This window comes from Mirounga leonina, unplaced genomic scaffold, assembly GCF_011800145.1.
Source record: "Mirounga leonina isolate KUSES-001 unplaced genomic scaffold, KU_Mleo_1.0 Mir_180, whole genome shotgun sequence".
NCBI lineage: Eukaryota > Metazoa > Chordata > Mammalia > Carnivora > Phocidae > Mirounga > Mirounga leonina.
In genome coordinates, this window is record NW_023270469.1 from 26,485,339 (window position 1) to 26,622,482 (window position 137,144).

General features: G+C 55.7%; 5 protein-coding genes and 1 long non-coding RNA gene across 17 annotated transcripts in view; 1 reads left to right on the plus strand and 5 right to left on the minus strand.

Moving 5' to 3' along the window:
- Positions 1-13,184: 13,184 nt before the first annotated feature.
- Positions 13,185-14,292, minus strand: LOC118023739. Its single transcript, XR_004682878.1, has 2 exons — positions 14,212-14,292; positions 13,185-14,018 (listed from the first exon to the last, which is right to left on the minus strand). It is a non-coding gene; the product is annotated as an uncharacterized LOC118023739 (long non-coding RNA).
- A 919-nt stretch (positions 14,293-15,211) lies between these two features.
- Positions 15,212-53,530, plus strand: KIFC3 (kinesin family member C3). Of its 8 annotated transcripts, XM_035025108.1 has the most exons (22): positions 15,233-15,312; positions 19,384-19,588; positions 22,109-22,251; positions 26,851-26,989; positions 29,935-30,116; positions 41,078-41,143; positions 41,662-41,850; positions 41,995-42,234; positions 42,759-42,932; positions 43,497-43,644; positions 43,727-43,857; positions 45,164-45,275; positions 46,541-46,722; positions 47,883-47,987; positions 49,691-49,821; positions 50,287-50,410; positions 50,596-50,725; positions 50,817-51,046; positions 51,248-51,382; positions 52,034-52,142; positions 52,691-52,717; positions 52,891-53,530. In XM_035025108.1, exons 2-21 carry the CDS (start codon positions 19,423-19,425, stop codon positions 52,693-52,695), a joined length of 2,841 nt encoding a protein of 946 aa, XP_034880999.1. In that variant the 5' UTR covers positions 15,233-15,312; positions 19,384-19,422; the 3' UTR covers positions 52,696-52,717; positions 52,891-53,530. The 8 variants fall into 8 exon arrangements, with proteins under 8 accessions (XP_034881001.1, XP_034881006.1, XP_034880999.1 ...); XM_035025110.1 differs by lacking the exons at positions 52,691-52,717; positions 52,891-53,530 and adding an exon at positions 52,585-52,684 and having other exon boundaries at positions 15,212-15,312; XM_035025107.1 differs by lacking the exons at positions 52,691-52,717; positions 52,891-53,530 and adding an exon at positions 52,585-52,684 and having other exon boundaries at positions 41,707-41,850.
- Positions 53,531-54,193: 663 nt separating this feature from the next.
- On the minus strand, positions 54,194-75,047 carry KATNB1 (katanin regulatory subunit B1). Of its 2 annotated transcripts, none has more exons than XM_035025116.1 (20): positions 74,958-75,047; positions 73,531-73,829; positions 69,172-69,302; positions 66,177-66,294; positions 60,660-60,760; positions 60,237-60,278; positions 59,539-59,622; positions 59,180-59,295; positions 58,712-58,783; positions 58,393-58,543; positions 58,081-58,271; positions 57,852-57,982; positions 57,420-57,470; positions 56,441-56,508; positions 56,178-56,297; positions 55,937-56,086; positions 55,571-55,647; positions 55,417-55,491; positions 55,039-55,155; positions 54,194-54,776 (listed from the first exon to the last, which is right to left on the minus strand). In XM_035025116.1, exons 2-20 carry the CDS (start codon positions 73,568-73,570, stop codon positions 54,644-54,646), a joined length of 1,968 nt encoding a protein of 655 aa, XP_034881007.1. In that variant the 5' UTR covers positions 73,571-73,829; positions 74,958-75,047; the 3' UTR covers positions 54,194-54,643. The 2 variants fall into 2 exon arrangements, with proteins under 2 accessions (XP_034881007.1, XP_034881008.1); XM_035025117.1 differs by lacking the exon at positions 74,958-75,047 and adding an exon at positions 73,956-74,289.
- Positions 75,048-78,737: 3,690 nt separating this feature from the next.
- Positions 78,738-95,078, minus strand: DRC7 (dynein regulatory complex subunit 7). Its single transcript, XM_035025331.1, has 17 exons — positions 94,891-95,078; positions 94,305-94,479; positions 93,119-93,244; positions 92,141-92,335; positions 89,864-90,022; positions 88,702-88,920; positions 87,511-87,639; positions 85,374-85,446; positions 84,332-84,460; positions 84,013-84,141; positions 82,699-82,919; positions 81,748-81,963; positions 81,025-81,135; positions 80,830-80,940; positions 79,687-79,881; positions 78,927-79,066; positions 78,738-78,831 (listed from the first exon to the last, which is right to left on the minus strand). The coding sequence occupies exons 1-17, from the start codon at positions 95,076-95,078 to the stop codon at positions 78,738-78,740; spliced, it is 2,610 nt and encodes an 869-aa protein (XP_034881222.1).
- Positions 95,079-101,269: 6,191 nt separating this feature from the next.
- ADGRG3 (adhesion G protein-coupled receptor G3) lies at positions 101,270-123,749 on the minus strand. The gene is made up of 12 exons (XM_035025118.1): positions 121,748-123,749; positions 117,802-117,964; positions 111,662-111,797; positions 110,074-110,220; positions 109,130-109,264; positions 108,541-108,580; positions 108,342-108,442; positions 108,097-108,209; positions 105,771-106,051; positions 105,476-105,569; positions 103,830-104,113; positions 101,270-102,495 (listed from the first exon to the last, which is right to left on the minus strand). Exons 1-12 carry the CDS (start codon positions 121,953-121,955, stop codon positions 102,383-102,385), a joined length of 1,815 nt encoding a protein of 604 aa, XP_034881009.1. The 5' UTR covers positions 121,956-123,749; the 3' UTR covers positions 101,270-102,382.
- Positions 123,750-123,931: 182 nt separating this feature from the next.
- Positions 123,932-137,144, minus strand: part of ADGRG1 (adhesion G protein-coupled receptor G1) — a 31,288-nt gene continuing 18,075 nt past the window's right edge. For all 4 annotated transcript variants that reach the window (XM_035025120.1, XM_035025121.1, XM_035025122.1 and 1 more), the window contains 13 exons: positions 135,925-136,022; positions 134,944-135,366; positions 134,160-134,292; positions 133,414-133,561; positions 132,718-132,849; positions 132,270-132,386; positions 132,010-132,055; positions 131,655-131,758; positions 130,284-130,402; positions 128,229-128,497; positions 127,099-127,207; positions 126,435-126,703; positions 123,932-125,260 (listed from right to left, as the gene is read on the minus strand). In XM_035025120.1, coding sequence (XP_034881011.1) covers positions 125,130-125,260; positions 126,435-126,703; positions 127,099-127,207; positions 128,229-128,497; positions 130,284-130,402; positions 131,655-131,758; positions 132,010-132,055; positions 132,270-132,386; positions 132,718-132,849; positions 133,414-133,561; positions 134,160-134,292; positions 134,944-135,366; positions 135,925-135,988 — 2,064 coding nt within the window. In that variant the 5' untranslated portion in view covers positions 135,989-136,022 and the 3' untranslated portion in view covers positions 123,932-125,129. The remainder of the gene's footprint in view (positions 125,261-126,434; positions 126,704-127,098; positions 127,208-128,228; positions 128,498-130,283; positions 130,403-131,654; positions 131,759-132,009; positions 132,056-132,269; positions 132,387-132,717; positions 132,850-133,413; positions 133,562-134,159; positions 134,293-134,943; positions 135,367-135,924; positions 136,023-137,144) is intronic.

Here is a 137,144-nt window from a genome sequence, read left to right on the forward strand (position 1 = left end):
CCAACATAACACCTGTTTATCTCTAAATACTTCAGTGTATAGTTCCTAAAAACAAGAAATTCTCTTTTATAACCACTGTATGTTGATCACAACCAGCCAATTAATGCTGAGACAATACTACAAGTCTAATCTACAGCCTGTATTGGGGTTTTGTCAATTGTCCCAATAATGCCCTTTATGGCCAAGGGAAATCAAGCTCGCGTGTGCCCTTCAGTGGCCAGGTCCCTTGAGTCTCCTTTCGGTCCCTAATAATTCCAGAGTTTTTCTTTGTATTTCATGACATTGACATTTTTGAAGAGGATAAGCCAGTTATTTTGTAGAATGAAGGATCCTCTAGCAATGCCTGGCACATAATTGGCCCTGTATAAGTGCTACCATGTATTGAGCACCTACTGTGTACCAGGCTCATCACATACACGATCTCATTCATCTCTTCAACAACCCTTTGAAAGACTATCCCCATTTGGAGCAAAAGGAAACAGGCTCAGGGAGGTTTAGGGGCTCGCCTGAGGTCATTCAGCTGGTGAGGGGTGGATCCGCATTTTAACCCCAGAGCCCATGTTTCTAACCACTGGGCTATCGTACTCTGGGGGAATTTTCTCTCTTTTTTATTTGCCGATGTTGTTTTTGTTTAACTTCTGGAGCAATGAAGTCAGCAAGTTATTGTCAAGATCCTCAGCCATCCCCTATCTAGAGCCCTCCCCCACGCATCTACAGAGATAGGAAGGCTGACCCTTGAACTTCCCCCACGTCCCCCAGGCCTACAAGACACAAGGGAGCAATTAGCTTTCAGAGCCTTGGAGAGATTGCAGGCAGAGGAGTGCAGAGGATTCCAGGGTGAAAGTTCACCTTTGAGTCTAAACAAGTCCTGATCCAAGTCCTCCTGCCCAGCTGGAGGAGGGCCAGGACTCAGGAACCCTCCCTGGCTTAGTCTCCGTGTCTGTGGCTAGAGCTAGAGCAGTAGGGGACACCCGGCTCCCCTTCCTGCCGCTGCCTCTGCCCAGAGCTGCAACCTCTCAGGGGCTCTGGTCACTCTCCTCCGGTAAGTCCTCCCGGCTCGAGGCCCAGCAGCCCCGGGCATCCCGGACCTCCTCCTTTACCCTCCTTTACCCTGTCCCAGTCCCTGCCTCCTCTACCCACTGCCCCTCACACAGCGGCTCTCCTCACAGGTGTTTGATCCTCATGGACAAATGAAAGAGTAAAACGGGGCAGCATGCCTTGGGGCCTACCTTTTGCTTGTCACCGTGACAAGTAACCTTTAAACTCTTACCAGACTCTCCGTGGTCTCCTCTGCCCGCTGGTTGGCCACGAGGTCTGGTCTGCACTGCTTTTGAGAAAACAGCCTCCTTTCTGCCCATTTCTGCCCTTGTTTGCAGCCAGGAGGCCCCTCGTGGCTCATACACTCCTCACCTCCCCAGGATTTCCCCAGCAGCTTCTGCTCAGGCCTTGGCCTCACAGGTCATTCCCAGCCCTCCCCACTGCCAGTCTGGTCTTTTCCCAGGCTTCCTTCGGATGATCTGTCTGGGGCTTTATTTCTCTGCTGAATTCATTCATTTATTCATTTGACAAATAGCCATTGAGCATCTGCACAGGAAGCACTGGGGTCAGCAGGGAACAAGACAAAGTCCTTACCTTGAAGGGAAAAAGACAATTAAGGAGTGTACAATAAATAAACAGGACAACTGCAGGTTGCATCAAGTACTATGAAAGAAAGATAATGGGGAGATTACCTGGACAATAACGGGATCTTTGATGCTGGATTGGTGGCCATGGAAGGCCACCCTGAGGAGGGCACAGCAGAGCTGAGATTCTAAGGATGAGGAGCCAGCATGCACAGAGTTGGCAGAATGGCATTCTAGGCAGAGGGAACAGTAAGTGCAAAGGCCCGGTGGCATGCTTGGGGAGTAAGAAGGAAGCCTATGTACCTAGAGCTGAGCTGAGCTGAAGGAGGTCAACGGAGCTAGCCCTGCAGGGTCTTGTTGACCACAGGAAGGAGTCTGGATCTGTTGTGAGCTCCACAGGAAGCCACTGGGGTTTTTAAAGTCAGAAGGCGATGTGGTCTGCTTTTCATGTTAGGACCTCTCTGGCTGTCATGGTGGATCAGACGAGAGGCCTCCCAGGCTCCCACCTCCCTGCCTGTGCCAAGCTGTGTCCTCCCCCTTGCCCTGCGTGGCCCAGAGCGCACTGGCTCGCCCGGCCTGCTGGTCCCCAATCTGTCCTCCCTCTCTCAAATCGTCCCCCAGTCCCTCTGCATCACTTGCATTCTCTAAGGTGCTCCCCTCACAGTGGCCACACTTGCAGCCTTGAACGGCCCCTGAGCGCACTTTCTGCAGAGACAAGACAGGGCTCTGGACTCAGGCGGGCCTGGGACCGAGTCCTGGCATGGCCACTCGCCAGCAGAGGGACCTTCCTCTGAGCCTCCGTCTCTTCCTCCGGGAAAATCGGGGAACCAGTAGCGCCTACATCGTGGGGCATTTGTGAGGATTATCAGAAAGCACTAGACTGTGCCTGGAGCAGTGCCTGGCACGGGGCCAACAGCGGGCTGTGTTGGTGTCGCGATGCCCCCTCGTCTGGGAGATACTGGGGGGACGGCACGCACTGCGTTGGTATCTGTCGTGGGCTGTGAGGCCCTTCTGCGGTCTTGACCTGGTTTTCCTCCTCTTAGTAGCCACTCCAACAGCTGGCCTTGCGGCTGGCAGAGAACAGTCCGGGACGAGGGGCTGAAACCCGAGGAGGTGAATTTAAGCCACAGATTCACAATCCCTTTTATGGGCTTGGCAAGTGCGGCTGCAGTAAACACAGCGTGGGCATTGATCACGCTAGGTAAATACCTCCACTGGCTTGGCAAAGCCCTGGAATGTTCCCATTAGACCCCCAGTGGAATGTGCTAGGCCTGCCTCGGGGTCAAGAGATCTGCCACCCTTTAGCTGTGCGGCCTTGGTCAAGTTAACTAAGGGAGCCTTCGTTGCCTTTGTAAACTGTAAGCCAGGGCCCTCAAGGCTGTGGCAGGAAGAAAGTGTGGTGACGGCCAGGAGAAGCTTTGTGCCCACTGAACTGTTGGGACCCAGTGAGGAGTCGGTGATGAGGATGATGTCTGGCGCAGTACGGTGTGAGTTGTAGAATCAGGGAGACTGGGTTCCAGCCCTGGCTGTGTGACCTTGGGCAAGTTGCTTAACCTCTCTGAGCCTCAATTTTATTACCTCTAAGATGGTGGTAAGAGCGGTTATCGGGGTTGTTGGGAGAATTATGTGTGATGTACTGGGTTGAACAGTGTCTCCTACAAATTCATGGCCCTTTGGAACCGTGAATGTGACCTTCTTTAAAGAAATAGGGTCTTTGCAGAGGTAATCAAGTTAAGATGAGATCATACTAGATTAGAACGGGTCCTAATCCAATATGACTGATGCCTTTAAAACAAAAGACAAATTTGGACAAAGACACAGACGCACAAAGAGGAGAACAGCATTGTAGGCAGAGACGGAGATTGAAGTGGTCCCTATATAAGCCAAGATACACCATCAGCTGCAAGAGGCAAGGAAGGATTCTTCCCTAAAGCCTTCTGAGGAGGTGTGGCTCTGCCAACACCTTGAATTTGGACCTCTAGTCTCTAGAACTATGAGGGACTACATTGCTGTTGTTCAAGCCATTCAGATTGTGATAATTTGTTACAGCAACCACCGGGAAATCCATACAGGTGATGATCCAGAAAAAAGTGTCCAGGGCAGTCCCTGGCATCTGGGCAAAGTATTATTGTTATCATGCTCATCATTTCTGTAGTAATGGTTCAAGAAAGGTTCTGTGCTGGCTACAGACTTGATTGGGGGAGACCCTGCCACCCCTCTGCCCTCCAGCCTTGGGTGGGGTGGGGTGGTTGTGCAGGCCACGGTCCCCGAAAGCCCTTGCCTGGATGGGTTGGCTGCCCGTGGGGGGCGGGGGTGGCTGGCTCCCGCGCGTCTTGGGGGTTGTGCCGAGGTTTGGGGGTGGGTCTCCCTGAGCGCTTGTTGTGGGGAGGGGTGGTGGCTGCCCGGTGGCCGAGGCCTCCTGGGAGCCACCTGGTGTGGCAAGAGCCCAGGTCTGGTTTCTGGAGCCCAGCTCGGCAGATGCCTCATGAACCTGTCTGGCAACAACATTCTTCCGACAGACAGAGCAGTCGGCTGCCACTCCACAGCCCCTTGTGGTTTTATAACTCGTAGAGGAAGAATGTCAGCTGTGACTCACTGAGCCCAGAGGTTCCCCCGTGGCAGGCAGAACCCTTGCCTTCTGCCCAGCTTCTGTTCAGTGACTGAAGGCGGCTCCTCTGAGGCCTCCTTCGGAGGGAATCAGGGTGAGACAGGCCTCTGGGATGAGGACCCTGCCTTCCCCGGGGGGCCGGGCGCGGCTTCTGAGTTCGGGGCAAGGAGAGTCAGGCTTTGGGTTTCAGGTGGGCAGGGGAGAGAAGTGGCCTCAGAATGCCTGGTTCTGGCACTTTCCTTGGACTGGGCCCTTTATCTTTTAGGGCCTCAGTTTTCTCACCTATAAATGGGGATGTTTTGAAGACTCGAGGAACTATGGGAAGTGGCGGGCGCCCTCCCTCCCCTCTGCCCCACAGTGCCAAGCACATCTACAAATGACTATTAGTAGCAGCTCAAATGGCTGGTGTCAGAATATGACCACCTCCTTCCTGTTTGTGTCCAGTCATTTACATCGGTGGGGGGGTGGGGAGCGGAGCACGAAAACCACCCCAGGTCCCCAGCCTTCCTTGTCTGGGGTGTCAGCTTCCAAAGATGGTATCGCCCCAGCCAGGACAGGGCCAGGCCTGAGCACTCTGGAGTGCGTGCAGGGTGCCGTTTCTGCTGGAACTCTCTTCTATCCAAGTCCCCTCCCAGTTTCACCACATCGGAATTTAAGGAACAGGATTTGAGCATCTGCTACGTGCTAGGCTTTGGGACAAAGTTAACAGTGGTGATCCTGACAACAGTGATGGTTTCTGCATCTGTAAAATGGGCAAGTAGTAGCCACCTCCCAGGGTGCTTGTAAGGATTACATGAGCTCATGTACCTAAAGTACTTAGCACATAGTGCCTGGAACACAATAAGTGCTTAAATAATATTAGCCATAATGGCTGCTATTTATGGGACATCGAGGCTCAGAGAGGTCAAATGCTTTATGCAAGGTCACACAGCATGGGAGCCTGAATCTGGGAGCTCCATTCTAATGGAGGAGACTGGTAAGTCCCCCACAGACTCCAGCCCAGGGTACTAAGTGAGTTAAGGGAAGGGTCGGTGGTCCTGGGGGGGTTCTGGCTAGGTAGAGTCAGGAAGGCCCAATGGAGGAGTCTTTCCATTGAGCCTCCCGAGGAGAATGAGCTGTCCTCATGGAGGTACAAAGGTGGGAATGCACAGATACATGGTAGACTGAAGGAACAGAGACAGGTGCCTTGGGGGGCATTAATGAGAGAGAAGGCTGGGCAGGTCAGCAGCCAGTGGGCACTGAAGAGCGTTGACTGCATGCTGAGAGTGACCAGGACCCCACTGGCAGTCCCCTTGAGAAGCAGTATGGTGCAGTGGTTCAAGACCTGGACTCTAGAGCCAGCCTGCCTGGGGTCAACGCTACAGAGTGGGGCCAATAACACATGCACCCCTAGTAGAAAGAAGGCAAGAGCCCTCGTCTGGGGCTGGGGTGTATCCCCTCAGCCTCTGCCAGCCTGTATTCCAGGGAAGCATTCGGATCTCTTCCCTGTGAAGAAGTCCACTGCAGAGGACTGAGCCCACCCGGGCGAGAGGTTCCCAGCGGCCAGGAGCTTCTGGTCATGAGCAGGATGCCCGGCTGGAGGTCTGCTTCCAGAGCAGAGCAAAATCCTAATTCTTGACAAGCAGGTGCTTGGCAGGCACGCGGGTTTGACCTGAAGGCTAGGACTCTCAGAAGGTGGTTATAGTCTCCGAGAGGTAGCTTCCTTGGTTCCCTTAGGGTTGGGCAGTCCAGTGCCATTTGCCCCAGGGGGCTTGAGTGAAGAGGATGTGCGCTGGGTGAGGTTTGTCTGGGAGAGGCGCTTGCAAGGGAGAGATTTAGACAGGGAGGCCGTGCCTCCCAGACCCTCTGGGAGTCTCCTCTTTCAACAGTAAGTTGCCCTAACAGCAGGAGTGGATTGAGCTCCTGCTTCTTACAGGCCGGTTTGGCCCTCATTTTAGGTCCCCTGCACCTGTGCCCCTGGCTTGGAGTCAAGTCTGGGCTGACGTGGCCTCTGGGACAGCTGCATCTGTCTGTGTCCCCCACTGCTGACAAGAAGACAGCTGCACCAGTTTGCGGGGGAAGGGGGGGCCCTCAGGAGTGGCAGGGATTTCTTGTGTGGGCACTCTGGCGTGCCACAATGTCTCTAAGCAACCGAGAGAGCCCCTGGCTGGCAAACAAAGCCAGGGGCAGCACTGGGCCGCAGCTCAGGGCCTCCTCCGGGACGCTGCCCCTGCTTTGGCCTTCATCCCTTTTCTTGCCACCCCCACCCCCTCTTCCCCATTCCTCCAGGCCCACACCTGCTCTTTGATTCCTGGGCCCTTCGGCCTTCAAGGACACCAGGAGCTCCTGACACTTCTGGTCAGAATGTGGAGCCATCGACTGCCACTTCTGTGTCTTCCCAGACACCCTCCCTAGGCTCTGGGAGAAGAGCTTGGGTGGGTGCTTGGAGGAGAGAGAATCAGCCAAGGGCTGGGTGCCAAGGGTCCCACTCCCAGGAGGCAAATCCCAAAGGCAGCTCTGACCCAAGGTTTATGCAGGTCTCCCTCCCTCCCTCCCTCCCTCCTTCCCTCTTCCCTCTCCCTCCTTCCCTCCCTCCCTCTTTCCTTTTCTTCCTTCCTACTTTCCTTTCCCTCTTAAACAGCTTTATTGAGATATAATTAACATACCATAACATTCACCCATTTATAGTGTACAACTTGGGACACGTGGGGATCCGACTTCCAGTTTTGCCTCTGGTTGTGATCTTGGGCTCGTGGGATTGAGCCCCACGGCGGGCTCCACACTCAGCCCAGAGTCTGCTTCTCTCTCCCTCTCCCTCTGCCCCTCTTGCTCATGCTCTCTCTCTCTCCGAAATGGATAGATACATCTTAAAAAAAAAAAAAAAAAAAACAGTGTACAACTCAATGGTTTGTAGTATATTTGCAGAATTGTGCAACCATGACCATAATCTAATTATAGAATATTTCATCATCCCAAAAAAGAAACCCCATTAGCAGTCACTCCCAATCCCCACCCCTGCCCCCAACCACTAATCTCCTTACTTTTGCCCCACTCGTTTGTGACATGACTCGTGAACAGTGAAGCCAGAGCCTCAGGCTGGAATTACCCCCTCCTGGCCCAGGCCTTCAGCAGGCCGAATCTCAAGAGTCATCCCTTCCATATTGTCCACTCACTCCCTCACAGCTTTGGTGCTGGAAAGGTCGCCAGCCCACCCTCCTCATTTACTCAGGGAGGGGCAGGAGACCCAGAGAGAGGAAGACATCTGCGAAAGGTCACTCATGGGTTGGGAACAGGGCTCCTGGCCCGGAGCATCTGCCTTTTCCAATACCCCAAAGCCATCTGCCCACAGCTGCCCCCTACTCATTCAGGGGCCTCCGCCTAGCCGTTCTTAAAACATAGTACCTCAGTTTCTCCATCTGTAAAATGGGATTATAACATTGCACATGTGGTTGAGAGGATTAAATAAAACCCAAGGCAACCAACCCTGCCTGTAAAGAGTTAGCCCAGTGTTTGGCACTGTTAAAAAACAAAATTCATCTGAGTAAATATAAAGATCAAAGAGGCTTTATTTAATGATCTATAAATCGGGCAGCATCCCGTCTAGCAAATAGAAACGAACTCTGTCGAGCTACAGATAAGAAAGGTTTTTAAAGGCAGAGAGGGAATGAGAAAAAAGGAAATGATTAGCAAAGAACACCGTTTTAGGCAAGGTCACCCTTCTGTACACCTCAGAAGGGGTCCATCAGCAAATCTAGGGCCGACCAGGAAATTCCCACATTGACTGGTTAAAGATTACATTCTTGGGTGGGAGGGTTGAAACTACAGGTCGATCAGGTTTAAGTCTTGGTTTACTGATCTAGGGCCCCTGACATGAGTGACTACATTGTGGGCCTGTCGTTTTCGTTTTAATCGCACATAGCTGTCTCTCAGCCAAGGCAAGCTAACTCAAATTATTTTAAATTCCTGCTGTGGCATTCAGGCCCTGTATGGATTTCCACTCGTTTGGGATGGGTGGAGTTTCTCTCCCCCTCCACCCCCGCCCCCAAGATGATGGATGGAAGCCACTGAAACTAGTGAGCTCCTAGTCACTACTTCCCCGTCCCCTGGAAGCTGATGATGTCGGCCGGGCAGGCGGAAGGTTGAGACTTGCCACGATGACTAAGAACTCAGAGCCGTGGGAGTCTGGTTAATCAGCCGCGTCAAAACTTCCCGTGGCTGTTTGCAAACAAGGGCCACCCTCAGAGGAGGAGGGCCGGAGTCAAGGGGGCACAGGGAGGGGCCTAGGGGCTGCCACAGCACCTGGATGAGTGATGCAGGCAGTGCGAAGAGGCTGGCAGGGTGGTCCAGAGCCGCGGCTGCAGACCTGGAGGCTGCCCTGTACCCCCCCGCCTCCTCCCCCACCGCAGGAAGAGAAAGCCGACTGCAGATGCCAGAGCCTCTTGAGGGATTCTCTTTCCAGGAGTGACTGATGGACTTACTGCACGAAGCCAGAATGAAGTGCCAGGCTGCTGTCAGAGCAGGGATAACCTTAGGAACACTAACGGTCACCGGAAGAGAATCTTCCAGGGTTGTGGAATGTTCCAGAACCCACCTGGGAAGGTGTCTGGGGGCCAAAGAGCAGGCAGGGAGAGGGTGCACTGATTCAGTGCTCCCAGCCCCACCCGGCCCAGCCCAGTGGACAGAAACACCGACAAACAAAACCAGACACTCCTCCCTCTTCCCTTGTCAGCCATCGTTCAGACTCTCTTTTTATATGCCTCCTGCTGAGCAGGGGAGCCAGCCGGGCCCGGATTCTAGATCCAAGAGAAAAACTGTAAATCAGCGCAAGAAGTCGTTCTCGTCAAATTGCTACCGACGACAGTGTAAAGTGTAAATTTGGTACAGCCCTTCTGATGGCAATCTGGCAACGTGTTTAGAGAGTGTAAAAAAAATGCTCAGATTCTTTATTCAGAAAGAATTTATGAAATTAACAACATCCCCTTCCCCTGGGAACGAACAGGCTGCGTGTGGGGAGATGTCAACAGCCATGTTGTTTATAAAAGTGAAGAAACGGGGCCTACGCATATATCGGACCTCTTCGAATGGTCAGCTCAGGGCAGAGCCGTTTAAAATGATTATTCTTTTGGGGCTCCTGGCTGGCTCGGTTGGTAGAGCCTGTGACTCTTGATTTTGGGGTCATGAGTTTGAGCCCCACGTTGGGTGTACAGATTACAGGAAGGAAGGAAGGAAGGAAGGAGGGAGGGAGGGAGGGAGGGAGGGAGGGAGGAAGGAAGGAAGGAAGGAAGGAAGGAAGGAAGGAAGGAAGGAAGGAAGGAAGGAAGGAAGGAAGGAAGGAAGGAAAAAAGGAGAATGATTATTCTTTCCAGTAATTTTTACTCAGTGCTGGGTGTGTCCCCAGATACTGGGATCCCAAAGCTGAGTGGGACCTGGCTTTATCCTCAGTCTGGGGCCTACAGTTCAGAAAAGAACAGGACACAGCAGAAAAAAGTAACTTGGAAAAATGCTTATTATACAATTTAAAGTGAGAAAAGGCAGAGTTGAAAATTGCATTCACTCTCTGCCTCCCACCACACCCAAGCTAGTGTTTGGGGATGACCAACCCTGTGCTGGATGCTGAGCTCATATTTATCTCTCACAGTGACCCAATGGGTTAGGTACTAAGGCTACTCCCATTGTCAGAGGAAGAAACTGAGGCCCGGAGGAAGTGATTTGGGCCAAGGTTCAAACCTAGGACCACTTGACCCCTAAACCCAGTTTCAACCGTTGTCCTATACTGTCTCTCCTTAATTATAGAAATCATGTCTGTTCAAGGTCAAATACTGAAAGGAAAATCTGGGCCAGGGACAGTAAAATAAGGGTGGTGGGATCTGGGTTTTGGTTTATTCCCCCTTTTGGTTTCTACTACATTTGCGCAGGAAAAAAATTGAACTTAAAAAAAAAAACCTAGCCACCTAGAATTTGCAGCAGATGGGTAGAAATGAATGGGGAAGTTGAAAAAAAGTGGGAATGATGTTAATAATGCATGCCTTGGCTTAGAACAAGGAGATAGAATGATTTAGGAGTAAGAAGTGAAGCCGGGGAGGGAGCGTTTGGGTGAAGGAGCCCAGGCGGCTTCTGGATGGCAGGCTGGGGGGACGCTCTGACTCAGGGAGGAGGGGCAGGGGTAGGGCTTATCTCCCATGGCCATTCTTACTAAATCTTTTTATTACCTGGTGCCTGAGTACGTATCTTCCCAGTGTTTGCATTCCTTTCATTTTTTAGACTACAGGAAATGATAACAGGGGGGAAAAAAAACCCCTCTGTTTGCTTGCTACCCAGGAGTGCTAGAAGCTCCATCTGCCAAATTCTTTCTCAGGTCATAAAGAGATGTCAGGTTTCCCTCACCTGAAAGCCTGGGGAAGCACTGCTGAGTCCAATCTTCCTGGCAAATGCCGAAAGGTAGTCACTGTCTAGAGATTTTAGGGCAAGGTGGTTTTTTTGAGGGGAGGGTTGTTTGGTTCCCTGAAGAGACCTTTGTAAATAGGAGAACTGTTTCCCCTGTTAATACAGCTTTTAGAAAGGAGGCAGGCACCCTTGGGCAGGGATGGGGAAGGCACAGAGGGAAGGGAGAGGAGAGAGAAAGGTATCTTTTGTTCATTTAACTGTTGAGCACCTAGCACTTGGAAGAGCGCAGTGTGTAGCAGATGAGAATGACAGGAACTCAGAGACGAGCCAAGGGTTGTCCGAGATCCCACCCCTTCATGTCCACTGCAGAGCGTGGTTTCCTGAAAACTGGCAGGTGTGAGCCAAGAGCCAATGCCCCTCCTTCCTTCCCACCCCCAATACACTCAGAGGTTTAGCTGCCAAGTTCTGCAGCTGGGAGTCAAACGCACGCTTGCAGGGCTGAGTTCAGAATCCTGCCTATTCCCTCCATGGGATCCTCCCCAGCTCTTTCTGCACTGTCCATAATCAACTATTTCAGGAGTACTGCAGTATGTGGATTCAAAACAGTGGCTAATTGAGTCAGGATTACTTAACATTCGACTCCTACCCCCAGAATGTTGCTCTCCAACTTCAAGAAACTGTTACCCAGTGCAAGGATATATAGTTTTCACGACTGCAGGGTGCTCCTTACTGACCACATTTGAAATAATTGCTTTTTAAAAAAAAATATTTATTTATCTGACAGAGAGAGACACAGCGAGAGAGGGAACACAAGCAGGGGGAGTGGGGGAGAGAGAAGCAGGCTTCCCACCAAGCAGGGAGCCCGATGAGAGGCTCGATCCCAGGACCCTGGGATCATGACCTGAGCTGAAGGCAGACGCTCAACGACTGAGCCACCCAGGCGCCCCTGAAATAATTGCTTAAGGATCTGTTTCTTACCTCCTTTTGATAAGAATTATCACTAACTTACACAAGAAGAAAGTCTGTTTGGGGGCTCCTGGGTGGCTCAGTTGGTTAAGCGTCTGCGTCAGCTCAGGTCATGATCTCAGGGTCCTGGGATTGAGCCCCGTGGCGAGCTCCCTGCTCAGCATGGAGTCTGCTTCTCCCTCTCCCTCTGCCCCTCCCCACTGCTCATGCTCTCTCTCTCTCTCTCTCTCTCTCAAATAAATAAAATAAAATCTTAAAAAAAAAAGAAGAAGAAGAAAGTCTGTTTGGATATGCTTTAATGTACCTGTTCTTCCCCCTCTGAATTATACATGATCTATTTATTTAGTCAATGGAAACTTACATGATACTGGGCACTTGCAGAGGATTTCCTTGCGATCAAGTCAGGAAAGTGCCCTGCCCTCCAAGAGCTATTGGTGTAGACAGGAGAGGCCATTATAATCCAGTGTGGGGGTGTGTGGGGGGGAGGGAGAAATGGTGCCTGGGAGGGTCAAGGAGCATGACCTCTAAGCTTGAAGGACTTGAAGAACAAGCAGGAGTCAGCCAGGTAAATGTGGGTGGAGGCAGGTGGGAGAAGGGGAAGGAGAGAGGCTTTCTGGGCAGGGAGAACAGCATTGCAAAGGCCTGGAGGTGATCAGATCTCAAGTTAAATCACTAAAACTGGAAAATCATGTGAATCTTATGTGGTGCTTTACTCTAGGTTACTGTGAGAATCAGATCAAACACAATCCGTGTTATTCCCCCCTCTTTACTTCCCTCTGGGTGATAGACCTCTTGGGCCCCTGGCTACCTCTCAGATGGATGCCTGAAAGTGAAGGGGTTTCAGACTCTTTGAACCCCCGCCTGGAGGACAGGGTGGATATGGATATGGAGCTGCAATGTTCTGGCCACTGCCTCTTGTGTGACTCTCCCTACATTTCTGTATTTCTGCCAGAAGGTGGGCAAAAGGTCAAGGCCAAAGGCTGAACCCAAGAGTCCTCACTTATGGATTCAGGACCTCAGTGTTGGGATGGCCAGGTTTCTGGCCAATCTCTACCCTCCTTGTGGCCAGGAGACAGTTGGCAGCTTCCACATCAAGCCATCAGTGAAGTTTCTGGGATAGAAATGACCTTGAAGTCATTAGTATGTAGTTCCTGGTGACATTGTACATTCTTAACTAAATTCCAGCAATCATAAAGCAATTTGCTCTTACATTTCAAGTCAGAGTTTTGCAAGAACCTCAAAAATGTCTCCATCTAATACCTCAGTTTTTTTTTTTCTCCACTAATGCTTTGATCTTAATAAACGCTTGCATCTGGCATCTGGATGAGGGCAGAATGTCATCTGAAACTCATTACATATGATAGGACTATCTGTTTCCGTGTACTATGTGTATACACACACACCCAGTTGGGTTCATATCTCAGCTCTATCACACACTGGGTTTATGAATGAACTGTGGGAGACTCAGTTTCCTCTCCTGAAAACGGGATATACTGGTGTCCACCTCGTAGGGTATTCAGGGTTAAATGGGATCTTGTTTATTAAAAGTTTAGTGCAGTGCCTGGCACAGTGTTAGCTTTGGAAAAATGGTAGCTATTATGTGCATACAAAAAAAAAGACTACTAAAATGTTGGCAGCATTTATCTCAAGTGGGTGGGATTATGGTTACAATGAACATCTATTACTTTTGTAATCAGAGAAAACGAACAATAAATGTTATTATTAATTTAAAAATCTGGCTTTGGCTTTGTCGGAAGGGAACCTGCAGTTAATGTCACAGTACCAGCCAGCAAGTAAGACAAGGCTTCCAGTTCTCTACCAGGACTTTATAGACAAACAACTTACCGCAATCGAATAATAGGGAGATACTTGGTCAAGATTCTAGAGACATTCTGCCCTCATCCAACCCTGTAGTCCCCTTGACCACTCTTGTCTGGAGAGCAGGCAGGAGGTTCAGAGAAGGGAACTCTCAAATTACAGCCTTCTCTCCTGTTGGGAGGGTTATCTGGGGTTCTTAGTTGGAAATCTGTAACTCTCCAAGGAACCATTCCAGGAGAGAGACATTTATCCTCTACTGGGCCTTCACTTGGGCGTCTCAGAAAATAAAACACATATCAGCCCACTTCCAGTAGGGGGATTACGAGTATCCTGTTCTGGCATCCAGAACAATCTGAGGCCCAGGACCTTGGCTCTGTTTCCAGCTGAGATTCTTGACTGCCAGCCCAGTGCCTGGGCAGAGACAGGAGATAGAACCCTCGTTGATCTGCATGTCCCCCTCCAGTCCCCTCCTTGCACCTCTTGGGCCATTCTCTGCGACACAGGGAAGCATCAAGTGCCCATCCTTCTCGGACTATCTGTGGAACCATCAGCCTGCACTGGGCTGGCTTCTGAGCTGCTTTCTCCTCCTCCTGCACCCAGGAGGGGACGATGGCTGCAGGCTCTGGAGTAAAATGCTGCCTCTGTGTGGGAGACAAAGAACAGAGTGGCTCCTCTGGGTCAGCTGTCTCTCCTTGGCTGGCCGGCTCCCCTGCCTCCCCTGTGCCTCTTCAGGGACGTCCCCCAAGGAGGGACTTCTGGGCTGGGAGCTGCTGCCTGCTCCTGAGTGGTTGCGCTCTGGACATGTTTTCCCTGGAGCTTAAAGGAATATTTTACCTTAAAAAACCCTAAGCCCTGGAAGATGTTAATTCCCGGGTGGTGCCGAGGCTGGGGAGGCAATCGGGCCTGTGTATTCCTACTAGAGCTAGAGAGTGTGTGTGTGTAAACATGAGTGATAACGTGTGACACGCATGTGTGTCTATGCATGCTACCCGGAGTGTGAGAGAGTGTGAGCGACAGCGTGGGCTTGGGTTTCAAAGGATGTGTATACTAGAGTGTCAGAGAACGAGGTGTAGCGTGTGTGAGAGGGAGAGCAAGTGCATGTGTGCACCAACAAGCACGCGAACCACTGCACGCGGACCACGTGTGGAGACGCACGTGTGAGTCTGAATGCCCGACGATACCGTGAGTGCATGTGTGAAGTGTGTGAGAATGTGGGCGTGTATACACGTGCCATCTAGAGTGTGTGAGAGCGTGTGTGAAAGCGTGTGTTAGAAGGTCAAGAAAACGAGCTCGTGTGTGAGAGCGTGTGAAGGACAGTCTGCGAGAAGGGTGTGTGTGAGGAGTAACGAACGTGCGCGAAAGTTCTGTACCAGGGTTAGCGGATGTGCGCGTCGGAGTGTAGGTTTAAGTGCAAAAGCACGTATGTAGGACCGGCGTGGGCCCGTGTGTGAACACTGCATGTGTTCGTGTGTGCGGACTAGAGCATGTGTGAAGGCATGTGTGAGGGACGTGTGTACCGGCGTGCGAGAGCCCATACACGAAAGCGCGAGCACGTATGACGCTGTGTGTGCACCGGTGGGTGTGCGCGCACGTGTGCACCAGCGTGCGCGGGACGTGGGGCCCCTGGGGCCCAGCGGGAACGTCCGGGCGAGCGGGGAGGCCAAGGTGTGGGCGGCCCCGCGTGTGAGTGTGAGCGCGCGCGGGAGAGTGCGCGGGAGCGCGCGCGCGCCGCCGCCCCCCGCCCGGGCAGGAGCCCGTTGCCATGGGAACGCGCCGCGGCCCGAGTTAATCATTTCCTGTGGAAAGTGTGCGGGAGGGGCGGGAGCGGGGCGGGCCGAGGAGGCGGCGGCGTGGAGCTGCCTCCCGCCGGCGGGCCGGGTCGGGCCGAGCCCCGGGCTCTGCGGCGACGCCGGGGATCCTGCCTCCGCCAGGCCGGTGAGTCGGAGACCCGGGCGGGGGGGTGGGCTAGGCTCTCGGGGTCCGTGCGGCCCCGCCGTTCCCGGTGCCGCGTCCGGGCCCGCCCTGCCCGCAGGACCCCCTCCCCTGCCCGGACCCGCTGCGGGGCGCGCGGAAGGCCGGCCCCGGAGAAGCAGCCCTGCGCGGTCGCCCGCCGCCCCCCGCGCCGTCCAGCCGGAGCCGAGGACCTTACCCGCAGCACGGCTTGGGGCGGCACGTCCCCTGGGGTCGCAGCAGCCTGCGGACCCCCGTTCCGATCTCTTTGGCCCGGGAGAGGCGGAACCGACCCGGGGAACCGCGTGTCCGTTAGGGCCTCCCCCTCCCCTTGCAGAGATTCCCCCCGACCCCGCGCACCTCCCCCCGCCCCCCGCGCACCTCCCCCCGCCCCCGGATCCCTTGAAGGCTGCAGTTTCGAGCCCTCTCACCACGTACGTTCCCTGGGCAGTTCGTTTTCCCCCTCGCAGGGCAGGGGAGGGTAGGCCGGCCCTGAGGTTGGAAGGAGGGCCTGGGCCGGTGCCCTCCTGGGCAGTAGGAAATAGAGCCGGCGACAGCAGCAGCTTGGGGGATCCCTGCAGGGAGGGCAAGCCAGAAGCCACCTCCTTCAACCCCCTGTTGGGAGTTAGAGCAGAACTCTGGTGCAGTTAAGGGCCTGGTCCTGGGAGATTTGAAAGAGAAAGCTGTATTTAAATTCTCAAGTACTCCCCCACCCCCCAGCATATCTGTCTCAAGGTTGTGGGTCGCTGCTGTCCCTGACCTTTCACCTTCCCTGGGCCATGAGGCTGGGTGCACCTCTCCTTGCCCAGGCGCACTCCCCATGCCCTTGATAAAGTAGACGTCTCCTTGGCCGGGGAGAGTCGTTGGCAAGGAATGCAGCCTCAGAATGGGGCCCTGTATTTGCAGTTACTGGACTTTAGAGACTTAGGATGATGAGTTCTGCTGTTCTTATGGGAGTGGAGGTTTTTGAAGTCTGGGTTGTCCTGGAAGACCCAGGACCTGTGACTGTGTGCAGTGGAGGGCCTAGCCCCTGTCCAACCTCCCTGACCTTCTCTCCCAGGGAGACTAAGCCCTCCCCAGCAGCAGTATCTGGGCACTTGTCAAATCCGGTCCTCAATCATTGCAGTATCCCTGGTCTGGGGGAGAGCGGGGACTGCAGCTCTATTGCCTTGACCTAGACAAAGAGGGGCAAATCTGTCCCTCTCTCCAAGCCAGCGCCTCGGCACTCACCCACCACTGGAGGGAGGGAGATCACTGAAAAATAAAAATTCTGAGTTCCTTGTATATGCCAGCATATACCGGCACTGAACACTTTACACATGCGTTGTCTAATTCTTATGCCAACCCTATAAGGTGCAGTTCTCCCCATTTTCAGATGGAGATAATGAGGCACAGAGAGGCAAAGTTCCCAAGGTCACACATCCAGTAAGTGGCAGAGCTGGGTCTGAACCAGCTTTTGGTCATAGCCACTCCACTCCACGTCCCCATTGTCCCACCCTGTGAGTCCCAAGTTGGCAGAAGCCCCAGCCTTGGGCTCATTTGAGTCCTGGATACTTTTGACCTTCCCACCCTACTGGCTGCTAAATTCAGCTGCTTTTTCCTCTTCAGGATCTTGCACACACCCTTCCTCTTTCTTCCTGCCATCTTCCTGGCCGCCTCTCCAACTTCCCTTCCACGAAGTCACAGAAGTATTGTCTCCTCCTGTCCTGGTCCCTCAGACTTAGCTGATCACTTTAACAGTCTTCTCTCTCAAACATGGAATCGACCTTCAATGCCCCTTGCCTTTCCAGCAGCTTGGCATGCAGGTGGAGCCTGTCTCTCTCCCTCTTTGCCCCAGTAGGCCGCTGGTCCTTGGGGTTGGTCGTGTGCCCAGCTCCGTGCCAAGCAACCTGGGGAAAAGGGCATCTGGCTGTTCCCCCTGGTTCCTTCTGCTCCACACTGGTCCATCTTCATTTCCTCAGTGGAGCTGGCCCCCATACTTGGATTAGCTTCTGCCCCATCCTTTGGCCCACAGTCCAGTAGCACTGTACCCAGGAGCCTCCTCCAAGTTGTCTTCCTCAGTGAGGGAAGGCAGAGAGCACAAGTCCCTAGCCAGTAAGCCTGGCATTCTTCCAGGGCTCAGCTGTGTGAACTGCGGTCACCAGATCTTCCGCTACCCATCCCTGCACTCTGACTTCTTTTGCCTCTCCCTGCTTCAGTCATTCCTGGTCCTGTCCACCCAGCAAGCTCGGATGCCTCCTGTTCTACATACCACATCCTCTCAGTTCAGCCTCCCCTTCTCAGCCAAGCCAAACTTCCCCACGGAGAAGGAAGCGGCCACTTCCTTTAGCCCTGCCCACCTCTTGGGCCTACCCAGGTCTGCCCTCTGCCCGGCTCCTTTGATGGGCTCCCTTCCAAAGCCCCTAGGGCTTTCTTCCAGTTTGGCCTCCCCATGGCATTGCTCGCTGGGAACTGACCATCCTCTCCTCCCGCCACCCCCCCCCCCAACCAGCCGGTCATGTTGTTGCCTGGTGTTGTTGCCACCTCGGACCGTCCTTCTCCAGCTTTCCTTACCACCCAGTGTGAGCTCCGTGCTTGGGTGCCTTTGGTGATTATATCCTCACCTGTGGTCCTGGGACCCTCGTTAGCCTCCCAGCTCTGAGTCCCCAGCCCTGCTCTTTGCCAGGCTTCAGCCCGGGCCGGTGTGTGCATGTATTTCAAGGTATTCACCCGTCAGGCCATTGCCAGGGGTCTGGTGTGGGTGTTGTTCCAGTACCAGGCTGGGTGGGAGGGGGCTGCACCGATGAATGTGCTGTGGGCCCCACCCTGGAGAGCCAAGAGGGTCAGGGGAGTGGACACCGTTCAAATAGGTAATCTTCATTGTCTGGTAGAAAGCAATTTGCAGTCCAGGTAACACCGTTAGGAAGTTCTTCGGTGCCTCGAACTCCATTTTAAAACCAAAAGCAAATTCCACATCACCTCTCTGAGCTGACTTGGCTTCTTCTGCATCACCGTCTGAGTCTGGGACTATAGCTGGGTACTTTAAATGCCCTCACAGCTGCTTTACACACAATAGGTGTTCAATAAAGACTCGTGTAGGGAATGCTTAAAGTCTGTTCTATTCATCTGCTCAGTTCATGAGTGACCTATGCGGCTTTGTTTCTTTTTAAATATTTTTAAATTTGTTTTAGAGAAAGAGAGACAAACAGGAGGGGCAGAGGGAGAGGGGGAGAAAATCTCAAGCAGACTCTATGCTAAGTGTGGAGCCTCATGCGGGGTTCAGTCTCATGACCCTGAGATCACGACATGACCCAAAACCAAGAGTCAGATGCCTAACCCACTGCACTACCCAGGTGCCCTCCTATGGGCCTTTCTATTCAGACCGGTGCTCCCCACCCCCATCCCCTTCTCCCATACCACCTGGTGCCTCCCTGCATCCTATTCGGATGGTGAAGGTTTGCTGAAGTGCTTACCTCCCTCCTGACAGGGAGCTTTGAGGCCCCATCTCTCCTGATCAAAGAGGACCCCTGGCAGGTGCCTGGCACACAGCAGATACCAGATAAATAATTATTAGATGAAGAAGCAATGAATCGTTGTATCTTACTGCCTGCCAAGTTGTAGGCACAGAGTGAAGGCTACTTGAATAGAATGAGTGGACTTTAAGAGAATTTGATATATACAAGACTATCTTGTCACTGGCCACAGTCAGCCCCTTCTGATTAGATTTATGGAGATGCGGTTGACTCGGGCTACCTCCGTGAGGGGCTGTGACCTGGCGTGTCTTCAGGCTGCCAGGCTTCCAGCGGAGGAGCTGAGATGTGAGGTCTCCACAGTGTGCTGCAGACACACCTGATGGGCTCCTCACCCACTTTTGAGCCTCCTTACTTGGGACAAAGCACCCTGAAATGATGACGGGCTCTGTTTCATCCCGCAAGCCCAGGGATCTTTGGGGGGGGGCGGGTGGAGGTGGCATTGGAGTTGGGGGTAACAGGTGGCCCTGTTGCAGGCGGGCTCTGATGGGTTCCCCCCAGGTGCCGGGCAGCCGGCTCAGCCTCGCCTCCCCTGTTGTGTCCGCAGGCCGCCCGGCGCCCCGAGGAGGCCGCTGAGCCCCGGGCCATGGTCCCGTCTCGCCGGCCGTGGAACCTGGGAGCCACGCCCTCGCTGCGCGGCCTGTGGAGAGTGGGCCGGGCCGGGGAGCCCGAGCCGGGGATGGCTCGCCCCGCCCCCGCCAGCCCGGCCGCCCGCCCTTTCCCATACACCGGCCCGGGGAGGTTGAGAACTGGTGAGTCCGCATTTTTAAAATGCCTCTTTATTTCCCTTCCTTCCTCCAGATAGCAGAGATGAGGCCGGGCTTTCTCGCAAGTTCCTAGGCTCAGTCAGAGCTGTCAGGTAATTACAGGGTGCCGGGCAGCCCGCGGGCCGGCGCGGAGTCGCAGTCGGGGTGTCAATCTCGCTGGCGCTCCTGCCCCGCGCCCGCCCGTAAAGAGAGGTCCTGGACGCCGAGTTAAACTTCAACGCGGTCGCTGGAGCAGGGGGCCAACGCCGCCCAAACCACGCGATCTCCACCCGGCCGGGCGGGGGGCGCTCCGCGGGCGGCGCGTCCTTGGTCCCTGGCCGAGCGCTCGCGCTCTCGCTTCGGTTTCTGCGGCGGCTGGTAAACAAGGTAGGTGAAGGGGCCGCCCGGTGCCCTGCGCGGCGCTGACACCTGATCGCGGCCGGCCGGCCCGCCGGAGGCGCGAGGGGCCGACCGAGGCCGCCCCGGAGCGTGGCCCGGCCGGGTTTGGGTGCCCTGCGCTCGGTTTCAGGTGCCATCCAGGGCGGCTCCTGTAGGGGCCCCGACAGCAGGTGGACAGTGAAGGAGTCCCCGAGTGCGCCCCCCCCCTCGTTGGCCCCCTGGGGGAGCTGTCAACACCAGCTCTCCTTTCTGGGTCATGTCCCCTGGTACCTCACACGCCAAGAAGTGAGCGGCACATCTGATTTCTGGTGCTGGCTGGATCTTCGGGTCTGGGGAGCTGCCCCATGACTGTCTCCTGAGCTGGGCTTGGGCAAGTCTTCCTGGAAGTGTGGAGGGAGAGAGGGGCCTTCAGTCAAGATGTCTTGAGGGGCTTACTGTCTGTTATTCCTGACCTACAGAGAAAGGGGTTTAGATTACCAGCCTGTCTCAGCTAGCAGAGTCCCTCTGGGCCATCAGATCCAAGCCCCCACCCCCAGGTACAAAAGGGGAAACTGAGGCCTAGAGAGGCCACACAGCAAACTCCTGTTCAGTCCCCTCTCTCCCACCACATTTGTGCCACTGGTGGCCGCCGGAATGATACCCTCCAAAGTCTCTCTGCAGGGGACAGTGAGCCTGGGGATGGCCCTGGGGTCTCTGGGAAAAGCTTGGGCTTTTGGGTCAGGTAGCCTCAATTGTCTGGAAGGGGATGAAGATGGTCTCTACCCCACAAGGTTTTCCTAAGGATTACAAATGTAATATGAATGAGTATTGCTTTTTTGGTAAAAAGAAAGGGAGAGAAAAGCGAAAGAAACAAGTAAGAGACAAAAACACATTCCTTTGGAAAACAAAAAAACCCAAAAAACTAAAAACTAAAAAACTAAAAAAATTTTTAAAAAAACTAAAAAAAAAAAAAACCACTCAAAAGAAAAAACACTGAAAAGTATAAAAAAGAAAATAAAAATCACCCATAAGCTTCTTAATGGGCATTTTTTATAGTTCCTTCTGATCTTGTGTATGTGGGCATGCACACATATTGATCTATTAAGTGAGTATTATGAAGATTATATGACCATACAGACTAATCCACTTTTACAATTTAAGACAAAGGTCAAATGAAATCCCGTGGGTGAAATGCTAAGCAGAGTGCCTAACACTGAGTAGGGTGTCAGCCAGCTTGGTCACCCCGGCCCCTCCGCCCCCACCCCGACTCTTACCTCTGCCTTCAGAGGGATAGGCAAGCAGAGGGTGAGTTAGCCCATGGGATCGCAATACTGGCTCAGTGTGACCCTGGGCACGTTATTAACCCTCCGCGGTTATGGCCCTAAGGGCCTGCATCCGTGGCCACTTTCTGTGTGCCTGGTGCAGAGTGAGCATGTTATGTGTGTCATTCCATGTAACCCTCGCCCCAGGACTCTGAGCTTGGTTCCTTGTCCCCATATTATTGACAAGGAAACTGAGGATCGGGCAGAGCAGTAAGGCCCTGGTGGGGGGTTGGGATGGGGTACATGGGGTAGCCATACCACGGTCAGCTCTCTGGCCCAGCCGGTGAGGGAGGCACTGTGTCAGAGACTCGAGGGGATGTGCTTTAGCCGGGCCTGAATATGCTTTTGGAGGCTGCGGGAAGCAGGAGTTGGCCTTTAGGAAGGCAGGGGAGAAATTGCCACCTAGAGGCGGCCTTGGTAATAAAGCCACGGGCCTGGGGTGCACCTCCGGGGAAGATGAGCGCAGCCCGGTTCGCATCGGCTTCCCTTTGCTGCTCTCTGGAGAGGGTGTTCATGAGCAAGTGCCAGCCCCGAAAGCCACTGTGGAGGGTGGAGAGCACCCCCCCGCCCCAGAGGCCTCGGGTGCCTTGCTAAAGAGAAGCTCGGGGTGGCTTTTGGGAAGAAAGGAGCACAGCCCCTGCCTGGTGCCAGGCCTTCCCTCCGCGTAGGTCAGGCGTGTGAGGGCGTGTGAGTCCCTCCTGGCTGCGCCTGGGCCGGCCCCGACGGTGGGGAAGCAGAGCTCAGCGGCGGCCCTAGCCAGGGGTCCTGGCCAGCAGCCTTCAGCCAGGGGCCTAGCATCTTACCTGTATTCTCTGTCCTGGGACAGGGCGTGGAAAAGACACCCCGGTCAGCAGTGACGAGGACTCCGGTGCCCGAAGTGCAGCTCGCCCGGCCCTCGCTCAGTGCCGAGCCCTCAGCGTGGACTGGGCTGGCCCTGGGAGCCCCCACAGGCTCTACCTGACCGTGCAGGTAAGCTCTGGGGCCTTCAGAAAGGTGACGGGCCGAGCCAGGCTGGTGGGCCTTCGCTCTCGGAGCTTTTGCAGCTGGGTCTCCAGCAGGCTGTCTGGGGAAGGAAGCCCTGGGAGCTAGCCGGGGACCTGCCGTGCGTCTCTTTGCTGAGGTCCTCACAGCACATCCGCCCTGAGCCTGCGTGGATGGAGCAGTTTGCTTTATTACGTTATCTCGGGGGAAAATCTCACAGGAGATGACAGAAACTTTTCAGCCACACCCTGGCTGAGGTGTTAAAGTGAGAAATGTGGGACCTTCGCTGAGAAGCTAGTAGGAAAACAGGCAGGTTTGGGGGTAGCTGTTAATCCCCACCTGAGCATGTTTATCCGTGGGGCACTACTTGTATTTCCTATTTGACGTGGGAATCCAGAGCTAGACAGGATTTTTGCCAAAACTTGGGTTCTTTTCTCTTGCAGTTATCACCAAGTGATTTTCAAAAGACAAATTTTACGTATATTTGTGTATTTGGTTACAGAGATAATACATAGTGATAGTAATAATAACCACTATTTATTGGACACGGACTTTCTACCAGGCACTGGTACTATGTGATATATCTCACATCAGTACTCAACAATCTCAAGACACAGTTACTGTTTTATCTGAGTGGTATGGATGAAGTAATGGAGGCTCAGAGAGGTTAAGTAACTTGCTACTGGTCACACAGCAAGCTGGGATCTGAATAGCTACACATGACGAGCTTTCTAACATATGGTGTAAAGAATTCACACAGGGATGTAATATTTAGAAACGAATATCTCCTATAGTCCTGTATCTTGGAGAAATCCACTATTAAGAGTTGGGTGCTTATGTATTTTTCCTATGTAACCACTTAATTATATTTATACAACTTTATTATTTATTTGTACATACTGTTCTGTGACTAGCTCTTTCCCTCAATAGTAGGTCTTTGTGATATCTTCATGCATGTCAATATACAGAGAATTCCCTCATTCTTTTAAACTGCTGCAAAATATTCTACTTCAGGGTTTACCATAAATTATCTAACCAGTCCTTTGTATCATTTCTGATTGCAGTGAGCTCCTTAAATATCTACGCATCCACGCAGCTATGACTTGGAACAATGTCAGGATAGTCCAGGCGCTGTACTTTTTAAATGAATACATTTGTTAACAGATGTTTACAGAGTGTGTCTGTGCCCGGTCCTGGCCCATACCGAAGCAGAGAAATAGACCTGACAGTCTGGATGAAGGACCAGAGTTATTTGGGGGTGTTGTGTTGCGAAGGCTCCCTGCCCAAGAAGGATGGTACAGGAGAGGGCTCATATTGAAGGGACATGGGCAAATGGGGGGCAGGATGGAGTGCAGGAAACCCAGGTGCCCTTTGAGGGCATATCCTCCCTCATGCAGATGGAAGTCCTGAGCCCAGGCGGCGTGCGGCCCCGAGTCCTGATCTGAACATGGCCCAGGGTTTCATGTTGCTTCAGAGACCGTCTTGGGCTCCAAGGCTTTTCTCGGCCCTTCTTGTGTGGTTCATGTGCAAACTGAACCAAACGGTCCTTCTTTTATCTTAGGGTCTGCAAGAAAAGCAGGTCTGGTGTGGGAACAGTTAAAGAAACCAGAGAACCCTTTTTTTTTTCTCTGACTTGAGCCATTGGTAGTTAAATCAGGAGGTGGTCAGAGACCGGCTGCCTTGAGCTGGGCGGTGGCTCTCTTCTTGAATTTTGATTATGGGGTGTTGGGTTGTGGTTGCTGCCGAGTCCTGGGGTCAGCAGATCTGCTGAGAATCTCTGAGAAGCTCCTGTCAGCAACCAGTTTCCATGTTGGTGTCCTTCTGGGCCCTCACAAAGCTCCATTATGTTTATAGGTGCTTCGAGGTCAGGGCTGTGGGGCTGAAGGAGGGACCCAGGCACTGTGGGGTGACCTGGTAGGCTTAGGGAACCACCTCCCTGCCCCAGCCTCTCAAGTAGTTAAAACCTGACATGCTCCCTCTGGAGGTGCTGCAGAAATTCCCAACACCCCCGGCACACCCCCCGCCCCCCGGTTCCCTTCCTGTGGCTTGGCCAACGGGCCAGAAATAGTGTAACCTTTGCTCTGGTGGCAATTGGAAACTCCCAGCTGCTGTCATTGCCACCACCGGTGACAAGCCTGGGGGGGGGGGGGGGGCGGTGGGGGGGGGGGGGGGGGGGGGGGCGGGCCAAATAAAGTCGGGGGGAGGAGTTTTCCTACATACGAGAGATTGTGCTCACCACCCTTCCTTCTCAAGTAGAACATGAGGTCGAGAGAGAGAGAGAGAGGAGAGAGAGAGAGAGAGCAAGAGAGAGAGAGGGAGGGAGTCCGACGTGGTGAACGAGGCTGCTGATGTGGCTTTCCTCTTTCTTTTCTCTGTTTGTTGGATTTGGGGTTACAAAAGCCATAATAAAAACAACAACATGGAAAAGTACAGAAAGAATATTATGCTAACCTGACATCTGGTTCTTACTGTGCACCAGCCACTTGGAGAACTTTGCACAAGTTCCTGCAGTTTCCCTTCACGTCAGGGGCATCAGGTGGCTGGTAACATTTCTATTTTAGGAATGGGGAAAATGAAGCTTCAGGGAAGGACAGTAACTTGCCCGGAACCACACAGCACGCACGAGGCCCAGCCGGCCTTCACACCCGGTGCTTTCTGACTCCAGACTCAGAGCGTTCTTTTATTTTGTTTTCTTTTTTTTTTAATTTTTATTTACATTCAATTAATTAACGTACAGTGTATTATTAGTTTCAGAGGTAGAGGTCAGTGATTCATCGGTTGTATGTAACACCCAGTGCTCATCACATCACGTGCCCTCCTTCATGCCCGTTACCCAGTGACCCCATTTCCCCCGCCCCTGTCCCCTCCAGCAACCCTCAGTTTGTTTCCTGTAGTTAAGAGTCTCTTATGGTTTGTCTCCCTCTCTGACTTTGTCTTATTTTATTTTTCCCTCCCTTCCCCTATGATCCTCTGCCTTGTTTCCCAAATTCCTCATGTCAGTGAGATCATATGATAATTATCTTTCTCTAATTGACTTATTTCACTTAGCATAATACCCTCTAGTTCCATCCACGGTTGCAAATGGCAAGATTTTGGGTTTTTTTGATGGCTGCATAATATTCCATTGTGTATATATACCACATCTTCTTTATCCGTTCATCTGTTGATGGACATCTAGGCTCTTTCCACAGTTTGGCTATTGTGGACATTGCTGCTATAAACGTTGGGGTGCATGTGCCCGTTCAGATCACTACATTTGTATCTTTGGGGTAAATACCCAGTAGTGCAATTGCTGGGTCGTAGGGTAGCTCTATTTTCAACTTCTTAAGGAATCTCCATACTGTTTTTCCAGAGTGGCTACACCAGCTTGCAGTCCCACCAGCAGTGTAAAAGGGTTCCCCTTTCTCAGAGCATTCTTTTAAACAGAGCATTTGTCTTTTGTTTCAAATACAGAAGGCACAAAGACACGCAAAAAAGTGTCTGTAGGGGTACCTGGCTGGCTCAGTCAGAAGAGCATGCGACTCTGGATCTCTGGGTCGTGAGTTCGAGCCCCATGTTGGGTGTAGAGATTACTTAAATAAAACTTAAATAAAATAAAATAAAATATGTTTATACTCCCCTTCCCAGATAATTTCCATTGACATTAAAAAATAAATACAGAACACTGTAGATGCTTATAAGCCTGAAAATACAAATGCCGAGAAAAGGTTCAAAATGAAATATGAAGGCTCCTTTCCCTTCTTCCCACATTCTCATGGTTAAGTTTCTTTTTACTCGCCCAAAAGTTTAAATGATGCACGTTTCTCCTCCTAGCTGCTGCATCACCTGACCTCCCAGAGAGAACCATTGTCTATACAGTCCCCCAGACTTTTTTTTTTTTTGAGGCCTGTTTTATTTGTCTTATCATCAGATGGGATTACACTATCCATGTGGTTCTGCGGCTTGCTTTGGATGTCTTTCTACGTGAGCGGCATCATCTCTGGATGATTCTTTCTGTCCCTCCCCGCCTCTCTCCCTGCCTGTCCGGTGGCCTATTCTACCTCAGCCTTCTTTGCCTCGGTTTCTCCTTGACCAGGAGATGGGGGGGCATGGCCTTCCCCTGCTCGTTTGGATCTATGTGCCCCCCTCTTGGCAGTCCCAAGCTGGTGCCGTCTGTAGGTGGGGGCAGCTGACATCCTGGGGGGGGATTGTGCCTGGTGGGGCTGGACAGCCCTGTGAATGGGGGGGCCATGGGCCTGAGGCAAGCAGGTTGCTGCCTGGCGGCTCATGCCCCCCAGAGCCCCGCAGGGATAGCCCAGTGAGTTTCACGTGAGAACGTCTAAGTGCCTGAGAACCTTCTTCATGGGTGCAGATGGCTGGCTGCCAGCGGGGGCCCAGAAAATACGCTGCCACTGTCTTGTCGTGGCATCTGGGCACATTTCTTCCAGACCCCAGGCCTCATTGTCCTCACCCACTCACACAGCGAATGATGGATCCCTGGGCCCGGGGTGCTCACCAGCTCCAGGAGCACAGCATCCTCAGGCTCAGGAGGGGTGCCCTCCCCTCTGCAGTCCCCTTCACGTGAGGATTCTGGTTGTGTCTTGGCAGCAAGCCCTCCTGGACAAGGGGTGCGAGAACAAGAGTCAGGGGACGAAAGAGGAGAAGCTCCCGAAGAGGCAGGCGCCGGCCCCCAGGCGGGACCGGGAGGCCCAGGAAGCTGGTGGCACCATGAATGTAGAGAAAACAGGTAAAGCAGGCCCGCCCGCCAACCTGGAACAGCCCCCGCTGAAGCTGGCCCTGGAGGGGGGCTCCTGTGGCGTTGGAGCCGTCCCCCCATGCTCTCCGCTTCACCTGGAGGTGGCCCAGCCAAATCCTGGCCAGCTGGCCGCTCAGCTCAGAGACCCCAGCCCGCCCGCCCCTACTCCAGGGATGCCCCCCTCCCGGTGCCACCAGGGCCCGACCCAGTGATGAGAGGCCCGTGTGGGCTGGGGTTGAATTTCCCTGCTTTTTGTCTTTTCCCCAGTGCCCGTCTAAAGCAGGCCAAGGGTAGCAGCCTCAGAGAGCCTGCCGAGAGAGGCCTGAACCCATCCCCCTTAGCTGTGGGTCCCCTGCTGCCCCAAGGCCAGGATAGAGGAGCTGGTGGCTCCCTTCTTCTCTGTCCAGGATGACTGGTTCTGGAAGAGTCCATGGGCCCCCTTTGTGGGGTGCCCTAGCGGGAAGCCCGAGCGCAGCAGTAATTGGGAAAAAGCATCCTCAAGGAGCCCCAGGGGACGGCCAAGAAGGTGTGGAGAGAAAGCTTTCTCTTGCTTTCTTCCTCTCGTCAGCGGGGTGGATTGGTCGTTCTGAACCCCCTGTGGGGTGGAAGGAGCCATTGCCTTCTCTGGGGTTGTCCCAGAGCCGCGGTTGCCTGTCTGGTGTTCAGGGGCAGGTGCCGGGGTCTGGCCGAGGTGTGGGCAGATGGGCCTTGGGAAGGGGTGCACCGTCCAGCCAATCAAGTTGGATCTCCTAATTTGTGGAGAAGAGAGAGAGAGAGCAGCTCCCGTGAAGAGTGGGGACTGAGAGCCGGACCTCAGTGTCCCCGCGCCTGAGTGACCGTGAGGGACGGTGTGCAGGCAGGGTCTCTGAGGCACACTCTCTTTTGATGACTTGCACTGACAACTGGCTCACTAAGAGGGGCGTGCAGCCTTCTCGGTGCCAAGACCCCTTCTGTCCCGCATCCCTAAGTGCCCCTTTGATCTCACCTCTCCCTCCTCCTCCGACCTCCCTTAGCTCCTTGAAGGTCTTTTCTCCCCTGGCAAGTGCTCTCCAGGCCCCGTTTCAGCTCCCCTGGCTGTGGCCCTGTGCTGAGGTCAGGACGAAGCCCTCTGTGGGCTCCAGGGGTCTCCGAACCTTCTCAGTATCCTGGATGAGAAAAATGATTCCATGTCTCATCCGAGTCCTGCGGCCTGTTGGGTGACACTTCTGTGCATCCCTCATGGATTCCAGGCTCCTTTTCCAAGGTTGCCTCCGTGGGCAAGGACCAGTGTCCCCATTTCGCAAAGGAGGACCCCAGGGGCCCCAGCCTCCCATCTCGTAGGTGGCAGAACTAGCTCTTGGGACCGGGAGTCTAGTGTGTTCCCTACCACACCATGGCAGTTTGCAGAGGGCTGAGGGCCATGCTGGTCACATGCTGCTCATGGCAGCCCCGTGTGCAGGCCTGGAAGCATCCATCTGACCTCACTCTCTCTAGAACAGGGAGCAGAAGCTTGGCCAACTGCGTGTGATACACCTGCTGTGTCCCATGCAGGCCCCACGGCCGGGGCCACGAGCCAGCTGGCCATGCTCCTGCTCTGGCTTCCCAGAGGGTCTCAAGCTGCAGCTCTTGCAAGGGACTGGGAGAAAGGGAAAAGCCAGCCTGTGTGTGCTTCGCCTGCCCTCTGGAGAGCGGGACCTGGGACTTCTCAGGGCCCACCCTCCTGGGGACAGGGCTGAGACATCCAGCCCAGCCCAGAAGCTCTATTTTGGCCTCTCTGAAGTCTCAGTGAGCACATCTGCCCCCTCCTGGTGGGTGGAAGCTGCCAGTAGGGGGTGTGACTTCAGACGCAGAGCCCCTGGGAGTCCTGCCTCTCAGCTGTGGCTCCCGGGGTATAGTGTGGGGGAGCCCAGAAGCCCTGCTGCTCTCAGAGTGGAGGCCTGGGGTCAACAGATGCCACTTGTCACACTAAACTCTTGGACGCTTCTTTCTGCCTCCCGGGGCTTTGGCCAGGTCTCCGTTTGAGCTACCCGAGGGGAGAGGCAAATCTCCTGCCCTTACCGCCTCTCCTCTGCCCCACTTCCGCACACCCCCAGCTCCTCGCCGAGACGGTGACCCTTCTTGGTGTCCTCCAAGCAAGCTATGACATACATCCCAGGCCCTATTAGCAGGTCATGGCCCTTGATTCTGTGTCTTTGTCCTTCCGTGCGTCTGTCTGTTTCTCTCCTCCTGGTGACAGGACAGTGGAAGGCCGTGGCAGGAGGAGGACTCAGGCGGAGGCCCCCCTCCCCCTTAGTATTTATCTCTTCCTCGTGCCTGTGCAGTCCCTGTGCTCAGTGCAGGTGTCAGCCCAGAGCGGGCCTGGCTGTGTTCCTGCTCACATGCTCTGTCTGTGTCCATGTGTCCTGGTCTCGCTGTCCCTTGTGCCCGCACACCCTCCCCTCACCCCTTCTCTGTGTGCAGGTATCACTCCCTGCGGAGGTCAGAGGACAGACTGGGGAGCCTCTGCCTCTCTTCTGTGCTCTAGAGGGGGGTTGGGGTTTAAAGAAATCATATTCTCCCAAGAAGAGTGTTTTCTGGGGAGAGAACCCCAGACTCTTCATCACCTGTTGCCAGAAGCCGTGTCTTTCTCAGCTGCGGTTCCTTGCAGCCTGGCCGTGGAGAGGGGATGGCCCGTCAGACCTAGGACGCACACTTTGAGGGGTATAGGGTGAAAGTTGCTTTCCTAAGTCCTGATCCAGGCGATCCTGTCTCCCAGAAGCTGCCCACGGGCGTGGCTTCCTCTAGGGGAGGCCCTGGAGCCCCTGGCTCACCCATGCTCCTGCAGCCCCCGGCCTCCGGCCCATCGGCTTGCATCCCCGCCCCATCCCCGATGGTCTGCCCTGCCCCGACGGGCCCCCTCTCCTCAGCCAGGGTGGGTCCTCGGCTGTCCTGCTGATTGGCCACTACTTTGCTCATAGGTGGGCGGCTCTTTGGCAGCGGGAGGTGCTCGAGCCTGGCGGGGCGGCCGGGTGCGGCCCCCATGGTACATAGGATGGTGGTGACCATGTCCCAGCTGCAGGAAGAGAAAGCCCGGCTGCAGGAGGGGCTGGCCCTCCAAGACAGTGACCAGCAAGCCGCATCCACCCAGCTGCAGAACCAGGTACCTGGGGAGGATGGGATGGCAGAGGCCACTGCCCACCGTGGGGCAGGGCAGAGGACACTGCTTGGGGCCCCTAGAACCAACCCACCGGGCCACTGGCACGACGGACAGATAGGGTTCCCCCCCTTGGCTCAGGAATGCGCGAGAGGGCAAGGTGGTAAGAGCCAGAGGCCTGGGTCTCCCCTCCTGCTCCTCGTGCCCCATTCCTTGTGCTTCCTAGAAGCGTAGGCTGTGTGTGCAGATGTAAGTGAAGCGGGGAGGTACAGGGGTGCTTTCAGCCCTGCGGCCACTGCGGAGTCCACCCCGTCCAACTACCGGGCGGTCCTAGTAGACAGAATTCACTGCAGAGGCGACCCCAGGGAAGGCTGGTGGGAGTGCACATGGGAGGAGGAGCTCTCAGACTTCTGGAAGCCAGGGAGGGCCTCAGGTGTATGCTGGCAAGCACTGTCTCCTTCCTTGGCTGGCCAGGAGGACACGTGCAGACTCTGAGCTGCATGCCCTCTGGGGCTGACCATGGGCCCTCCCTCCCCACCTGCACGTGGGCCCTGAGGCCCCTGTCCGGGGGCTCAGCTCCCCCCACAGCCATGGTCAGTGTCTGTCTTTTGTGTCTGTGTGACCTTCCCCACTTCCCCAAAGCCCCCCACCCTGTCTCTACATCATCTCTACCTTGGATCCATGCCCTGAACTCAGGCCCCTCACCCTGTCTCTACATCATCTCTGCCTCGGATCTGTGCCCTGAACTCAGGGCTCTGTGTTGAAAGGCCTGCCTTCAGGTGGAGCCAAGTTCTTTCTCTGTGGTGACCCAGCATGTGGGCCTTCTGCTTGGGGGAACATCACTGAATACCGTGACTTGTTCTCGGTTCCAGGGAGCAGCAGATTACTTTTATGCATTTTTTTCAATGCAGCATTTTTTCCCACCGTACAGGTGTATCCTCTTCTCAAGAACTGTCTGTTCTGACCACTTGCCCCTTGCTGAGTCAGGTGGGCCTCCTTGGGGCGGCCCTAGTGCCCCGTGTCTCCCTCTGATATACTGACGCCCTTGTTTGCTACCTCTGGGCCTGTCTGCCTCACTGTCGGGGGCTCCTCTCGGCAGGGTGACACACCAACTTTGTGTCTCTGTTGCCTCCTGCAGCGTCCCTCTGCCTCCCTCTCTCAGATGTTTGCGGAGTGCCCGGGATCCACTGGGCACCAAGCTAACCACTGGGGACGTCCAGGTGCGCAGGCACGCCCTGGCCTCTGGAGGCTGCGGTCTAGGGTCAGAGGACAGACATTTGTTACATGCACCCATGTTAAGTTCGAAGAGTAACAAGGGCTTTCCAGGTGGGCACACACAGGGCAGGAGGGCTTGTACCAGAGGCCTTTGTCTGGGACATCAGGACCCGTTGGGGAGGTCAGGGACAGCCTCCTTGAGAAAGCAGTGCTGGAGCTAAGGTCTGGCATAAAGCAGAGGAAGTGGGTTCTGGGCTGAGAGAACAGTCTGTGCAAAGGGACTGTGGCAGGAGGAGCAAGCTGAGTAGAGGGGCAGAACCAAGGTTTGGGTAGCCCTGTGGGGCTGGGGGCTGGTCCAGGGCTCACACCTGCAGGACTTGCCTGGCCCATGGCAAGAGCTTGTCAGCAGCTCTTCTTTCCCTGACCTTCTCCAGGTTAGACTGTCCCGGCACTTCATTTTTGAAAAAGTTTTTTTTTTTTAAAGGGCTGTACTGAAATATAATTCACATACCACAAAATTTACCCCTTTAAGGTGTACAATTTAAAGGTCTTAAGTATATGGGGATTAACATAAGAATAAAAAAAAAAATAAAGGTCTTAAGTATATTAAGATGGTGATGTGACCAACACCACCATCTAATTTCAGAACATTTTCATCACCCTAAAAAGGCCTATTTAGTCACTCTCCTTTCCCCCCCACCCCCGCCCACCCCACCACCTCTGGAAACCAGGGATCTGCTTTCTGTTTATACAGATTTGCCTTTTCTGAACACTTTGTAGAAATGAAATCATCACAATACGTGGCCTTTCATAACTTTAAACAAATTAAAAAAATTTTTTTTTCTTTTACTTTTTTATTTCTTGTAAAGATTTTATTTATTTATTTGAAAGAGAGAGTGAGCACAAGTCGGGGGTGGGAGGGAAGAAGCCTCCCCACCGAGCAGGGAGCCCAATGCAGGGCAGGGCTCGATCCCTGGACCCAGAGATCAAGACCTGAGCCAAAGGCAGATGCTTAATGGACTGAGCCAGCCAGGCACCCCCATTTAGCAAAATCTACTTACTTTTTACAGGGGAGGTTGAAGGTGAAGCATCTTAGCCTTTTGGTATCTTTGTGCCCCAGCTTTCCAAACCTTCCCAGCCCCTGTCCTCTCCCATCCCCAGCTCCCCTGGACGACTGGGAGAATTCCAAATGGCTCCTCATCTTTGCTCGAGTTTTATCCTTGAATTTCCTCACTGCCAGTTCTTTCCTGAAAATTTCAGAGAGCATCCAGGCCTGAAGCTCCAGGTCTCTGGGCTCCTCTTCGGAGGGTCCAACTCTGTGGAGCTATGTCCAACCACATGGGCCAAGGGCCAGTTCGAATCCTGACTTTGGGCACTACTCAGCTGTGTGACCTTAGGCTGGTTATTTGCCGCTCTGCACCTCAGTTTCTTCATCTGTAAAATGGACATCATAGCACCTGATGAGCTGAGCCGATTATGTTGGTGTTGCTGCCACCACCACCGTCTTTACTGGGAAGAGCTTTGGATCTGGAATCACACGAACAGGGGTCCAGTTCCAGCCACGCCACATGCTAGCCAGGCAGCTGTAGGAAGTCACTGCCTCCCTGGGCCTTCATTTACCGTTCTCTGAACTGGGGCTGATACAGGGTGCTCTGTGGTTAGCGGCTAGCTCAGTCGTGAGACTGGACAGAAAAATGGATGACAAACGATAAAGTGCTGCGCCTCGTGAAATATCGCTTCTGCATGCTCTGGTCTCCTGTGGGCCTCACTATGGTTTGACCCAGACCGACCCTCCTGCTCTTCTAAATGTTGCTCATTTAAGAAAAGAGATGGACACTCTGCCTCATGCTCATGGTGCCCTATTCCCAGCCTTGTCTAGACCTGCCTTCTGGATGTGGCTGCCTTCCCATGTTGCTCTTCCTGAAAGGCAGTGTAGCCCTGGTAGTGGAGTTTGAGGGTCCCATGGGGGTCCCACGGACCCAAGTTTCAATCCGACATCCACCATTTAGTGGTCAGGTGACCTTGAGCAAGTTGCTTAACTAAGGCTTCATCTCTTGGAATCTCGGTTTTTCTTCCTGGAAAGTGGGGATAATAATGGTATCTACCTCACAGAATTGGGGGGTTAAAGTGATGATCTTAGGAGGTCCCCGTGCCCTGCTGGCAAAGCTGACTCAGTAAGGGGGGCTGCCGTTATCCCCGCTGGGACCTAGGCTTGAGGGGGCTGCGAGAGTCTTCGGAGGTGTACCCGCTGATACATGTCAGATGGAGATATTTGTATTTACTGGGCACCCACCGTGCTCCTTGTGGGGAGCAGTTGGACGACAGGTCCCCAGTCCTCGGGCATCCAGCTGACCCAGGCCACAGAGGCCACTGGTGGTTGGTCTGGCAACTGACATGTGGTTGTGGTTGGTCTGGATGACCCTCCCCAATGTTGGCAGCAGCAGCCCCAGGCCACATCCTGGTGGCCTCGAGCTCCCCCTCCTTTGTGGATGTCCCTGGAGCAGTGGCCTCCACACCCCCAAGGCTCCTGCCAGTGTTCCAGACTGCACTCCCTGCATTGCCCTTGAACCTCAAGGTAGAACCTCAAAAAATTGTGCTCAGAGGCCACAGACTGGCAGCCAAGATCTAGCCTTCAAAGGTGTCTTGTTTGCCTGCTTTGTTTCTCTTCTTTTAACAATTAAAAACATTGTGATAGAATACACATAACATAAAATTTACCATTGCGGCCGTTTTGAAGTGGTATTAAGTGTATTCACACTGTTGTGCAACCATCACCACCATCCGTCCCCAGAACTCTCTCCACCTTGCAAACCTAAAACTGTTCCCATTAAATACCAACTACCCACTCCCCCAACCCTCTCCCCCAGCCCCTGCCACCCACCTTTCTACTCTCTGTCTCTGTGAATTTAGCTATTCCCGGTGGTTCATATAAGTGGAATCATAGTATTTGTCTTTTGTGACTGGCTTATTTCACTTACCATGATGCTTTCCAAGTTCATCCATACTGTTGCAAATGGCAGGATTTCCTTTTTTTTTTTTTTTTAAGATTTTATTTATTTGAGCGAGAGAGTATGTGTGTGAGTACAAGGTGGAGGTGAGGAGCAGAGGGAAAGGGAGAAGCAGACTCCCCTGCTGAGCAGGGAGCCCAACACAGGCTTGATCCCAGGACCCCAGGATCATGACCTGAGCCACCCAGGTGCCCCAGGATTTCCTTCCTTTTTAAGGCAGAATAATATTCCATTGTATGGATACACCACACTTTGCTTATCTGTTCATCAGTGGACACCCGGGTTGCTTCCCCATTTTAGCTATTATGAATAATGCTGCTATGACCATGGGTGTGCAAATATCACTTAAAGATATTTTCACTCCTTTTGGGTAAATACCCTGAAGTAGAATTGCTGGATCATATGGTAGTTCTAGTTAAAATTGTTTGAGTAATCTACCGTCCTGTTTTCCATAGCGGGTATACTATTTTACATTCCCACCAGCAGTTTCTCCACATTCCCAACAATATTTGTTATTTTCTGAGGTCTTTTTTTTTTTTTAATTAATAGCCATCATAATGGGTGTGAAGTGGTATCTCATTGTGCCTTTGATTAGCATCTCCCTAATGACTAGTGATGTTGAGCATCTTTTCCTGTACTTATTGGCCATGTGTCTGTCTTCCTTGGAGAAATGTCCATTCAAGTCCTTTGCCCATTCTGAACTGTTTGTTTTTGTTTTTGTTTTTGTTTTTGTGGTTGAGTTGCAGGAGTTCTCTCTGCATTCTGAATATTAACCCCTTATCAGTATATGATTTGCAGATAGTGTCCCCCATTCCGTGGGTCGCCTTTCTACTCTGTTGATGGTGTCTTTCGATGCACAGAAGGTTTTATTTTGATGAAGTCCAGCTTATCTATTTGGTCTTTCTTGCCTGTGCTGTTGGTATCCCATCCAAGAGAGCACTGCCAAATCCAGGACCGTGAATGTTTTCCTCTATGTTTTCTTCTAAGAGTTGTATAATTTTAGCTTTTACGTTTAGGTCTTTGATCTTTTTTGAGTGAATTTTGTCTGGGGTGTAAAGCAAGGGTCCAACTTCATTCTTTTCCATGTGAACGTCCAGTTTCCCAGCACCATTTGTTGAAAAGACTGTCCTTTCCCCATTGAATGGTCTTGGCACCCTTGTCAAAAATCAATTGGCCACGTATGTGAAGGCTTATTTCTGGGTTGTCTGTTCTATTCCATTGGTCTCTATGTCTGTCTTTATGCCAGTACTTCATAATTTTCATTGCTACAGCTTTGTAGTAACTTTTGAAATCAGGAAGTGTGAAACCTCCAACTTTCTCTTCTTTTGCAAGTATGGTTTGGCTATTTGGGGTCCTTTGAGATTTTATATGAATTTTAGGATGGATTTTTCTATTTCTGCAAAAGAATGTCATTGGAATTTTGATGGGGATTGCATTGAGTCCGATGATCACTTTGGGTAGTAGGGACTGACATCTTAACAATGACAATCCATGAACGTGGAACGTGTTTTTTTTTTTAAGATTTTTATTTATTTATTTGAGAGAGAGAGAGCACAAGCAGGGGAAGGGACAGAGGGAGAGGGAGAAGCAGGCTCCTCACTGAGCAGGGAGCCCGACATGGGGCCCAATCCCAGAACCCTGGGACCATGACCTGAGCCGAAGGCAGATGCTTAACCAACTAGGCCACTCAGGCGCCCCCCCGCCTTTTTTAAAGATTTTATTTATTTCAGAGAGGGATCGTGGGGAGAGAAGCAGAGGAGGACAGAGAGGGACAAGCACACTCTGTGCTGAGCACAGAGCCTGACACAGGGCTCGATCTCACGACCCTGAGATCATGACCTGAGCCGAAACCAAGAGTTGGACACTTAACTAACTGAGCCCGCACAGGCATCCTGAAGAACAGCTGATTTTTACATGTTGATTTTGTATCCTGTGACTTAGCTGAGTTTGTTTATTAGTTCTAATTGGCCTGCTTTTTTAGTAATCAGATTAGTTGTCAATTTTTTTTTTTTTAAGATTTTATTCATTTATTTGAGAGAACAAGAGAGATCACAAGCAGAGAGAAGAGGCAGAGGGAGAAGCAGACTCCTCATTGAGCAGGGAGCCCGATGCAGGGCTTGATCCCAGGACCCTGGGACCATGACCTGAGCCGAAGGCAGATGCTTAACCAACTAGGCCACTCAGGCGCCCTAGCTGTCAATTTTTAAACCTGAGTTAAGTTCACATAAAAATCTGGACCTCCTATTTTGTCAGAAAATACTGGAAGACGTGGCATCTCTGGGCTGCCGTTCCCATGTGGCACCCACTATCTGGAGCTTAGGAGCAGTCCTGCCCTTGGCAGAAGTGAGCGTCCTTCCTCTGACTCCCCCGTGGTGCCCCGGCCTCCAGCACCCCTCCTGCCCCACGTCCTGCCTGACAGCCTCACGCAGAGATTCTGCTCGGCCTGGCCCCTCGTGCATTCAGCGTTCTTTCTACATGCGTTTACTGAGCACCTGCTGCGTACCAGGCGCCCACACAAGAGACAAATATTGCCTTCAGGGACCTTCATGCTAACAATAGAACTCATTAAGTGATTTAAGTGTATTATCTTATTTAATCTCACCTAATCCTCCAGACATCCTCCCAGGAGTAGCCTCCTTGTCCCGATGAGGAAAGAAAGAGGCATGGCCATGTGGAGACTTCTCCACGGTTATCCAAGGGGCAGGGTGATGTCTGTATTAGAAAGCTGGAACTGGAGGGTATTATGCTGAGCGAAATAAGTCAATCAGAGAAAGACATGTATCATATGACCTCACTGATATGAGGAATTCTTAATCTCAGGAAACAAACTGAGGGGTGCTGGAGTGGTGGGGGGTGAGAGGGATGGGGTGGCTGGGTGATAGACACTGGGGAGCGTATGTGCTATGGTGAGCGCTGTGAATTGTGTAAGACTGATGAATCACAGACCTGTACCTCTGAAACAAATAATACATTATATGTTAAAAAAAAAAAAAAGAAGATAGTAGGAAGGGAAAAATGAAGGGGGGAAATCGGAGGTGGAGACAAACCATGAGAGACGATGGACTCTGAGAAACAAACTGAGGGTTCTAGAGGGGAGGGCGGTGGGGGGATGGGTTAGCCTGGTGATGGGTATTAAGGAGGGCACGTTCTGCATGGAGCACTGGTTGTTCTGCGCAAACAATGAATCATGGAACACTTCATCTAAAACTAATGATGTAATGTATGGGGATTAACATAACATAATAAAAAAATAAACATAGGTAGATGATAGATGATGATAGATAGATGATAGATTAGATAGATGGCAAATATTTGGAAACTTTGGGAGATTTATAAATTATAAATACAAGGGGCGCCTGGGTGGCTCAGTCGTTAAGCGTCTGCCTTCGGCTCAGGTCATGATCCCAGGGTCCTGGGATCGAGCCCCACATCGGGCTCCCTGCTCCGCGGGAAGCCTGCTTCTCCCTCTCCCACTCCCCCTGCTTGTGTTGCCTCTCTCGCTGTGTCTCTCTCTGTCAAATAAATAAATAAAATCTTTAAAAAAATATATAAATACAAAATAAAATATTTTACTTTTCTAAAAAAAAAGGAAAAAAGAAAGCTGGGCAGTCCAGCCCTAGAACCCATGTGCTCAACTGCCCCTCAGTGGCAGAAGGACTCGAATGTGCAAACTTGGCAGTGGGCAGGGCAGGGTGGATGGGGCCAGATGGGCCCAGTCAGTGTTCATGTGGCCACGAGTCAGGTGTCTTGCGAGGGCGCGTGTGTGGGGACAGGATGGGGTGCTTCCCAAGGCTGCCCCTCTGGCCTCTCTTTCCTTGGGGTGTTCTGGGTCCCAGGACCTCTTGCCTTTTCAGCTCAGCCACGCCTTGGTCTTGCCATTTCCTCAGAAGATAGCCGGTGACCATGAGCAGGGCCTGGTGGGAGCCGGGGAGGTCGTCCGCAGGTTGTCTGGGCTGATGGGAGCAGACAGCTGAGAACATGGACCTGCTCAGGGCGGCCCCACCCTCTTCAGCGCCTGCCTCTGCTGCGAGATGGGAATGCGGCTTTGGGCCAGACAGGCCCCGGCCCCCCGCTCCCACTGAGGTCCTCTGCCCCAGGCCCACGACCCAGTTTCTCCGGCTGCCCGGGAGCCTGGGCCGGGGCAGGGATGTTGCACAAGCCCAGCCTGGCCCCTTCCTCAGCCCTGGGGTTGACAATGGCAGCCCGCCAGGAGCCTGCTTCTCCTTTGGCCTGGCTCTCCACCCGTGGGAGTGTGTGCGCTGCTCCTCTTCCGTTACTTCACGTGTTTATTGAGTATCTACTGTGTGTCGGTCGCCTGCTGGGGTCGCCTGCTGGGGCTGGGGCGTCTGACGGGTAATAGAGAAGGTCCCTCCCCTCCTCGCCTCCAGATGCAAGCGCGCCGCCGCTGACTCAGAGCTGGGGAGGGTGTGTGAAGGGATGCCTACAGGGGCCCTCTCCCCTGGAAGGCCTTGCTCTCCGGTCCGGTTGACCCCCAGCGCCCCACTCTCTGCGCTCACCGCTCCCGAAGCAGAGCCGTCTGGGTGGAGGGCAGCCGTCCCGCGCCCGAGCAGTGCACATTCTCATTCCCCGGCCCCAAATGGGGCGGGCCTGCCGGGCCACCCTGCGGTGTTGGTGGCCCGTGTCCCCTGCACCCCCTGTCTGAGACGAGCCAGGAGATGACTGACACCTCTGACGAAGAGCCTTTTATAGCCTCTTGCTCGACCCCCCACCCACGCCCCCAGCCTTTTGCGGCCCCTTCCTTTTGGGGCACCCCTCAGACGTTCCAGGCAGAGCCCGGGAGCATCCAGAGTTCAGACTGTGATGCAAGAAGGGAGCTGGAGCCTGGGCGGCGGGCGGGCATCCTGACCCCCCGAGGCAGCACTGGAAAACCCCGCTTTCGTGCATAGGGCCTGCGTGCTGGTGGCATGAGGGACGAGCGAGGTCGGGGCGCACCCACCTCGGCACTGAGGAAGCGGCCTGTCTGGGGCACCTGCTCAGTGCAAGTGGGTCTTCCCGGGGCGATTTCTGAGGGAAGGAAGCGGGGGGGCGGAGGCACCCCAACCTTTCAAAGGGAGGTAGACCCACCTATTTCAGGATGGCGGAGTGTGAGAGGAATGCATATTATTTGAGACTTAAAAATTGCCTGGAAGCACAAGGAATTTGTCAGGCATAATTGTACAGTCCAGAGACCTCCGCTTTGTGGTGTTGCATTCACAATTTTGTTTCGGGATTTTTGACTTAGTATGTTGAGGAGTCTTCCTCCAGGTCACTTAAAACTTGTGACAGACACAGCCGGAACCATAGCAGTCTGCGTGAGCACTCGCCGCGACTTACCTAACCATTCCCCTAATGCTGGGTATCGAGGTTACTCCCAGCTTCACGGCTAAGGAGTAACCTGCTGCCTTCTGCGAGCTATCCCTCGCTCACTGGGCTTGGAGGCCGGAGGAACAGAGCGCTGCTCACGCCAGGCTCTTAACGGAAGGGGATGCTGGAGCGGCGCAGGCCTGGTCTGTCGCTCCATTTCCTCCCCCCACTGGCTGGCTCGGAGGAGCAGAGACCACCCTCTCCCGCCCCGGGAGACCGAGTGTGCCCCACAGACCTCGGATGGCATCCCAGCCATGTAAGATGGGGAGCTGCGACACACCCCAGCATCCCAACATCTGGCCTCTCCTGAAAGATCAGAAGTTTGGAGATGTGGGCCTGCGTGTCCCTGGCCGTGGCTGCCTCCTCCGGGGAGACCTGTGCTGCCCCTCACCTGCCTACCTGGCTGGCCCGGCCCCTGCAGGCCACAGACTTCGTCAGCTGTTGCTTAGTAATAAGAACCCAGGGCTTCGTGGCCTGCTTGGGTAAAACCCACCTCCTAGCCCCCCACAGAGGGAGTCTGACTCTCACTGGGCCTTCTCAAGGTGAGGTGCAGTCAGGAACGGGCATCACAGAATGTTCTGCAAGAAGACCCCCAAAAATGCACGGAGGAACACTGGTGGTGCCAAGGTCTTCGGCCGCATTTTTGGGTTACTTCCTGAGAGGTTCCCGGAGGGGAGCTGATGCGGAATCAGGGTCTGGGGCCGGCAGGGAGGGCGGCCAGCCGGAGGACAGCTCTGGGGGAGGGCCACTGTCCTGGGATGTGTTGGCATCGTGGTGGCTTCCCCTGCCCCGGGCTCTGGCTGAGCCAGGCCACCCCTGCTTCCTGACGGGGTGTGCACCCCCTTCTCTGCTGGCCCCAGCTCTCCAGCAAGGCAGACTGGGAGCTGGGGGTGGGGGCGGGGGGACACAGGTCTGAGATGCGCCCTCGTTGCTGGTAGACCTGTCAGCACAGGCTCACTTGCCAGGAACCCCTTGAATGGAAGAATCTAGGGTCTAGGCAAAGACCGATCTAGGTTTTGCAGCGTCGACTTTATACAATTCTTTCAAGGAAAAGAATATAAAATTACAAATACCTAAGTAGACACAGGCCACGGCAAGGACCGGTGCAAGGCAGGGGTCCTGAGGGTCGGCCTCCTGAGTCTGGCGTGGGCTCAGAGTGGTGCAGGGGTCACCTCTGCTGTGCTTGCTCCCCACTTTCCTGAGAGCCCAGGCTACCTGGGTCTTGTGGCAGGTGAGGGTGCTGAAGGCTGTTGGCACGGGGCAGGTGTCTCTCACCTGGAGTCCCAGGTGCCCTGATGCTTGAACACAGGGAGGGCAGGGGCAGAGGTGTGGCGGAGGTGAGGAACGAGGCTCACCGTGACCGTGGCTTTGTGCCGGCAGGTGGAAAACCTGAAGGAGAAGCTCATTAGCCAGGCCCAGGAAGTGAGCCGCCTTCGATCAGAGCTGGTGAGGCTCAACACTTATGTCTTAAGGTCGGGGTTGCTGGGGGGGGCTGACCTGGCCTTGTGCAGACTGACCCTGCCAGATGGGGTGTGGGACCCCATCTCTCCAGAGCCCTCATGTCCAGCCCAAGTGGGGGCCACATCTACGCCCAGCAGACTGCAATTCGGCCAGGGAGATGCTCCCCGAATACTTGTCACCACTCACTAGGCCCTCAGAGACCGTGTGACCCCAAAGGGAGAGAGGTTAATTCTCGTCTGCTGATGTAAAATAGGAGTGTGAACTCTGTGTATAAATACGACTTTCTTGTTACTTTCACACTCAGGAAAATAGAATGAGAGGGGCGGGTGAAGGCCGTCCCTCCGGCTCCCCTTCTCTCCTCTGTCTTCGCCTTCTGTCCCTCTTGAGCTCCTGCTCTCTTCCCTCCGTTGCCTGCCTTTTGCTTTCTCTCCTCTCTCTCCACCTCTCCTCCTCTCTCCCCTGCCCCTTGTCCCCCCTCTGCCTCCCCACTCTTTGCTTCCCAGGTCTGCCCTGGCCACATGCGCCCCCTGTGCCCTGGCTCTCTGCAGGGGGGCACGGACTTGGAGAAGCACCGCGACCTGCTGGTGGTGGAGAATGAGCGGCTGAGGCAGGAGATGCGGCGCTTCGAGGCCGAGGTGCAAGAGCTGCGGGCCAAGGCGGCGGCCCCCTGCGCGGGCTGTGAGCACAGCCAGGTGAGCGGGCCGGCCGGCCCCAGCTGCTCCCGGAGGGCTGGGTCCCAAACGGCAACCCCGGTTCCTCGCGGTGACCCCTGCCTGCTCGTCTGTCCTTCCCTCTGTCTGCTGCACCCTTGTCCCGCCCCCCCCAACCACCTGCAGGAGAGCGCCCAGCTCCGGGACAAGCTGTCGCAACTACAGCTGGAGGTGGCCGAGAACAAGGGCATGCTGTCCGAGCTGAACCTGGAGGTGCAGCAGAAGACCGACCGGCTGGCCGAGGTCGAGCTGAGGCTCAAGGACTGCCTGGCTGAGAAGGCGCAGGAGGAGGAGCGGCTGAGCCGGCGCCTGCGGGACAGCCACGAGACCATCGCCAGCCTGCGGGCCCAGTCGCCGCCCATCAAGGTGAGCCTCCGGCGGTGGCCACGAGCGGGACCCTTGCCCTCTTGGCCCCTGGCGCCCAGGGCGGGGCCGCGCCGAGCAGGGGGCTTGTCTTGGTGAATGAGTGAGGGCAAGTGGTTGGAGGAATCGTCCCAGGTCGGGGCTCAGTCTTGCCCCTCCTCCCCCTTCTTGCCGTCCAGGGCCAGTCACGTAGTAGGCGGGCATCCGGCGCCCGAGGCTTGAGGTGCCCGTGCCTGCCGGCCATGGGTGTGGGGCATCGCGAGATTCTGCCCTCGTCTTGGCCCTTCTTGTCGGTTCTGTGCCCCGGCTGGGACCGCAGCCAGGCTCTTGGGCTTACTGAAATGACAGGATTCCCGGAGGCCCTGCAGCGCCCGGGAAAGCCAGGACCTTGAAGCTCCTCCGGTTTTCTTCTGGGCGCTCTGGGTGGGATGTCCCTGAGGGTCCCCTCCTGCGGCCAGCTGCGTCCCCGGGGTCGGGCCGAGGCACCCTCGCACCTCCACGGGCCTGTCCCGCCCGCCCCTCCGCAGTACGTCATCAGGACCGTGGAGGTGGAGTCGTCCAAGGCCAAGCAGGCCCTCAGCGAGTCCCAGGCCCGGAACCAGCACCTGCAGGAGCAGGTGGCCATGCAGAGGCAGGTGCTGAAGGAGATGGAACAGCAGCTGCACAGCTCACACCAGTTGACGGCGCAGCTCCGGGCGCAGGTGCGCAGGCCGCCGGGGGTCGGGGGCGCCGGCGGGGGGCACCGGGGGGGAGCCCGCAGAGGCAGCGTCAGTACAGGGCAGCGGGTCAGCACGCGGCGGGCCCACGGACCTGGGTTCCAGGCCCTTCTCTCCCTGCTGCCTGTGAGACCCGGGCCAGGCTTTGTCTACGTCTCTGTTTCCTCCTCTGTAAACGGGTGTGCTTGCAGAACGCACCTCCCGCGCGCCCGGGGACATGATCCCGAGTCTCCTCACACAGGGCCCGGCACACACGTTCTCGGGAAGGGGCCCCGGTCACTACTGCAACAAGTGCTTTCCCCTGCTCTCCTGGGGCCTGTGGCTTGTGCACCAGTCATGGGCCAGGATGGAGGAAGGAGCTGCACGGAGCTCACAGACCTTTCCGGGAGCGAGATGGCCATCTGCCCCCTCCCGTGTGTGTGTTTGTGCCGACGCGTGGGGGGCGCCGTTCGCTCACGTGCGCGTGTGGGGTAAGGCGCGGGCCTTCCTTCTGGCACCCACCCCCCTGCCTCCCGAGCCCCGCGCTGAGCCTCTGGCCTGGGCCGTCAGATCGCCATGTACGAGTCAGAGCTGGAGCGGGCGCACGGGCAGATGCTGGAGGAGATGCAGTCCCTGGAGGAAGACAAGAACCGGGCCATCGAGGAGGCCTTTGCCAGAGCCCAGGTAGAGATGAAGGCTGTGCACGAGAACCTGGCAGGTGAGCCGGCTGCCTGGGCCCCGCCCTCTCCCCTGCTGCAGCCCCTCCCCCTGTCCCCCTCACACCTCTCATGCGCCCCAAGGGGTCCGGACCAATCTGCTGACGCTGCAGCCGGCGCTGCGGACCCTCACCAACGACTACAACGGGCTCAAGCGGCAGGTGCGCGGCTTCCCCCTGCTCCTGCAGGAGGCCCTCAAGAGCGTCAAGGCCGAGGTGAGTGCGGCGCGCGGCCGAGCGGACCGGGGAGGCTCGGAGAGGCCCGGAGAGGCCCTGGAGCCCAGGGCTCCATTCCAAAATGCAGCCAAGCCGCCAGGCAACAGCTCTCCTCCCCCTACTCACGCAGACTGAAAAACAGACTGGTCAGGGGCAGGTATTTCAGTATTCCTCTTATGACTATTTTTTATTTTATTTTTTTAGAGTTGGGGGGAGGAGGGGCAGAGAGAGAATCTAAGCAGGCTCCATGGCCAGCGCAGAGCCCAACACGGGGCTCGATCTCACGACCCTGAGATCATGACCTGAGCCAAAATCAAGTCAGGCGCTTAACCGACTGAGCCACCGAGGCGCCCTTATTATGACTCTTTAAACCAAGCATGCAACATATATCCTTGTATTTTAAACATGCTACATATATTCTTACATCGGTTTTAATTTTCTTAAGCTGTGCTTATACAGCATGAGAATAACCAGCCTCTCTGAAGTGCCTCCTACATGCGAAGCCTTTTATAGCTGTCAGCTCCTTGAATCGGTAGCGCGGCCCTGCAGGGTGGAGAGACTGATGTATTTCCAGAATAGAAAATCGTTCTTTTTCTGTAGAAAAATTATGTCAACAACACATGGACATAGTAGAAAGTTCAAGCCGTGCACAAGGGCATCAGATGAAAAGGAAGGGGACCTTCTCTGCCTCCCTGGCCCGCGATCCCCAGAGGTAGTGTCTGTCAGGATCGCCGCCCCCCCACCGGGCGTTCTGAGCTCCTGAAGCCTGTGGGTGTATTTGGGTGCAGAAACACACCCTTCTACCCAACAGAGGGGAACATCTGCACCTGTGGTCTGCATTTTGCTGCTTTCCCCTATGAAGTGTGACTTGGAGATCATTACCGCCCAGGTGCTACCAATCCACAGACCAAATGGTGTCATTCCCATTTTACAGATGAGAAAAATGAGATGTGATGACTGAACTAGTTGCCTTGGGTCTCCCAGCTGCTCAGGGGTAGAGCTGGAATTTGGTTCCGGCTGAATCATATTATAGTCAGGTGCTAGTCCTGGGGAGTGAGGGCGGAGTCCTGGCTGTTTGCGTCGTTAGCGCAACCTTGAGCCACTGGCTTAGTCTCTCTGAGGCTCAGTTTATTCCTCTGTGAAATGGGCCTGGCGGCCGTACGTCCCCACGGGGGCTGTTGGAAGGAGCTGACATGTGACAGCACGCATCAAGGACTCAGCCCAGGGCAGGAGCGGGGGTGCAGGCAGCGTGGTAAGCCGGGTTGGCGGAGCCAGCCCCCGACAGCGCTGTGCGCCCCCCTGCCAGATCGGCCAGGCCATCGAGGAGGTCAACAGCCACAACCAGGAGCTCCTGCGCAAGTACCGCCGGGAGCTGCAGCTGCGTAAGAAGTGCCACAATGAGCTCGTGCGGCTGAAAGGTAAGGGCTGCGGGGAGGCTGCGGGCGCCCCGGCACGGGGCCCCCAACCTGGCTCCGAGCTGATGCTGCCCTTCCCCCCAGCCCAGGGCCACGCCTTGGAGCCTGCACCCTGTCGCCGAGGGGCTACTGTAGCTCCCACTCTCGGTAGATAGGGAACCCCGGGCCCACAGAAGTCAGGGGACTGGCTGCAACGCGCATGGCTACCAGATGGTCCACCCTGGATGTGCACTTTGTTCGGTCCTACTCTGAGGCCCTCACCCCGGTGCCCGCGGCAGGCCACCCCCAGGCCCCGGGAGGGCCCAGCGGGGGTAGGGAAGCCCTGGGTGGTGGGGGGCCGGAAGACTGCTTGTTCTGACCAAGGGCCTGCTGACGGCACGGAGGGCAAGGGAGGGCTGCTCTTGCCGGTGCTGTTCCAGACGTTGAGACACGGCCGTGGGCCCGCAGAGGCTCTTGCTGCCCTCACAGTGCTCACTGCAGCTGGGGGAGCAGACGGTGATCTGTAACCACCCGGAGAACCCCGACACTGCCCCTGTTACCGGGACGGGGGAGGGGCTCTAAGAGCCCCTCGGCGTCTGACAGTGGGGGGTGTTGCAGGGCTTCCTGGAGGAGGTGAAGCCGCAGCTGAGGCCTGGATAGTGAGTTGCAGTGTGCAGTGAAGGGGAAGGTAGGGGCATGCTGGCTGTCGCGGGGAGTTTGTTCTTCATTCTAGGAGCACTGAGATCCCGCGGAAGGGCTTGAAGCAAGGGGATGGCAGAGTCTGCGCCCCCAGGCTCCCCAGAGCTGCCTTGTTGCCCATCCCCATTCCATGTGCTGCTCGTCCACCTGCTGTCTGGTTCTCTTTGCCAACTGATTCCCAAGCCCTGTCCGGGCGTCCACGAAGCCCTTTGAGCATGACAGAACAAGTCTCTTGGCTTACTGGGGCCCACGCCCCTCACTCTATAGAGGAAACTGAAGTCCAGAGATACAGAGTGTCCATTTGGTATCCCACCCGGACTGGAGGCAGTGCCTGAGCCCCACAATTGACCCTTCCTCCCTTCCCCAACGTGAAGCTCCCAATCTCAGCCGGTTTGCCCAGGAAGAAAGTGTACTGATACATGAATTCATGATAGTGTGAGTGACTGATAACAGCGTTGTGGGTGGCCTTGCTCAGAAGGCTAGGGCTTCCTGAGCCACCAGGCTGCCCAGGACACCAAAGGACGCCAGTGGGGAGGCAGTCATCTTGACCCAGCCTGTATGTACCCTTCTATCCTCCCCACACAATCCAGGGAACATCAGGGTGATTGCTCGTGTCCGGCCAGTCACCAAAGAGGACGGGGAAGGACCCGATGCGACCAATGCTGTGACCTTCGATGCCGACGACGACTCCATCATCCACCTGCTGCACAAAGGAAAGCCTGTATCCTTTGAGCTGGACAAGGTCTTCTCCCCGCGGGCCTCACAGCAGGACGTGAGTGGGGATATGGACAGAGCAGTGTAAGGGGGGGGGTTCACACAGGGAGAGATGATGGGGGCATGGACAGAAAGAAATTTTAAGAGTGGGAGAGACAGGATGGAGAAGCTTGGGGTGCTGGAATGCCTCGCTTCTTCCACTGGAGGAGAGGAGAGTGGGAAGCTAAGACAGGCTGAGAAGCCTCTGCAGGGCGGAGATTCAAGGACAGCCTATGGCACCTACGCTGTTCCTCCCACCCTTACAGCCCCACCCACTATTGGGGCCCCTCCCACCCACGTGCCCATGCCCACCCACAGGGCCCACCCACACTTATAGACCCACCCACTATTGGGGCCCCTCCCATCCCTACCGACCCGCCCACTATTGGGGCCCCTCCCACCCACGAGCCCATGCCCACCCATAGGGCCCCTCCCACCCTTATAGACCCTCCCACTACTGGGCCCCTCCCATCCTTACAGACCCGCCCACTATTGGGGCCCCTCCCACCCACGTGCCCATGCCCTCCCACAGGGCCCCTCCCACCCACGGAGCCCCTCCTACACACACAGCCCCGCCCGCCCACCTGACCCTGGGGGGCGTTGCTTCCCCTGCCGGGAGCACAGGACTCAGTCCGCGGGTCTTCCTAGGATTCCCCCGCTGACCTGCAGAGCCCTCAGCCCGTCAGAGCCCCGTGGTCTCAGCCGCGTTCTTCTCTCCTCTCTGCCAGGGCTGACCGGCCAGGCCTGTCCCGCCAGTCCCGCCTGTCCCTGTGCTTGGCCTCACCTTGGCCCCGTCCTCTGTCTGCTAGCAGGCAGACAGGCTGCAGGAGGCGCCAGACACATGCTGGCCTCCGCCTTCATTTTGCCGAGCTCTCCTTTAGCGTGGGAGAAGCTAGAGGTGGGGTCCCTGAGCTCCAGGGCCGGACAGCCCTTCCTCAGGCGCTGGCGGGCAGGAGACACTGCCCTGTCGTCCCTTCAGGCTTGGCACCCTGATTGCCCACTGAGGTCTGTTGTAAGTGACCCATTAGGCACAAATTCTTCCACGGTGAGCGGCTTGCCAGTAACAGTACCCGCTGTGTTACTGCTGAAGGAGAGCGCGCTCGGGGGAGGTGGCAGGACCTAGAGCTGGTGGGGGGCCCACGGGGGGCTCGCCATCTCCATCCCACGTCCCCTTCACAGGTGTTCCAGGAGGTGCAAGCCCTGATCACCTCCTGCATCGACGGCTTCAACGTCTGTATCTTCGCCTACGGCCAGACGGGTGCTGGCAAGACGTACACGATGGAGGTGGGTACCCGCTGCAGGGGGCAGGGGTTCCACCGGTGAGGAGCACCCCCTTGCTGCCCTCGTGGCTTCGGGGTTCCGGCGGTACGGGAGCAGAGCTGGGAGTCGTCTGTGTTAGCCCGGAGGCACCAGGCCTGAAGAGGGGCGCCTTGCCCAGGAGGACCTGAGACGGTCCCGGCGGGCATGGGGCGGGGCACATGCACTGCCAACAAACTCCAGCATCACAGGGATCCCCGCCCGAGGTCCGAGTCCAGGCCAGACCACCTGTATGTCTCTCGGGATGGGCTTTCATTTTCCCTCCACGCATTTATTGGGCTCCTGCTGTATAGCTGCCCGGTGCTGGGCCCTGGGGTGTTAGGATGAATGAGGGCAGTCTCTGCTGCCAGGGCCAGGGCAGGGCCTCATCTCCCGGCCTGTGGCCAAGCCCCCTCGGTGCGGAGTGGCGGGAGAGGGAGCATTGAGAGGAGGAAGAATCTCAACTGTAGATAAAAATGGAAGGTGGTCCCTGGGGGTGTCTCTGGTTTGTTAGCATTTCCCCAGCTCTTGAGGGGGTGCTGTGGGGTTCTCTGCGAGGGGGTGAGGACAGGTGTCCCATTGTCTGGACAGGGCACCTATTGGGGAGGCTGCCATGGTGGCTCTTTCTTCCCAGTCTGGACCCTGCTGTTGCCCTAGTTCTGGGATTGATGAGACTGGTTAGTGGGGGGCAGGCCAAGCAAGATGGTGGGGGGGAGGGGAGGGGGGAGGGGAGGGGGGAGGGGTGGACTCCTAACTCTCTCGGGTGCTCACAGTTGGGGTGACCTCCAGGAGCATCTCTCCTCCAACATTACCTGCCGAGGCCCACGTACACGGGGCGCTGTTCTGGGGGCCGGGCACAGCTGTGACCACGGAGTGTCTGCCCCCCCGAGCCGCCCGCCAGTGGGGAGACAGCAGTGCCCACAACAAATCAGGCGGTGTCCTGTCAGGTGCCAGGGAGGAAACTTAAAGCTGAGTATGAGGAATCAGCCGTGAGGGAGGGATCAGGCCTTTGGAGGGAAGATGAAGCCACCTGCCCGAGGAAGTGACATTGGAGCCAACCATGGGGGCCTGTGGGGAAGAGCATCCCAGGCACGGGAATCAGCAGGGCTGAGGCCACAAGGCCGGAGGCAAGGAGGCTGAGCCACAGAAGTGGAAGGGGGTGAGGGGCGATACATAAGGGGAGGTGACAGCTCAGGTGAGTACTCCAGGTTTCTTTCTAGAAGGACTGGCCAGCCCATCTGGCGCCACCGCACTGTGGCTCTGCCTGTGCCCCCCTTCCACCACCCGCAGAGCCCAGCTCGTGGCCTCCCTGACACGGGCCACCCTCTGGGCGGCGGCAGGCAGGTCGTAGGTTCCCAGTGCCCCCTCCCAGGGGGCCCCCAGGAGCAAGTATGTGCCTGGCGCTCAGCAGCACATAACCCAGGGCTCTGCTCTGAGTCTCAGGCTAGTCCTGGTAAGGCAGTGCCATGGAAAGGTGGGGGAAACTGAGGCCCAAGAGAGTGACGTTGCTTGCGGCTAGGAGAGGATGTTTGGGGGCAGACCAGGAGGCAGGTGGAAGCTTTGGGCGGGGTGGCTGGCCTGAGTGGTCGTCAGAGGCGGAGGGGGCCACAGACCCCACACAAGCATCAGCACGGCCCACCCCTTGCGGATCGGAGAGGCATGGCTCACTGGGGCTTTGCTTCTGCCCCCAGGGGACCCCCGAGAACCCCGGCATCAACCAGCGGGCCCTACAGCTGCTCTTCTCCGAGGTGCAGGAGAAGGCGTCGGCCTGGGAGTACACCATTACGGTCAGCGCGGCCGAGATCTACAACGAGGCCCTCAGGTGGGAGGGCCGTGTGCGGCCATGCGGGAGCAAGTCGGGGCCCGTGTCCTGCTTCAGCCCGGTGCTGGGTGGTCCCAGGCCCCTGCCCCACCCCCCCGGGCTCGCTCCACCCCGATCAGACCCAGGTGCTCCTTTTCCCTCCAAGTCTACCCATTCTCCCTGCAGGCTACACCGGGTGCTGAGAAACAAGAGTGGGGATTTGGGGGGCCCTGCCCTCAAGAGCTCAGTGCCCCGTGGGGGCAGGAGTAATGCCACCACGGGACCTTTGGGGAACAGTCTGCCCCTCAGCGGACTGAGTGCAGGGCAGGAGCTAGAGAGGAGAGAGGCTTAGCCCAGTGGTTAAGGCAGGCTTCCTGAAGGTGTGATGGGGTGGGAGAACATTCTAGGTGGAGGGGGTGGGTGGGGTGCAGTGCAAGCAGAGGCAGAAGTGGGAGGAGGGAGTGACCGTGCACCCTGTTCCTGCAGGGACCTGCTGGGGCAGGAGCCCCAGGAGAAGCTGGAGATCCGGCTGTGCCCGGACGGCAGCGGGCAGCTGTACGTGCCGGGGCTGACCGAGTTCCAGGTGCAGAGCGTGGACGACATCAACAAGGTGCAAGGCTGGGGGTCGGGGGGGGCGGCGGGGACGCGCTGGGGAGACCCTGCCCACAAGCCGAGCTGGAGCAGGACGCGTGGGTTTCCGATGCAGCCTCTGCCAGGTCCCCAGGCCTGGGGGACACCCCCTCCCAGGGGTCCTAGGGATGGGGTGATTCCAGAGGCCTCCCTGCTCCCCACCAGGTGTTTGAGTTCGGCCACACTAACCGCACGACGGAGTTCACCAACCTGAACGAGCACAGCTCCCGCTCGCACGCCCTGCTCATCGTGACAGTGCGCGGAGTGGACTGCAGCACTGGCCTCCGCACCACGGGTGAGCGAGGCTGGGGGCGCCCGGCCGGAGGAGCCCTGGCTCCCGCCCCCACCCGGCGGCGGCCTTGACCTGCCTGGCGCCCTCCCCGCAGGGAAGCTGAACCTGGTGGACCTGGCGGGCTCGGAGCGCGTGGGCAAGTCAGGGGCCGAGGGCAGCCGCCTGCGGGAGGCCCAGCACATCAACAGGTCGCTGTCAGCCCTGGGGGATGTCATTGCTGCCCTGCGCTCCCGCCAGGGCCACGTGCCTTTCCGCAACTCCAAGCTCACCTACCTGCTGCAGGACTCGCTCAGCGGGGACAGCAAGACGCTCATGGTGGTGCAGGTGAGGCCCTCCACTGGGCCAGGCGCGCTGGCCGGCACCACGACCGGGGCCCCCCTTCGCCTGTGGTTCACGTACCCCGGGCGGTGCGGGGAAGGGACCCTGGTCCTCAGTTGCTCCAAAGTCCATGCGCACGCTGCCCCCTCCAGTTCTGAGGGGGAGGCCCGCTGGCCTGGATGGGGAGTGAGCTCTCGTGTCCCCTAGGTGTCCCCCGTGGAGAAGAACACCAGCGAGACGCTATACTCCCTGAAGTTTGCTGAGAGGGTGCGCTCTGTGGAGCTGGGCCCTGGGTCCCGCAGGGCAGAGCTCGGGTCCTGGTCCAGCCAGGAGCATCTGGAGGTATGGTGACCGCCACAGCTGCATCTTGGGCTGGCACGTCCAGGTCATGGGCAGGAGGGAGGGTCTGGGGTGGGGAACGGCCGAAGGGAAGAGGCCAGGGGCCAGCGGGGGAGGAGCCAGAACTTGAACCCAGGAGCCTCTCTTTATTTTAATGACTTTATTTGAGAGAGCACGAGCACGGGGCTGGGAAGCGGGAGAAGGAGACTCTCCGCTGAGCAGGGAGCCTGATGCGGGGCTCGGTCCCAGGACCCTGGGATCATGACCTGAGCTGAAGGCAGATGCTTAACCGACTGAGCCACCCAGGAATCCTGGCCAGGAGCCTCTTTAGTCTCAATACTTCTTGGCCTCAGAAATACCGTGGCCGTCCTCAGCTGGCTGGAGGGGAGGCGGCCGGGGGGGGGGGGGGGGCTGCAGGCTGGCACAAAGGTGCTCAGGAGTAACTCATTTCCTCCTTTACATACAGTATCTCAGGTAATTCTTGCAGTAACTGAGGCGGGGCTATCCTCATCATGCCCATTTTGCAGATGAGCAGTTTCAGGAGGCTGGAGAGGGGAACGGGGGGAGGGGAGCACGGTGGAGGTGGGGAGCACGGTGGAGGTGGGGAGCCAGGGCAGCATCGCCCCCGCCCACCTGCTTGCTCCCTGCCCACAGTGGGAGCCAGCTTGCCAGACCCCACAGCCCTCAGCACGAGCACACTCAGCCCCCGGCTCTGGGACCACCAGCCGCCCAGGCTCAATCCGGAGGAAGCTGCAGCCCTTGGGTGAGCCTTTGGGGAGTGGGCCAGTGTGTGTGTGTGTGGGGGGGGTGAGCCTCCCCCCACAGGTGGATAGCCACTGGACTGCCCTTGCCTGAATGAACTTTTTGTTTTCCTTTTTAAGTTTGTAAAACTCATGCAGACCCTGTTTTACAACCTTCTCTGGCCCTGGGAAGTAGTTAGGGCAGGCAGCCCTAGGCCCATTTTACAGATGGGAAAACCAAAGGCCCCTTGGAGAGGGAGTAGTGTGAGGAGGAACCCAGCCCTTGGGGCTCCTAACTTGAGGCCCAGGATGCAATTCTCTGAGGCTGGGCTCAAGCCACACATCTCCCAAAGCGGGCCAGGCACCCCTGCCCTGGCCCTTGGTTTCTGGGGAGGGTGGCGCACAGGGCCCACCCATGTCCCAGGTGAGGAGTGAGCCCAGCCCCCTGTGTGGTCCCACTCACAGAGGGGCCTGGCCAGGGCTGGATCCGAGGAGGCAGGGGCCTTAGGGTCCCGGGGAGTCCTGGCCCCAGGAAAGCCCACCAGTGAGACACCTGTCGCTTTGATTTCAGCCTGACGGCTGGGGCTGCAGTCTCCAGGTGAGTGTGGGGCCAGCCCCCCCGCCTGGCCCCCTTGGGTTGCAGGGCTGTGTGGGGAGAGGGCTGCTCAGGGCGGGGCCTGTCCTGCTGCCCCTGCTGTCTATGTGCTTCTGCCTGGCTCCCTCCCGTCTGCATACGCCGAGGCTCACGAAGCCTCTCTCCCCCTCCTGCAGGGAAGTCCAGGCCGGTGCCTGTGTGACGGACGTGGCCCCCCTGCCAGCCCGGGGACGGGGGCCTGAGGCCTTGCCGGCCTGCTCCTGCTGTAGCAACAGGAGCCCAGGAGCTGCAGGCCAGAGCGGAGGCAGCCCTTCTGCCTCGTATCTGCTCAGAGATGAGAAAACCTGGTCAGAAGGAAATGGGGTCTCCTGGCAGTGGCTGTGGGTGCAAAAGGCATGGGCTGGAAGGGCAGGGATGGCCCACTCCGCCTGGCAGGCCAGGCCTCTCCCAGCCTCTCCCCAGGCCTGGCCCTGTCTCTAATGGGTGGGCTGAGGAGCCCCCCCGGAAGGCACAGGGACCATGGGATCTGGGCAGTTGGTGGGCATCCTGGGGCAGCCCTGGCCCCACTCCCCTCCAAGGCAGGCCCCCGTGCTCGGTTTGTATATAGTATTCCTAGGTGTACATAGGAGGCCGGGCTATATTTATGGCTGGCGGGAGGCCAGTGGGCAGGGATTCTGCTGTTCCCCTCGTCAGCCTGCCACCAGGCTCTCTCCTTGCTCACTGGCCTCTTGCCATTTTCCCCCTCTGAAATCCTATTTAAGAACTTTTGGAAGCTTAGCCATTTTTACTTATTAAAATAAAAACCTTTTTACACAAGTACAGTCTGCAAGAGTTGGTCTCCTGAGCCCCTGGTCAGACTGACCCACCCAGCAACACGCTATGCTATAGCTGGGAAACTGGCCTGAGAACCACAGCCCGCAGGCCTGGCCTGGCTCCCCCACCTGCCTTAGACCCTGGCCTTGCCCGTCGTGAACTGGCTGTAGGTGAGCACCCCCCTCCTCCCAGTGCTACAAGACCCCCCTCAAGCACAAGCTCAGTGACACCCCGCCCCCCGCCCCACCATGGGGGTTGTGCTGGCCTGCACCTGGTCTCGGCCTTGGCGGGGAATGCGCACAGGGGCTCAGTGGGGCCCTCTCTCCAACTGCGGCAAATCTACCAGCTGCTGCCACAGGAACAGAAGGGATCCGCACTGGCCGATCCTGCGGGGAGGGAAAGCTGGTCAGAGCCCTCACTGGAGGAGAGGGCCGCTGCCCCTGTCCCTGGAGGCCTCCGGGAGGGCGGCAGGGAGGGTGGTGGGCTCCGGCGGCCAAGCCTGCGAGGCTGGGGTCCTGGCACCAGGAAGTATACAGCTGTCGGCTGGCCCTGGAGGCGTCCACCGGACAGCTGGGAGTGTGGCTGAGACAGAGGGGATGGGCTGGTGGGGCCCGCCCCTCATCTGTCTCCCTCAGCCACGAAAGGGGTAGTTGCCACCACCTCCCCGCCGCAGTGCCCTGAGCTTGCCCCTTCCTGCAGGCTTGGCACTCCGCTGCCCCCTGCTGGCCACACTGCCTCAGGCCTGGAGGGGTAGCCGTCTGTCTCTGAGGGGCCCAGGCAGGCCAACCTGGGCCAGAGAGAGCTGTGCGGCCACAGAATGCCCCTCTAGGCAAAGAAACCAGGGAATAGTTACAAATTTAATAAAATTCGCCTTATAAATTACAGCAGCAGCCCCAGGGTGCTCTTTGCTGCCCCAAGAAGCGGGAGTTGGCCAAGCTGGGCAGCAGCTGCCAGGGAGAAGTTGTCTGAGAGCTCAGGGCTGTGCAGGTGGCCAGTGGGCCAGAGCCGCCGCCTCCAGGATGGCCACTGGGCTGCAGAGGGGGCCGGGCAGAGGCTCACGGGCTCAGGAGAGCACAGGGAACAGGAACGGGGGCTGAGGCCAGACCCGAGCGCTCCTCAGTCCAAACTGGCCATGAGCAGGTGCAGCTCTCGGAAGGCACTGCCGTGGCGGCCACTCAAACCCGACTTGCTCTTGACGAGGCCACTGATGCTCTTAAGCTGCTTGTAGCAGAGTCGGCACTTGTGTAGCCTGTGGGCACAGAGGTTGGGCACAGGTGCGAGGGCCTTCCCCACCACGCTACCCCCCTCCTCTGGGAGGCAGGCCGAGGCCCCGGATGCGCGACCCACCCCGGCCACGCCAAGGCGCAGGGCAGAGCCAGGCCACGGAAGAGCCCCGGCTTCAGCCACCCCCAGCCCCTGTCCCCGGCACAACCTCCTCCTCAACAAGCAGGCTGGGTGCCCACACCTGTGTACCCCCACGCCCCAACGCTGGCACCCTGTTGGCCCCTCACCTCTCCTCCCGGCTGATGTCCACACCCACAGAGGGGGGCGCCGCCAGGATGTCCGTGATCAGGGGCAGAAACCGCTGCAGGATCAGTTTCAGGGAGGTGCAGCCGGTCTGCACGTAGCTTCAGGGGCGGACGGATGGAGCCACAGACAGAAGGATCAACAGAGAGCAAGGTACACAAAGACAGACGTGGTAGGCAGAGGGCAGAGGGCAGAGGGCTGGGGGCAGCACAGACTCGATTCCACCATGGCCTCTCCGACTTGGCCGTGGCGCCACACACTCACAGGGGCGCCGGCCCTGGGGGGCCTTCCCATTGTCCCTGAGGAGCGTCCTGCCCCTTTCCGTCCCCGCCGTGAGGCCAGTATGGCTTCCCCACACATACCTCTCATACTTGCTCTGCAGAAGCTTCTCGATCTGCGGCAAGACGGTGGTGCACAGGTCCAGCTTCCACAGGGAGCTAGGGAGAGGCCAGGGCCAGGGGCCCTTAGCAGCCAGCTCCGCCCACCGGGCCGGCTCCGCCCCCCGCGACTACTCACGCTTTCTGGTTGACAATGTTCAGGAGGTCCACTACCACCGACAGGTCATTGATGGCCACAGCCGAGTCCACCGACGTCTGTGCAAACAGAGCGCCTGTCAGAGGGGACGGGGACGGCCCGGCCCCTGCCCGCGCGGCGTAACGATGGGCTTTGTTGTGGGCTGTTAACAAGACTGCAGCTACGATGACGAGTGTGAGGCCAGGCCCGTAAAGAGGCGGTCAGTAAATGGCAGCTCGTGATGATGACGATGGCAGAAACGGACGCAAAGTCAGCCACTGCGTGGTGACAGGGGCCACCCAGCCCCACGGCCCGCCCTGGCGCAGCTTTCTTCTGGGGACGGCCCAGAGCCTGGGGGTAAGCGCTTGCCTTGATGTCGCCCGTGGTCCACACGGCCCGCACGGTGTCCAGGTTCTTGTGGCGGCTGGTGAGTACCACGCACATGGTGTCATGGCCTTTGCGGATCTGTGACATGGCGTCCTCGTCGACCAGCTCCGCCTGCTGGGGGATCTTCACGGCCTGTGCGGGACGAGCGCTCAGGTGCTGGCGGTAAAGTTCCGCCCTTGCCCCCTGGGCCCCCACCCTGCCCTCAGGCTGGACCCCCACTCACGGGCAGGAAGTCGGAGGCCTTCAGCCCGATGGGCTCGTTCCGTGTGGCGGGGATGATGGTGGGCTCGGCCTTGGGCGCAGGAGTGGAAGTGACAGCCGGGGGCCGGGGCGGGACCTCGAGCTGGTGGGGTCCGGAGCTCAGTGGGGAGCCAGCCCAAGGCCACCCTCTCTACCCACCCTGGCATGGAGGGCCCCAACCTGGGTTCAGGACTGCGGCCCCTCTCCCAGCCCCACACCGTGCCGCACCTCTCCACCTAGACCTACATTTGGCACCGGGAACTGCGAGTCCGTGGCAGGGTTGGGCTTGGCTGCCTCCTTGGCTGAGACCATGTCTGGAAGCAAAAGGGAAAGATCTTTGGGTCAGGTCAGGCCAGAAGGGACTGGCAGGAAGAAGGCAGGGCTTGTGGTGGGTCTCTGGGGGGCACCTGTAACTGCGGGGGGGTGGGGGGAGGAGATGGAGCAGGAGCCGGTGGGGCAACTGAGGAAGGAGACATCAGCAGTGTGTATGTGGGGGGTGAGGGGGTTGGGGGACTCCTGGGGAGGCCTCCTGGAAGCTGGACCTGTCCCCTCCCTTTCCACCTACTCAACCACCTGTTAGAAAAGTGTCCAGCACCGCGTGTGGATGGGACCCAGGGAGCTCCCAGGAGTGGCCATCCCATCACCTCCCTGGGAATGGAGTGTGTGTGGGCAGGGTGGGGAGAGGGCGATGGGAGGGGCTGGCAGTGAGGGGATGCTGAGTGGGAAGCACAGGAAACCCCACCTGGAGGGAGAATAAGATGGCTCCTTTAAGAGAAAGCAGGTGGAAAGGAGAGCCAATCTACAAGGGTGCCCCACCCTGGCTTCTCCAATCATAAGGCAGCAAAACCCAAGCCCCCAGCTAGGGCCTGGCCTCCTGCTCCTGGGCCCCAGGCCCTGCCCTCCTCCCACCCCCTTCCCACCTGCAGCTCTGCCAGCTCCTCCTCCTGTAGGCCCTCCGCGGCCCTCTCTCACCCTGCCCTGCCCTTGCCTCTGCAGCACCGGCCCCTCTGCAGACACAGCCGGGTCGCTGTCTGCCAGCTTTCCGCTCACTAGGGTGCGGGCTACTGAGGGGAGCACCTACCGCCTTGCTCAGGCTCCAGCACTAGGGCCTAGTGTGGGGCCCGGCGCACAGTTAGGTGCTTCTGGGTGAGCAGAGGGAAAAGATCTAGTGGGAGAGAGGCTGGAGATGGTGCCAGGGGAGGGCAGGCTCTGCTCCCCGACTCACCATCCTCGGGGGGTGCCGGGAAGGGCTCACTTCTTCGGGGTGGTGTCCGACCTGCAGAGGCAAAGGGGGCTGGGGACTCACATTGGCCCGGACTGGCCTGGGACATTGGGGGGGGGGGGGGGGGGGTGGTTCCCAGGTACACGCACAGCTCAGACCCATAACCCTGTTCCCAGTCCCAGAACCCTCAGGCCTGCCCTGCCCATCTACTTGCCCTCGTGGGGCCTTCCTTCGCTCAGTGGGCTGGGGCACTGAGCGGCTCCTGGGCTTCTGCTGGGGCCTCGAGGACCTGGGAACAGAGCCTGGGGCTCAGGTGTGAGCTGGGAATCCAGACCCGGAAGCAGAGCTACTCGACACTGTGCCCATAAAGCACCATCTGCCTCCACGCACAGATGGGGATGCCGGGTGGGGTCGGGGGCAGGGGGCGGGCCTCACTGATGCTGTTCTTGGGCTGGAAGATCTCGTTGTACTCCTCGGCGTTCTGGATCTCGGCCCGAGACTCCCGCTCGTCCCGGTCATCCTCACTGCTGGGGCTGCGGCGTTCGCTCTCCGAATTCTGCTTCACCCTGTGGGGCGGCACCAAGCCGATGGGAGGCCGGCCCGGTGAGCCTGGGCCGGGCCCCACAAAGCCTTCCCAGTGCCGGCCCGCCTCCTAGCACCCCACCTCTGAGGCTTGCTGCAGGCTGTGCTGGGCCGCTCATAGATGCGCCGAAGAGGGGCACTGGGGTGGGCCGGCTGCTGTGCCGGGGGCCAGCTGTCCTGCACGGGGTCCTGGGCCACTGTGCCCGTCCTGGTGACCCGCGTCAGGTCCACCACGTAAGAGGAGACGTTGCTCTGTGAGAAGGCCACACCTATCTGCAGGAAGCAGCAGAGCTGGGGTATGGGTGGGCAGGACCCCAGCAGGCCTTGGGGGGCGCTGGGGGCCCGAGGGGAGGCGGCGGGCGGCCAGGGGAAGGGCAGGGGGTGGCACTCTCACCAGCTGGTCGTTGCAGACAGCCAGGTCAGCGACCTTGCCCCAGCTGACTAGGACCACGTCAAAGCAGCGCTCAGGCTCCCAGCCGTAGACGCGCAGTGAGTCCTGGCAGCCGCTGTACAGGCAGCAACCATCGGGGTTGAAGAGGACGCTCCTAGGCCAGGCGAGAGTGGGCCATGGGTCCCGAGAGAGCCAGGGAGGCTGTGGGGAGCCCCGGACAGAGGGAGCAGGAGCGGGCATGGGGAAGGCCCACCCACAGCCCACACCCATGTCCAACCGCCCGGCGGGAGGACCCAGACCCACCACCCGGCTGCCTGCGTACCTGACAGGCCCTGGCTCTCCTTCGATGCAGCTCACCACCTGGAACTTCTCCAGATCCCAGAACCGGATGGTCCTGCAAAGGCAGTCAGGCTGTGCTGGGAAGCTGGTGTCCCCGTGGTGGCCTCCACGCCGGCCCATGGCCCGGGAAGCCCACCTCTCTGCAGACGCCTGTCCCCCGGGCTTGGGGCCACTGAGAGCAATGCTTGGGGCCAGGGGCTGACCCTGCGCAGCAGGCGGAGGGACTTGGCCGGTGGGAGGTGAGCATGGGCTTTGGATCTGGACACGCCATGACAGCCCAGAACACTGGGACTGGGGAAACCAGGGTTCAGGAGAGATGGGACCATGGCCCCATCCTGGCTTGGCTGGATATCAGGTCAGTCTACATAGCATCAGGGGGCAGAGAACACCTCGGGACGGAGAGACAGAGATGTGAGAGATGGCAGTCACGGGTGACAGGCCTCCTCCTCACCTGTCCGAGCTACCAGAAGCCAGGAGGTACTCATTGGGGTGAAACTCCACCACGTTGACAGGCCCCGTGTGGCCAGGGAACTCGGACATCATCTTGCCAGCAGTCAGATCCCAGAGCTGGGGCAGGGCAGGTGGAAGGTCAGGACCAGGCTCGGGATCTCGGCTGCCCACTCCTCCCTCAACTCCTGCCACTCCCCCCTCCCCACCACCCCCAGCCTGCCCTTGATCTACAAGCCGCCTTCCACCGCGGACCGGCCTGGGATACGCGAACCTGATCAGGTGGGAGGCGAGGACCCGGCCTAAGTGCGCTCAGCAGACCCCAGTCCCCAGTCCCTGGGCCCATGTCAGGCCAGGAGCTACCTTCACCGTGTGGTCATCTGCAGCCGACGCCAGCCACTTCCCATCAGGGCTGAACCGGAGGCACCGCACAGCCTGGCTGTGTCCCTGGGCGGAGGACAGAGCGCTGAGCTCACCTGCGGGCCTGGGCCCGATGCGCTGCCCTCCTCCACGCCCTGCTCCACCCTGCCCTGGACCAGCAGGCGAGGCAGAAGCCGACGGCCATGCGCTGGAGAGCTCACAGACGGACACCACCCCACGCAGTCACCATTCCCAGTGCTGCAGGATGCTCTAGGAAATCCCGATTTCCTGCTCAGATAGTCTGGGAAACGACGTATCTTATGCCTCTTTTTGGAGAGTTAGGGGTCTTCCCTTAATGTCAAGGATCTAAAAACCACCAGAATTACATATTCATCTCAGTGCTTCCAAAGACATAGGAACAGGAACCCTCTTCACCAAACGACACCAGTTATCTGCCTGTGGAACCAGAGCATGGAGCACAGTTTGGTAAACACCACGCTGGGAGGATTCATGGAAAGCGGGGGATCCACAGCACTCCTGCTCTGTCGAGATTCCTGCTTCTCACTTGGACTCTCGTTTCTCACATTCTTCCCCATGTTGGACGGCAATCCCTGCCAGCCCCGGCCAGGGTCTGGGCACTACCCCGGCGTCCACGCCTACATGCTGCTCACGGAATGATCGCCAAAGGGCTCCTTCCTTACCCTGTATCGGAAGACGCAGCCTTTCCTCCTGATGTCCCAGAGCTGCGGGGAGAAGAGCAGGGGGGCAGAGTCAGGACAGGTCACAACCAAGGTGGGCTTGGGCTGCAGAGGCCTTGCCAAGCCCCATCTGGGAGCCTGGGTCAAAGGGTGGTATGCGGCCACGAGCAGAGAGGGGTTCCGGGCACCCCAGGTCATTACACCCCAAAATGACAGGAATCTGGAAACTGCTCGTGAAAGCTGGGCATTCTGAGCAGAAACATCTGGCGAACTTTTCCACATCCCCCTCCCTCGGAGGCTGTGGACACAGCCACAGTGGGAAGAAGCCCTCCCACAGTGCCAAAAGGCCCGCTCCTCAGGTTGGACGCACAGTCCAGGGCTCACCGCTGGCCCAGTGGGGGACACGGGGCACCGACAGGGTCTCACCTTGATGTTCGTATCCTGGGAGCCCGAGGCTACGAACTCGCCATATGGGTGGAAGTCCAGGCTGCAGATGTTGGCTTTGTGGCCCATAAGCGTGCGAAGAACTGCCAAGGAAGAGAGCAGAGACAGGGGCGTGAGGGGCAAGCCAGACACCTGGCAGAGCGGGGGCTGTGGTGGTCCCGGGGCTGTGCTTCCATGGTAACTGCACAGAGAACAAAAACAGCAGCGATTTTAGAAACACGGAGACAACTCAACCAGAGTCCTGCCACCCCAACACCTGGCCTTATTTTTGTCCCAAGAGGTGACAGCCATTTGTCATGACCCGAGCCCCCTGTAGCTTGTGCCCCCGGGCTCGTCCCATTGGGCTCTCGCAAGGGCACTGTTCCTGGACTGCAGAGCTGGAAAACTACTGCACTCAGTTCATGGACAGACAGACCGCTTATGTTCTGCTGGCCATCCCGCCGCGGCTGAGACAGAAGAGGGAGGCAGGAGAGGTCCATGCAGGGGGAGAAGCTGCTTGGTTGAAGAGAGAAATCCAGGAAGGCTTTTTGGAGGAGGCTGTATTTGAACAGGATGTCCGTGAGTGGAGGGTGAGGGAGGATATTAGGCAGAGGGAAATGGTGGGCAAAGGCCCCAAGGAGGGCAGTGTGGAGGGCACGCCTGGAGCAGCTGTGCTGAGCACAGCAGCCCCCTGTCCAAGGGATCTTGAGGGTAGCTGTGAGGATGAGTGAGGTGCTGTGAGAACCGAGAGAACACACAGAGGACGTGACTGGGGCAAGTCAGCTCCTGCTGCCCTGGGAAACCTCAGCTCCCATCCCTCCAGGTTTTGCTTGCACCTCCGTGGCCAAGCCCAGCCTGGCCCACAAGCAAACCTTGTGTTTCCATCTCACAGTGTTCCCTGGTAACACTCAAGTCTGCCTCTTCTCTCTGGCCTCAAGTGTCTCCCTTTTTAGATTTATAATTCTGCTGTCTGAATGAAACTGATCATCCCATAAGTACAGGGGCCAAGGGTGTGGGAATCCAGCCATCCTTAGGTTTGAGCCAAGGTGAAACAGTTGCCTTGTGAGGCGATGAGCTCTCCACTGGAGGGGGTGTTCAAGCAAACTCCAAATGTAATGCTTTAGGGACAAGAGAGTTGAGCTCCGGGCACTGAGTGATTTAAACTCTACTGTACGAATGTCTCCATCCCTCACGCAGGTCCAGGGCTCTGGAGCCAGACAGAAATGGGAGCAGTCCTGCTCCGCTCCTCGCTTGTTATGTGACCCTGGGCAATCCCTTACCCTCTCTGAGCCTCACAGTGGGTCACGATCAGAGTTAAGCAAGAAAGTAGGATACAAGGTGCTTAGCATGGGCGTGCACACAGTTAAGTACTCAATGAATACCAGTTACTTATTCTTGCGGTCATTCCTTTCTGCATGAGAGTTGCTTCCTCCATCTCCCAAAGCGAACCTTCTCCTCTCCTCCAGCCTCAGAGCACCTGTCCTGGTTCTCGGTCTTCTGGCACCAGTGATGACCACTACTCAGTGCCACGGCCATTTGGACGCCTCCCTCGTCCCCAGGACGGCTGCTGAGCACGTCTGGGGTGCAGAGGACAGCCTGAATGACTTCAGCACATTAGCTCCCCACCCCCACAAACAGCACCAGGAGGCGGGCTGATGAAGGCTCAGAGGGTGAAGCAGCCTGCCTCAGGCCGGTCAGCAGGGCCCAGAGCCAGAATTTAAAGCAGGCATCGGAGTCCTGAGAAGCAGGCTTTACCATGTGACCCTTTACCTGAGTCAAGGGAGCTCATCTGTCTAGGGCTCCTAAGACACAGCCAGGCACACCTAAAGGCAGGAAGAAGTGAGCTTCTCTGGTGGTTCTCTGCCTCCAGGACAAAGTGCACCCCTCTGCCCACAGCCCACCACATCCACCCATCCTACTTGGGGCCACTCCGCAGCAGGCACCAGTCCCCTGCCGAGCCGGGACTAAGCCGCCTTTACATTCTTCACAGGGTGTGACAAGGTGCCTGCCACGTCTGTCCAGTAGCTAATTCAACCACACCAAAACCTCAGCCGCTCCTCCCCACACTCTGGAGCGGTCATACGCCACCGGGGGCTCACGCACGGCTTTGCTGGCCAAGTCCGGGGCCCAGAGGGGCCACACACATGCTGGTCCCTGCTCCAGTCCATGCCCACCTCCCAGCCCACTGCCTTGCATCCCACAGCAAGGCTTCCAAAATCCTGCCTTACCCCGAGAGGATGCGGCAAGTTCTACCCCTGTGTGGGCCAGATTCATGAAACGCAGGCTACCTTCCTGTGGGATGGCTGGGCTGACCCACCCCTGCCCTCTGGCTGCGACGTGGAAGCAGGCAGGACCACATTCTTCCGGCGTGACTTCTGCCCTTGCTCTTCTGTCCGGGGAGGGCCCTTGGAAGGCATCCTACCTCAGGACTCAGTCGCAGGATCCAGGAGCTGCTGGCTGGAGGGGCGTCCTGGATCTGTCTGCCCTGTGTGGGAACCTCCACGCCCTCCCAGCTGATAGCTGTTCAACCTCCGCCCAAACCCTCCAGCAACGGGCTGCCTTCAATGCAACCCACGTGATGCTCAGCCAGCCCTTTTAGAAGCCCCTCGGCACCTGAGTGCCCAGCTGCCCCTCATTTTCACTCAAGCTGTGGTGGGTGGGAGTGGAGGTCGGCCTGTGGTCTTAGCTCTTCCCACCAAGGCCGCTGAGGGCAAGTCTCCATTCCATCACTGAACCCCTCGAATGGCAGAGCGAAAGGCACTGGGATGGGAATCTTGACGCCAGGATTTGCATCCCAGCTTCCACCACCCCAGCCACGGGGTCCTTATCAAGTTCGGGGACCCTCCTTGGGCCCCAGTTTGCCCATGTGTCAAATAAGGGGGCCCTGCCAACCCGGCTCTGCATCAGAATCATCTGGAAGCTTACTAAAAGCCAGATTTGGGGCTTCTGCCATTACTGAATCAGGTTCCCTGGGCATGGGGTCTGCGCCAAGTGTTTAAAACGAGCTCCTTGTAGAGTAGCCAACCCTGAGACTCCAGGGCCCAGGAATCCCACAGGTGTCTGGCTTTCATTCTTTGCCCGCCTCAAGGAACTCCTCACGTTTCCCTTATGAAGTAGTCATGGCTGAGAAAGTGTGGTGCCTCGGCTTCTCTCTTTTGTCCCTTGCTCCTCAGTGAACGGTGAATGGCTGGAGCCGTCCACGGGGGCTCAGATCCAAGCAGAGACGTCCCAGGAAGCAAACTGCCTTCTGGCTGAGCCTTTCTGCTCCCTCACGCGTGGCCAGGCAGCAGGAGTGGCGTGCTGGGACGCCGAGCACGTAGCCCCGGTTTGTCACCTCACCGGCTGTCTCACGTGCACCCGTCTCCGGGGGAGGGGGCGGGCGAGCGTCACCCGAGAGGCCCAGGGGCGCCATCTGTCTTGAGGACACCCGCGCAGCAAGAGCACCGTCCCTGAGCAGAGAGAATCCGGCCACCAGGCATGCGTGGCTGACGCCTGCCGTCCTGCAACGGTGGTAGAGCCCACAGCCCAGGAGAGGCCCGGAGAGACTCGGAGTCTCAGCCAGGCAAGGGGGCTCTCGTTTGGACAAAGCAGCCTCCGCAAACCCCCCACCAGCGCTTCCCTCCCGCCCGGCACGCTGGAAGGTCCAGGCTAGACGCCGGCAAGAAGCAGCCAGCAAACTGGTTTACTTGCGCCTCTCAGGGCTGCTCTGCACAGTGTTCTGAAAAAAATGTTGAATTAGCTGTCAACATTTAGAAGTGGGGGGGAGGGGGGCGGATTTCCACTTAAATGTCCAGATTCCCAGCTTCTCTTGAAATATCCGTACGGCTGGCCACACTGGGCCCACACTGCCGTGTGGCCGCACCCACGGAGTCTGAGAGCCCCCCCTTTTCGGGAAGGCGAGACCCCACATGGCCCGGAACGAGTTGACACACGGAAAGAACCCGGTCAGGATCTAGCAGAGGACCAAGGGTCATCACCGCAAAACCCCAGGACACTGGGACAAACAGCCTACGAGCTCGCAGAGAGATGGGAGAAGCAGGTCCCACGCGAGGGAGGAGGAGACAGCACGGACCTCCCAACAGCCACCAAACAGGAGCCTAACATGCAACGCAGCTGCACCTTCTAATTCTGAGGGAAAACAATTGCCAATCTAGACTTCTACAGACTCTAAGAAAAAAAAAATAAAGGATGAGGGTAGAATAAAGTCATTTTCAGCCACCAATGGTCTCTAAAACTGTGCCGGTCACACACCCTTTCCCAGCAAGCTATGAAAATGTGCTCCAGCAAAAAAAGAGGCAGAAAACCGAGAAAGATGATAATGCGGAGTCTGGCACAGCACAGAGACGAGAGAGTTCCCCGAAGACAAGGCGGCCCCAAGATGGCGGCTGGGCTGCAGGCCCGGGTGCTCCCCCGCCACTGGGACCCGGGGGACAGAGGCTCTGAGAAGAGCCGCCTCAGTTATGGGATGGCTTTGAGCGTAGCTCAAGGAGGAGGCTTACTATTCTGGCAGAGAATCTGGGGTCGAATTAGTAACAGATGTAAAACACAGACAGATGGAAAAAGAACAGCTATTAACTCTAGAAGAAACACAATCAGCTGTGAGTAACAGCGCTATGGGCCTGGTACCAGAAATACTGACGATGTACACGGAGCAATTAGGAGAACAGAGGGGCAACGCTGGGAGTGACAAGGGTGGGCCAGCAGCTCTAAGGTCTAAGCTCTAAACTTCTTGTTTAAGATTTTATTTTTTTAAGTAATCTCTACACCCAATGTGGGGCTCAAACTCACAATACCAAGATCCAGAGTCCTATGCTCCACCGACTGAGCCAGTCAGGCGCCCCTAGGAGAACTACCTTCTTGTCTTGCATGGGAGGAAGGCAGCAAGAGATAGGAATTGCCATAATACCATGTTGCTTAGGAAAGGGAGGTAGCAAGACAGAAGGCTGAGGTGTCTGGAGAATGGGAAGGAATGGGGTGAAGGCTTCTCATTTCCATCGTGGTTATTTGTAGAATGGCTGGCATTTGACTTTTTAAACTATGTGTAACTTCTATAGAAATGAAAACAAAGCTCAAGGAGACAGAGGATCTGCCACCTAAGGCCCCGTTCCTGCAGGCAATAGTTAGCCGAGGCTAAGGGGCGGCTGCACCAGGCCAGGCATAACCTCCCAGTTCTCCCCCACAGGCCCCCTCACTTGTTTACGTGTCCTGCATGGCCCCTGGCGGCACGTGATATTCTTCCAGGTTCTGAATCTACACAAACACCCACCCATCCATCCACAATAGTCCATCTGGACCCTTCCTGGTGCCTCCTGGGTTATCAGCACTCAGAGACGGCAACGGTATGTTGCTGCTGCTAGGCTCAAGGGAGTGGGCAGTCGCCAAACTGTCTGGTCAGAGTGTCCAGGAGGGAAGCACCCAGTGTAGTCAGGACAGGCTTCCCGGAGGAAGCAGCTCAATAGCAGAGCCTGAGACAACACGGCCGCAGGCGTGCATGTGGGGAAGGCAAGCGCAGATGCCTACTTTTGGCAGCTTCTAGGTCCCAGACGCGGATGGAGCCTGACTGGGAGCCGGCCACGATGAGCTCCTCCGGGGTGTTGAGGCGGACACTCTCCACTGGGGACGTGTGACCCGTCAGGCTCTGTGGAGAGAGGGTAGCAGCTTCAGTGCCTTGCGTGGAAAACCCCCCAGCTGCTGCCCCACATCCTGGCTCCCTGGGAAGGGCATCAGCAAGAAGTGGCTCGAGCAGGGAGGCTGTGCTCCATGGAGCCGCATCTAGGCCTTTCTGTGGATGGGCTGGGCAGCTGCTTCTCTTGGTCTCGGCCTCCAGGGTTAAAAGTGGGCCAGACCCGTCATGCCCCAACCCCTTCCGACGGCCTACTGTGCCCCTGATGTGGGCATCATTTGCCAAAATGGTCCTGGGCCCCTTGGAGGGGGGGAGCAGCTGACCCTCCAGCCCTGAGTCCAAACCACCGCCCACCTAGGCTCTGCTTCTGTTTCCACTCTGCCCGGCCAAGCCCCTCCGTGGGAGAACCCCAACAGAACCAAGGCCCGGCTCGCAATGGCACACATCTCACCCCTCCGGAATGCCTGGGTCCCTGGTGGCTGTCCCTGGTAGAGGTCCCTGCCACGTTCCTAGGCAGGGAATTGTGGAACCCAGAGAGAGCCTATAGTGACTACTGGAAAAAACTGTCACCCAACTCGGTGCAGGCCAGAGCCGGAGCAGGGCTGAGCCAGGTCCTGGCCCAGCCCCTGAGAGGGGTGGGAGAGAAGGCCGGAATCTGAAGTCCATGGCATCTGTCACTCCCCGCCCAGCACCGGTCACCCCAAAGCACAGCGGAGACGCCATCATTGTTTGCTAAGACAACATTCTGGGGGGGCAGGGAGGGGCGGTAGGGGAAACCACTCCCCAGCAGAACTGCCCAAAGGCCAGTCACAAGCAGCTGTGACTCCCAGCCATCACCGGCGGGAGTACAAATGGGGATAAACTCCATGGGGGGGCAACTGGGCAAAATCGGTCCACATTTAGAAATCCACATCCTCTGCACACCAGCAACTCCACCCCAGGGAGCTTACCCTGCACGCGCTCAAGCGCAAGGCAAGCCAAACAGACCCAAGGTCATTCCCCGCAGGGAATCTTTCTCACAGAAGACCAGAGGCTATATAAATGCCCACCAGAGGAAACTGGTCCGCTAAGCTGCAGTCACTCTCGCAACTGAATACTATTTGGCTATAAAAATGAACGAGGCGACCATCTGAAGATGATAAACACTGATCTCCATGATACTTTAGGTGAAAAAAGGTGGAGAACGGTGTATATAGGATACTGTTTGTATAAACAAAAAAAAGGGGGACGGGGAAGAAAACAGATCTACATATTTGCTCACAGATGTAGAAAATAGTTCTGGAAAGACACAGGGTAATCAGGGGCCGTGGTCGTCCCCAGAGAGGGATGTGGGGGTCAGGGGAGGAAAGAAGACTTCTTACTTCTTGCCCCGTGTCCCTTGCACACTGAGCTATATGAGCTCACGTGTGCTCAGAACACACAGAGACCATTAGACGTGGACCATATAGAGGGAACTAGTATATGTCTAAATCAGGGTGAGCAAGAAGTCGCTGGGTCTGCGGCACTCAGAGGCCTGCAGGCTGACTCCGGAGTAAGAAGTGGGACGAGAGCATGGGGTCACTTCGGGCCCGTTTTGGCCAGTGTTTGTTGGCTCGTTTTCCATCTGTATGTTACTTTGGCATTTTGTGGGGGTGGGACACATTGGAAGCCTGAAAACAAAGTGAAACAAAACAAAGCAATTTCAAGTCTGCTCTTCACCTGGGCCCCAGTTCAGCTGGGACTCAGTCCTTGGCTGCATCTCACAGAATTACTGAGGTGATTAAGTTGCTACTAAAAAAAAAAATCCCTTCCCATCCTTTTTTATCTTTATCTTTCGTGGCCAAGAATCAAAAGAATGTTAATACCCTGTGCTGCCAAGGTCATGAAGGCGGAGAGGGCAGGTCCCTATGCTGCTGGAGAGAATGAAAATTGATTTCTGGAGGGCAATTTGGCAATATGTTTTGAAAGCTTTTTAAAAAGTGCACACCCCCAGATAATGCAAGCATCACAGATCTGCTCAAAGACTGAGGGAGATGAGGACGTTCACCTCCGTGGCTGAGCAGAGCCAAAACGCTGGAAATGACTTTTATGCTGGGAACAGGGCGCGTGGCGAAGCTAATTCTGGCTCATCCCTACAATGGAATACCACGAAGCCGTTAAAAACCAGGTTGTAGAAGGGTATTTGTTGACATTGGAAATTGCTCGCAAACAATAAAGATTGTTCTCTTCAAAACCCAGGCTACAGGAGAGTTAAGACAGTGTTCCAAAAATGTACTGTTCTACATCCACGTGGTGCACATGGGTAGGTGTTTGCACGCGTCTGTGTACACGCGTGTGCGTGCCTATGATCTAGATGGACCAGCACCTAGACGGACACAGACCAAAATACCAAGTGTAGTGGTCTTTGGATGATGGGAATAGATAGAATTCACTTTTGTATTTTTTCCTCCTTTAGATTTTCCAGTTTTGGGCAAGGAATTCGTTGTGTGACCAGGGGGAAAGTGCTATTAAAGAACCAGCTCTCCAACCAGCTCCAGCCAGGTGCCCGCAAATCCTTTTTTGTGGAACCAGATAGGCGATGGTTCAAAGTAACCTCCGAGTGCTGCTGACAGGTGGACGGATGGGCCACTGGGTGAGCCTCCATCTCGGGCCCATGGGCTTATTTTAGCTCTCTCACACAGGCTCCCTGGAACTCTGTCCACCACCAGGGGACCTCCAAATACATGAGGGCTGGCCACGGTCCCAGCCATCCTGCGGGCACTGATGCTGTGTTGTGTCCCCCTAGCCTCCTGCTGGGTGCCCTGGGCCTGACAGAGCCTGCAGAGCTGCGTGCTCCCCACCCCCTAACCCCGCCCCGCCCGCAGCCCCCTCCCTGGGCCTCTGCCCTGTTCCCCACCCACCAGCGAGGCTCACCATGATGCAGTTGGGTTTGTTGATGGACCACAGGTTGACACGGCAGTCGTCCCCACCGGTAGCCAGCAGCCGCCCGGAGGCCTTGCCCAGGACCAGCGAGGACACATTGCTGGCATGGGCGACAATCTCCTCTACACAAGGAAGGACAGGAGGAGAAGGCAGTCAGAGGGCTAGTTGCGGCCTCGGGGAAGAGGGCTGGGCACTGCCCAGCGCGGCCCCTGGTCCTGGCACCCGAAGCCCAGGTGGAAGGGTCTGCCCACTTCAGCTCCCCTTTGGTGCCAGACACCCCGGCATGACCCAGAAGGCTGGCTGCGAGGGCAGGCCTTGCACCCGAGGCAGGAACGACTACTTCCCAACTTCGGGTATTCCTGTCCCACCCTCAGGCCGCAATTTGCTCTTGTCTCTGCACGTCAACTGGTAATATTATTATGCTTACTCTGCTCAATTTAAAACATTGACTTGCCTTCTGTATTTAGCTCTGTCTACATAAAGACAAGCAATAAAATCCATAAATTACAAGACTGATACGTTCATTATGCTTTTTCTAGAATACAAAACGAAAAACAATTATTATAATGAAATATTGACTCGTGTAACCACCTAAGCATCTCTGCTGCTGCTTGCTATCCACGTAAACCCACTTTGGGGAACACACATTGAGAACCATTCGGGTCCACGCTCGACAAGCTGTCTCCAAGTGAGCTCACCCAGGGCTTCAGCCCGCAGCTTCAGAATCCTGGACGAGGTTCTGGTCTGAGCTCTGCTACTGCAGGCTGTGTGGCCTTGGACCAGTCACTCACCCTCTCAGCGGTAAACAGGGATAATAACAGTGCCTGCCTCACTGAGTTGCTGCAGACCCACCGAGCACATGCTGTAGGCTGTGCTTGGTGTTGTTAGTAAGGCTAAGGCACAGACGGTGGGTGACGGGGACCCCGGCAGGCCCAGGAGGGTGGGCTGCATGAGGGTGGGTGGCAGGAGGCAGCCGACTGAGAGGCCTGGGGAGGAGGGGCGGGAGTGAGGGATGACCAGACAGAGTGGGCGGTATGGCCATGGTGGGCAGCCGGGAGGGCCCCTGACCCGGGCTGCTGGGGAAGCAGCGGGGAGCAGCCAACATGGACCACGGAGGGTCTCGTCAGGGCTCCAGAGAAGACATGAGCAAGGAACCAAGAGGCAGCCCGGGCCTCCAAGCCAGGCCCTAAGTGAGTTCCTCCTGGGAACGGGGAGGACAAAAAGACAGGTCTCCCCGCCCCAGCAAAGGGAAACTCCAAATGTGCCGACACCCTGAGGCAACTGGGAGGCTGGCTTGACGGGAGGGAAAGGGCTTGCGGTTGTTCCGCAGAAGGCCTCTCCCGCGCTCCAGCTCCCGCCTCCGCCCCGCCTGGGGCTCTCTGTGGTACGGGCTTCAGACTGGGAAACAGGGCCCAGAAAGGCTGTTTGTCAGGCAACATGGCTCAGAGGGGTTGTCAAAACTGCCAGACCCCAGATGACGCCCCACTTCAGGGCCCAGCCTGGCCAAAGCCAGGGACGGGCAGCACCCAGCCCCAGCAGAGGTGAGAGTCTCCTGCAGGCCCAAACGTCATTGGGGGCCTCGGGGATGCCATCACTGGACCCAAGGGCGCTGAGACCCTCCCTAGTCCTCATCCCAACTATGGAGCCTTCTGTCCTCTGGACACTGTAGGGACAGATGTCTGGGGTGCTCTGGGGCTTTGGCCATAGACTCTCATTGGTTCAAGAGCTGCTGTTGGGCCCCAGTGGCTGGCCAACTCAGAAAGAGGGCAAACCACCTTCTCTCTGAGCACTCTGTTCCCAAGCCTTGGGCCCTCTCTCCTTTTCTGAAAACACTCCCTGCATGCACTGCCCCCCAGTTGTGACCTACCTATAAGGTCTGGGTGTCTACCCTGGCTCTCACCCTTCCCAGGGAAAGTTCCGGCTGGGCCCCACCTCCCTCCTTGGGCACACTGCTACTCCTCTCTGGGCCTCAGGACTACTGCCCCTGGAGACAGCCCTTAATTCATAATATACGTGTTTCCTGGGTATCTGCTCTAGGCCCAGCACTGGGGAGCCAGTGGGGAAAGACAGCGAGAAGGTTCCTGTGTTCATGCTACAGCCTGATCAGATGGGTCCTGGGACAGGGCATCCAGCTGAAGACCCACAGACGTTGGGGTGCGAAGGATTTGTAGGCTAGGCCCTTCTAGAGGGGCTCAGATCACTCCCCTCTAAGCAGCCTGCCTAGGGTCTCCAGCCTGCCTGAAGCCCCTAGAGGGGCCAGGGACCACGGGAAGAGGGAGGTAGGCCACGGGCACCAGGCAGAGGAGGCCTCGGCAGGGGCATCAGCCCCAGCCCTCCCCCTCTAGCCTGAAGGACAGCATCCCCCAGTGGCCCAGGCCTGGGTACTGAATTCGAGTACAAACAAATACAATTCCTCACAGCATCTCTTAGCAGGCCAGGCTGATGGCTGCAGGCCTGCACCAGCTTCCCAAGCTCACCTGGCACAACCTGGGCCCCACGTCCCAGCCAGAGCTGGGGACACTGCATTTGGTCAGAGGTGCTGAGGATTTGCATCCTCAACGGAAGGTGCAGAGAACCAGGCTTCAATGACTCAAGTTGGCCTAGCACCTTCTGATCCTTGCTGGACTCTATAGGCCCAAGGAGCCAGGGGTCATTTGGCTTTGGGCTCTTCAGATAGCTTATACTCATGGAGACTGCTATGCACGTGAACTTGTCAGCAGGGTCCAACATGCCTGATCATATTACCTCTTGTTTGAACACTTTGATGGCTTGACTTTGCCTTTAAGATAGAGCCAAGGCCTCAGAAAGACTGGGGTCCTGTGGACATATGCCCCCAAAGACCCCAATAGCCTCATTCTTTCCACTGCTGTGTGGCAGCCTATAGACTCCTTTGAGCCCTTCCAACATGCTGAGCTTCCTGCCCCAGGGCCTTTGTATATGCTGTTTAGGCGGCCTACAGCACTCCCCTATGCCACCTGCCAGCATCTAGTTAATTGATTCAAAGCACATGTCCCAGTTTGGAATCAGACAAGGAGAAATGGAGGGGTGTGGCTACCTGATTTCTGCCTCTTGCTCTCCCAGGCTCTGAGCCCCATTGCACAGGGACCTCATCTATTTTGGAACCTGCTCCTCCACCCCCCCCCAAACTATCTCCCCAGTGCTTGTGCTTGGTTCTGTGCTCAGGAAAGACCAGCTGTTGAGGGAATACATAACACCAATCAATACAAAGCCACCCTGTCCAAAGTGTACCCTCCTTGGGAGCCCATAACAGGGTTCTCTCAGAACCCTAGGGCTAAGAAACAATTTGAAACTACCCAAACCTCTCATTTTACCTGTGAGCACACTGACGTCCAGCAAAGGGCTTTGCCCAGGTTCTCACAGTTAGAGTGGAGGAGCCTTGCCCAGCTTCTGAAAACCGCTCAGGGACAGCTCATAGCAGAAGGTGACCAGTTTGGGCACACCGAATCTACGCCAAGCAGTTATTATAGGTGGGGTAAGGCAGTTCCCAAAATATGATCCGGTGGACCTTGGGATCCTCAAGATCCTTTCTGGGGGTCCAAGAGAACAAAACTAGTTTCATAATAAAATACCAAGATGGTATTTCACTTTTACGCTCTTGTTTGCTCACAAGCATACAGGGGGGTTTTCGGGAAGATACAAGGCATGTGATAACACCATCTCTAATGGTATGTTCAACTGTACATTCTTGTGTCTTAAAATGCCTGAGTATTGACTTCTAACATGGAAATATTGATAACTCCCATGAACAAAAACTCGTTGGGGTCCTTAACAATTTTTCGAAGTATAAAGAGGTCCTAAGATCAGAAAGTTTAGAGCTACTAGTGGAGAATAATGTGAGGGTGGGTGGTACTGGTGCTCAGTGACATTCCAGACCACTGCCAACATCTCTCAGCCTACCCTCTCACCGCCCCAAGCCCCCTCCCCAAGATTCCCCCATCTCACGGGGGGAAGCCTGACTCCGTGAGAGGTTTGCAAATGCCAGAACACCTCTCAGCATCTCTCCCCCAGTCCCGCCCATCAGCCTAACTGCACTAAGTGCTTCTCTATGTTCACCACCCCGCGTGGGTCTCACAGCAGCTCCACAATGCAGGTGTGATTAGTTCATTGTAGAGACAGGAAATTGAGCCTCAGAGAGGTTAAGTCACCTGCCCAGTGTCACCCCGCTAAGAAGTGCCAAAGTCATGATTTGCATCCTGGTCTTTCTCACTCCAAGACTGGGAATCTCCCTCTGTGCCAAGAATAGGAGATAAAGCTGGGGGTTCAGGCCATCCAGCAACAAGAAGCTAATAGGATAAATGGATGAAAAAGGGAAAAAAAAAAATCACTCACGTAACTTCCAGGCTGTCTTGGTGACCACAGGGGTGGCCATCCTTCAGTTGGCTGGCACCTGAAGCTCCACCCACTAATTAGACTGTGCTTTGCTTGTGGGGTGGGGGTGGATCCCCCCCCCCAGACCCGCCAATCAAGTTGGCAGGGAGTTCCCACACATCCAGGCAGAGGGAATGCCTCCTGTCTTAGCCCCGGACCGCCTCGTGGTTTCACAGCAGCCACAGCAACGGCCTGTGTGTGCCGGTCCGGATCCCGGATTATGGAAGGTCAGGCTCGAGCCATGTCAGTTCAGCACTGGGCTGGAACACAAACAGAGGCGATGGCTTGTCAGAAAACACTTGGTGAGAGTTCAGGGAACTCTGGGCTTGCAGAACTAGAGTGCAGCTCCCCGGATCACCAAGGCTACTGGAGAGAGAGACACCCACCAGAGCCAGGAGCTGCACTGCAAGTCGTGTTTGAGAATCTGGAAGGGGGCACCTCAGGTAGGGTGGCTTGGACCACAGGGGAAGAAAGGTCCTCCCAGAGGCCAGGATGATGGGATGGGAGGAGGCTGTTTCAGGAGGCTGGCTGCCCGAAGTGCAGCAGCCGCCGCAGTGGGGCGGGGAAGACCACATGTCTGCAGTTCACAGAGATTTCTGGGAGTCACTGTTTCGTCTGACGCTGTGGGAAGGGGGTGGAGTCAGAAGCAAAGCTTTGGGGCCCAGGAGAGGCACTCCAAAGGCAGGCATTTAAGTCTTCTCTGGGAAGAATGTCAAAGAGGGCCCTGAGGGTCCAACCCCTCCTTTGGCGGCAAGGGAACTACTCGTGGTCCCTGCAATTCCCAAAGACAGTACTGGGAACCATGAGTCAGTATGCGTCCCCAACTCTAAAAGGCCACCTCATGAAGCCTCTACCCCCTTCTTCCAAGCCTCTTTCCCATGAACGCTCTCTTCTCCGCCCCTTCTCTCCTGGGGTCCCCAGTTCTGCCCCTCTAGTCCTCTGTTCATTCCCCTTCTCCTTGCCGCCTGTGTCCCCCATTCGTGCACATCCTGTCTCCTGGGCTCCTTAACTTGACTCCTGCCTCGCCCGACCCGCTTTATTCCCCTTCCTCTTCTGCTATCAGTATCCCCCATTCATTCACTCTCCTGCTTCCGGTGTCCCTATTCATCACTCAGCCTCCTGCAGACCCCCGGCTCCTCTTCCGGCTTCCCTGGTTTTCCCCTCCGGCCCCCACACCCGTCCCGCCCGTCCGGAGGCTGGGGCTGGTCCCTCGGCCTCGCCTGATCCTCCCACTCCTCTCAGCTCGCGGGGCACGGGATCCAACCCCCCCCCCCCCCCCCCCCCGGCCCCGGAGCCCTCTCCGCCACAGCCCGGCTCGGCCCCGCCTGGCTCGGCCCAGTATTAGGCCCACAGTCCCCCTCGCCTCCTCGCCCCCTCGCCCACTCCACCTGCAGCTGAGGCTCCGGAGGCCGAGGCTCCGCTCCTGGCGCGACCCCCACTTGCCTCCATCCCCTGCCCTGATTGGCCGCTGCTTGACAACCGACCCTCACAACAAAACCTCCGGCTCAGAGCCCCGCCCCCTCACCTCCCGCACCAATCAGCCGCCGCGAGCGCCTCACCTCCAGCCAGGTTTGACCAATCGCAGCAGGCGCTTCTGCCGCTCTTCCTAGGTACTCGCCCCCTTTTCCTGAATTGGACTAATCACGAGGAAGGAGAATTCAAGAGCCGCCCCTCAGCTTCTAATGAACCAATGAGGGCTGCCATTTCTTTGGTCCCGCCTCTGCCTTAAGCTTTCCCTTTCCTCCCCTTTCCTTCCTCTCCCTCTTAGTTCGCGTTTGAAAACATTGCCAGACGACCCCTCCGATGCCGTCTGTGCCAATCGCTTTAGCAACCGTCCCTATTTAACCAATAAGCGCTCGCCTTATTGGAAAACAATTCCCAGGTAGCCAATGGGAAGGGAACGTCAGGAGCAGCGTGAAGCCGCGGACCTTCCATCTTGGCGTGGGGCAAGGAGGCGACGAGGTCTTCGCCCTTTGCTATAGTTCCTACTTCTTCCCTTTAGTCGGGAGGGGTGCTGCAGTGGCCTCAGGACTTTGCCCCTCTTCTTTGGCTCAGACAGGAGACCTCCAGGGAGACGGAGACTGATCCCGGGTCCGAGCCGCGAGCGGAGCCCCGGAGCGCTGCACCACGGCTGCGGTGTCGGTGAATGGATGAGTGGGCTGCTCCCTTAAAAGGACCACCAACTAGAAATCCGAGGAAGTCCGGCTTTATTGGCCTCGTGGGTAGGGTGGGCTTAGGGAACGGCCGTAACTGGCTGGAGCCTGGGCCCCACACGTGGTTGGGCCGCTCGGGAGCCGCTTAGGAGGGACTGGACCCCACAGGAGGTGCCCAGGGCCTGGTGCCTAAAGACCCCCGAAGCTCCCCGTTTATCCGCCAGCCTATCACTGCAGCTCGGAGCAGCTTGATCTCTCGTAACGCCTCCGACAACTCTAAGAGTAGGAATCCTGTTCCCATTTACGGATAAGGAAACTGAGGCCAGGATTTAAGGCGCTTGTAATAGGCCACACGACCAAAAAGAATGGTGTCGGACTTGAACCCTTGGTGTTAAAGCAAAGTCTGTGGGTTTCTCCACTGAACTGCACTCACTCCCAGAGAGAGGCAGAAGGTCCACCCCTCACGTTGTGCTTTTGGGGAGTGGGTTGAGAGACGTATATGGGCACTATCAAAAGAGAACTAGATTAGCAGAATAAAATCCGATCAAGCCTGTCCACTCTGTATTTCCCCCTCAACTTTTTATTGTGAAAAGCTCCACAGAGAAACTTGAAAGAATTCTACGATGATGTATAATAGTTTAATAGTACAGTGCACCTGGTGGATAACCCAACACTTGCTAAGGTTTTCCATATTTGCTTTGCACCATGTAGGTGTTTTCTTTGAGCGATGTGAAAGTTGTCGACATCAAGACATTTTACCCCTAAATGACACGAAATACTGAGCATGTACCTCTTAAAAATAAGGCCCTTGTCCTACACAACCATTGTATCCCCACACCAAAGAAAACAGAATTCTCTGAAATCCAGTCCAGATTTCCCCAATCATCCCCAAAAGCTATATAAAGGGTTTTTTTCCTAACTCGGAAATAAACAAGATTCACCACACTTGGCTCTTTTAAGCTCATTCTGTTTCAGTCCCTCATTTTTTTTTTTTTTTAAATGACATTGATCTTTTGAAGAGATTGATTGGGCCTTTTACCTTGTAGATTGCTCTATGTTATGATTTTTGTCTCACTGTTTCCTGCTAGTGTCATTTACCTTGTTTCTTTCCCTCTGAATTTTTTGCTAAATGGAAGTTAAAGCTTGATTAGGTTCAGGATAAGCATTTTAAAACACTTCATATTGAAGTATAATATACCTACCCCACAGAGCATGTACTATAAGTGTAAAAGTGAGTTTTCACAAACTGAACATGCTCAGGTCCAGAAGAACATTCCTAGCATCCCAGAAGCCCCCGTTGTGCTCCCTTACACCCCAAGAGAGACTATTCTGATGCCATCAATTAATTAATTTGCCTGTTGTTTTTTTTTTTTATATATATAAATGGAATCATGCAGCATGTACTTTTTTGTATCTGGGATCTTTTGATATTGCATATGAGGAACCCAATGTGTTATTCCTTGTGGTTATAGTTCATTCATGTTTTGTAACCTATTACTGATATTTTAGGCTAGATCACTCTTTTTCAGGGAGCTTTCCTGTGCCTTGTAGATGTTTGCAGGATGTTGAGCAGCATGCCCAGCCTCTACACACTAGCTGCCAGTACCATTCTCATACCAGTTATGACAACCAAATAGGTCTCAAGACCACAATTTATGTCTCCATTCTACTATTGATGGGCATCTGGGTCGTTTCCAGCTTGGTACTAATACTGCTGCTGCCATGAACATTCTAGTACCTGCCTTTTAGTGGATGTATATGTGCATCTTGATTGAGTTGTTCATCATTCTTGGTCACTGAATGGATGGATGAATAAATGGATGGGGGAGGGTGGATGGGTGGGTGGATGGAGCAGAACCTAGGAGCAGAATTGAGCCAAAGTTTAGTTTTACTAGATACAGCCAGTTTTCCAAAGTGGTTGTATAGACTGACCCTTCCACTGGGAAAGCTATTTGAGAGTTCCAGTTGCTTCTCATCCTCCCAACTCTTACTCATTTTATGCATACTAGTGGGTGTGTGGTGGCATTTCATATCCCGGTTGACTAATGAATTTGACCCTTTCATGTGTTTATTGGCAACTTTTTAAGCTAACATTGAGTGCTTTCTACGTGCCACTTCCGGTCCTGTCTGCTTTACAAGTCTTATTTAAGACAACAGTGCCATCCCATTTCACAGATGGCTACATAGTGGCTGGTAAGATGCGGAGCTGGGATGCTGTTCTTTGCAGTCTAATGTGGAACTCCCAAGTTCTGGAGCATGCACCTTGGCCTTGCCACTCGCACTCTGTCATCTGGGCCACCCTAGCCACGTTGTTGAGATCTAACCAGTTGTTTGAAGGTGGCCGCGGGACCATCTGCAGAGGTGCCGCAAAGACTCAACATTCCAATGGTGGGAAGGAGAGGGAGCAATTGAGGAAAGGGGCCAAGGTGGGTGGGGAAGGGCGGGGGGGAGTCTCAGGCTATAGACAAAGAAGGGAAGGAGAAGAAGCCTCCGCTGGAACTTGTGAAACATGAGGTACAGACGGCAAATGAAAAGTGTGTTTAGGGCGCCTGGGTGGCTCAGTTGGTTAAGCGACTGCCTTCGGCTCAGGTCATGATCCTGGAGTCCTGGGATCGAGTCCCACATCGGGCTCCCTGCTCAGCGGGGAGCCTGCTTCTCCCTCTGACCCTCCCCCATCTCGTGCTCTCTCTATTCTCTCTCTCAAATAAATAAATAACATCTTTAAAAAAAAAAAAAAAGAAAAGTGTGTTTATACGCAACTAATGAATCGTTGAACACTACATCAAAAACTAATGATATACCATATGTTGGCTAACTGAACATCATAAAAAAGAAAGAAAGAAAGAAAAGTGTGTTTATTTACAGGAAAGTCATAAGAAGCAGGAGAGACAGGGCTGCTGGGAGGCGGGGTGGCGGTGAGGTCGGGCACCGGAGGGAAAGGTCATCGCTGGCTGTAGAGCGCACAGGGGCCAGGCCGTGGGGGCGGGTTCTTGCTCTGGCAGCTTCGGCCAAGCATCAAACAAAGACTTTCAGGAACTCCACCAGGCGTGGGTCCTTGTGGAGCTTTTCCTCCAGAGCCAGGTACTTGAGTGGGGCCAGCTCCTTGTGGCTGAAATCAGAGGGAGGAACAGGAGGTGGTGAGGGCTCACAAAGCTCCACCCCAGCCTCCCGAGGGTCCTCTCCCGGCTCCCCACCCCGCCTCACCGGTTGAGCCGCTGTTCCAGGATGCGGATGCGGAACATGGCCTGAGAGCAGTAACTCAGGTACCAGTCCTCGTCCTCGGCCGTCAAGGTCACCTGGTTCTCCTGGTACCACTGCTGCTTCTTCTGCAGCTCCTGGGTCTCCTGCGGATGCGGAGAGCGAGCAGGTGGGGTTGAAGAGGGCTGGCCCTCACCCAGGCTGCCCCCCAAAATCCCGCTGGTCCCTGGGCAGCCTCAGGAGGGCTGGCCCCGCTGCCACCACCCACAGAAGCCAGAGCGGCAGAGGCGGGGGCCACAAAATGTCTCGCGTGGGAGCCAGTGGGGACATGTTTAGAGGGATATCGTGTCCAGGAGGAGCAAGGCTCAAGACAGAGACTGCCTTGTGAACAAGTTTCCAACGTTTTCAGAGCTTGTCTGCAAATGAAGGGCATTACACGCCCCTGGCGCACAGCATAGAGCTTGTTGTGAAGATTAAGTGGGATAATGCATGCAAATCACATGGCATGTAGCAGAAAGAAATGGGACAAAGACTAGGAGTTGTTGTAATGCACCCTCCTTCCATCCACCCACCCATGTCACCCACCCCCCCATCCACCTTTCCACCCAACAAGCAAGAACGAGGAAGGACAACTCCGCCTTTTGGCAACTCTGAGCACTGATAATATTCATCCCCTCACCAGTCCCTCCCAAGTGTTGGGGATGGTGAGCAGACAGCCCCGGGTCCATTTTCTGGATGCGGACCCGGAGGGGGGCCCAGGCTGCACCTTCTCAAAACGGGCCTGGATGAGGTTGGCCTTGTCGATGAGCCGCTGCTTGAAGTCACTGAGGCACTCGTCCTTGACCCGCATGGCCTGCCAGCGCGTCAGCTTCTCTCCCGGCGGGAGCTGGGCCAGGAACGGAGCCAGGTAGTCCAGCTGGGCCTCCACCTGCCGCAGGTGCTCCTCGTGCATCACGCGCTCCTGTGGGCGGTGTTGGCGGAGTCAGGGTGCCAGCGCGGGCTGCAGAAACCCCCGGACCAGCTCCGCAACACGTGACGACCCCCCATGAGGCCTTAAATCCAGATCCCGGAGCCTGGCGCCTCTGGGACTGAGGCATCAGAGGGGACCTCTGTGTTGTCCCTCATAGCCAACTCTGTCTTACGTGTCACGTCTCTCTGCCTGAGCCTCAGCGCATTACTCACGCTCAGCACATGCTTGTGCAATAAATGGTAATAAATGGTGGTTATAGCAATGTTAAATCAAAAGCTGCCAGTAACTCCCCCGCCTTTTCACCTGGGGCCTTATGGCCTGTGTTGGCAGATGATGGTCAGTGAGGTTGGAGATGTGGGGCTCAGCCCCCATTCCCCGGAGTCTGAGAACCAGTTATCTAATGCCCTGTCCTGCCTTGCCAACCCCAAACTATTTTTAGAAATCTCTACTTGGTTGGTGTAGGGGATTTAGAAGCTGGCCCTGAAAACCCCAGCTGCGACTTGCAGCCTGAGGGTGTAACCCAAATGTCCTGTGCGGCAGGTGCCCGAGAACCCAGGCTATGGCCAGAGTCTGCTCGCTGGGGTTATGGGCCCAGGTCCTGACCTTGAGGGGAGGCCTAGGTGGAGGTGGGTACAGGATTTTCCTTCTGTCCCCATGCAGTAGAGGCCTCGGCTTGGCCATAACCCCTGGAGGTGGCAGGGGTGTGGGGGAGACCTGATCTGGATCCTGCATGCTCTTTGGTGTTCATCAGAGAAATGGCCGCTCAGCAAGGATGACCACAAGGATGACCTTGTGGATGGATGACCACACTGACATCAGGAGCGTCATCCCCTATAAAGGGCTTCCTGGTAGAGTCCCTAATCATCCTCACCACCTTGGAGACCTGGGGCGGGGGGGGTCCAGGAAAAGCCAAGGCCAGGGCCAGGTAGTAAGGCTTACCATGGCCTCCCGATACTCTTTGCTCTTCTCATTGCGTTTGGTGTCATAGATGGAGATGGTCAGGGCGTGCACCTCCTCCTCCTCCTCTCGAAGCTTCAGGATCTCTAGCACCTGAATCAGGAAGTGGGGGAGAGCATGGTTAAGACACCCTCCACCCTCACCACCTCCCACCTGCCCACACTCCCATGGGACCACCTCCAGCTCCGACTCCCAGGCCTGATGTCTGGACAACTTCTCCTCGTTCTTCAGCTTCATCATGGCCTCGTACTGGTAGAGCAGCTTCTTGGTGTGCTCCGTGGGTTCCACCTGGGACGACAACAAGCACAGTGACACAGTGATGGGGGTCGCAGCAATGGCTAAGGTGGTAGGCAGACTCTGGAGCCAGACTGCTTGGGTTCAAATCTTCCTCTGCCATTTTCTAGCTGTGTGACAACGAGCAACTAGCTTAACCTCTCTGGGCCTCAGTTTCTTCTTCACATCTATAAAAACACAGATAATAAAAGACGATGAACTGGGGGCTCAGAGGGACTAAGGAACGTGGCAGGAGGGGGAGGGTTTAAATGAGGAAAGCCAGCCCCACAGAGGTGGTAGGACTAGGACCCTCTTCCTACTCCAGTGTTGGTCCCGGGATCTGGGGACAGCTCTGTCCAGGACTGGGGGGGAAGGGACATAAGGAGTAGTCTTGGCCTGCTGGGTGGTCTTTCTTGGTAGGAAAGGGGAAGATTTTCAGAGGAGCTGCAGAGACGAGGGGCCCCAGATGGGAGCTCATGATTTTCCCAAGGAGCGGAGATGAACTTCCGGACTGGGAAGCATGCATTTCCATCCCAGTGTTCCCAAGTGGCGGGGCGGCACAGAGGGCCCCGGGACCTTCTCCTCACCCACCCCAGCCCACCCTGCCAGGCACAGCCCCCAGACCACCTCAAAGCTGATACACATGTCCGGCGTCATGATGATCTTGTTGCCCTTGCTGTCCACCTCCGCGCGCCGCAGGAACTCGCGCTTGGAGGCCGTGATGTGGTCGTCCCAGCAGTGGTAGCGCACCTGGATGCGCTCCTCCGGGGTCAGAAACACGCGCTCGGCCACGTCCTCATCCGCGGGCTTCTCGGGGTTGCGCGAGAACCGCTCTGTGATTTTCTGGGAGGCCAGAACATCACAGGATGGGAGGTGGGAAAGGGGATTTCTGTGCGCGGCCCTGAGGGCGGAAGTAAAGGACACTCAGGGACACTGGGCTCTGGGGTCTTTGGGGGAGTTTATGTGGAGCAGCCCTTCCTAGCCAGACAACAGCCTCCCATGGCCCAGCCACCTCAGCCCTGTGTGGGGCTGCATTTCTTCTCTAGCTCTCTCCACAGGAGTCTATTTGCTCACCTCCAGAGATGGGGAGCTCACCACCTCTCCAGGCACGCTGCTTTATCACTAAACATTCCTTACTGCTAGGAAGAGCTCCTTTGGTATACAGGAGCCATTAAACACAGTTGCCAAACCATCCATTTGTAATGATGTAGACAAAAAAGTGCACAATTTAATGTTAAGGGAGTGAGTGCTCGCTTCGGCAGCACATATACTAAAAATGTTAAGGGAATGATACAGGGATTCTACCTTCACACACACACACACACACACACACACACACACTTCAAATAAGTTAAAGACTCCCCGAACCAAACCTATTAAGACATGATAATATCTGAGAGACACCCTTCTGAGCGTGACTTATTATAATAGTAAGGAAATAACACACTCCTGGCCCAGTCTGGCATCAGGCAGCCTCAGGACTGCAAAACAGGACAGGGCCCTTGGGAAAGATGCGGCTCCAGAGTTGGAGCTGTCCCCATCCCAGGGTGACCTTAGCCTGCCGGAGAGAGAGCTCACCACCATTGGCCGGGGGTTTGACTCCGCGCTGTTCAGAGCCAGCTTCTTGACCCTGTCCCCGAAATCCACGTGGCGGTAGGAGAGGAAGTCAGTCCGTCCCTGGTAGTACTCTGTCATTGTCTTGGGCGTCTCCTCCCGCTTTATCAGGCCGTCCACACGGGCCGTTTCGTAAAACTCCATGACGCGGTCCATCTCAGGTTGCATGGACTTGTAGGAGTGCACTGCGGTGGGAGGCGGGGTCCCGAAAGTCAGCGCAGTGAGACCAGGTACACTGGCCACTGGCTGGAGAACCCGACCCCAGGCCCCAGGAGCAAGGCATTGTCCATGAATGCTCATGGATGAGCAGGAGTTATGTAACCAATGCCCCACTGCTGGGTGTTTAGGTTGTTTCTAACCTTTTTGTTATTATAAACAACACCATGGTGAACATCTGCAGCATGCATTTTTAAATTCTTGCCCATTATTTGCTCGGGACAAATTCTCAGCAGTAGCACTGCTGGTCAAAAAGCATATATATATATTTTTTTTAAGATTTTATTATTTGAGAGAGAGAGAGAGAGGGAGAGCATGAGTGGGGTGAGGGGCAGAGGGAGAAGCAGACTCTCTGCTGAGCAGGGAACCCAATGTGGGGCTTGATCCCAGGACTCCGGGATCATAACCTGAGCCACCCGGGCTCCCCAAAGTGTACATATTTTAAAGCTATTATTATTTTGCCCAACTGCTTTCTGGAAAAGTTGTGCCAATTTGCTGTCCCATCAGTAGGGACAGGGAGCAGCTCTCTGCTGCTTTGCTCATGCCTTGTGGGACCATTTTTGTCATCTTTGCAACATGAGGCTTGTGAAATGGTCCCTTATTGATTTCCTTCCTTCCTTCCTTCCTTATATTTCGACCACCAAGTGAGATCGATCATTTTTTAAGATATATATTGACACTATGTTTTTCTTTTGTGCATCCTTGGTTAAGGCTGTTGATTCTCTCTCAAGACATATCCTTCCCTCACTTCCCCACCTCTTGGGCTCATGGCCACACCTCTGCCCTCTGCATCGACCTTGTGGGGACATTTGTTGGTTTTGTTACTCAGCATTCTGACCCCTTCAAATGTGGCCCCTACTGTGTGCCCAGCCCTAACCACAGAATGGGCATGTGGCCCTGGTTTTTGACTTTCCTGGAGGGACATTTGTCACATTTCCCTGGATTTTCTGTGCTTCCCCTCACTTCCCACACATCTGATTTGCTTAGGCAGGAGGGGTTTTCTGTTTCTGTTGCTTGCCACATCCTGGGCTCCCCGCTGGACTGGCAGTGGGGCCCACTCACCACGCAGAGCCTGGGGATGACCTGGCTTGAAGTAGTCGATATTCAGGCCTGTGCTCTTGTTGATGTGTTTCAGCTCTAGCATGTCCTCCCGGTTCTGGTACCACTCCTTTATCTCCAAAGTCTTGGTACCTGTGGGGCCCGATCGGTGCTTGCTGCAGCCAGGCCAGCTCCCCCAGCCTCTGTCCCCCCCCTTCCCAGCACACAGAGGCCAGCGGGGCCCACACTCACACCAAGAGACTGGCAGTGACGTGCCCAAGGTCACACAGCGCGCTGGGGAACCCAGCTCTCCTGCCCCCGCAGCCGGGGCTGCCCGCCTTACACTCCAAGTCCTCGTAGGTGGTGAGGCGGCACACGAGGCCGTTGCTGTTGAGATACGGCGCCCACTTCTCCAGCTTCGCCCTCTTGTACTGGATCACCTTCTTCCCATTTGGGCAGCGGGTCTCGAACACTGCAGACAGAGTGGGCTGGGGTCCCTCCTCCCCAGATGAGGGGACCAGAGGACCGACTGCCCAGCTGCTCCTCCGGTCACTGCGCTAAACTCCTCCGGGCCCCAGGCCCACTCCAGGGCAGCAGAGGGAGGTGGTCAGCAGGGCAGCTCCTGCCCTGGGGCAGTTCTCAGGTTTGAGCCTGAGCACGGGAGCAGTGCCCGACCATGCCACTCACTCACTGCCCAGCTTCTGCCCGGGTAGCTCTCTCTGCCGGAAACACCATCCCCTCCTGCCCTTATTGGGCTGACTTCTGATCCCTCAGAACTTAGCTCCGGCTCCTCCTCCTCCTGGAAGCCCTTCCTGCCCACCTACTCCCAGCCTCCGAAACCAGGGGGCTGGGCCGGGTGCTCCTCCCCTGGTTCCCATGATGCCCTCTCTAGCCCTTCCCACTCTGTTGGAATAGCCTGTGCCCTCCCTGTGGGCCAAGGCACTCCTAGACAGGAGCCTCAATGGCCACTACATGCTGGCATGGAACTCCAGTGTCCCTGCCCTGCTGCTTTCTCGGCCCGCTCCTCCCTGGTCCTGACACCTCCACACCCCTGTGCCATCTGGGTACTATGCTGCTTGGCCTCCTCCTTGGGGGTTGGTGAGGGGAAGGACTGTGTCCTGGTCCTCCCTCCTTTATTACCCACACTCCATCACCCAGCTCAGGTTAACCGAGCCCCCTCCTGCACACCAGACCCGTATCAGGCCCTCAGCCACAGGGCTGAGTGCCTGAGGCAGGAAGGAGGGGGAACAGAGTCCCTGCTCAGACCAGGGTGCACCTGGGTGCAACAGAAGGCAGGAGGGGTGGAAATGAGGGGCTGGGGCAGCCTCTGCTGACTCCCCCTGAACTGGTCCTGGGGAGGCGGGGGAATACAAATGCACAAATACCTTCAGGGGAGATCTCAATCTTCTCCACCCATGAGGACGGCATGTCGAAACTCTTATCCTCATCCTCCTTGCCCTGTTGGGAGAGGTGGGGAGGGGGCAGGCTCTTGTCAGGGCTGGGCCTTGGAGTGGAAGCTAGAGGCAGAGCCTCTGTCTTGCCCCCCAGGGCCAAGCCACAGTGGCTGTCAGCTCCCCCAGGGGAGCCAGAGGTCCCGGGTGGTTCTGACCTGGTAAAGAGGAAGAGGTGGTGGTTCAGGAGCCCTCCCTCGACTCACCTGGCTAGGACAGCAATCCCCTGCCCTGTGTGCCCAATCTTCGGTCAGTCAGCATGGGCACCAGGCACAGCCACAGGTCCTTCCTTAAGAAGGAGGCTTCTGGAGTCAGGTGCCCCCAAGCCCCACCCTCCAGGACCCAGCCCATACCAGCTAGGGGTTCTGGGCAAGTAAGTCCCTTAACTGCCCTGAGCCTGTTTCCTACCTGTTAACCAGACCCAGGGGAGGATTAACGGATAGAATGTATATAAGCCACTTGAGACACTGCCTTGCTACTGTTTTTTTGTTTTTGTTTTCCTTTTCGAGCCTTAGTTTGCCTGTCTGTAAAATAAGGCCCTCTTCACACAAATGGTCCTCAAGCTGGGTAACCACAGAAACCTCAAAGAGTTTTTCCTAATTTAAAACTCTTCCACAAACATTGCTCACAACTGGAGGCCAGCAGGGGGCGCCTGTGCCCGGAGATTTACTGCCAGGGAGGCTCTCCGGTTTCCAGAAATGAGGATGCTGTATCAAGCTCCTCACAGCAAGGTCTCATTTTATCCCCGAGCTGTCCGGAGGATAGAGAACAGAGTCACTGTTCAGAACCCACCCTTGGGAGCCAGTCAGATCTCCGGTTCGAGCCCTAGCTCTGCCACTCACTGGCCATTGACCTTTGGGTAAGTTACTTCCCCCCTCTGTAAGTCTTCCCATCTGTAAAACGGGATGATGATAATCATAAACAATAACACTAACACCCCCCTCATCAGGTGGTTGTAAAGATTTGGACAAGTTAATTCAGGCTAAGCTCCTGCTAATTCAGGTTAAGTGCCTACTGGGCTGAATTTTGTCCACCCAATCATGTCCTGAGCCGCAGGACCGCAGAAGGTAACTATATTTGGAGATAGGATCTTTCAAGAGGTAGTTAAGTTAAAATGAGGTCATTAGGGTAGGCCATAATCCAATGTGACTGGTGTCCTTGCTTAAAGGGGAGATGAAGACAGACATACAGAAAGATCATGTGAAGAAACAGAGACAGCCATCTACAAGCTAAGGAGAGGTGCCTCAGAAGAAGCCAGCAGGCTGACACCTTGATCTTGGACCTCCAGCCTCCAGAACTGAGAAAATTAATTTCTGTTGTTTAAGCCCCTCAGTGTGTGGTACTTGGTTAAGGCAAACTCTAGCCACCTGATAGCCCTAGTCCTGTTACTGTGGATATAATTGATCCCATTCGCCCCCCCACCCATTTTACATACAGATGATGTATGATGAAGCTCTCCATGATTGGGAAGTTTGCCCAAGATGTCACAGCCAAGAGCTAAGGCCTCTGGGCCCCTGACCCCCAGGCACAGGTCCTCGAGGGGACCTCCTGGAAGGGCTCCTGACTAGGAGATGGGAGAAGGATGCTGATGCCATGGGGAAGGCCCCAGACCAATGAAGGGCTGAGAGGAGAGACAAGAAAAGCCTGGAAGCATGTGAGGGGGATCATGGTGGCTATGCAGGAAGGCCTGGAAGTGAGCCCAGGGCTTGTGGTCAAGGTCTTATCACCCCTATTGCTGGGGACATGCCCTTTACAGAAACAGGGCAACCATCAACCAGGGTGGACTCTATGTGGGCCAGGAGACCCAGATGCAAGTCCCAGCCCTTCCCTACCCCACTGGGGGGTCCTGGGCAGGTCAGTGGACCTGTCTGGGTCTTAGTTTGCCCATCTATATAAAATGAGAGCATGGTCCAGGCCCCTCTGCTTTGGGAAATCTATAATCAGTCTCTCTGGCCCATCCCCCCACCCCCCAATACACATACACAGGGTGGGGAATTGGTCAGGTTGGCCTGAAACGAGACAGGGTATGAAGCCCCATCCCACCGCCCGGCCCCAAGCCACTGAGACCCACCAGATTCTCCACATCTTCATCATCATTCATCCCGTCCTCCTCGTCCTCAGCCACAGACAGGTGGGCCTTATCAGTCCCCAGGAGCAGGTACTCCCACCTCACAGGGTCTCCCAGGTCAAAGACCAAGTCCTGATGGGGGAAGGACCAGCTGAGTGTGCCCCACAGCCAGCACACCCCCCCCTGTTCCACAGGGAACAGCTGTACCCAGAGTAGAGGAGGGACCCGTGCTTGGGTCTCAGAGGAGCAGAATGTCGGCTCCCGGCAGCCTCCGAGAGCGCACACCCACCTCCTCATTTCAACAGGGAAACTGAGGCCCGCCCCATCATCCAGACTCCCCGTGAAGAAATCCCGCTGTTGGTCTCCGTGAGACTTGACAACTCTCTGGCCTGGGATAGGCCTGAGTGTGGAGGTTATCCTGCACGGTCAGGGGAGCGTCCCAAGCAGTGTTCAGAGCAGATGGAAGCCAGCAGGATTTTACGGGACAGGGAAATGGAGGGTTTGAAAAAGGGCCGCCTCACGGTTTTTACCCGTGCCGGGGAGGAGGGAACTAGGCAGGCACACGAGGAATTGCACGGAGGCAGCAGGTGGGAATTTCTCTTCGGTGGGGTGGGGCTCCCACCTGTTTTTCATCCAGCCTACCTGAACTCAGGTGTACGGCTCAATGAATTTCCGTAAATTGGACACACCCTGCTTGCCTGCACCCAGATCAAGAAATAACACATCGCCCATATTCCAGAAAGCCCTCTTGTGTCCAGTTATGACCCTCCCCCAAACATGTGCATGTATTTCTAATTTATGTTAAGTGGCACTGAGTTTTATATATATGTATACACACAGACACACGCATATATGTATGTGTATATGCATATATATATTTATGGGAATTCATTGAAATGTACACTTAGGAGGAATGCACTTTTCTGCATGTATGTTGCACTTCAATACATTGTTTTTTAAAAAAATCATTCATACAAACTAACAATCCACATTTTATAAGGCTACACACATCAAAAGAGAGACACTAATATTAGAATTGTTATGTATGGACAAAGGAGTGGGCTAGGGGGCTCAGCTATGGGGAAATTCTGGAACTCTGTGGCAGCCAGCTCGCCCCCCAGGGGACCCCCCACCCCCACCCCCACCCCCATCCCAGGACTGCCTGTCTCACCCGCCCCGCCCCGGGCCCAGTACCTTGCAGCCGTTCCAGCAGTCCTGCATGTTGACCCAGTAGTTCTTATGGTTCCAGAGGCTCTCAATGCCCAGGAAGTGGTCATCCCGGGTGCTGTAGCTGCGCCCCGTGAATGGGTCGATGAAAAAGCTCTCAGGCACCTCACGCTTCCCCGACAGCACCAGGACCCAGGCGTGTACCCGTAGGCCATGCAGGGGGTCGATCTTTGCTTTCTCCACCTCCTGCACAGGAAAGGTGGGTGACCATGGGCCGATGGGTGGGAAGGGGGTGCCAGGGGCCCAAACATCTCCCCAGGGCTGGGGAACCAGCAGGAGAGCTGAGTTGTGGTCCAGGGTGCAGGTTTGGCTGGCTGCATGACCTTGAGGACATCACCCCACTTCTGAGCCTGTCTTCTTATTGATACAGTGGGAGAGTCTGAGTTTATCTGTAGTTTACAAACTGGGCCTTTTGGGGCCCTAGAGTATCTGGGATTTACTGGCTTTCTGCGTTGCCATTCTGGATGAGATTTCATCCAAAGGAAGGTAGGGGGCACTGTGTGGCTTCCTTGTCTGCTTCCCTCTGGAAGAAGGGTGACTGTGTCATGTTCATTATTACATCCACAGAGCCTGGACGAGAGGAGATGCTCAACAAATACTACATGGAAGGAAAGGAAAGGGAGGGAGGGAGGAAAAGAGTGGGAGAGGGGGAGAGATGAGAGTATGGATGGATGAAATGAGAGCCGGGAGAATGGATGGGAGGATGCAGAACAAGGATGGATGGATGGGAGGATGCAGAGCAGGGAAGATAGATGGGAGGATGGATAGGAGGATGCAGAGCTGGGAGGATGAATGGGAGGATGCAGAGCTGGGAGGATGGATGGGGAGTGTTTGCAGGTAGGTCTTTAGGGAAAGAGTCTGGAACCAGGAGAATATCAGAGCCCAGCATAGAACGAATGGGCGGCCTCACGCAACAGAGCTCTCTGATATTAGAAATCCATCGCAGAAGCTGGCTGACCACCAATGAGAGATCCCCACATTGCTGGGCAGAGATGGGGATGAAAGGGTATGGAGGAGGGGATTTGACCTGGGGTCCACGAACACATCCCCTCCCCGACCTGTGTCCGTTCTCAGTCGCTAGCCGCCTCTCCTGGAGAGCTGAGCACGGGGGCTGAGGATGTGGACCCACCAGGAGGCGTTGTTCCTCCTCCTTCCGCCGCTTCTCCTCCTCCACTTTGATCTCCTGCTGCTTCTTCATCTCCTGCTCCTGCTCAAACCTGCTGCTCAGATCTCTGGGCGGTTTAATGGCGTACTTCTTAGGTGGTACCTTTTCTTCCTCCTGGACCACCTGTCACCCAACGAGAGAAAAAGGATCAGCTGCCCTGCATCGCCCGCCCCTCGGACCAGGAGGTCACAGCTGCTCTGGAGCAACCCCCCCGCCCACAGGCTTTCTGGCCCTAAATGCAGGAGTCTCAGCTCCCATGTCCCTAACTTCAGGCCCTTCTGTAGAATGGGATGGGACCAGTAAGAACCTTTTCCCCAGGCTTGTTCTGAGAAGCAAAGACAGGAACACGCCCATGTGAGGTGCCAGGCACAGCAGAGATTGGGAGATGTGATTTGCTCCCCTTCGTTGCCCACAGCCCTTACAGACTACGATCTGGATCCGACCTAGAAAGTGGGCGAATTGTCGGGAGTTGGATTTCCCAGATTCTGTCATTGGAGGGTTTCACATGCTGACTTAAGAGTTTGCTGGGCTAGGAAGGAGAAGAAAGCCTGTGTGCATGTGTGCGAGCGTGCATGTGCGTACGAACGTGTGCTGGGTGGCAAGAAAAGTGCTCAGGGCAGAACATCGCAGAGGCTGCAGATGTCACGGGGGCCTGTGACAGTGAGGAGGGGAAAATGGTGAATCTCTGCAGCTTAGAGTCAGCCAGGGGGAGCCTCAGCCCCTGGGTCTCCATTGACCAGCCAGGCAGCTTCAGCCACGTTGTCCCATCTCTCTGTCAATCTCTACATACTCGTCTGCAAAATAGGAGTGATAATGCCCACCACACAGCGTTACTGGGAGGAGCAACCAAGTCAATGGACACAAAAGTGGTTTATAGACCCGAAAGTTCTCGGCATCTAGTGGCTATTATATCATTTGAGTTATTAAAATTTTGGCTGATGTAAGAGGCCCATGTGTGAGCTTACAGGACTGTGCAGCCAAACGCAATGAGGTTTTGTTCCATCTTCCTGGGGCAGGCGGACCTGAGGGAGCAAGACTCGTACCTGATGCCTCCCTCCACCGGAGCACCTGTGCCAGGGCCCCCATGGTGCTCACCCACGTGTGACACAGGTGCACTTGCAACCTGCTGGATGCCGCAGGCCCCTGGGTCCTCTGCCCTGAGATGCAGACACCCCCGGGGGCTTGACTCTGATCACAGAGTCCTGGAGTCAGTCCAGTCCACAAACAGCATTTTTGTCTGTACTGTGGCTATTTCTCAAATGCAAAAAGTTGCTTTTTGATTCCTAAAATTAAATTAAGAGTGTTTCTTGGCGCACCTGGATGGCTCAGATGGTTAAGTGTCTGCCTTCGGCTCAGGTCATGATCTCCAGGTCCTGGGATCAAGCCCCCCTCAGGAGGGAATCTGCTTCTCCTTCTCCCTCTGCCTCTCCCCCTGCTTATGCATGCTCTCTCTCTCTCAAATGAATAAATAAAATCTTAAAAAAAAAAAGTCTTTCCTGTGTCCCCAGCAGCCTCTGGCCATTTGGGGGCGGTCGGTCAGCAGAGAGAAAAACACGACCCGCACCTGCTGGAGGGTTGGTGATAATTTTTTGCTGTTAAAAAGGGGCCTTTTGAGGGGGTGCCTGGGTAGGTTAAGCATCCAACTCTTGTTTTTGGCTCAGGTCATGATCTCAGGGTCTTGAGACTGAGCCTCGCATCAGACTCCATGGGGAGTCCGCTTGGGATTCTCTCTCTCCCTCTGCCCCTCTCCCCACCCCAACTCTCTCTCAGATAAATAAATAAATCTTTTTAAAAGTGAGGGGGGCTTTTAAATTGAAGGGGTGGAGGGAAAAAAGAGCAAACAAAAATGTCTGTCCATCTGTCTGGTTTTTCCTTACATGAAAGCGGCTGCGTGGATTTTTATCCCACGAGTCGGGTAAATCTGACAGAAGTAAGACAAGCCATGCAGCACTCACAGCATTCACCCCGTGGGGAACAGTAGCTGAAAGTGAGGTACGACAAGGGAAGGGGCGACCGCGGTTTGGAGAGCTGGGCTGTGTGTGCCTAGGTGCCGGGGACAGACTCACCAGGACAGCCTGCAGCTGCTTGGTGCGTGGCCAGGCAGGGCCAGGAGCCAAGGGGACGCACTGCGTTAATGGGACAGGAGTTGGGACAACGGACCTGAGGGAGCAAGACTCCCACCTGGTGCCTCCCTCCAGCAGAGCACCTGTGCCCTCCCAGGGCAGCCTGAGCCCTGCGTACCTCCTTGTGCTTCATGGTGAGCGGGCACACGTCCCGCGTCAGGTCCATTTGGCACAGGTCCTGCGACCCGTAGCCGTTGACGCAGTAGGCATTGTAGCCGGCGCCGAGGAGCAGGGAGCAGAGCAGCGTGCTGAAGTCGAAGCAGTTCCCCTTCTGGTGCGTGAGCACCGCGGTCGGGGAGTACAGGTACGAGGGCTGGCCGCAGACGGCTGGTCAGTTCGGCCAGCCCCGTGGCCCCACCCGCCCTCCCCACCGGCCAGCAGCGGGGCATTAGGGCCAGTGCACAGGCTGGACCCCCCATCCCTCCCCGGGCTCCCCTGCTTTGTCAGGTTGGGGAGCCTGCTAAGAATGGGAGGGGAGCCACGGCCCGTGTGTAGAAAATACATTCCACATTTGCCCGTAATTTTAAGTGGCCGTGGACCTCCTGATGGGAAAGACCCTCTGGATGATGGAAGCTTCTCGTCTAATGCTCTCTGATTGGTCATTTAATGGTTTTTATTCCAAAGTCCTCCTCACCTTCTCTTCTGATCCTTTCCTTCTCTTCCCTTTTCTCAGTTCTCCACTGTATACCTGTCCCTTTCTCCCTTGCTCCCTCCATTCTCAGTTGGGAAACAGACTGAGCTGGACGGAAGCCCAAAGATGGGGCCGGGGGTCACGGGCAGCAGGGCCCTCCCCCTCTCTCCTTTCCCTATCTCCTGAAATCTTGAAAGGAAGACTCTGAAGGCAGAAGGAAGCAAAGGAGGCAAAGAGGTAGGAGCCAGGAGACCAGGCTTGCTGTGTGACCTCAGGCAAGTGGCCATCCCTCTCTGGGCCCATTTCCCCACTCCCCACCCCGGTGGGAGGGTGAGCTCTGAGGGACTCAAACCAGATAGACTATGGGCTTTAGCCTGAGCCTCACTGAGCCCCCTTCTCCCTACCTCCCTGGCTTCTCATCCTAAGCCTCAAGGGCCTAAGGATGCAGCCTGGGGTGGCACTTACCGGCTGAAGGGGGTCAGGCAGGGGCACCATGGAGAGGAAGTCTGAGACAAACTGGGCACAGCTGTCCCAGTTGTAGAGCTCGGGGTAGGGCATCAGCGTGGGCCGGATGGTTGTGCTCACGAACTTCTGCAAGGGGAGAGATCACAGGCCCCAGAGAGGGCATTCTACCTGGGGGAGGCCGGCGCTCCCTGGAAGCCAGAGCCCTGGGTGGGGAGGGAGTGGAGAAGGCTCTCTAGGCCTCTCTGGGCCTCAGGCTCCACTCAGTGCCTCAGGAGTTGGAGAAAGGGTTCCCCCAACACCCCTCCAGCTTATTCATATTCTTATTCATATAGAATGAGCTTGCACCCCACTCAGCGCTGCCGGACCAGGCACCACCTCCTCACACCCCAACGGCCCTGGATGTCAGGCCCACTGGCAGGTGGGGAAACTGAGGCTCTGGGAGGTGAGCTGACTTGCTCAGGTTCACAGGCAATAGCAGTGCTGGTCTGTCTGGCTCTTGACCGAGGGGCTTCTGTCCCCCCGGGCCCCGTGGTCTGGGGTCCCAGACGGCACCTCCAGGGTCTCCCTGTAGATGTGAGGAAGGCCTGCCAGCACAGGATCTGCCATGGCCCCACCCGGGCAGGCTGGCTGATCGCAGCAGCTGAAACGCATGCGGGATTACCGGCTCAAGAGGAGGGGGGAGCAGGGACCTGTATGGTCGCTGAATTTCACATGCTGGCAGCTCATACAAATGTTCAACATCACCATGTGGACCAAGTAAAACAGCCTGTGAGTCCCCGACAGCCTGTGGGCGGCTGTTGTGTAAATCTTGCTTTTATCCTCTGCCATTCCATCTACTGATGGAGAAACTGAGGCCCGGAGAGACTCAGGACGTGCCTGGGTCCCGGGGCTGGAAGGAAGGAGGCCAGGGCTCAGGTCCCAGTCCATTTCATCTTATTTCTCTGCCCTTCCCGGGACAGAGCTGGTGTCGGGGGTTGGAAACTGCGCCAGGGGTCCAGCCGCCCCTTAGTTGGGCGTGGGGTCTCCAGGCCACCACCAGCCCCCCGGGGTGATTCACATCGAGCCTGCTGGGGCCCACTGGCATTTGAGTTTATGCTGTCCCCAGATATAAGCTCTGACGCACGAGCTTTGGCCCACCTCCCTCCGCCCTCCAGCCCCTGCCCACCCCTCCACAACCCTGCCTTACGGGCACTTCGCACTCGTTCAGCGGGTGCAGGAAGAGGGGCACGCGGTCCGGGCACAGGTGGCTATACTGACGGGCGAAATTGTCTGCCACCTGCAGCAAATGCTCCTCCTTGAGCGTGTTGCTTTGGTAGGAGAGGGGGAGCTTGGAGATGTCGAAAGTGTCCTTGGTAATGATCCTGTGCCCACAAGAGGGGAGGCATTAGCCCGGGTGAGGCTAGGCCTGGCCCACGGGGAGCCAACCATCCACCCACCGTAGCTGGCTGTATCCCTTCCTCCTGTACTCCTCACAACTGCCCAGGAGGGATATCACTATTATCATGTGCCCTTTTAAATAGAGAAGGGAACAGAGGCCCAGAGAGGCTGAGTGACTTGTCAGGGGTCACACAGCTCCTGAGGGGCAGAGAGGGGACTCGGCCCAGGCGGACAGAAAGCAGAGCCCTCACTCGAATCTGCTTCCCTCTACACCCGGTCCTGCCTCCCAACCCTGGCGCCGCTATTCTGTCTGGCTCTTCTTTTGCCTGGCCCTGGTCTGACCCTCGCCAGGGCTGCCCGGCCCGGAGCCCCCCACCCCCAACCCCGACACGCACGAGGGCTGCTCTGGGATGACGATCTCAATCTCTGACAGCTTCTTCTCCAGGTCTCTGAGCATCTCCTGCGTCATGGGCGGTTCCTCCCTCCGCATCTCCACGGGCCTCATCATCTTCTCGCCCCTCTCGGCTGCCTCTTCCCGCTCGGCCTCCTCCTCCTCCTCCACTTTCTCCTTCAGGACCTCCATCCCGGCACGTCCCTGGCTGTCTCGAGACAGAGTCCCCGTGGGAAGGATAAATGCACTCAGAATGGGCCCCTTCTGCCACCAAGACCACCAGTGTGTCTGGGAGGTGGTTTAGAGGGGGGAAGCGAGCCCCTCTGAAACTCTCCTTCCATCAGGCAGAAAGTCCCGCTTGGTGCCAGCACGTCTGTAACATCTTTCTGACATTTGCAGATCTCCCGCTAAGACAAAGACAGAGCAGGTGGCCGGTTGAAAGCTAGGGTCAGGGCTGGAGCAGGTGGCCCAGACTTACCAACACTGCTTTATTTATTTTATTCATTCAACAGTATTTTCTCTTTATGGCAAGTGACGCTAATGCGGTAGGGATTAGAGAAAAAAGGAAGGAAAGAGAGGTAACATCACCAAACTTGGAGCTGAGACATGGAGAAGGCAAGGGCAGGCTGTCAACAGGCACCTGGACAAGGGGCAGGTGTGTCAGGAGGTGACGTAGCCTGTCAGGCCAAGCCCTGTGTTGGCCCACAGGATGGAGGTCACAGAGAATGGCTTGGTGTGGGGAGAAACCCACCAGAAGTGTCAGGGCTGAAGTAAAGGAGGTAAGACACTGAATTGGGTTCTTCCATTACAGACTCTAAGAGGCAGTCACTGCTTCGGTACCCACTTTGCAGATGAGAAAACTGAGAGCTAGAGAGGTTAAGTGCAGTGCCTAAGGTCTCAGAGCTAGTAAGTAGCAGGTCTGGGGTTTGAGCCCATATATTTATGGCTCTGGAAACCACACACTTCAGGGCCTACTGACGTAGGGAAGCCCTACAGGGGTGGCGGGGAGGGGAGAGGTAAGTAAAGGAGGATGTGGGGAGAAGGCCAAGGTGTCTCTGGGCAGCAGGGGGTTACAGCTGTGACAGGCACTGAGACGGGCCCCGAGCCCAAGGTCACAGAACCCCTTTATCCGAGGTGGAGCTGGGCCAGAACCTGCCACACGTACTCCCCACACCCGGCTGCCCTGTCCGCTACAGCCCAGTTTGGGGAGGGCAGACCCTGCCCAGAGACCCTCCCCACCCCACAGGCCCTTTTCTGCACCCCTCCTTAGCAGCAATCCCTCCCCCACACACAGACACACCCCTTCCGCAGAAAGATCAGGGCTGGAAGCCCCCAGTCAGGAAAAAAAACCCTTCCCACCTCCACCCTACTTCTTACCCTGCCACCAGCTACGTCGGGTCCTCTGCTCCCTCCTCACCCCTCTGAGGACAGCCAGTGCCATCTGTTAGCCCATCTCCACGGCAACAGCTTTCGAAGCAGAGGGCGGGTTCTGGGAGAGGAGGCTTCTGGGAAATGTAGTCTTCTGTCACTGTCCAGGTCTGGGCCCAGCAGACCATCGATGGTAGGTCCCTCAGCAAGTGACTGGCTGGAGGCAGTTTGTGCCCGCTTGCAAGAGCTGATTGTTAAAATTTCAGAAATGTCTGTGAGCCAGTTGACAAACTGCCATGATCACTCATTAAATTATAAAGAACATAGGGGCACCTGGGTGGCTCAGTCGTTAAGCGTCTGCCTTCGGCTCAGGTCATGATCTCAGAGTCCTGGGATCGAGCCCCGCATTGGGCTCCTCGCTCTGCGGGAGGCCTGCTTCTCCCTCTCCCACTCCCCCTGCTTGTGTTCCCTCTCTCGCTGTGTCTATCTCTGTCAAATGAATAAATAAAATCTTTTAAAAAAAAATTATAAAAAACATAAATAAATAGATGATGTTAAAAGCAAAGTTAATTAAAACTCATCACTTTTTAATTATTTGACTATTTTACCAGCGTGTATGTTCTTGAAGTTTCTTCTGACTACCGTATCTGTATAGTGGAAATGTTATATAATGGCGAGCTACTCTGAATTTCTTCCCAGCTTCTCTTCAGTGATGTCATGTCGATAACTTAAAATTAGCAAATGTTGGGATGCCTGGGTGGCTCAGTTCGTTGGGGGTCCGACTCTTGATCTCAGGGTTGTGAGTTCAGGACCCACGTTGGGCTCCACGCTAGGCATAGAGCCTACTTAAAAAATAAAATAAAATAAAATAGGCAAATGTTATAGACCAGGGATTTTCCCCCCACTGAGCCCGTTGTTAAGCACTTACCAGGACATGCCTCGGCCTCTGCCCCATGCATTGTCCATGTGGCCTTTATCAAGACGGATGGAAACCAGTGTGGGTCCTAGCGTGTCTGCTTATCATGGTGGAGCCTTGTGTTCTTCTCCAGGCTGGGCCTCTGATTTCATTTATAACCCACAAGACAGGGAAAACTTACCCAGAAGGTTAGTGGCCCATGGAAATTAATTTTAATCTTTCAAATTCAGAAGAAAAAATGAATAAACTAATGATAAGTATATAATTATGAGTCCACCTTGGGTTATATTCATCATTGTACCAATGCAGCCAAAAAAAATATATTTTTACTTTTTTGTTACTGGGGGAAGGGGCCCGTGAATGTCGTAAAGCAGCCCTGGGGGGCGTGGTGGGAGGGGGAGTCTGGAGAAACACTATCCTGACAAGGTTGGACAGTTGCTGCTACTTGGGGGAGACATAGCAATCACCTCAATTCTCAAGAGTAAATAATGATTTTAAATTCTGGCCAGAATATTACTCAGTCGTGAAAAATACAGTGTGAAGGCTAAATTAAACTGAGGGAAAGGTCACGGGGCAGTGTGTCCTACGATTACTTCTGGGGATTTCCCTTGGGGTGAGGGTGAACAAGGAGGAGGGAAAGGTAAACAGGTGGTGTGTCAGGCTGATCTCATTTCTTCTGTGTCTTTATTTATTCCCTTTTATCCCTATACCCAATCCCAGTCTCTGACCTTCATAGGCACCCATTCTGATCCATTTTTTCCCCCAAAATGAGCACTATTTTGCATGCTGCTGTTTTTAACTCGTGTATATGATATTGTGTTAATACCGCCTCTGTTTCTTTTATTTTCACTAAGAACTGTGTTTTTAGATCCATCCATGTTGCTGTGTGTCCACAGTAGGGATCCACTCTATTCTCCCAGTGATGGACCCCACCCCGAACCCCCTTTGCCACCAACGCCTTCTTTTCCACTGCAGATAATGCCACACATGTCATCGGCCATGTCCCTTTTAGACCTGTAAGAGTGTTCCTCTGGGAGGGGCTCCTGGGTGGCTCAGTCGTTAAGCGTTTGCCTTTGGCTCGGGTCATGGTCCCAGGGTCCTGGAATCGAGCCCTGCATCAGGCTCCCTGCTCAACAGGTAGCCTGCTTCTCCCTCTCCCACTCCCACTGCTTATGTTCCCTCTCTTGCTCTCTCTCTCTCTCTCTCTGTCAAATAAATAAATAAAATCTTAAAAAAAAAAAATGTTCCTCTGGGGTAAAGAACCAGGAGCGGATTGCTAAGTGAGTGGCTGCAACCCATTTTTCTCCAGGCCATGAAAGCTACACTCTACCCAACTTCCACAAGCCCTGAGAGAGCCTACTACCCTCGCCCCCCACCCAGCAGTTGACATTATCCAACTTCCTATCCTGCCCTTTGTCAGTTTCATACAATGAAGATAGAGTGAGGTCCCCCTGCCATCTTAAAGTGCAACTCTGTGATTGCTGATGATTTTAAATGTGTCTTCATGGGCTAGCTTGTTACGTTTAGATAGTTCATTCTCTGAAATTGCCATTTAAAACCTCAGCCCATTTTTCTCTATTAGGGAAGTACCCCTGTTTTGATTTGCAGGCCTTCCAGATGTTAATCCCTGGCTTCAGATGTTGCAAATACCTTCCCCCATTCTGTCCCATGCCTGCTAACATTGCCTATGGTGTCTTCCATGGAACAGAAAACTTTAATTTTGATGTAGTTAAATGTACCAGCTTTTGGCCTGATGTTTTGTGCTTGTGATTTTTTGTTTGAGAAGTCTTTCCTTGTCCTTAGGTCACAAAAATATTTTACTACATTAACTTTATCGTTTTGCCATTCCATCGAGAACCTTTACTCTGCCTGGAACCCATCTCTGGATGAGGAGTTAGGTAGGGATCCTGTTTTATTTTTTCTTCATATAATGAGCCAGTTTTCCACCATCATCATCAGACTATCTGTCCCTTATTGCTGATGCCAATATCGTTGGTGCCGTAAGACCCCCGGTGTGCATAACTCTGCCTCTGAGCCCTTTGTTCTGTTCCACTGGTCTTCTTGCCTATCCCTGCTCAGACCCCATGTCAGATTTACCACTATAGCCTCATAATATCTTTATATCTGCAGGTCAAGTCTTCTTTCTACTCCTTTCATTAAGGTTGACTTAGCTGTTTGAGGCCGATATGCCTCCGTTCGAAAGTTAAAGCGCATTTTGGGGAAATCTAAAAAAAAAAAAAAAATCATTTGAAATCTTTATTGGAACTGCATTGTAGTCATAGGTTAATTTGTGAAGAATTGTTGTCTTTTGATATTAAGTTATCCATCCGGGAGCACAGAGCCAGTAAGTCCTCTTATTTCCTATACATTTGTTATAACGTAATGAAAAATACAAGGAATGAAGAAGGTGGGGCGGAGCAGGAAGAGCCAGGTGGGGAGGCATGGCGGGGGGTCCTCCTTGCAGATGACCACGGTAGTCTGGAGCAAAGCTGTGACTCAGTCAGTTGCACGCTGGGCCGGGGGTCCAGACACCAGGCAGCGCTCCTGGCCAGGATCTCCCGGAAGCCTTCATGCATTCTGTGGGGCGGTTACTGCTATGTCTGCTTTCTGGGCTCAGTAGGTGAGGAATTGGCCCAATGCAAGTTGCAGAGGAAGAACGTGGTCCAGACGGGCCGACCTCAGAGTTCGTGCCTTTAGGCTGGTGCTGCCCACCTCTTAGATTGCTGCTATGGTCATGTGGTGCTAGTGGAACTCCATCCATCCGCACTGGGCCTTGGGGTGCTTTTTTGCCAGAGCTCCACCTGGCCTTAGCACGTGCTCAGCTTGGCACTCGGAGCCACTTATAGGGTGACCCCAGGTAATGAGGGACCCCAGCCCCTCTGCCCCTGCCTGGTCCTGGACTAGACAGCCAGTGGAAATGGACACATCCCCACCATTAACCACATCTCCCCATCTTCCCTCTCCATCAGCACCAGGAAACCCAGGCCATTCAGCCGTTGTGGTTTTGTGCCTCTGCATCCAACTGGGAAAGCCGGAACGCAGCGTTTCCCTGGAGACTCAGGGAGCGGGGCTGAGGCAATAATTCTAGAACCCAGGAAATGCTCTGGGAGGAAGCATGGGCAGCCCAGGGAAGCCCAGCTCTGCAGCAGCCTCGCGTGCAGAGTCGCCTTGGGCAAGTTGCTGGACCTCTCTGGGCCTCCATTTCCTCCTCCCACACAGGGCCGGCCCACTTGGCAGGGCTGTAGAAGGAATCTGGAAGGGAGCTTTAACCCTTCATACCCTTCCCATGTTACAGGTCTCAAAGGTTCATGGTTCACACAAAGGTGCCACCTACTCTTTCTTTAAGCCATGGGGGTCTCTAATACCAGGCTCTTCACTTGTGTCACCTCACTTAATGCTCTCAGGTCGAGGCAAGAACTTGATGATCCCCATTTTATGGACGGAGCCACTGAGACTCAGAGAGGTGAGGAGACATGCCCAGCATCTCACAGCCCCTAAGTAGCAGAGTCAGGACTTGAACCCAGGCCTCTCAGACACAGAAGCAGCTGTGGACCACACAGGTTTGTGTTCAAAAACTCTGAGACTTTGGGGTAAGGGAGCCCAGCCCTCCAGCGTGAGAAATAGATGTCTGTAAAAGTAAGTCCCCAAACCCACCAAGCTTGTCCACAAAACCTGATATAATGTGGCTCCACTTTTGCAATTGTCCACACCCTAGAATTTCTCTTCGACTTGCATAAAGCAGGGGCCTCTGCCTTCCTGTCTTGCATCCGTTTGCTGGGTGGGAGGAGGGAGAAGAGAGGGCATTCACTCAGCACGGGCATCGGGGAGCAGGAGGAGGGCTGGAAGCCCAGGGGCTGTGGGGGACGGTCTCATAATAGTGGCTTCTCCCCTCTAGCAGGTGCTTGACTTCGGCAAAGCACACTGGCAAGGACAGGGGTGAGTAGGGAAGGTGAGATGGCCCCAGTGGTGAGGAACTTAAGGCTAGAGGTGGGGCATGATCGTGTGGGGCAGGGCCAGCCAGCGGGCTGCTGTCTTTCCTTCCCCTCCACTCTTCTTTTCTTTCTTTGTGTTGGTTTATCTATTCATTCCGCAGCCCCCCCCCCCCCCCCCCCCGTTATCTCTGCCTCTTCTGTTTCCTACTGAGGAAACCAGCACGATGTTGCCAAACGGAGGCCCAGCCGCAAGAGGTGACACATAGCCGCTGGGTCTGGCCTGAGACACTCCCCTGGCTCAGAACCCTGCCCGGCGATGCTAAACTCACTCCTCCAGCTATTTAGCCAACAGGTGTTTACTCGGGGCCTGAACCGTGCCAGGCTCGGGCTGGGATGAACTGGTGAGTGAGGCCGTCGTGCCTCCTTGATTGGAGCTCAGATCCCTGGGGAGCGGGGGGGGGGGGGCCGGGGGGAAGCCCGTCCTCTCTCTGCTCAGCCCTGTCCGCTGAGCCCCTGCCCTGCCCCTCGGCCCTTGCGTGTGCAGAGCTCTGGAACATTTGCCCTCCAGCCCACGGCAGATGAGAGGTCGGGCCACACATGCGGCCGTCAGAGTGGGGAGGGGGCTGCTAGTCCCCACTACTGAAGAAGTGGCATTCTCTGAAATTCCGTGTCCCGGGACAGCCGGAGTGTTGGCAGCCCCCTGAACGGTGGGGGCTCACGCGTGAAGACAGGCCCAAAGCTCTAGTCCACAGCTGCCCCAGTGCCTGAGGGGATGAGGGCAGGCAGCCAGAGAGTGGGGGTGTGGGAGGGCAGTGGCCAGAGGGAGGAAGGGGAGAGGCTGGGCTCCTTCAAGGGGCAGCGCTAGCAACAGACTCCACGGGTACTGAGACCAGAAGGTGGCCAATGGCAGACATGAGCTGCTTTGCTATGAAGGCAGGAGGTGGGGGTGGGGAAAGGGGGCGGTTCTGGCAGGGGTCTTCTGGTGAGGGTAGGGGTGGGGCGGGGGCACCGCTCTGCACTGGCAGGGCTCTTAGGGGTTTCAGAACCTTAGACTCTTGCTCTCCTGGATTTGAGACTTTAGCACCCATCAAAGTATCTGGATGGAACCTTCGAGGCCCGGCGGTCCAGCCTGGTCCCCATCTCCTTCCTCCCCAGCCACATTGTACAAACACGGAAACTGAAGCCCAGAGGGAGACGGGGAGCAGCCTGAGGTCACACGGGGAGTCAGAGCTGAGTCCGGAATGTGCGGCCGGCTCCCAGCCTGACCCCACAGAGGCCTCCTATTCGTGAGACGTGGTGTGGACCTGGTTGACTTGGCCCGTGCCAGAAGAGGAGGCTCCGGCGCTCCGGCTGGGGAAGTAGAGCGTGGTGAACCAGCAGAAGATGAAGACACCTGTTGGGAAGGAGAGGGTTATTACGGGACGCACGCCAGCAGGGAGAAGTGGGACGGTGGCAGGTAGAAAAATTATAGTAAGCACAGAAATCGATAGAAAAGTCCAAATGCCGTGTGGGCTTAAAAGGAATTTACAACTCAAACTTGCAGCAACCATAGAACTATTGAGACACGTTCAAGGGCAGTTCAAGTGTACTAAGGACTGTTGGGTTTAGGAGGACTCACACGCAGGTGAGACAACTCAGTAGAGTGAAGAAGTGTTCAGGCTTAAATATTAAGGGTGACCTCTGGAAGAATAATGACACAGTCTAGTTTCAAGGTGCGTTCCTCCCCAGCCCCGGGATGTCCTGAATGTGGACTCATGATTCTTCCCCGGGGGACTGTTCACGTCCCCCACAACCATTAGCTTGGTTACTCATCACAAAATCTGGTGAGAAAAATAACAGTGTTGTCCCAGCTTTAAAGATGATCAGAGGGGCTGAGCGATTTGCTGAGGTGGTAAGTGGAGCCAGGGTTCAGGTCTGGGTCTGCTTATCCCCAGGGCTACCAAACCACGATGCCACATAGCCTCACGAGGCTCTGGGAGCCAGCCCTGTTTGGGTGGGCCCCCACCCACTGGCTGTGAGACTTTGACTCAAAGGCAAAAGCACACCTTGTCCATGCCTTCTCAGCGGTTTCTCTTAGTCAGGCTGTGATGCTTCTTAAGGCAGTGTGTAGGACACAGGAAGCGAAGAGGAGTGAAGAGGAAGGGGGAGCTGTCACCACACCCCTGCGGGGGTCAGGGAGGACCCCTGTCGATCATTTCCTCCACTAATCACGTCCTTCTGCAATCACAGCTTCTTACAGACTGTCCATGTCATGTGGCCATCATGTCACATGCCCCCGCCCTCCTGGTCACAGCTGATTGGACCAGAGATGGACACCTTGCCCACGATGGCCTGATGCGATTCTTGACTCTCCTAAGAACATGGACCAGGCTGAATCAGACCACCCTCCCCAGCTAGAGAAGGTCATGTCGAAAGGAAGAAGGCATTTGGGAGCCTGGGTAGGAAGGGGCAGCGGAGAGAAGGAAGGAGAGTCCACAGAGAGAAGAAGGTGAGAGAATACACACAGCTCCAGAGCAAAGATAGAGAAAGTAACTGCTTTGGTTTGGGTGGCTTTTCCCGGCCCTGGTACCAGCCTTCCCGCCCTGGGGTCCTTGGGACAGCCCTGGATATTTGAGACCAGTGCCCTTGATTTGAGCCAGGCTGAGTGGAATCCTGTTTCTTGCCACCCACCAAAACACCCCCACGCAGATGAGGCAACCCATCACCTCCCTGGCCCAGGAGCCTCACCTTGCAGGGAGTTGAAGAGCGCGAAGACATAGATGGTGGACCGGCCCAGGGGCGTGAGGATGGCCAGCCACCAGGTCACACCCACCAGGCTCGAGAGGCCCAGCACAGTGAAGACCCCCTTCCAGGTCGGTCCCTGCCCCTTGTGTGCTGTGGCACTTGGCAGAGTGAAGATCTTCCAGGCCACCAGGCCCAGGACCACGGCGCCGAAGAGGAAGGTGACAAGGAAGTAGCCGTGGACGGTGATGTAGCGGGCAGAGTCAGTTGCCTTCTCCTGGAACCAGCACCTGGAGGAGGCAGATGGCTGCCGGGGCTGGAGACGTGACCCCGCCCAGCTAGCCCCCCGCAGTCTTCCCTAACTGACCTTCTGTGACCAAAAAGACCCCTTCCCCCCACCGCCACCCACCAACCCCCCATTCTCCTGCGAAGGGGCTGTCATGAGGCTCCAGGCCGCCATCTCTTTAGACCGGGGAGTGCAAAGCAGCCAAGTTAGCCCCCAAGACTTGTTGTGTTTACCCCACATTATGTTGTAAAACAATTGAATTAACGACCACCCTTTAAAAAGTGGGAGGTTTGGCATAAGCATCCAGATTTATGCTTCCTTTTTTTTTTTTAAGTTTTTATTTATTCGAGAGAGTGAGTGAGCAAGCAGGAGCGGCAGGAGGTGGAGGAGGGGGGTGGGGGGTGGGGGGTGGGGGAATGGAGAGGCAGAGGGAGAAGCAGACTCCCCGCTGAGCAGGGAGCAGGATGCAGGACTTGATCCCAGGATCCCGGGATCAAGCCCCGCATCTGAGCCAAAGGCAGATGCTTAAACACTGAGCCACCCAGGCGTCCCTCTGCTTTTCTTATAAAAGCATACACCTGGCAGCTCTGTGCATGCCCTCCCGAGGGACATTAGATGGGTATGTGACTGCCTGTCTATTACAGTCCCCACCTGGGCCACTGCATGCACTTATGTTACCTCCCCAGCCCCTGTGGTCCCTGCACTTGAGGCCCAAGGGCCAGGACCAAGACTCCACCAGCTTCTCTCAGCACAGAGCCATGGGCCCGGGGCAGGCACCCTGGGAGAGGCTCAGCTCAGCTCCATGCTTCCTGCGTTGCAGGGCGAAAGGCCTGAAAGAGTATGTCCATCACCCCCCATTGTACAGATGAGGAGACTGAGGCCCTATGAGAGGCCAGGCTAGCCCACGCAGCAAACTCAGAGGCAAAGCCTAGCTAGAACCAGGCCTGCCACCAATGGTGAGCAGATTTTGTCCTGCACAAGGGCACCTGGCTGAGGGGACGGGTGAGGCTGAAATCCAGCTTGCCCTCCACTCCCCAGGCTGAGCCCCTGGCATGGCAGGTTGGCAGAGTGGGGGTGGGGGTACCTTTTAAAATTTGCCCAAAGGTGCCATATGGGCTGGTGGTGGCCCAGGCTAGAGCAAGGCATCCTGCCTCAGCTCGCTCTCTCTCTTCTCAGACCCGCTGTCTCATTGCACCTTTTCCTTCTGGTCCTCAGTTTACCCCTCCAGACCATGAGCTAGCTGGAGGATCCTTTGCCTTGATGTAGTCTCTCTTCCCAGCTTTCCCGCCTCTCCCCACATCCCACTGACCCCCATCTGTGCAGCCAGGAGCCTGACGTCACCGCTGCTCCCCCGGCCCCCACTCACAGCTCCAGCACAGTGGCGTTCCTCTTGTCGCGGATGGTATACCGGCCGTAGCTGTCCACGCTCCCGGCGCCAAAGACGATGAGGACGGGTAGGCCTGGGCGCAACGGGAGGACCTATGGCATCGCTGGGGCTCCCTTGGCATGTCCTCCTCCAAAATCCCCTCCAGCTGCCCGCCCCTCAAGCCCTGAGCCCGTGTGAGAGAGGGAGACCCCTCTGGGCCTTGGCGGCTCCCCACCCGCCCCTCCCGCCCCTCCCGCAGCCAGCCATGCTCCCCGCCCGCCCGAGCTGCACCTACCCCAGCCCACGAGGCTCAGCTTCAGGAAGTAGTGCCCGAAGTAGGTGTTGAAGACCTTGATGATGAGCAGGTAGAGGTGGAAGGCTTCCAGGCCCATCCAGGTGAAGGTGCAGAGTAGGAAGTAGTGGAAGACAGCCCCCCAGGACCGGCAGGTGGTGTCTGACTGCTTGTGGCTGTACCCCACATTGAAGAAGAAGGCGAGATTCAGGAGAAACAAGGTCATGCTCAGGGCCACGTGGATCTTGGGGGCATCTTCCAACTTGAACCTCTGCCGGTAGAACCTGCAGTGGGAAGGGCCGATGAGAGGCGGCAAGAGGCCCGGCCGCAGCTCCTCTCAGGGAGGACCTGCACCCCAGCGTCCCCACCCCACCTCCCCTGGTCCACCCCTGCCAGCAGCCAGAGCGTGAGTGCCGTCAGGCTCAGGGTTAGGAGCACTCTCTCTTCTGGCCCACACGGCCCCGGGGGGCCCACATGCTGCCAGACTCATCCCTCCACTCCATGCTCTAGCCAACCCGCATACTTTGCAAGTCCCCGAATGCATTCTGCTTTTCCACTCCTCCCAGACTTGGCCTCTGCTCTTCTCTCTGCTCTCAATGCCTTTTCCTACTCTTCCTTCAAAACTTCCCTGGGCACTTCCTTCTCAGGAAGCTGTCTCTGAATGCCACTTAGCCAGGCTGATTTGGAAGTTTCCTGCAGCACAGGGTAGCCCCCTCCCTCCCCTCTGGCTGTGACCTCAGGCTAGCACAATCGGCAGCAGGGGACCCTGTGTGCATTGGTTGAGTGAGTGGACGAACCTACCTACTGGGCAGAGAAGCAGGAGGCCGGGACGTATGTCAGAATTCCTAGCAAATCGGATCCCGAGGGCTCTCACTGGAGGGATGGGAGCCCCGGGTGCCTGGACGGGAGCGGAGGCCTCCTGTCCACCTCACCTGAGATGCCAGGGCCCACCCGTGACAGTTGGTGACGAGTCCTCCCGGTGCGCCAAGCCCGGCTCATGAGGTTCAGCAGTGCGGCCGGCTGGCAAGGCATGCTCAGCTTGTTGGGGGTGGGGGCTCTGCTCTAGGCCTGGGCTTGGTGGGGGGCAGGGGTGGCACTGCTCATACTCATGCTTTAGTCTGAGATGGAGGGGGTGAGGCTAGAGGGGGCTGCAGCCCAGGGCTGGATGGGGACAGAGGCAAAGAGGCACGTGGAGAAAGGCCATGGGAGGGCCCCAGACTGATGCAGGAGATCCCAGGGCTGCTCTGTTCAGCCCCGGGTCCGAAGCCTGGGGTCCAGGCCAGCCTAGGGCATGGGGCTGTTCTCACAGACTCCTTCAAGCAGGCCGTGCCTGTGGGTCCCTCAGCCCTGGCCGGGACCCAGACAGCCTGAGCACAGGCCACACTGATCTCTGCCTGTCCTGCCCCTGCTCCTCCTTCTGGAAACAGACCTGGGTCTCCCCGAGGAGCACGCTTTCCTGCTCACAGTCCTGATGTTTGGGTGAGGCCGGCCCTTTGTTAGCTCAAATCCAAAAGCAGGCACATGACCTGGCCTGGCCAGTCAGTGTAATCCATCCCTTGACCACAGTGGCCTGTTCAGTCATGGGCACATGACCCAAGTTAGACCAGCAAAACTCCACTCTGGTATACACGGGATAAAATTGCATAGAACCCCCCCCCCACACACACACACACAAATGCATGTAAAAAATTATGGAAGTTGTATTCTAGTTACTAGCACTGTACCGATGTCAATTTCCTGGTTTTGATATGATACTACAGTTATAGAAAATGTTATCACCAGGAAAAGCTGGATAAAGGAACCAGGGGACTCTATACAGTAATTTTGTAATTTCCTGTAGGTCTATAATTATTTCAAAATAAAATGCTGAAAGAAAAAGGCTTCAATGTTGGAATTTCATTTAGAAAATTCGCTGCCTAGGCAGCTAAGAAGCTGTGAGGCAAGCCCGGGGCTCCCCAAGGCCCCTGAGGGTGAAGAAGCTGCTTGACATGGCTGACAAAGGAGAAAGCAAAGTTGGGAGAAGCAGAGGGAGAGCAAGGCCTGGGGGCATGTTTTGAGCCCCTGGATCCAACCATGCGTGAAGGGAGCGCCATTCCATGAACCACATATTCCCCATTGTGTTTAAGTGAATTTGAGTTGAGTTTCTGCCACTTCCAATTGAAATAGTTCTGACACATTTCAACCCCCAACCCCATCTTATAGATGAGGAAAGTAAGGTTTGGAGGGGATATCAGTATAATACTGTACAAGCAGGGGGCTTTCCGGCCTGTTATGCTCCCACCCTTGAGGAAAAGAGGGAGACGCGGGGTGGGGGTGGGGGATCACCCACCTTAGGACAACGTAGAGGACAATGGTAAAGGCCAGAAAGATCATAGAGGCTCCACAGCCAGCCTGGGAAATGCGAACGAGGGACTGCACGGTGGCCCGGTCCAAGATCGGCTTCTGTGGGCGACCCCCCCAAACCAGGACCCCATCAGTTGGAGGCCAGGCCCCACACATCCCAGAGGCCCTGGCCCCTGCCAGGAAGCCTAGGTGCCTCCAGAACTGCTGGGATCAGGGTGGGTGGGCTGTTACCAGCAGCAAAGCGAAGAAGGTCAGATGGTCACAGCGACAGACAGTCCTCTTGGCTCTGGGCTCCGTGGAGCAGCCCGTGGAAGACCAGTCTCCTGCTGACCCTAGAGAGGAAGGGAGGGGAACATAGGAGAGTGTATGGGAATATGGGGGAGTGGAGGGGACCAGAGAGGAAGGAAGGGAGGGGAGAGGCTCTGCCTACCTTTAGTCACATCCCAGAACACACAGCTGAGGGTCATGTTCTGAAACCAGAGAGTGGGAGTCAGGGTGGAAGCAGGGGGAGGTTGGGAGAGAGAAGAGGAGAGTGGGGGGAGGGGAAGGGAGAGGACAGCGTGCCCCCCCCGCCCCAAGTGTGCACTGGGTGGAAAGCAAGGCTCACCCCGTGGATCACGCAGGAACACCAGGAGCCGCATTTGGTGTGCCTGGATCAGCATGTGAGAGGTGTGGACACGGTGTGGGGCTGCAGGGGGGTGGGTAGCATGTCTGTGTACGCGTGCCTTTAGGGGAGCACGTATGTGGGTGTGTGTGTGATCCCGTGTGCTCACTCATGGGTTTGCCAGGTCCTCGGTGCACCTCGGTAAGCACAAGTGGGAGGGTGTCTGGAGGTCGAGTGGACATTCGTGCGCACGTGGCATGTGTCCCTGGGTGCACCTGTGTGTATGGTCTTAATGGCCGGGGGAATGTGGGAGACTGGGAGGTGCAGAGCCCTACGCCTGTCTGCCCATATGCTTGTGGGTGACCACCCGCCTGTCTGCCCCTCAGTAGCTGCCAGGCTTGGGTCGGGGGCTCACCGGGGGTAGGCGCTGGTGGGAGAAGGTGATCTCCAAAGGCTCAACCAGCCTGCTGACAGGTATTCTGCCCAAACTCAAGCCCACCAGGCGATTGTTCAATATGTGGCTGCCATCCTCCAGGCTGAGCTGGGTGCCCTGTGGAGGGAGATGGGGGGGTCAGGCTTCAGAAGGGGCTGTCCCAACCCAGCCCTGTTGGGAGTTCCTAGGAACCTCCAGGACCCATGGCCCTTGCCTGGAGAGTAAAGTCTGTGGCTAGGGGACCAGGGGACCAAGGGGTCATGAGCAACCTTCTTCCTGCTGCCCCCTGCAGTCTCCTGCCCAGGCTGGATCACTGTGGGCCCTACACCCCAGGCCAACTGGTTGCAAAGCCATGCACCCAACAGCTCTCCTTTGCTGTCCCCAGAGCTCCTCTGCCCTCTTAGCTGGAGGAGTACAGGGCTGGAAGAAAAATCAGCCCCAAACGGAGGGCAGTGGGTGCCTACACCAGCATTCATGGTGCACTGGATCTACACCTGAGTGGATCACACACCTCTGGGGATGCATGCCTGGGACACATTTGCAAGGTCACGGTCATACAGGAACACACATGACTGCATGTACTCCAGGACTATGAAAGAATATGCATGTTTGTCCATGCACAAGGACACACACAAGGGGACACGAACGCTTGGGATACACATACAAGTCCAAGGACACTGGTGTGTGGGATCCAAACATCTGAGTGTGTGTGACCAGTGTGAGTCTGCAATGCACAGACTCCAGAGACAGAAGTCCAGGGTGACCTCGGGCTGATTTAGAAACGCTCTCTGCAGGCTCATCACCTCTTCCATCCCCATGGGGACCCACAGCGAAGACTCCAGAGAAGGCAAGCTGGGCACAGGTCCCTGGTGAACTGAGCATTGACCCACTGAGCTGCCCTGAGCCTCCTCCAGTCCTCTCCTCACCTTGAAGAGATTCCCCGGACTGATGTCCAGGACAGTGATGGCCAGCGAGACCTCCGACCTGTTGCTCTGCAGGGATACAAAGAGGCTCCTGGGCAGCCGGACTCTGTCGGGGTGTTCACGCTCATCCTCTGTCACCTGCCCTGGAACCTGGGAACCACAGACCCCGGAGCTCCCGTCTTACCCAAGGGTTCCAGCCCCCAACACAAGGTTCTTGCCATTCCCCCACTTGGGAGGGGAAACTGAGGCACTGGGTGGAGGGGCAGCACCTGAGAGCATCACTTGGAGAGGCAGGACACTCGGGGGCACACTGCAAGCTCAGCTCTCTCCAGGCTGTGAGCCCCCAGACAAGCCACAGCGCTCATGGACCCTCAGTTTTCCCACTAAGGAGAATGGGGCTAACCAGGTGCCTGCATGACCACGTATCGGGGTCAGACTCAAAGTGGGCTGTGAAGGTCAGTTTGCAAGTGTGGGGGGAGAGTCGGCTGTGGTGCACTTTAGGCCAGCATCCTGACAGCCCCTGTGCTTACACAGGGCTGTAGGGTCATGGTGTCTGGGTTCTGACCTGGGAATAACTGGAAAGAATAAAGCTCCCAGGAAGAGAGACCGCGAGAGCAGAGGCGGAAATGACAAAACTTCACACGGAATGTGATTTCCACCCCCGCCCAACACCAAATTTTGTAAAAGCTAAGAATGGTGAAAATAGTAAAATAAATCTCACTGGTGATTTGTTCATTCTTGCTACACTGGGGCTGCAGCCTGGTCCCACCGGGTCCTGCCTCAAAGGCATCCCATGGGCGCTGGAACAGGAGGGGCTAAGGGTTGGAGGCAAGGGACCCAACTTCCTCCTTCCCAGTCTGGACCCTTGTCAAAGGACGTGGGACGGTCTCTGCGGCCAGCGGGTGCCCCCACGCAGAGGGCTCAGCCGCTTGGGTCACATCAATAAAGGCCCTATCTTTCATGTCCCCTTTTCCAGACAGACCTAGAAGGACCTCGATGATAGCCAACATGCCTGCCGCCTGAACTTCCACCCTCAGCTTCACCCCTTAAGGGGGGCTGCACCCTCCCTGCACCCAGCACTCCCTGTACATTATCTCCCATAACCTTGAAAGTGGGCAACACCGGCACCATTTTACAGAGGGGGCAACCGAGGCTCAGAAAATTTCGGTCATGCACCCGTCACATAAGCTGGTAAGGAGCAGAGCTGGGACTTGAATCCAGACCTGTGTAAATCTAGAGCTCATCTTACAGATGAGGGCTCTGGGGCCCAACAAGGGGAAGAGGTTTCCTGGAAGACACCTAGTGAGGGGGTGGGGAGTCCAGGACTGGAATCCAGATCCCCTGACTCTCAATTTGGTGATCTTCCAAATTGTACCAGCCTCATGCCCTGGGTCATCTGTCACCCGGATCCACCCATCCAAGCAACTCAGTAGCATCTGTTAGCAAAGTGGCAGAGCACCATCAAATGGGACATGCGAGGGATAAGTTTTGGTGGGCACCAAGCATAGACCAGGAGTCTCTCAGAATTCTGAAAAATACGTCTGAAGGAAATGGAGCCAGAACCAGCCAACAGGGATGGGGAACTCTTCACCTGGGAGGGCGTCAGAGAGAAGAAGAGGTCTTCTGAGATGTTGGTTCTGACATTCTGGACAGCAGCCTTCAAAAAAGACATATTCACTATGCCCGACTGACTCTCCAGCAGATGGTACTCGAATTTCAGCCAGTACCTGCAAAGGGCCGGGGATTAGGGGGCAGGTAGGGTCTTGCAGGCTGAGTTACCCATTCCCCTGGCCCCCAGCCTGGATGATGGGAGAAGAGATGCCATGGGCAGCCACCATCAGGCTTTTGGGATAGGAGGGGCGACTCAGAATATCAAAGGAAGGACCCTAGGATTACTGCAGAAGGGTGGCATGGGAGCAAGCCAGGCTGGTTTGGGGGGATTCCAGCCAGGGGTCCCTCTGAATAGTGTATGTGTTTGTCTTTTTTTGTAACAAAATATATATAGCATAAAGTTTACCATTTTAACCATTTTAAACTGTACAATGCAGTTGTACAGTTTACAATGTTGAATACACATTGTAATACATTCACAATGTTGGGTGACCACCACCACTATCTAATTGCAGAACATTCTCATCACCCCTGTCCCCATGAAGCAGTCACCCTTCTTCTCCTCCCCCAGCCCCTGGCAAGCACTGAGCTATGAATCTGCCTATTCTAGAAGTTTCATATAAATGGAATTGTATGGTCTCTGGTCTTTGTGTCTGGCTTCTTGCACTTAGCATGGTCTCAAGATTCATCTCTGCTGCATAAGCATGTGTGAGTATTCCATTCCTTGTTAGGGATGAATAATACGCCGTTGCATGGATAGACCACATTTTGTGAACACATTTATCCACTGATGGGCATTTGGGTTGTTTCCGCTTTTTGGCTGTCATGAACAGGGCTGCTTATATGCAAGTCCAAGCTTTTGCTTGAAGACTTTTGTGGAATTCTTTGGGCCATATACTTAGAAGTGGAATTGCTGGGTCACACGGTCATTCTATGCTTAACTTCTCGAGGAACTGTCGAAGTGCCTTCCACAGCAGCTGTACCAATTGATATTGTCACCACCCACGTTTGAGGGTGCCCATTTCCCCACATCCGCACCAACGCTTGACATTCCCCATTTTGTCTTGTTTTGTTTGCAATTGCCGCCATCCTAGTAATTGTGAAGTGGTATCTCATTGTGGTTTGAATTTGCATTTCCCTAATGACTCGTGATATTGAGCATCTTTTCATGTACTGATTGGCCTTTATATACCTTTATATATTCCTCTGAGTATCTCCAACTGTGGGATAATAATTGTGTGGCATGACTGCCAACTTACACTTACTGAGTGCTTTAACTGCATACTGGGAATTCGCCCTTTGAAGGCTGAACTCAGCAGCAAATGACTTATGGCAACTGAACTGGTGTTGGAAGCACAGGGAACACAAAAGTTAATTGCCATTTATTTTATCACAGCCCCTGTGCCATCAGCTAAAAGCAACACTCCCCCTCCCCCACCCTCCACCACCTGCTCTCCATGGGATTGAAACTTCTCCGTGGCCAGAGTTCCTTTTCCCAAGCTAGGATCCTAAGATGTACTGCCTACCTCTCCTTAGCAATTCTCAACAGGTAAGGGCTGAGGTAGCAATGGGAAAGAAGGGGAAGAAAGCAGACACAGCCAGATCAAGGTTGTTGAAAAGGAGTAGCTACGGAGGGCTTGACAGGGAGACAAAAGGGAGGTTTGTATTTTCATGTATTTTTGAACAGTCGCAGTTACCAAGGGAAGAAACCCAAAGAAACCACAGAAAAAATATTGTACAGTATAAAGAGTAAACCATGCAAATATGTGCAAATGTGCTTGGGTGGGGTGGACCATTAGAACACCATCCAGCCAGAAACAGCGGGATGAGATTGTTGAAATCTGTTGATTGAGCTACATGAAGAGTCTAGCTTTTATTTACCTTTTAAAAATCTAAACAAAGTATTGTGACTTTCACTGTCACCAAATATAATAGTGAATTATAACTGTATATATATGTACTTAATTGTATTTCTCTCTATATATAGATACACACACACACATATATATACACATAGATATATGCACTTAAAAAATTCTTTGGCCTCACAAAACAACACAATTACCTTTCTTGAGGGAAGATTTCTTGGTCTGGTTCTCAGAGCACTTAAAAAAATTATTTTAGTTGTGAAGTGTAAGATAGAGTCAGAAAGTCTAAGGCATAGATGTAAAGTTGAATTTTCAATGACAAATTTGACACCTGCTTAAACATCATCTTCTTTGTCTGATATAGTTACACAGATATCTTTGGTTCCTGTTTGCATGATACGTGTTTGTCCACACTGTCCCTTTTTTTTTACATTGTAAGTGGTGTGAGATCCAACAACTTGCCTTCTACCTAGGAGGGGATATCTTGATGTTCTCCAGATCTCTGAACACCCAGAAAATTCCCTGAGGTGATGGGTCCCTGAAGTCTTGTGGGGTTTATTTCTCATCCTCTAGGTCACATTTGTTGTCCTAAGGCATCTTAACTACTTGCCACTTTCTGCTCATCAGCTCCAATCCACATGATGTTGCCAATATAGTGGACCAGAGTGATGCTATGTAGAGTGTCAAGATTAATAAGGTCTGTGTGAACTAAGTGATGACAGAGATCAGGAGAATTTACAGAGCCCACAGGAAACCGTGACAGTCTATTGTTGACTCTGCCAGGTCAAAGTAAATCATTTCCAGGAGCCCTTGATAACTGGTATAGAGAACAACGCATTAGCCATGGAACGTATCGATTGCCGGTGGTTATGTTGATTTCCTCTGGGACAGCAGCCACAATTGGACTCACCACCTGATTAAGTGTAGCCTAGTTCACAGCCATTCCCCAACATCCACCTAACTTCTGGTGAGTTAAGATAGGCAGTCATGGAGCTATGATAGGCATCACCACCCCTGAATCTCTCAAGTCCTTTATTGGTGGCATTATTCTCTGCAGTTGTCCCCAGGGATGTACACTTTGGTTTCTGTTTACTGTCTTGGTAAGAAGACATTCCAGGAGCTTCCATTTAGCCCATCAATGGAATGCTCTCCCAGATGCAATTAAATGGAGAAAGCATTCTTTTCAATAAATGGTGCTGAAACAATTAGACATCCAAATGCAAATAATAATAATAATAATATAATTAGACATCTACTCACACTGTGTATAAAAAATTAACTCCAAATGTATAACCTAATTATAAGAGCTAAAACCACATACACTTATAGAAGAAAACTTAGAAAATCTGTAGCTGGATGAACATTTCTTTGATATGATATCAAACACAAACACACATTTAAATTTGACTTCCTCAAAATTAAGGGCTTTTGATCTTCAAAAGACATCACTGAGAAAACAAAGAGACAAGACATACACTGAGAGAAAATATTTGCAAATTGACATCTGATAAAAGACTTGCATCCAGAATACATAAAGAATTCTTAAAACTTGGGGCACCTGGGTGGCTCAGTCTGTTAAACCACTGCCTTCAGCTCAGGTCATGATCTTATTAGGGTCCTGGGATTGAGCCCCACATCGGGCTCCCTGCTCAAGGACGAGTCTGCTTCTCCCTCTCCCTCTGCCCGCCTCCACCTGCTTGTGCTCTCTCTCTCTCTCAAATAAATAAATAAAATCTTTTTTAAAAAAGGATTCTTAAAACTCAGTAGTGAGAAGACAAAACTCAATTCAAAAGAAGAGGGAAAGATTTGAGTAGTCATTTCACCAAAGAAAAGATACAAATGGCTCATCAGCACATGAAAAGATACTCAACATCACTGGTCATTTGTGAAACACAAATTAAAACCGCAGTGAGCTACCACTGACCCTCGGGGGAGGGCTTTAATAGCCAAAAGACTGACAGTGTTGCAAAAATGTAATAGAACTACAGCCGCGTTTCATGCTGATGGGAAAGCAAATGATACACTTTGAGGAACAGTTGGGCGTTATTTATAAAGCGAAACATATCAGATATCCCAGCAATTCTGCTCCTAGGCATTTACCCAAAAGCAATGAAAACACACGTCTCCAAAGATTTGAAGTCAAATGTTCATGGCAGCATTATTTACAATCACCAAACTGGAAACAATCCAAATGTCCATCGATTGATGAATGAATAAACAAAATTCAGTATGTCCACACAATGGAATATTACTCAGTAATAAAAAAGGACAAACTATTGATACATGGTAATGTATGAATATAACTCAAAAACATGGTAAGTGAAGGAAACAAGACTCAAGAGACAGTATGTTGTATGATTCCCTTATAGAAAATACCCAGAAAAGGCAAATCTGTAGAGTAGAAAGGAGATCAGTGCTTGACTGTGGCTGGGTATGTGAGCAGGGATTGCTTGCAAACAGGCATGAGGGTCCTTTAGGGGCTGATGTAAGTGTTTTTAAAATGATTGTCTTAATGGTTCCATACACTGTATCATATACCATAAATTATTCAACTGTCCTCTAACAATGTATAGACTGGATAGTATGTAAATTGCACCTTCATAAAGCTATCAAAGTTAATAAAAAGAAATGAGATACCACTATATCCTTTCCAGAATGGCGAAAATTAAATGACTGATAATACCAAGCTTCACAAGGATGTGCGGTACCTGGGACTCTCACAGGTTGCCAGTGAGAGTATTAAGATTCATCATACGTCTCCCTTTGACATCAATACCACCTCTAGGTATTTGCCCAAGAGAAATGAACATGTGTGTTCATGAAAAGACATGTACAAAGATGTTCATGGCAACTTTATTCATAAGAGCGCCTATTAGGGACGAAATATATGTGCCCTCCCTGCAAATTCATATGTTGAAATGGGTTGAAGCCCAGACCGGCCTCATGGGGTTGTGAAGGTAAAGAAGGTAACTTGGTTAAGTGTTAGATTTGGGAACAGAATCCACATCTTCTGACCCCAGAGCCTCACTTTTCCCAAAGTGCTTATCCCCACCATAAGGCAGCAGAGAGAGGAGCTCCCAGAACAGCCTCCCAGAGCTAAGAAGCCTACTGAAGCAGTTTCAGGTGGGGAGAGCAGTGTTTTCAGGCGACGGACATGATGTAGCTCAATCAGATTGCTATCCTAACACTGAGCCTGAGAACACAGGGTTTTCATTCATTTTTTTTCAACAAACATGCATCGAGTGCCAACTATGAGTTTGTCCCGAGTATCTTGGAATGATGGCCAGCTTTGATTCAAAGGGAGAGGAGGAGAGAGGCAAAAATATTTTTGGAGCTGATTCTTCGAGATGTTGTATTCTAAACCCCTTCTTCTCCCTCACCCCCTGTCTCTTAACCTTTTGGTCTTATCAGTCTCTTGGTCTTATTGATTCTACATCACATGATATTTCTAATCCATCCCTCCTTACCAGATGTACAGTGCCCATTGGTGGTGATGGTGGTGGTTCAGCCTTCACTTCTACCCAGACCACTGTGGTTTCATCCTATCTGGTCACGTCTCTGGCATCACCACCCTTGTACCCTTCCCTGAAACCTGAGCAAACTTTCTCAGATGCAAAATTGACCACGTTCTTCCTCTGTTTAAAATATGTCCTTGCTCTGCCTCCTCCCAAATTGGTATAGCTTACCTGACCCTTTACACTTTGGTCCCTGCTTATATTTCTAGCCTATCCCCTACCCAACCCACCTCCCCATTGTTGCCTCCATCCCCAGCACTTCACCTTTTCACATTTCAAAGCACTGTCATTCCCCCCCAATACTCCCTGAAGTTCTGATGCCTGTAGCCCCTAACATTGCTTGGATCCAACTAGAAAACTCCTATGCAGTCTTCAAAGCCTTTTTGTGAGTTGCCTCCTCTGTGAAGCCTTGGCAGTTTTCCTTTCTTTGAGCTAACTTGGCACCTTATCCACCCTTTTCTATGATCGTACTCTAGAATCATCATCATTTGGGCCCATGTCTGACCTTCCACAATGGTAGGGATGGGGGCTGATTCATCTCTGCATCCCCTGGATCAGAAAATTCTCAGTGAGTGGATGGGAGGGAATGTGGGTGCCAAACAAGAGGGTGGAAAGATGAGTTAGGAGCAGCATTTTCAGAAGCCATAGGGGCTGAGAGCTTGGTCCCTTCCTAACAGCCTCCCTGCCACCCTCGAAGGAACCCCAGATTCCTGTTCTAGGTCAGAGGGCCCTCTTACCTCTGCAAGTTTTCCAGGTCACAGGGTTCATTCCCTGACTGCGTGCACTTTGTGAAGCAGTCAGCAGTGTTCTCCAGGTGGAAAGAATCATACTGGTCCGCATTGATGAGCCCCAGGCAGACCTTTCTCGGTTGCTCATATTTGTTGCTAGAATTTTCCATACCTGAAGGAGGGATGCAGAAGGTGTGAATGGGCTGGGTGGGGAGGCAGCAAGGGCAGGGTGTTGGGGGTAAGATGCTCAGGCTCCAGGGTCTGGCGATGTGGGCTAGAATTCCAGTTCCGTCCATTCACACTATGTGTACTTGAGCTGGACTCGCTCTCCCCGGGCCTCAATTTCCAAGGCAAAAGGAGATATGACCTCCCACCTCATAGGCCCAGTGGGATGCTTTGGGGAAAGTGTGTACAAAGGGCTTGGCACATGGCTCTGTAGATTAAAGCATTCATATGTTAGTCCTAGTCCCCTTTAACACCTCCTCCAGGGAGTCTGCTGGGCTTTCCACAGTTGTTCCATATCAGACATTCCAAAGCCTTTGCAACTGTGGCCTCGTGGTATAACTCTTGGGCGTATTCTGTCTCGGTTTGCCCCTTTCTCCTACATTCTCATTATGACCCTCACAGGCTGCCTCCTGGGGCAGGGAGAGAACATAGAAGGCTCTGGGGGAGCACAGTGACTTGAGCAGGGGCACCAGCTAGCAGGAGGCAGCTCCAGGACGACAGGCCAGCTTTCGTGACTTCCAGTTCAGTTCCCCTTTCAGCTGGTATGGGGATGGAATGGAAGTGTGGAGTCACTTACCAGCTGTGTGACCTCAAGCAAGTTACTTGAACTCTCTGAGGCTCCCTCTTCTCATCAGCCAAATGGGACTAATAATACCTTCCTTGTGAGTTTGGGGGAAGATTAGAGAACATCCATATACATAAACGATATAGCTCATTATAAATGTTCAAAGAGGGGTGCCGGGGTGGCTCAGTTGGTTAAGCGCCTGCCTTCGGCTCAGGTCATGATCCTGGAGTCCCGGGATCGAGTCCCGCATCGGGCTCCCTGCTCCCTGCTTCTCCCTCTGACCCTCCCCCTTCTCATGCTCTCTCTCTGTCTCATTCTTTCTCTCGCAAATAAATAAATAAAATCTTTAAAAAAAAAATGTTCAAAGAGCCAGTATCATTTAGTCCAGGAGGTGAGAATGTCACTGTAAAACTATTTATATATTTGTGTATTTACATTGAATGTATATATATGTCTACATAGTTACCTCTCTCTCAACAAAATTAATACATGCACATTTTTTTTTGAACCGTACACAAGACCACAAAATGAAAAGTAAAAGTCCCCACAGCTCCCAGCTCACACTCTAGAGTTCACCACCTGCAGCAGCTCAATGCACAACCTTGGGGAAATTTTCTATACATAGGCAAGTATTTTGGTGTAAATCACTTAAAAATGTACATGAACGGGATCACTTAGCAAGATATCTTGAGGAGCTTTCCACATCAGCACCTACTGATCCCTCTCCTTGATTCTCTTGCACGCTATTCCACTGGGTGGGTGTTGTAACATTTTTTCGATTGGTCCTCTGTTGGTGGGCTTTTAGGATCATCAGTCTTTTTTTTCCCCCCATTCTGAACAACACTGCTTACATCTTTGTCAGCTTGGGTTAAGAATTCATAGAAAACATTACGATCCTAGGAATTTCTGGGTCAAAATGTATGAACTTTTAAAAAGGGGTAGGTAAACGGCGCCTGGGTGGCTCAGTCAGTTAAGTGTCGGACTCTTGCTTTCGGCTCAGGTCAGGATCTCAGGGTCCCCGGACCGAGCCCTGAGTTGGGCTCTGTGCTCAGCGGGGAGTCTGCTTCAGATTCTCTCTCTGCCCCTCCCCCCTGTGTGCGTGCTCTCTCTTTCTCTCAAATAAATCTTTACAAAAGAAGATATTCATGACACTGTTTAATGGGGAGAAGCAAATGCTAGATGGGCATGCATGTAAGAGGATCCACGTTTGCTTTTTAAATAAAGGAGGAAGAGGGAGAGAGAAGAGGGAGAGGAAAAGAGAGGGGGGGTTGCCGTTCTCCGTGTAATCCTAGCCCTCTGTATGCCTGAGGGCTTACAAATGGGTGCTGGGGGGCACCCGGACCGGTATTAACAGAGCCTCCCTCCTGGCGTGCCATGAAATTTCAGCGCAGTCATATATGTGAAGCCTTTGGCAAGTACAGAAAAGGTGACTCTCTTTTTTTGTGATTATTTTTTGAAGACATTGGAAGCATTTAGCCCAGACAGAGAGAGCCTGGCCCGGGCCTGGGCAGGATGCTGCCAGCCCCCACCTCAAGACCCGCGCTACCCTCCCCCATCCCGCTCTGCCCCAGCAGCTGGCCTCCAGGGACCACCTCAATCCAGGTTCAAGTGGGGAGCGGGCCGGCAGTCAGGGGCGGTACCTGCCCGTTCCTAGGGCTCCCCACCAGGGGCCTGCTTCTCTCTGCTGTAGCCACACCACCCCAGCCCAGAGCCTGGCACGGCACAGGAGTCCCCATCGGTGGTTTCAGAATGAATGAACCAATCGGCAGACCCATAAATGTCCACCAAGGAAGCAGACTTACCTCTACGTGTAAGCCTCTCAAGGCGACTCAAATGGCTGACACTTTGCCCACACACCCACATCACCATAGGTAAGCTCAGTCACTCAGGGGAGCCTGGAAGTCCCAACCAGGGTACTCACGGCTTTTGTGCAGGGCCCAGCGTCCCTGTGAAGCCCGCTGAGGCCGGACGATAGCCACCACTGGTTACTGAGTTAATGAATCTGTCAAGTGTTGCCCGACGGCCGGCTCTGCCAGGAAGACAACACTGCCATTTTGCCCCTTTTTCTGAGCCAGGGACTGAACTTTGCACTTCACCGAATCTCGCAACATTTGAAGTTTCTTTGTGTGTGTGTGTGTTTAAGATGTTATTTATTTATTTGAGAGAGAGAGAGAGAGCATGAGAGAGAGAGAGATATCATGAGCGAGGGGAGGGGCAGAAGGAGAGGGAGAAGCAGACGCCCCGCTGAGCAGGGAGCCCAACGCGGGACTCGATCCCAGGACCCTGAGACCATGACCTGACCTGAAGGCAGATGCTTACACCGACTGAGCCCCCCAGGCATCCTGAGAGGAAGGTTCTTTGAAGCCCAAAGAGGTTGATCCATGTGCCCAGAGCCACATGACCCCCTGCTCGGCAGGCAGGCAGGATGCTCACGGATTAAGAACAAAACAGGAGGAGCACTCAGGGCACTGCAATGGGAGCATTCCCTCTGCCTGAGGGGGTCACTGCCGACATCACAGGGCCCCAAGGAGGGTAGGTGAGAGCTGAGGTGGGCCAGGGGTGGGCCAGGGGTGGGCTCGGCTTTCCCGGGCAAAGCATAGCCAAGGGCAAGGCCTAGGGTCCTCAAACTGCTCTGGAGAACCACCGCATGTGTGTGTGGAAGGCTGACAGTTGGGGGGGGGGCCAGTCTTGTTCTGGGAAACTGGGGCTGGGGGGCCATTGCTGGGACAAGGAGAGGGGAGTTGGGGGGGTCAGGTTGGAGGGAGCCAGACAAGGGGGTGAGGGAGCACAGTACAAGCCCCAGCTGGCCTCACCCTCCAGAGCATCCTGACCCCCTTCCCCAGAAGCTTGGAGGCCAGCTGGATAAGAGTGTGTCCGGGGCCCACCAGTGTCCCAGAGCCAGGCCTGTCAGGGAGCCACAGCCCAGAGGAGGGGAGGGGGGAGCTCTGTGGGGAGCACAAGGCACCTGAGACCCAGTGCTGACCCAAGTTTATCAGGACGACAGCTAACTCAGAGGACGAGGTGAGAGAAGACGCCGAGGCCATTGGGGTGGGCTCCTTGGACGGACATGCTCTAGACACCCCCACCCATATCTACTTCCCCATCCCTGGCCCTGAGTCTCCCAGGCCCCCTGGGCTCCCAGGAGATAAGGAGCCAGCTGCTCACCTGAGGCCCAGAGCAGGAGGAGCGAGAGAGGCAGGACCCCCAGGACCCTGGGTGTCATCATCCTTGGGCAGTCTTGCCCACCTGGCAGAGCCCTGCGTCTGAGCGTCCCTCTGGTCCCAGGCTCTGTGCTGAGGCCTGCCGCCCCTCCCCGTCCCCTCCGTCCCCCCCGCAGCGCTTCCTGTGGCCTTTCTCCGCCTTCCTGCTCCATACCACCATCGGTTGGGTTGTGAAAGGCGAGTGTGGGGAACTGGGTTGTGTTCCTGTCTCACCCCACCCCATGACCGCCTACAGAGGGGGCTGCTGAGCCCACCCAGGGACGCTTCTGGGGGCTGTGAGGTTGGGGTCCAGCAGCCCCAGAGGCCTCCACACCCAACTCAGACCCTCCCCTCAGTAGCTGGGGGCCTCTGATCCTCAGTTTCTTCTTCTGTGAAGCAGATACAGCAATAGGGCTGCCATGTAGGGCCATGTTGGGGTTTGAGGAGACCTGTAATGTGCCAGGCACAAGCCGGCTTTAGGGATGTGGGTGGTGCTCACACTCCTTCGCTCATGCCTATGGGTTGAACAAGACTGGGATTAAGCCCATGGCTGCTGGGGCCCTCGGAGGAGAGGGGGACCAGCTCCATGGGCCCCAGCCTTCCCTGCCCAGACCGGGTAACAGGAGAGGTGGGACGGAGTGGGCAGGAGCATGGGCTTGGGGGCTGGTCAGGCCTGGGCTGACGTCTGTCCTGGGCTGTCTGTCCGGGCCGCCTCGTGGCTGGGTGAGCTTGGGCGAGCTGTCTGCCGCTCTGAGCCTCTCACAAGACGTACAAAGAACTCATGAGATGCGAGTGGAATTGTCCAGACCACTGGGCGTGGCCACAGTCCTTATCTCTATGATTGTCAGTACTGCGCAATTACAGTCCTAGTTCCCATGTGGCCACTGGTGGCCCAGATGGGAAGTGGGAGCAGCAAACACACATGGGGGGCGGCACAAGGGAAGGAGAGGGGCTGACCACTCGGGCCCCAGCTCTGATGGTTCTGAGGAAGTCATGTGGATGAGGCCAGGTCTGTTGGCGTGGTCCCATGGTCACTGCAAGATCAAAGGTAGAGAGCACCCCGCCAAGGAGGTGCATCCTCCCAGCATCCCACCTGCAGGGCCTGAGCTGGACGTGCTCTACCCTGGGGGTCTGAGGACCCACCCAGCCCCTTCCCCTTCCTCCCACGCAGTGTCCACACAGGATTCAGTTCCCCACTGGGCCCTCTGTACCTGGGGAGGGCTAGGGAGGGGACATCGGGGTCACTCATGGGTCGTGGGTGGCAGGTGGGAATCTGGTGTGGGGCCCCAGGCACTTCCTCTGCAGGGAAGGCTTGGGGGCAGATGGGAACCACGGGGCCTGTCCCGCCTCCCTCCCAGTGGCAGCCAGGTGAGGTGAGATGGTGGACAAGGGTTTTGTGAACTGCGACCTGCTGGGCCCACTGCTAGAGACCCATCCTGGCACCAGGGCCCTCAAAGGGGCTCACGGGGGCCTGTTTGTGAAGGAGGGCCTGGAAGGAGGGACCCAGAGTGTCCAGCACACCTGGAAAGACAGGACCGGGAGGCTGGGAATGTGGCAAAGATAGCTGGGCAGGGCCAGGGTGAGCGCCACCCCTTCTAGGCCCCACCGGGGCTGGGGACAGGCCTGGAGCCATGTACAAAGCCCTGGGCCCCCCAAATCCCGGGGCGGATGGAACTGTAGCTCTGCTTTCTGCCACCTCCCACCACCACCGGCTTGTCCCAGTGCCTCCACGTGGTCTCCAGTCTCCAGGGCCAAGGCCTCCAAGCTTCTGGCTGCTTCAGTCCGTTTTCCATGCCAGAGCGACGTCTCCACTCACAAACCTGGTTGTGTCCTTCTGAGAACAGCGGTCCTGCTCCCCAAGGTGGTCTGGCCACATGGACCATCATCTCTGCACCCCTGCACAGGATAGCGGGTGGCTGGAGCCAAGTAGCTTGGCATCTCCACTCCACCACAGACCCCAGCATTCCCCACTGCCTCCCCAACCCTGACGCCAAGCTGTCCTTTATCCAACTCCCATCCCCCCCACCCCGCTAGTCCTGGTGGATAGTTTCCAGCAGTTGATTTTTTTCACACGTAGCCTTCTCTCATCTGTTTCCTGATTGGCCCCAAGGTGTTTGTATCAGTGACTCTTAATAAAAGCACAGAAGAAAGTGCTCCAGATATTTACAGTGGTTTCTTAGGTGAAAACAACAGCTGATTTTTTTTTTCTGTGTGCTCTTCTACAGTTTCCAAATTCTCTACAATGAACATCTACTTCTTTAAATTCAAAAGACAAATGAGATAGTGCTTAAAAAGAAAGTCCTCCCCCATCTTTAAGACTGAGATCCAGATCAAATGTTGTCTCCTACAGGAAGTCTTCCTGGATCCCCAGCAAGGAATGGTGGCTCCCCTTGTAGTTCCAACCCCTTAAGAGCATGTTGGGCTCTAGGCCAGGGTCACGGAGGGAGGCACGCTTCAGTCTTCCCAGTACTAGGGCAGAAACAAATTTGCACTGCTATGCTCCACAGTTCTTGCCACAAGAGGGCTTTGGGAGAGGCTGAGGGTCCCTGGGAGGGGTGGGCTTGGCAGTGGTGAGCAAGGGCGATGCAGCTTATAGAAAGGCCCAGATGGACAGACAGACCTAGCCCAGCCCACCACGTCTATCCTAAGCCTGAGTCAAGGCCAGGCAAAGGCCCGTGCAGTAAATAAAGGTTTACAGCAGACAGCTCTTGGAAACCACAACCCAAAATACAGCCCTGGAATCAGGGCCCTGCCCAGGGCTGAATGGGGGGCTGGAGAGGGAGGGCTGGAGAGGCTGACAGAGGGCCCTGGGCTCAGAGGTAGAGGAGTTGCTGCTATGCTCCGGGAGGGGGCTCTCCTCCTCCAGGGCTCTGGCTCAAAGCTCTGCCCCAACCCCATGTGCCCTGAGTACCACTCTCAGGCTAAAATGACAGGACTGCAGAGTGCCCTGGTGGCGGTCACCGGAGACAGATTGGCTATAGCACAGGGCCCAGGATGCTGCCAGGCCTCACAGGTCCAGGACCTGACCGTGGGGCCCATGGGCTCCCATCCACAGCCATGAGGGCTGGGCCCAGCGGCGGTGAGTTCAGACCGGCCTGCAGCTCCCAGTTAGGACGGCAGGGGTACGGTCCCACTCCCGAGCCTGTTGTGAGTAGCCCGCAGGCCAATTCAGAAGGCCCAGCCTGGGAGTCTGGCAACAGCCCCCTCCTCCCAAGGGGCTTGGGCCTTCTTCTCGAGTCTCTGGCTGACCCTCAAATGTCAGGCCTGGCTTGTGGGGGTGGCAGGTGGGGGTGAGGAGAGGCCGCATCTCTGTTTCCTCATGCAGCTCCTGGCGGGTGGCTGGTGGCCTAGATGCGGCTGGACGAGGTGCTGCCCGAGCTGATGGGGAGCCTGGCACTGTCCGAGCTGTTCTTCAGTGGGGAGGGCCCGCCCCGGGCCTGCAGCCGCATGGACCAGCACCAGAGGAAGATGAAGAAGCCTGGGGGCAGTGAGGGAGCACAGGGTTCAGCAGGCGGGGGGCGGCCCTGACCCTTCCCCTGCTCCCTACACAGGCTACCAGCACCCCTGTGATTTGGGGGGACCCCACCATACACCAGACACTGTACAATGGCCTGAGCCCCATCTCATTTTATTCTGTCAAGGTTCTCAAGGGGTCAGGCCTATTCATTACTATTCTGCTTCACAAACGAGGAAACTGAGGCCCTGGGAGGCAAGGGGCCTTGGCTGAGCCAGGAGTTAAACCCTGGTGTTCAGGCTCCAGAGTACCTGTTTAAGTACCTCTGGGCCAGAACAGAGGGGTGTGTGTGTCTGTGTGTATCTGTCTGTCCTTGGGTGGTGGGGGTGTGCAGAGGGGTGTAGGTAGAAGGACCCTGCTGGCATCAAGCCCCAGCCCTCAGGAGCCAGCCCCTCTGCTCCTCTCCCCTCCTCCCTGCCACCTACCCTTCAGCCTCGCTCCCCCTCCCTGTTCTTCCAAACACGCAGCCTAGTGCTAGCTTCAGGACCTTTGCTCTTACTCCTCCCTCTGCCTGGCACTCTCTCCGTAGGCCAGACCTCCTCAGCCTGCGCCGCACACATGCCCCCCCGGGGCACCTGTTACAATGCAGCTCTGATTCGGCAAGTCTGGGGAGGCCAGAGTCCCCGTGATGCTGATGCCCACGGGCCCGGGAACACACGTGGAGTCCCAAGGCCCTTGATCTCTCCCTGGCTGGACCCTTCTGTTGTCTTCAAATGTCTCCCACAGAGGCCTCCCTGGCCACCCTTCCCAAAGTGTCCCCCAGCCCAGCCCAGCCCAGATGGTTCATCACATCGCCACCGACTGCCCTCCTCTGCGAGATCCCCTCAGATGGCTGCAGGCTTGCTCGTCACGCCTGGTCTTTCCCACAGGAGATGAGCTCCGTGGAAGGAAGGCCCTCACCCAACCAGTCCACAAATGTAGCCCCAAGGCTTAACACAGGGCCTGCACAGAGCAGGTACTCAACAAAGACTTGTCAGCTATGGCCTGGGGGCCCCCATTTTACAGACAGGAAGACCGAAGTCCAGAGAAGGGAAGCCTTCGGTTTAGGTCCATACCTTCCCTACCCCGCGCTCCACGCTTGGGCGCCCTGCCCGGGGCCGGGGGGCGATGGGGGGGTGGGCTCTTCTCCACGCCTTACCTTGGAAGGAGGTGATGATGCTGAAGAAGTAGAGAACGACAAGCTGGAAGGTGCCCGAAGCAAAGGAGAAGAAGATCAAAGCCCAGGGCAGACCGAGGACCAGGCTGAGGCCCAGGAGCGTGAGCACGTGGGGCCACTTCTGGGCATGCGGGCGCAGCCGCAGGATCTGCACCACCATGGTGCCCAGCATGGCCGTGTTGAACAGAAACACCAGGCTGAAGAGGCCCAGGTTGGTGACGTGGCTGACCAGGGAGTCCCGGATCCAGCACCTGGGGGCAGAGATGTGAGGGTTGAGTGCATGCTGGCGGGGCTGGCGTGGTGCTTCCCAGGCTGAGGATGTGCGCCTCGGGGAACCCAAGCTACAGGGAGCCGCCTTCAACACCGCTGACTCACGGGGGCACGTTACTTTCTTTCCAGTTCTCCGCGCCTTCATCCGCTCCCACCTCTATTCCCACTCACACAAAGAAACCCAGGTGCCGCACAAGGTCGCCGGCGAGGGACGGGCAAATCCAGGCCTGTGCCCACCCTCCCTGACCCCCCAGCCTCCGCCAGGCCGACACCTCCAGCAGCCCTGGCTCGGTCGGTGCGGCCTCGGCCCAGGCCGCTCTCTGGCCTCTGCCCCCCGAGGCCCATGTTCCTGAGCCCGCTGTGCTCAGCCACTCACATGGAAGGGTAGATGACACTCCCTGGGGTCCTCTGCACGGCCAAGATGATGGGGCCGTAGGTGTTCACGTCCACTACAGCCACCAGCATTACCAGGAAGATGGGGAAGCCTGCGGGGCCGCAAAGCATGGAGCTCTGTCCCCCGCCCTCTGGCAAGACCCTTCTCCCAGGCTTATATGCAGCTCCGTGTGGGGAGGGTCCTCCATGATCAGACTCGCCCCTGCCCCGCTCCAGTTTGGGTTTCCCATAGAGAGCCCCGTCTCCGCTGCCCTTCCACCATCCCCCTCACCATCCCGGGGGCCCGTGGGAGAAAGGGCCTGCACTTCCCGCCGAGGGGCAGGACGTCACAAGGGGAGATGGGAGGCACAGACTGGGAGGGTGGGGGACAGCTGAGGGGGTGCTTCCAGAGTCTGCACTGGGCCTTAACTTTGTCCACGGGCTGGAGCTTGAGAGCTCTCTCCAGAAGGGGTCACCCACCACCAAACACCTGGGTCCTGACACAGAGCCAACTCTGAAGGAATTTTATGTAAATCGATGGAATGAACCAAGAAAGGGCCAGAGGAGAAACACGGGAGGGGCAGCAAGTTGGGTGAGGGACATGTGGAGCCTGGCAGGCCTGTGCAACATCCAGAAGGACTTGCAGTGTGCCCTCTGGGCCTCCAGGTCTGACTGAGAGGTCTGGGCCATGGGTAAATTGGGTGGTCTTGGCCAAGAACAAATGCCAGAGCTACAGGGAATCTGTTACCTGAAGCTTAGGAGGATCCACAGACAGAGCCACTGCCAGGCTGAATTAGGTGAGTGGAGGACTGGATGACAGCCCACTCCTCCCCCAACTGGGTGCCTTTGAGCAGTGCACAACCTGCACATCCATACGCGGTGGCTCTGTCTGCAAACCCCGCTTTTAAAAAAGTGAGCAATGTAGAGAATATGTGTTTCTTGGGGCAATGCTCACCACTTCATCTTCCTAAAGGGGACCTTAACCCAGCCCAGGTGAAGAACAGCTGAGGATGGGTGGGTGAAGGAAAGAGTGCGGGAACAGAGAGGTAAGCAGAGAAGTGGAACCAGGTGCCTGCATTTTACCAAGTAGAAGAGGCGGGTCTGGGGGCCCACCAGCGCCCTCTCCCAACTTACCCCAGCCCATGATGCTCAGTTTGAGCAGGTAGCCAGGGACATAAGTGCCAAAGACCTCGACCACCAGTCGGTAGAGGTTGTAGCCCTCAAGGCCCATCCAGGAGAGACAGGCGAGCAGAGAGAAGTGCAGGAAGATGGCGCTGGCACGGCAGCCAGCCTCGGAGCCTGTCAGGGCCACCGGCTCACTCAGCAGAAAGCTCACGTCCAGCAGGAAGACCGCTAGCAGCAAGTTCATGTGCACTTTGATGGTGTAATCCCGAGGCTTCCTCCTGCACAGGGGAGGGGTTGGGGTCACCCTGGTGGCCAGCTTGGGAAGGTGGGGGGCAGCACTCCTCCACCAGGCAGCCTTCCCAGGGTATATACACACACACACCCCCTATCCTATCCTATCCCTATGGCTGCAGCCAGGTCGTTCCCCACCTGTCCCTGTGCACCTACTGTGTGCCCAACACCCACAGGCTCGGGCACCGTGGGCACATTTAACAACAGAGTTAGCCACGGACAGAGCAAGCAAGACAAATCCAGCCACTATGATCAACCAGATGCTCCCAGAGTTGGAGGGGAAAGACTTTGGATTTGCTGCTGTTTTGGAGAATCCATGCCACCCGTGTTCTGTGTCCGCCTGTCTGCACAGCCGTGTGTCTGTGAGGCTGATTGTGGCGGGGGGGGGGGGGCTGTCTGTCTTCAGGTTTGCAAGTCTGTGTGCACGTCCCAGCGCCCCTCCCACCCCAGGACTCTACCCGATCCAGGGCACCTTGGGCGTTTCCTCCCTCGCCCCCACGCCCCCACGCCGGGACCTGCGCTCTGCCCGGCACCACCCACCCACCACCTGCGCTCTGCCCGGCACCACCCACCCACCACCTGTGCCCTGCCCGGCACCACCCACCCACCACCTGTGCTGGAGGGCGGGACGGGATAGCCACGCCCACCCACCCGTGCCTCGAGCTACCACCTTGGGCTGCTCCCTCCCCCCGCCTGCAGTTCACTCGTCTCTGTTGGCCACAGACAAAACGCTCAGTCCCTAAGGTTCCTGGCCCTGTCCTTGGACACTTTTGTGATTAACGGGTAGGCGCCGGGGGGCTCGGCCCCCACCCCCCGGCCTCCCCGGAGCCTGCCCCTAATCACCACTCCAGCCCCAGCACGCACACAGCTGCGGGCTCACACAACACAATCAATGACGCGCCCGCAAGCCCACGCCCCCCACCCGTGCGGACAGCGATCACACCCCGCGCGCTCGCACCCACACCCCCCGCGCAAACGGGCCCAGGCCCTGACTGCAGGTGGACCTCAACTTAAGCCACGCCCAGCACGGACCATCCAGACCCGTCCACACGGCCGGGGTGAGGATGGGTGCAGGCGCTCCTCACTCCACCCAAGCCTTTCCGTGGGGCTCGTTCTTCCTCGGGCACCCAAACAACAGAAGTGGAGTGACAGAAGCTTCCATGGGGGGGATGGGGGAGGCTCTGTCAAACTCGAATGCCCGCGGAGGCCAGGCCTTAAATCAGACACCAGACAATAGGGCGCTGGAAGGATCTCTCCACCCTGGCCCACTGCTTGGCTTCCGAAACCCAGGCCTTGTGGACCTGGAGCCAGCCTGCCTGGGTGTAAGCCTGCCTCAGCCACTTCCTCGCTGTGTGACCTCAGGCAAGTCCCTTACCCTCTCTGAACGCTCTTTCATAGGGCCCTTGTGAGGCCTGAACGAATTTCATGCATGTGAAGCACTTAGAACTGTGGGTAGCGCATGGGAAGCTCCAGGAACAGTGGTGACACATCTGATTCTTCAAAGGCAGAAATCTAGATTTTTATGTCACTTCTCCCCATGTACAGTGTTGATAATAAAGTTTGTAAGTGTCATGTCATCCAAACACCACAGAGCTGAGGAGGAGATGCAGCCCCGCCTCCCAGGGCTCCTTCCTACAACCCCACACGCATTTTGGGGTGCGTCAAGCCAATCTCCAGGGTGGGTCTCCACGGTCGTGGGGTCCCGGCTTAGAGGCCCGAAGGAAGGTTCTCCCTACCCCCGCCTTTCCTTTCCCCGGCCCGGCCAGGCCCTACCTGTGGCAGAGGTAGGCGGCGATGGTGAGGACGCAGGCCAGAGCCGAGATGACGCAGCCCACGTAGGATACGACGGTCAGGTAGTGCTTGTGCACGGCGTCTACCTCCACGGATGGGGCCTGGGTCCACGAGACAGGCGGGGCCTGGCCTCAGTGTCCCCAGCTTGACACGGAGGGTTTGTCCCAGGTGAAGGGACAACCTGAGCTCCCCGGGAGCGGGGGGCTCGGGCATCTACGAACCACCACCACCCCGAACCTAGCAGAGGGTGGTCCCGTGAGTGCATTCTTCGGAAGGAGAGACGCTCTACAGTTGTCACCGCAACCTCAAATGGGTCCCCACCCACTACCGGCAAGAAGCCTCCACTAGAGGGCGCCTGGGTGGCTCAGCCCGTTAAGCGGTTTAAGCGTCTGCCTTCCGCCCAGGTCATAATCACGGGGTCCTGGGATCAAGTCCCATATCGGGCTCCCTGCTCAGCGGGGAGTCTGCTTCTCTCTCTCCCTCTGCCACTCCCCCTGCTTGTGCTCTCTTGCTCATTCTCTCACTCTCTCTCCCAAATAAATAAATAAAATCTTAAAAGAAAGAAAGAAAAGAAAAGAAACAGGGACACCTGTTTCTGTTTCAGTCGGTTAAGTGTCTGCCTTTGGCTCAGGTCATGATCCCAGGGTCCTGGGATCAAGTCCCGCATTGGGCTCCTTGCTCAGTGGGAAGCCTGCTTCTCCCTCTCCCGCTCCCCACCGCTCGTTCTCTCTCTCTCACTCTCTCTCAAACAAATAAATAAAATCTTAAAAAAAAAACAAAAAAAAAAACCCTCCACCAGAGAATCCCTTTTCCGGCCTGGCACTCATTTTTTTCTATAATGTTCAATACTGGAGTGAGCACCCCACACCCAGGGAGGGCTGGGAGACCACTCCGATCCCTCAGAAGTTGGGTCCCAAGATTCTGGGAGAATGAACCTAGGACACAAAGCTTCTGTGATCTTGAGGACACTGAAGTCCTTTGTGAGGCCCTCCACAATGGGCCTCAGTATCTCCTCGAGGGCTCTTTGGAAACATACGTGTGCCCCTCGCCCAGCCTGTGTAATCAGAATTCTAGGTTAGGGCCAGGAATCTGCATTTTTGTCATGCACCCAAATTTGGGAATAAAGAGCAAAGGTTTTAGTGACCAGCTCTTTTACTTACTAGCTGTGTGACCTTAGGTAAATTGCTTAAGCTCTCTGAGCCTCGGTTTCCTTATCTATAAAATAGGACAGCAGCAGGAGACGCCTTGGGGGTTGGTGTGAGGAACGAATGACATATATGTGAAAGGTGGCTGGCACGCAGCAAGAACCCAACCCAGGGTAGAGCTGCGCGGGGCAGGAAGAGGACCACTCACCATGAGCACTGCAAAGTAGGTCAGGTGGTTGCAGAGGCAGGACGTCTGCGTCTCTCTCCCGATGGTCTCACACCCAGCATCGCTCCAGCTCCCTGGGCTGCTCACTGAGGAAGGGTTCCATGGGGCTCTGATCAAGCCCAGTCCCTCAGGCCCCCACTGGACCCCCCGAAATGCATAATTGTGTCACTCTTCTGAGCCTTTACTTCCCCTGGCAAATATCTAGTCTGCCATCATTCCTTCTTCAAAGCCCATTTTCTCCAGGAAGCCCTCCCTGATTAACCCCATCTCCCCGACTCTCCAGGACCCCCTTTCTCCTCCAGATACCCACCCAGCTCAGAGACCCCTCCACACTCACATGTTGGGTCTTCAACCCAGAATACGCACTGGAGAGTCACGTTTTTCTGTAGGGACAAGAAAGGAGAGTGGACCCCATCACAGCCCAGTCCTTTCTGGGCCAGGTGGAGGAAGTCAGTGTCAGGCCACCACCCCATGTGGACCTGACTGGCTGAGGTCCTCAGCCAGCTGGTCATTTTGTTAAAGACAAGTGACTCAGGAGGCAGGGCAGAAAAGACAAACAGGGACCCTTGTCTCCTTGGCTGGTTTGTCTGCACTCACCGGCTGTGGCTGGTGCTGGAAGGTGAGCACCACGGGCTCTGAGAGGTTGGCTACTTTGGTGTTCTGCACGATGATACCCAAGACCTTCTCACCCAGGACTTGACTGGAATTCTTGTCCTAGATACATGGGATGGGGGAGGAGAGGAAGTGGGGAGGGCTCAAGGCTGAGAAGGCCCAGATGTCCCCTAGTTTCCCTAGACTCCTGTCTCTCCCCCACACATTGCTCTGAGATGCTCAGTCTCCCTCTGGCAACAGTTCTTGAACATGTAGTCATTTACACTGTAGTGAAAACAACATAATTTAGCATTCTCCGGGGGGGATTCGCATGTCACAGTCCAGTTTCTGCCCTTACAAGGAAAGGCTCTAACTTCTGGACGAGGGGGCTTGGCTCTATGCCCGCCTTCCACCTCCCCATCAGACAGAAACTGCTTTCCCCGGTGCCCCCCACCTGGAACAGGGCTTGGCTGCTGAAGTCCACCAGAAGGAGTCTCTTTTCAGCCTCCCCTCTCCGGCCTTTGGTCTTCTGGAAGAGCGTGCGGGGCAGCTGCACCGAGTACTCCTGGACCTCACTCTGCTCCTCCTGCAGACCAGAACCCCGTGGGGCTCAGCCAGGGGTGGGCTCCCAGGTCTCTACACGCCCCCGCCCCCAACACCTTCCTGGATGCTGCCACCTCGAAGCCCGCCTCCTCCAGGAAACCCTCCTTTCCTTGGCTCCAGCCCTGGCTGGGGAGCCTGGTGGGTAGAGCCCAGGGCCCTGGGGGGCAAACAGGCCTGGGAGACTGCTGTGCCACCTGGGCTCCCCAGGGGGTAGCATGAGGGCAGCGTGGGTGGCTCCCGGCCGCTGGGCCCACGCAAGGGGCAGTCTCAAGGCTGACATGCACGTACGGGCGCTTTGGGTCTTCTGGTCCCACAGGGATACTATAGGAGCCCCTGATGTCGGTCCCCCCTCCCCTGCCCCATCCCCACCACTGTGCCAGGAAGGGTCCTCTGCCACAGGGCAGCCGCTAACAGGGGACTCTTTAGGCCCGAGACCTTCCTTGTCAGCACACATCTGGCTCCCAGAGGCCCCGGGGAGGGGAGTGTTCACGCCTCCACATCTGTTTCCTGCCCCGGCCAGCCTGGCCCCCGGCCCCTGACCCCTGACCTCACGCCTGGAGTGGATGTGCAGGTCCTGGAGGCTAGCTGTGGGCTGCAGCTTCCACACCGTGGCGTTGACCAGATCCTCCTCAAAGGACAGCGTGTCCCCTGGGAACTTCACAGAGGTCAGCTTCGACTCCAGGCTCTGCAGCCTCCTGGCAGGGGGAGAAGGGGCGGGGAGGTTGATCCAGGCGGACAGGGACATGGAGCTAGACGGGGACTCTCAGCAGAGACACAGGAAAGAGGCAGGCAGAGACAGGGGCGGGAGGGTCAGGGGGCAGCAGGGAGGGGGCACGAGAGAAAACAGCCCTAGGACTGGTGCTGCTGTGGGGGAGAGAATGGCCTGTGGGCGAGTGGGGGGCGGGCTGAGAGGAAGCTGGAACATCAGAGCAAACAGGAAAGGGGGGCGGTAATCCTGAGCACCAGGTTCCGGGCCCAGCTCTGCCTGGACTGACCCGCTCTGTGGCCATGGAGCAGCCCTATCCAAACCTGGGCCTCAGTCTGCCAAGCTCTCAAATGGGCTGGTCAGTTCTCCTTTCTTGATGGGGAAGAGGGCTTGGGTGGCTGGCTGGGGATGGTGATACTTGTTTTTACAAAGGTCAGGGGCTCGGCCTGCGGGGCTGGATTTCGATTCTTCTCAAGGAGGAGGTGGAAAGATGAGGGCAACGTTGCAGCCCCAGGAGAGGCCTCCATCCTGTCTCCCACTCCAGGTCACTGCCCTGCCCACATCCAGGTCTCTGGGGCCACACTTACTGGCTGGCAAGGGTGGACGAGGGCCTCCTTGAGTTCTTTCCGGGGTGCCTCAGAAGCTGGTTGAGCTGCTCAAGGTCCCTTTTCAGCTCACACATGTCCACCGAGGCATTGTGGGAGGCCTTCTGGGGAGGATCTGGAGGAGGGGACAGACAGAGGCCCTGAGGCTACACTGGGAGCCAGGCCCGGGCCACACCCCTCCTACTCCCATTTAACCCTCTGGTGACTGTGAAGGCCTCTCGCCCCAGTTTTATAGAAGTTGAAACTGAGCCTTCAAAACGTGGGGTGGATCCCCCAAGGTCACCCAGAAGTCGGCCACATGCGGGCTCTGCCACACGGGACCCCCAGCAACTCCAGCCCCAGCAGGGCCGGCCAGGACACACCTGCCCCGGTGCCCTTCTGCCCACGCACCTGGAGCTGGGAGGGCCCACCCCAGGAGGGCTGGGGGCGTGGGGGGCTTGTGTGGCCTCTGGCTCCTCACACCCACTCCCGCCTTTCCACGCTCGCTGCTCCCACCCTGCGCAGGCCTCATCTTCCCTCACCTGGACCTTCCCTGCAACCTCTGGATGGGACTTCGCCCCTCTGCCTTCACGCCTACCTTCCCACAGACCTTCCTGAAGCACATCTTGGATCACACCCTTCCCCTCCTCAGACACCTTCAATGGCTCCCCACTGCCTGGGAACAAAGCCTAAGCTCCATGACCATGACCGGTCATTCAGACCCAGTCCACTGCCCAGCCTCCAGGCCTTTGTCCAAGTTGTTCCTTCTGCCCGGAAGTCGCCTTACTGTGGAAGGAGAAGGTGAAGCCGGCAGCACTGGGCAGACTGGTGTTCTGGGGGCTCCACCAGGAGCTGACAGAGGTGGCGAGCAGCGGGGGGCCCTGAGCCAGGCTCTCCTTGTGGTGCCGGAAGCACAGGAGTCCAGAGGCTTGGTTACTCAGCAAGAAGTCGTTCTTGCCGTAGCGAAGATGCAGTATCCCCACATGGCGGTTCCAGTACAAGCAGAAGTGGTAGAAGCCCCTGGGGTCAGGGAAGGGCTGGGAAGCCGGGAGCACTGCCAGGAAGGGAGCATGAATTGTGAGGGCTCCCTCCGAGTTCTTGATGGAGATGTGCAGCTCTGACGTCTGCTTGTAATGGAGGCTGCTCTTCTGTGTCTGGTTCCTCTGGCCACAGAAACGGAAGTCTTCACGGGCCCCCCCTGGGGAGGTACCTGGGGAGGTAAAGACTACAGATGGGACTCTGGGGCAGGGAGCAGCCAGGGGCAGGAGAGGGGTTTAGGCCTTGGGCCCAGAATACTGGATCCCAGTGCCTGGGATCTACATACGTTCCAAGGGCCTATACCTCAAAGGTCTATAAAAATGTGAATGTGCCCTCCTCACAAATTACTAGCTTCAAATTATGAAAAGAACTAAAAATTAATAATAATTTCAAAGGCAAAAAAACATTTTAATAGCAACAAAGTACTTCATGAGGCCATGCCTGCCCTAGACGGTTGTGCAGGCTGTGCACTGCACAAGGATGCTCTGGCTGCAGAGCTGAGTGGGGCCAAAACCCAGTCCATGTTTCCCACCCCAAGCTGTGCACTGTGGGGCTGCATCTGCATAAAGAAGGGATGCCTTTTTCTGCAAGATACCATCCACTTGCTAAACTGTGTCTAAAGCCCCGTGCCTGCCCAAAGGGGTTAGTGGATATGCTGGCAGCTGTCCTAGACGTGGGGGCATTGTAATGTATGTCACAACAGTCCCAGGGCATCCCCAAGATAGCCTACCTTGAACCAGGAAGAGCAGACCTAGCAGGAACAGCGCCTTCTGCCGCAGCACTTGGGCGGCCATCTTCCTCCCCAAGGTCACCCTGAGAAGTCAGCACCTGAAAGAGGCCAGGAGTGTTAGCTGGGGCCAGATCTGCGAGGTGGTTGGGCCAGCCCTGCAGAGGGGGAGGCCGGTGTAGCTTGGGTGTGGGATGTGAGGTAAGGAAGCAAGTGTGGAAACAGCCCGTGGGTCTCCCCAGAGCTGCCAGAAGCTGAGCATCAAGGGGCAGTGGCTGTCCAGAGCCTGGCTGAGTTCAAGTCCTGGCTCCTCCTCTCACTTGCTGCATGACCCTGTGCAAGTCACAGAAAATGGGGCAAATAATAGTACTTTCTTCTAGACCCAGCAGTGATGGGGTCATCTTGGCTAGAATCTGGTGGGGAAGGCTCCACAGCACCATCTGGAACCACCCCCACCACCCTGCCCCTCCAGGCCTGGAGGAGATGCAGGAAAAAGGGGGCTCTTCCGGTTCTCCTCCAGGAACCTCACCATCATCATCCCCAAGACCCAGCTCAGAGGACACCTCCTTCGGGAAGCCTTCCCCAACTCCTTCTACAGTCAGTCCTGGCCTCCTTTGGCTTCCCACCACTGGCCAGGGCCTCCCCTGTCCCCCACACAATGCAGGATGGTGCAGTCCCTCCTCAGCTAGCGAGGCAGCTCCTGGCCCATCTCTGCCGACAGAGCTGAGTGCACGGGGGGTTGCTGGACAAAGGCTGGGCAGTTGGAGGGGGTGAGTGAAATGAAGGCTCAACGGCCCCGCAGCGCCCCCTGCAGGGAACGGTGGAGAAGGGTGCTTCCTGTCATGACCAGCAGGGGGAGTCAGTTCCCAGGGCGCCCCCCGCCCCCACCCCAGCTGGACAAAGGCTGACCGGGAGACACTGACAGTATGGCGGAAGTGGGGGGAGCACCCCCACTTACCCCCCCAGCCCCACCCTGGTGTAGCGCGCGCACTTCTGCCCCTCCATGGCCTCCATTAGCTGAACACCAGTCTGCCCGCCTGTGTTCTCCCACCGCAACCCTGTACTTCTATTCATTGTCACTTCAGCTCTGTGAAGTGGGTCCTACCATTGGCCCCTTTCCCAGACAAGGAATCGGAAGCCCAAGGGGTTAAATGACCTGCCCAGGATTATTCCAGAGGCCAGGGCTTTCCCTGCCTGGACTGTGGTGCCTGGCAGGACTGTGG

What these genes read in the sequence shown, in the direction of transcription:
- KIFC3 (XM_035025110.1), top strand. Translation starts at nt 19,423, where the DNA reads ATGGTCCCGTCTCGCCGGCCGTGGAACCTGGGAGCCACGCCCTCGCTG. An exon ending in CCCGGGGAGGTTGAGAACTG is followed by an intron (nt 19,589 to 22,108) that starts GTGAGTCCGCAT and finishes GTCCTGGGACAG; the next exon opens with GGCGTGGAAAAGACACCCCG. An exon ending in CGCGGGCCTCACAGCAGGAC is followed by an intron (nt 46,723 to 47,882) that starts GTGAGTGGGGAT and finishes TCCCCTTCACAG; the next exon opens with GTGTTCCAGGAGGTGCAAGC.
- KATNB1 (XM_035025116.1), bottom strand. Translation starts at nt 73,570, where the DNA reads ATGGCCACCCCTGTGGTCACCAAGACAGCCTGGAAGTTAC. An exon ending in CAGATGACCACACGGTGAAG is followed by an intron (nt 59,296 to 59,538) that starts GTAGCTCCTGGC and finishes GCCCTGCCCCAG; the next exon opens with CTCTGGGATCTGACTGCTGG. An exon ending in CTGTCTGCAACGACCAGCTG is followed by an intron (nt 58,272 to 58,392) that starts GTGAGAGTGCCA and finishes TGCTTCCTGCAG; the next exon opens with ATAGGTGTGGCCTTCTCACA.
- DRC7 (XM_035025331.1), bottom strand. Translation starts at nt 95,078, where the DNA reads ATGGAGGTCCTGAAGGAGAAAGTGGAGGAGGAGGAGGAGGCCGAGCGG. An exon ending in TGCCTGACCCCCTTCAGCCG is followed by an intron (nt 92,336 to 93,118) that starts GTAAGTGCCACC and finishes GTCTGCGGCCAG; the next exon opens with CCCTCGTACCTGTACTCCCC. An exon ending in CAAACCCCCGGCCAATGGTG is followed by an intron (nt 81,964 to 82,698) that starts GTGAGCTCTCTC and finishes CTGGCCTCCCAG; the next exon opens with AAAATCACAGAGCGGTTCTC.
- ADGRG3 (XM_035025118.1), bottom strand. Translation starts at nt 121,955, where the DNA reads ATGGAGCAGGAAGGCGGAGAAAGGCCACAGGAAGCGCTGCGGGGGGGA. An exon ending in GTTCTGGGATGTGACTAAAG is followed by an intron (nt 108,443 to 108,540) that starts GTAGGCAGAGCC and finishes CTTCCTCTCTAG; the next exon opens with GGTCAGCAGGAGACTGGTCT. An exon ending in AACGCCACTGTGCTGGAGCT is followed by an intron (nt 104,114 to 105,475) that starts GTGAGTGGGGGC and finishes TGCCTCCTCCAG; the next exon opens with GTGCTGGTTCCAGGAGAAGG.